Here is a 144179-nt window from a genome sequence, read left to right as displayed (position 1 = left end):
GCCAAACTCTCGATCAGTCAGGAGAGAAAATTTATTAAGAAAAGGAGACATAGTGCGGAAATGAAGTTTTTCTAAGACCTGAGCAACAACTGGCAAGATATAAATTGGCCGATAGTTTTTGATGTTATCTTTCTTCCCTGACTTGTGTAATGGTAAAACAACTGCAATTTTTAGACATTCCGAAATTTCGTCATCTTCCAAGAAACTATTCTGTATATGTAGCATAATACCTGACAGAGTATTGCAATTCCTTCGGGTGATGTGTAATGATATTCCCTCATATCCAGGTGGCTTATTAGGATGGAAACTGAAAAGAATTCCTTCCAGATCACACGTCGAAATTCTCGGAAGCAAACCTGCACTTGCACTTGCACTAACGACTGAGTGCTTGTGAATAGAAATACAGCTCTTTGGGACGCTCCTACAAAGTGCCTGTTGAAAGCATCAGCCACTGCTGCGAGATGTTGCTGAAAAGAATTGAAAACAGATCGTTTACTCGAACTCACCCCTCTGCGATGATTTACCAAAGATCCCGTTTTGCTTACGTTATTTGAAGATTGCTGGAAATAATGAAAAAAAAAATTAAAGACGTTTGGAGCCACGCAGATGAGCAACAACTATATTTCTTGCCGACGTTATTCTAATCGCTGTGCTTGGTTTCTCAGATTTCTTTTGCAGCGTTCCCACAAGCTATCTCGACACGAAATAGCAGCAAGAATTTCCTTGCTCATCCAGCAGTGGCTTTTTCTTATCGGCTTAGCTACCAGCCGAGTGCATAATTAAAATTTTTTCATTTGCGTACAGAACCTTTCGTACACTTTGCCCGACGAATCTTCTTTGGCTAGGGATGCCTAGTCAAACGAAACTATGAGATTATCAAGCTTAGATTGATTAACTATAGGCACAAGGCATTTGCGCTGCCCAGATGCAGTTCCGACCGACGGCGTTCCCGTGTCTGGTAATACAATACGGCAACCTACAAAGTCGTGCACAGTCAGCCAACCTATGTAGAATAGTACATGCCCTAAATGAACAGTTGGGAGCTCTGACCGCTTTGTGATCTAAGCAGGATAGCACTAATTCCGCTGTAGTAAGAGCAAAGGCTATAATAATAATAATAATAATAATAATAATAATAATAATAATAATAATAATAATAATAATAATAGTAATAATAATAATAATAATAATAATAATCGATCGATCGGTCGATCAATTAATCAAAGTTGTTTATTAAAGGGCCCAGGAACAACCTAGAGGGTCTTGGTGCTGGCGCACTCGGTCCACATACACATAGACGTATACACACGCGCGCGCACAGACAAGCAAAAATTAATCATTTCGCGAATACAGATTTTAACAGACCATAATATGTGTACACAAAGAGAATACAAAGCAAAAGTGGCGAAACAGAAAAGGATTACAGAATGACGGAACATACAACAGAAATTAGATTTTTTTTTTGTTCAGTTATTGAAATTCCTCTGCAACTCCTTTCAGGAAAATATTAAAATTAGGCATGAATATATCCAGGCACTCTAAATGGGCGTTATTTGTCGCCTGCGCTCTAGATAGAGGGTCACACAATTCTGGAGGTTGAAAAGCGCGCTGTTTCCTTGTGCCTTTCTGCAGAATGTAAAAGCGCATATTAGAAACCAAGTGCGAGCAGCAGATTTTTCCATGTAATAATTTGTGGAGAAAAAGAACATCTGATTCGTTGCGCCTACAGGCAATGTCCTTCTGAAGAACGGCGCAATCATTACCATTTTTTACCCCTTGGAAAAGTATCGCGTCATCAACATATAACAATACTGAAGAGTTTTGAGTGACTGCTGAAACGTCGTTAATAAACAGCAACAAAATAAGAGGGCCCAGGACAGGCCCTTGAGCAACTCCACTTGTGACCGCATAAAGTTCTGACGACTGACCATTTACGCTGACGTAGCAGTACCGGTCGCGTAGGTAGCTTCTTATCAGCGCTGCGACAAAGTGGTGCAGATCAAGTTGTTTCTACTTTTGAAGGTTTAGTTTGTGGCATACATCATCAAACGCCTTACTGAAGTCAAAATAAATGACATAGAGTTGTCCTTTCTTATACACTGCTTGAGAGGCATGCATCATGAATCTAACGAGGTTGGTAGTTGTGGCGCGTCCCGATACAAAACCATGCTGCTCAGCAATAATAGTATTAGTAATAGTGGAAGGAAAATTGAGTGCAGAGTTGATTCGAATAATTTAGATGCTACGCATAGGAGAAATAGGCCTGTATTTACACGCAGCAGTTTTTACCCCTGACTTTAAGACGGGAATGACCCGCGTTGTTTTCCAAGCCTTTGTGAATGTGTTCGCCTTTAACGCAGAATTAAAAATACAAGTAAGCACTAGAACAAGCAAGGCCCCGCACGTCTCAATCAAAGCAGGTGGAATGTCATCAGGACCACACGAAAAAGACGGTTTTAAGCGTTTGATGCCCTTGAAAACAATTTCCTTTGAGACCTACAGACTTGAGTCCAGGGAACGGTCATTGGAAAACTCACTAACTCCGTCAAGGTACCCTTCACTGTACACAGACTTGAAGTGTAGCGCGAAGGCGCCCGCGTCATCTGGAACTTGTTGGTTTTCGCCACTAAGTAGAGATATATCTTGTTTCGTGTTGTTGGATTACTGCTCACGAACGTGTCTCCAGAAATATTTTGAATTTTTAGAAGTACTAGCTTCCACATGTGCTATATAGATGGAGTGATCACGCTTGTAAAGATGTTTAGAGAGTGCCCTGTACATTTTAAAATCTATATACCAGTGTTCCTGATTTGCACGCTGTGCCTCCTTGTGAGCATGGTCTTTAAGCTTTAAAGCTGCTTTCAATTCAACACAAAACCAGTGGGGAAGTTCAGGGCGTTTAGCAATCTTTAGTGGTATAAGCTTCTTCATTCCATCGTGAAGAATATTCGTGAATGCCGTGACTTGGTCTTTGACATCTCTTAGTTCTACGACTGAGAACCAGTTCGTATTAATAATATATTGGTAAAGACCCACGTAATCTCCGCTTGAGAAATTAAAAGGCCGAGGTGTTGCTGCATCCTTTAATCTCCTGCTGCTAAGTATCGCGAATTGTAATGAAATATGAAGCGGGGATGATATTTATCCTGCTTGACAAGGGGAAAATCGCCACCGGACACATTCACAGCTTCTGCGTTACTAAGGCATAGGTCTAGTACGTTGCCACAAGAGTTACTGATATTGTTAAATTGGCACAGATATGTAAAAGATATAAAATCAAGTAACGGGTTTCACTTGGCAGATAAGTAAAAAGAATGGGTTGAAATTTCGCCAGTTTTCCAGGAAATCCCGGACGTATTAAAATCACCAATTTGGGTATTTTATGGTTAGAATGGGCCGATATAACATGTTCAACACTGGCTAGAATAGTTATGTACATACATTTACTGTGATAGCAGCAGGTTCTAACAGCTGAAACAGTCATCGTCTTCTCGAGAACAGCTTCCCGTCTGCGATCCCCACAGTGTCATCTTAGTGCGCTGCTAAATTATCTCCGGTGGCCTCCGAAATAGACGCTACAACTCTCGGAGTCTGGGTGCTGCACAAAAGCCCGAACAAATAACGGCGCGTCGAAGCTGAGCACTAGCGCGGCGCTTGGCACTTGAAGCTTTCAAATGCACGCTACCGCGGGCTCACGAGTTCGGCACTCAGCGTGGGTGGTTGACAAAGTTTTCTTTTTCTTCGACATAAGGCGAGGGTGAAGCTGAGGATGAGGAATTATGCTGATGACGGCGTCTTGAATTGTTTTTACTTTGCGGTCATGGTAGAATTTTCAGTTTCATAAAACTATGCAGGATCTACAATCTCTATTTTTTTATTATAGCTTACCTATTATAAAATTTTGATCTATTTTACACTTTACTATAAGCTACCCAATTCTTGGCCAACCCCCAGAGTGGATACGTGCCAGTAGATCACAAGGATCTACATCTATATCTACATCTACGATATTGGCGCAACGGAAAGTAAGGACAGCAAACCTTCTTTCGAACAATTGCAACCACGATCGCACAGTGAGACACAACGTAAGCACAAATTTAGGGGCCGAATCCACAAAGTTTGTCGTTCTTGACGGCCCTTTGCTATCGTCCACGGCTTCCTTCGCTAACAATATGTGTACGACACTACGATTGGCTGACGTCTACCCTCACGAAAAGGTCCATAGCGTAAGAACTATTCTTTATGAACACGGGCCAAGAGTTTGATAACGCATCTGCGGATGCCAGCCCCGAAAGCACTATTGAGTGCTTAGGTAAGGGACCCCCACACGAACATATCGGAAGAAGCGCGAACGGACAATTTCATACTCAGTATCAATAGCAGCACCCGCAGTCTCACGAAAACCGAAATAGAGAAAGCACAGAATGAACCCGGCATAAGAGAAGAAGAAAAAAAAACGAAGTAACTGCATAGGTCAAGTGAATTGTTGCTCAGGGGCAGCCCATGGCACTGCTGCCCATGCTGAAGAGACTACAAGGAGTAGGAACTACTGTGTGAGGCTTAACTTTCATCTATGAAAAATAGGAGGGTATTAGAGAGTTTTTGCAAAGTGCTGAGGCGAGGAGCTCATTGAGTGTGTCTGTAATTCACCGAAGTGAGGGTGGGAGACACAGAGGCACGATAATTGCAACGATATCACCTGCACCTTCACATCGCATGGGTCGACAATCGAGAAAAATTCGGCACCGCAACACGCGAGCAGCTGCGATCGTAGCGCATTACACAAGGCAGGTCGCGGCCAACGACGCCGTTTAATTGGTGTACATATACTCAAACACTATGAAACAGGTTGTTTAAAATGCAATTTCTTGTGTTTGGCACAGTGTAGTGGCGAGGAAAACACTGCTACACAGCTTCGAAACACACTCTGTTGTAGCTCATACATTTATTCTTGGAGTAAATGTAAACGAACAACACGCCTTTACTTCCTGGTGGCGAAGATGGCGAAGGTGGCGAAGCCACAGGTAGACCATGATGCAGCAAAACTCCACTTTGCGAAACTTTCAATCTCATGAAAAAAGTGTGATCCCCACGATGCTTGAGAAATATTGAAATGACAAAAAATAATGAGCTGTAGTCTCGATTAAAGAATATTTTAAAGTAAATGACGGGGATAGAAGTAACTTCTCAGATCAGTTTTTTAATGCCTTTAGAATGTATACAACTGACTTACATGTCACCGCACACATTGTGGCACTGAAGCAAACGAAGGACGCAAGGAAAGTGGAAGCTGCCGGAGCTTGTGTGCAAACACGCCTCCGCATGTCGGACGTCATCGTACTCATGAGTCGATTTATTGATGACTATTCGGATGCCAAGGAGGCGCCACACGCGCACTGGAATGTCTATAGACGCGATCTGTTGTTGAAGCTTTCACAGGTAAAAGCTACAGGCTTATTCCTTCTTCCGCAGTTAACTTTTCCGTGTCATGAGTTTTTCGGGGTTTTCTTTATCAAAAAAAACCGCTGACTGAAAAAAGTAATTCTAAACACCCTCACGTCACTGTACCACTTTGTAACTGCTCTTGGCTCACGCCTGCAGAGTCACCAGGTGTGTACGTAAAGGGCTCCACATCCATACGTAACATGTGGTTCATGCAACGTGCATGTGAAGGGTGATGCACCATGCATGCATTTGGTTTCAGGCAGCTACAAGCGCGTTCCTGCAACGTAGCCAGCGTCACATACATCTGTTGAAGCTTCTTAATGCTCTTTTTCTGTAATATGTATGGAACAATACTATTTTCTTTTAGCTGTGTAGTAGAGAACCACGCTGCTATTTGCCTACCTTCTTATAGAACAAAACGGTATACCCTGTAAATGAGGCTACTGAATGATCAAATGTCCTCCTTCCGAAGAAAACCAAGGTTTTAACAACTTTAGTAGCACACAGAAAAAAACGTGGAGGGGCGATGGAGATCAAAGGCTAAGCGTTTTTCTGCGTTTTAGCTACCTTACCATGCGAAGCCACCTATACTGTTGTATACGTAGCGCCTAAAACCAAATACTTTCAAAGTTCTGCACTGACAGCTGTGTGAATCGATAACCCACATCGCTGTCTTCAGTCAAGCATTAGGTACTGTTTCATTTGCCGGAATATCACGCCTTTGAAATCCAAAGGTTGACGGCACCCGTTGCACACCTTTATCACCATTGAGCGTTAACTTCGCAGGTAACGAACACGATCTGTATACTACAGAGCTCTTATTAAAGGGACACTAAAGCGAAACAATAAATCAGTTTAGACTAATGAAGCATTGTTTGAGAAACCTGCAGGCAGTCATTTAAAAAAATAGCTTGATTATTAGATGAGAAAATGAAGGTCCAAGTATTAGTATTTGAATTTCGCGCCGAAACCCCAGCGCCGGTACGTCAGCGTGACGTCAGGGATTCCAAAGTATGTTTTCGCATTTGGGACGCGTTGGCTGAATAAAGGTTCCCGAAACTTGCCATGTTTAATATTTGGTTCCTTTAGAACACAATGTAGTCAATCTGTACCGCTATATATAATTAGTAGGCCCTAGAAGATGCCATCAAAATCCAAGACGTCACAGCCCCCAGGTGCGGGAACTTAAGTAGGCGTCGCCACCCGTATTTCGTTCTCGCGCTTTTTCTGGCTTACCAAATCTCTTATCGTTGTAAGAGTGGTGTTTTTGGCGTTGTAGAACGGTAATTTACTGATGCAGAAGAAATCATTTTTCACTTTAGTGTCCCTTTAAGTGTAGCTTCCTACCTTCCTTTCAATCCTTAAAAAAAAAAGAGAGATGAAGATATGAAAACCTAGTGCTGCTGTAATACCACAGCCAGACTCACTATTTGACACAAATTCTTTTGTGTGACGCTGCTCCCTCTTTTTACTGCTCCTGAAGTTGATGCCTTGATCACGCGAGCGAGGGCAGCTTTGTGTAAACGGTGCATGCCTACGACTGCGTGTAAACACACAGGCCTCTCATTGGGCAATTAGTGACGCATCTGCTTACCCTTGCACTGTTTACCCCCTCAGCAGGACAGCCACCGTTGGTGCTCCTGTTCGGCCTGGATATGCATGGCCTTCCATATCATGGCGCTTGTCAGATAACCTAAGAACAACGTATACAATAGCATGTAAATGCAGGCTGAAAAGAAAGAATAATGCTATCTATGCTAATGGACTATCCTTAACATCTTTGCTGCGCATTTGCTAGGCTGGAATTGTTTGCTTATTAAATCAGAAAAATGAAGCGCGATCTCATTTCTTGCTTTCGCGCACAAACTGAAGCCCTCATGACTCAGCGTACAGATTTCAGCGCCCTTTCCAATGCTTAGCCAATTATGTATACACTAGCATGCAAGGTTGGAGCAAAAACTGCGAGCAATTACCAAAAAGTACGCAGCAGAGGCCAAGGGAAGCAAAAGTTGGCATCCTTCTGAGTGTAACACGAAGCGTAGAAGCTATGAACATTATTTTTCCAGCGTCGTATGGCTGTTATTTGTACAAGAGACTCCAGGAATTTCATTTCTTTCTCTTGTATTCGTAGAAGAAACCATGGGAGATACATCGAAAGCAAACACTTACTATGTTGAGATTACATGCCCTTTAAATTCAAAAGGGACCACACTCATCGCCGGCTGAAGCCCACCCAATGCAGTGCTGACACAGTCCAAATTTACGGCATTTACGGCAGATGCGAAACGCGACAACGGATTGGGGTGTTGCAAGGTGAAAATGCCAAATGAACTGTATACAGTTAGCCCGTAAGGAAGACGGCTTTGTTATAATTTCTTCTGAGATAAAGAAGGGTACATGGACTCTGGCTCAGCGACACACCACACGAAAGAATAAATACTTTTGACAATTGATCCAAAGATTAAAGGACGCTTAACTACTGGCATCACCACATACAGGCACAAAAGTGTATAGTGATAGTGGAAAAAAAGTAAAAAGAATTAAATTGTGGGGTTTTACGCACCAGAAGGCAATCGGATAATGAGGCACGCCGAAGTGGGGGACTCCAGAATAATTTCGAACCCCCGGGGACCTTCGACATGCACCCAAAGGATGGTGCACGAGCGTTTTCGGATTTCGCTCTCAACGAAATGCTGCCGCAGGGGCTGGCAATTGAACCCGTGGCCCCATTCTTAGCAGCACAACGCAAGAACTACCAAGCCACCACCGCAGGGTACAAAAGGCACTGTGATTGATATGCTTTATGTGGTTTGATGCGCAGTGCATGCAACAGGCAAATCGGAGCGGTCGTACATGCCCCAGCCCTGTGTGTGGCAAAAGAAATCCTGCGCGCGCAGCTCAAGTTAACGTGTAACCTCTGCTACCTTATTTTGACAGAGAGTGCGTAGACGTGATTTACATGCAGCATTGCTTCTTCTGCTTACGAGGTTAATTGCGCTTCCTACAGCGAAAAAGGCGTAAACGAACATTAGCGCCTTACGCCGAAATTAAAAAAAATAGCCAAGAAGTGTAACAAAAAGCTTATACATGTGCTGTTGTGGAAAAAGGAAAAGCATGCCTAAATGTTAGCGACTGCGCCGCTCTCATAAAGCAAAATAAAAAGCGCGCAAACTGACTCCGAAAGAGGGACCAGCCAAAATCAACACAGACATAGCGGCTTGTGGTCCCGGCAGGGCAGGACCAACTGTTGCGGCCGGTCGGTCCCCGCGGATGCACCGATAAAACGGAGCGGCGGGGTATCACACGCCGCCCATTTGTCTGTGACGAGTCGGCTCGTCCGACCCATTATGCATTTCGGCGGCGCGCGTAAAAGGCAGAGGGCATGAGTGGCGCGCTGTGCAGAACAGCGGCCGCACGCGAGAAAAGAAAAGAAAAAAGTGAAAGAAGAGACAAAAACAAAAGCTGCGCAGCTCGACGCTCAGGTACCGAAAAGTAACTTCCGTAAAATAAAGAAAGGAAAGCGGACAGCGCGCGTCGCACAACTGGCCTCGAAACGCACTCGCCAGGTGAACGGCACGCGCGCGGCCGTGAAACCGCAATGCATGCAGCCTCCCTTTCTCTCCGCTCTTTCTTCCTCCGTGCCGCAGAACAACCTGAACGCGCCGTCGAATGTGCCGCGATAAGCAACCACGCGCCGCCGCGTCGTCGCCGACACTGATACATAAAAAAAAAGGGGGGGGGGGTGAGGGGGGAGCGTGGATGAGGGGGAAAGGCAAAACAAAAGGAGACCTGACAGGAAGGTGCTAAATGAAAAGAAGGCTTCGAAAGGAAAGGCCGGAGGTTGCGGGCGCAGTTTGACGCAGGCTTTTCTTTTCTCTTTTTTTTTTTTTTTTTTTTTCTCGCCACGTCGTCATACACCGGTGCACTCTTCCCGTCCGCCTCTGTTTATTTCTTTTAGTAATCGTTCACGGTTTCCATCGTTTTGGCGGCTGCAACAGCCATCTCCCGGAGAGGAGCGCGACGCGCCGGTGGCGCTCTTCCGAGTGGTGCCGCTTCGCGCACACACACCGGGGGTCTGGTGATTCAGTTCGCCCCTCTCGTATTTGGATTCAGCGTAACGTGGAGAGAAGGCGTGTGGCTGCACCGGCACTCGCAGCGGTCGCTTTCGTGAACTAGCTCGTGGTGTTGGTAGCAGACGCTGGACAGGTGGTTTTCTCTCTGGATTTTTTTCTCTTCTTTCCTCTTTTTTTTCTTTTTTTACTACGCGTCACGTACGCCAACTGCGAGTCTCTAGCTTCTTCTTTGTTATTATTTTAATCGTCTGAGTTTCACGGTTGCTGCGGTATGCTCTCTCTCGCGTTTCCGGCCCTCAAACCAGACCCCCGTGCGGTTGCTTGAACCAGAAGTGTTACTTCGCTCACTGGCTTAGTCTCCCTCATATGCACTGTAGTCGCGAACTGTCCGTGATCAGCTGTGGAGCCGTTTGGGATCGTACGCCCTGCGGATGGCCGGTGGATTAGGCGAGGAAGGAGGCGAACCGAGACGCTTGTCTTTTACAGAAACAGCGCAAAGCGCGAACAGACTCGACGCTGCGAGCTTTTGGACAGGGCGCGTACCCGCTTCCCCGCCCCCACCACGCATTGTCAGGGCAGAGAGGTTAACGAGACATGACTTCCGGCCCACGCTCGTGGGAGCCTCGAGGAGCGCTGTGCTCTCCCGCAACGGCTCAGCTTCAGGCACTACTAGCACGCCGCTGCCGGAGCGCCTTCTCGCGCACTGCCTCGAAGTGCCGCCAGGGGAGACACACGCGGCGGCCCAGTCCTCCGCGCGTCAGGCGCGCCCGCAATAACATAGCAGTGTGCAAGCACACTTTGAGGGCGACTAGCCACCGAATATTCATTCATCTTCGCAAAGACTTTCAAAAATCGTACCCTGGAGCTTCCGGTGAACGCTCTACGACATAATTATACTATACCATTGAGGCCAAGGTTTATCAATTTCACGCTGAAAGCATGCTGGTATTCAATACTGAGATATCGGAGGATAAGCACAGAATGATTCTGAAACAATAGGAGAAATCAGAGTGGGACATTTCAAGGGTGACGATTCAGCGGAGTCGGTTGGAAACACTAGCAGGGGGGCATTCATCTTTTCGCAGTGGTGTTAACGAAAATACCAATGACGATCTGCAGGAAGATAAATGAGATGAGGGGTACATACACTCGACTAACTTGTGCTTGCTGTAAATGAAAAACTTGTATATGTTCCTTCTACATTTACCAGAGCGGGTCCTCGACTTCGTATTAATGGGTTGGCATATGCATCAGGTCCGTTGATGTTATTATGACTGGCGCGGTAACTTTCAAGCAGAGCAGACAACAAGCGAACATACTTCCACGTGCGCGCGAGCGGGCGTGCATGGTGGAAGTAAAATTTTGGTTGCAGCAATGGTGATTATTCGAGTGACAATGATAATATATTTGTGCCATAGATACTGAGCAGAACAGTGCGATTCATACTGCACCTAATAACGTGCTCTCTGTGGTTGTCGTTGCTGCGTATTTTTGGCTCACCAAGTGCAACTTTTAATAATTGCTAATACGACAAAGCTATAAAAAATGAAGTGACCAAATAAATAAGAACTCTAACAAACACGGCGAGAAAACCCAGTCCACACGCTATGTTATGTCGGTTCATATTGTGTTTACCAGTTCTTAAATTCACGATGAACGTTTCATGGCACGTGAAACGACATACACCGATGGCAACATCTGTGCTGTGCTGTCTTTGGGAGCGCGTTTTTCTAGTTTTTGGGCTCTGTACTCCTCTTCTGCTACTCTGCACATGAAAGGGACGGCTCATGCAGTGTATACGCATCTAAAACGTTTATGTGCGAAATTTCAGATCTTGTGTGTGCTTTTCTGTAATGCTCATTGGCAATGCGGGGAAACTGAAGATGCGTGAAATTGCGGCCTGGGTAAAACCGAGACCAAGCCGGATTGCAATGCGCGGGACTCGGAAGCATTCGGCTCACAAGTATAACGTCAGATTTATAACACACTGTGCTTCCCGCTAGAAAATTGGACGTTTAGGTGTTTCGTACACTTATGTGCCCATCACCTGCCATCCTCCAAAGTTCTTCAAATGTAAGGTTATCAAGTGGTACGGCGACTGATTTAAACGAGCGAATACATTAAAGGCCACCCATAGAGAGGCTAAGTTACTGAAGGCCTGAGCGAAAGCACGGACCTATGCAGGAACGAAAAGGACAACACAGATGCTGACTATTGTTGCGACGCCTGGTTCTTCAACCTCGACCGGCGTTACTATTGGGTAGCGTGGCGGTGTCGGCGGGCTGGAGGCGTCCGGTAGACCATGGCGATCAGGCAGAGACGAGACGACTTCTAGTGCGAAACTTGCACGGTTTATTCAATGGTTGGTGAAAGACAAGAAGAGAATGAAGTGAAAAAGTACATTGCGGGGCCCTTTAGATAGGTCCACTTATGTCGTAGGCGGGATCTTGCTCACGTCAACATCACGTGACAGGCACTGAGTCTGGTTGTGAATGGCCAGCTGATCCCTCCTCCCTGATGAGCTTGCACTGCCCCGCCTCCGCAGGTGGCAACCCTGGTGCCTGGTCGTGGATGGGGCTGCTGATCCATGCTCCCAGGTGAGGTAGTACGGGCTTGCTTCCTCTGGCGGCAACCCGCGGGGCCTGTTTGGTCCGCGGGAAGTGTTGACAGTTCGTGGAAAAGGTGTCTGGTTGTAGATGGGTAATTGATCCATTCTCCCAGTTGACGTTGTAAGTCCTCGTCATGGCTTGATTCTTTCTTCTAGCCGACGTTGGTTCGCGGAAGTTCTCCTGTATATCTTGACAGTTCGAGGAAATGGTCCCTCTAAAGTCCCACACACACAAAGGGGCCTGTAAGCACTGCGGGGTGCCAGCCAGACGGCAACTCCTCGAGACAACCACAACAAATATGGAATTCACCCTTCGTTTCGATGAGGCACGGCGGTCGAGCATCCTTTTTGCATGGGGTGCTACACGCCAACCGTAATACTATTAACTGATATAGTCGCGCGGTGGCTGGAAAGGAAGGAAGGCACAAAACTTACCTGCGCATGCTTAAGGAAAGACAGCGCGAGCTCGTCATTCATAAGAACATGCGGGCACTCGCGGAAGATTCCCGTTTGTCCAAGATAATCGAGGGCTGACTTCCGCATGTGCTACCACAACTAAAATGATGCGCCATGATTCGGCCATAAGGCACGCCTGTTTGTGCTTCTGAACAGAACTCTTTGGTCTACAAAATTGGCAGTTGGCTCATTATGAATGAAAAGAGCGCAAGAAGGAAAACGAGGACAGGATTGAAGGCCAGACGAGCCCTATTCCGGTCTTCAATGTTGTCCTATTTCCACCTTTGGAGCTCATTGCATTCATTCACCAACTCTGTAATTGATAGTCGGCGTTTTCGTGGTGTTTGCGTTACTACTTGTGTCCGTCTTAGTCGACGGCCTTGAGTAACATAAATTCCTACTAACTTGTTGAACCTTTAGTCGTACTGTAGGAGAGACCAAGGTCAATAAACTGCAGTGATCAGGCTCTTACTGACACAGTTGTGGAAGAAATGGAGGACGTTAATGTAAAGAATGAGGTGAGTGATGCAAGTCGTGATGTAAAGGAGAACTAGACAATGCAGTCGCTCTACGAAGAGAATACGGATCATGGTACTCTTTCTTCCGATGTTCTGTATAGATTTTAGTGAAATTTCGGGTCACTTTTTAAATAATTTTTCACGGTTGTCATGTTCCTGAAATCATCATCAGCAGCAGCAGCATGACGATGACGGCATCATGGACCAAAACGTAGCGTTTCAATTCCTCTGTCCTTCCCAATTCACCAATATGAAAGAACTTTAAGCTCCAATGATTGTCTCGGGAAATTATCATGGCGTTCTTGTGTCACGGATATGTATTCACAAATGGCGATGCAAACGTCCCAGTATCTGAACCTCAATGCAGAGGATTTGAAAGAGAGAATGAACAAACAATATAAAACAATATTCCTCACGACTGATCCCACCGCAGTCTCCTCAACACTTCCTCTTCGCCCATTCTACAGAATTGTCTGGTGTGGCCTCCGAAATACACGCGCGGACATCCCCGCTTTCCGATTCAGCGTGACGCGCAAACCGCCGCATAACTTATAAGTCGCAAAGAATGCTCAGTGGTGAGCGCGTCCGGACCCTGGGCAACACGTTACAGCAGAGGCAGGACTTCGAAAACGAGTGGCCGTGTTGGGCGGAAAACTTGTCACGCATAAGCGAATGTCGCTTTTATATATACTATAGCGCGCTCAGAATGTCATACTGCAGCGATGCGACAGCGGTCTTGGTCGTTCTCACTTGTACTGCGGTAAGCAATAGGGCAGTTAATGACAGCGATTAGCAGATTGACGAAACCAAAATCCTCATTGCCCATCACACCATTATAACGAATAAGTATGAACGAACAGCGTCAAAACCGCTGTCACTCGTCACGCTTGAGAGCATTACGGTTCCGCACAAGCGGGCATAGGGCTCTTGCATTGCGTAGGGGGCGCTGCGAATATGGTGCTAAAAAGCGCCCTCTGTCCTCAACTGGGTAGTACCAAGCTCGGTCGTCTGCTTCGGAAAGCACGTTTACGATATGGACCCGCCACTTTCGGTTTTGTTGTGCCACGGCTTGCAGCGAATATTGGGCGCCGAAGATTTCTTTCAGGGGTGGCACGCTGCGTAAAGGCAATAACTTATTCAACGCCGAATACGTATACGCCGTTCAAGAAATAAGCGGCGAAGTTTTAGCGCGGTGTCAATCGCAAGTGAAGCGAGTCGCGTACGAAGTTGAACTTCAGGTAAGGATTGCACGCTGCTAGATTCAGGCGCACAAACGCGAGGAAATGCTTGCTATAAATGAATTCACAGCAGCGATAAGCCGACACCATGGGTACGGAACTGCTCGAGCGCACGATCGTACGCGCCGCGACGGCAGCGGTCTTTCGACATGCCGCGAAACGGCAGGCCTCCTGCAAGCTTTGTTGACTGCATGCCGCTAGACAAGTAGTTATGCCTGCTGCACTAGAGTAGCGGCAATCTCTCCCTTTAGCAACTGGTAAATAAGTGATGCAATGCTATGAGCTCGCAGTAACGTACGTGCGAATCGCGCGAGCTCGTGCGCTGCTCGCTTGATGTAGCTTTTAATGACAGCGCTCGAACATCGATGTGCTGCAATCAATACTACCTTGCTGCGCTGCCTCAACGTGCTGGCTTGAGGTCAAGGGTAAGCACATTTAACTCTCTAACCTGTGCTGCTCGTAGTGGGGTAGTGAATTGTCACCGAATCAGCCCGACCATTTGTGCTCATTTGCACGCACCACTTCACCACTTCTCACGGGTCGAATTGTTAATTGTCGCTGTGGCCGGGTCTCGAACCGTGAATCACCAGCCATGCCTGCTGCTATGTCGGTCTGCCGTCGGGACTGTAGGTGCAAAAGACCGAATTTTAGAACGTAGATAAGCAAGGTTCGGGATAGGCGAAGCAGTCAGCATGGCGCGAAGTTTCGCTTACCCAGCGCGACGAACTGCAGCTAACCAGCGCGCTCGACGCTCCGCTTCGTGAGGCCTTGAAGGAAAACAGTAGAATCTGATGTTGGGATTCAGGCCTTCTTGTTCATGGCAGCCGACGACACAGAAGTAACGACGGTGACGCTTTTTCGAGGCTGAGCTAGGTCTCTCCGGATCGGCGTCACCGATTCCTTCTGCTTCCAGCATTACGTCTCACGGAGAGTCCGTTTTCGTTAAACTATAGGCTGCGACGAGCTCGCAGCGTGGTCGGCGTGGTCTATGAGAAGTGACGAGCCTTTACACACGACCCGGCGTGGTTGCTCAGTGGCTATGGTGTTGGGCTGCTGAGCACGAGGTCGCGGGATCGAATCCCGGCCACGGCGGCGGCATTTCGATGGGGGCGAAATGCTAAAACACCCGTGTACTTAGATTTAGGTGCACGTTAAAGAACCCCAGGTGGTCGAAATTTCCGGAGTCCTCCACTACGGCGTGCCTCATAATCAGAAAGTGGTTTTGGCACGTTAAACCCCATAATTTAATTTTTTTTTTTTTTTTACACACTCGCAACAGGGCAGAAAAAAGTGCGAATCGACGCAAAATTCGGGCTAGAAACGTGCTTCGCCACAGCCAGGGCTCAATACTACCCAAGCTGGTACTACCCAGATAACGTTTCGCGTGCCGCCACCAGGCGCCGCTAATATACCTCAAACTCCAGCGCAAGACGCCCATAGACAAGAACGGCACCGAGAGCGGCGGTGCTGCGCCGGCGTTGAGAGCGCCGCATGCGGGGCAAAATTCAACTAGTGGGTGGTACGCCTCTCCTACCTTTCGTTCGCACCGCCTTGATTGTCTCTTGCACTGCGTGCATGGGCACGTTTCGTACCGTGCGCGGCGTGTGCCTACGTGTGTGTGCGTGGACGTTTTATTCGAAGGACGATGTACAGTCTGTTTCACACTTAGGGGAAAACTCGGAGCGCATTGCATCGCGATGCGGCGAGCGCTTTAGTCAGGCGGCGGCAGCAGCTCGCGCAGGCGCAGGCGCTCGAGGGGCGGGGTCTTGAACGGCGTCGTCTGCTACGGCGGCGCGCGCTGGCTTCATTGTCGGGAAGCGTTCTGCTGTCAGTTGCAGTGCGCCGATCTCATCGTTACTGCGTGAAATGAGCCGGTATTCTTTACTAAGCGTTGTTCGACGCCCACTGATACGCCTCGAAGGTAAGTTCATCGCTGAAAGGAGCAGTGCAGTCACAGACGACATACTGATTACATACATTCTTGATGGCCCGTTCCTGGAAGGCGACTGCATATTCTAACACGATAGGCCACCGATCCAGACTGTTCGTGTTGTGCAAGAACTGCTGGAAGAGCGCGCCGTCACTATCTTGGAGTGGCCGCCTCAATCCCCGGCGCCAACATCATTTAAAATGTCTAGGGCTCGTTGAAAGTATCGCTGGCGCACGATCCCCTCTATCAGTCCCCCGAGGATAGGCTTCGATCCACCATCGTCAGCGACTGAGACGTGCTGCGAATGAACACATCCCTGATCAAGTCACTCTACACTTCACTGCCTTCCAGGATGAGCGCTGTCATCGCTGCCGCTGGGGACATGACGAGATACTAACTGAAGTTCGGAGCGTGACGTGTCCAATTCCCCGCCGGCGGGCAGGGTCTGTCTAATGTAGTGATTCATTCTCGAGAAGAATCACTTCCAGCTCATTGTTCTAACCTAAAACATTCCTTTGTTTCCTGTTTGTTTAATCGTGTTCGACGCCATAGTTATCATTGTGTGCTTTGTTTTCTTTCGAGTCAAATAAAGACTGAGCACGTTGCGCACACATCTTGGTGCGTCTTGTCGCTGTTTATTACGGTAGCACACACAGTGAAGAAATATACGTGCACGCGCTCAGTACCCCGGCCTTTCGAAAGAACAAACGAAGCATGCTGTCAAAAGAAGTTTGTGGAACTCCATTATCGCCAATGAAGGCTCAGAGTTTGGCGTCGCACAACGCTTCGTAAAGAATATCAGCTCAGTTCCCGCAGTACCGATGAAATCGATGCACTGCCCCTGACAGTAAGTAGCACGCTTCCCGACAATGCGGCCAGCGCGCGCCGCCGTAGCAGACGACGCAGATCATGACTCCGCCCCTCGAGCGTCTGCGCCTGCTCGAGCCTGTCGCCGCCGCACGACTTCATTGCTTGCCGAATCGCGATGCAATACGTTCCGAGTTTTCCCCTAAGTGTGAAACAGACTGTACACGCTTCTATTTGCCTTTAAGAAGATCGGTACGCTTGACGATTATTTTTATGGCTGAAATGCGGCGAAATGGCGGCGTCTGCTTAGCTATGTAAGTGACGCTGAGCAGGTAATTGGAAACGACATCGTATGTGCCGCCGGAAAAATTGTCGGCACATACGATGCGGCACATACATACGGCACATACGAGCTAAAGTCACTTTTGCAGTTTCTCACAAAACGTTTGCTACAAATCCGTGTTTTCTCTGATGGCGACAACGGACTTCCATCGAAACTGTGCGGAAATAAACAAAATATATCGCTACATAGCACAAGTACGACATGCGCACACAACTTTCACTTCTACGTCGCCTACAATATAGAATAGAGGCAGCAATGTAAATAGCTTGGCCATTTTTTAACAGTGCTCAAGAGACGGAACTTGAAAGTATATTAGTAATCATTTCTGCTTCAGCAATGCCGGCGCGACCAAGACGCGCGCGTGTATCGTCCAGTAACTCGATTGATCGGTGCAATGGTGATACAGGAATGAACTCCGGTCATGTTCAATGCATCGTGCACATATTCGATTTCTCGGCACGCGTGAACTTCGGCCACTGCTAGCGCATGCAACAGAAGTGGTTTCCATTCTTAGGCAGCGCACATACAAACGAAACACGAGAAAGAAGGCAGGACAAGCGCTGGTCGAACAACTGAAAGTTTTTATATGAATAAAAGGATTATGTACCGAGTAATTATTAAATTCATGTGGGTTACATATAAAAACTGTCATACACTCAGGAGTGATCAATGAACAAGCTCGCTTCGTTTGCCAGTTGTTTACTTCGTTCGGCGCACCGCAGTAATCCATGTCTGTCGTCTGACTTTTTCGTACCATTTTCTTGTAAATCGGTAGAATTTCACTGGTGGCATAAACACTTTCGTGTTTACATTGCTGTCGTGACAGTTAACAGCACAATAATAATTTCCGGTCATCCGAAGAGGCGCTGTCGCAAACAAGAGACGTTTCGCGCGCAGCGCGAACTGTACGCGGGCGCGACCGTGGAAGGAAGAGGCGGCGGAAACTCCACCCGTTGGAGATGAAATCGTTCCGCCAGGGGAGAAACGAGCGCTAGCGTCTAGGATGAAACTTGGCGTGCGGTTGTCCATAGTAATAGAGAGTTTTAGTTTAGGGTACGCAAGGCGTTGGGGCCTCTAGCGATTGGGTGCGTTTGCGTTTGGGTACGCGAGCAGACACAGGTTATATGTTAGTGGCCCCAAACGCAAGCCGCACTGAGGTCGCATGCGCTCGCAGCACCATCAACGTCTGATCCTTCCTGCGTTATTTTTCGAAATATGAAATCAAGCATATGAAGTAAAGTAAATTAAACTATTTTTTATTAAAAGCAGTTAATATATGTATAAAAATGATGTCTGTCGACACTAGGCAAAACATTTATAATGTAGTTGTAGTTAGGCGTCTCGTGCAGCATAATGCGTTGTGGTCCGTGTTTTGTTTATTTAGAGTCTCCTGCGAATGTTGACATGCCGCCGTTGCGGCGACAGTGTGCTGGTGTGCTCTACGACCAGCTTCTTTACCACGTCGGCCGAGAAATGCACACGTGCACACGTCCTCGCCGGCGCAGCCATGTTCACCGTCTGTGTAGCGGGACGGGCGGCTTGACTTGGCTGGTCTCGCTTCTCGTAAGTTCTCGTACACCGCGAGAGTCACGTGGGTAACGCGATCTCTTAGGGGCAGCGATGTTTTAGGCCGCCCCAACAACCCAAGGACGCAAGTAGACGTAGCGGTCTTCATATGCGCAGTACCGTCGCCCCTATAGTTCTTGCGTACGCAAGCCGCTTGCGTCCCCTAAACTAAAGCTCTCTAATATGCGTGCGTGCATGCGCGATCGTGCTTGCGTATGTGTGTGTGTGTGTGTGTGTGTGTGTGTGCGTGCGTGTGTGTGTGTGTGTGTGTGTGCGTGCGCGCGCGTGTGTGTGCGTGCGTGTGTGCGTGCGTGCGTGTGTGTGTGTGTATGTGTGTGTGTGTTAGTGCGTGCGTGTGTGTGTGTTTGTGTGTGTGTGGGGGGGGGCGTTTTTTTTTGCGTGTGTGTGTTATATCCCGGGCCCTTTCAGGGCGCGGGAAAAGTTATTGCCATTATAAGAAAAAATAAATAAATAATCAAACAAACAAACTTTGGGGAAATATACGTTTCATTGAACGCTCGACAGCTTTATAATTAGAAATTTTGCTCCAAGTGAAGTCTGGAGTAGTTGCTAATTAATTTGGACTAAATACGCAGTTACACAGCATACACAAAGGATTTTTATATGCTCTATGTAGGCGTTTACAACCACATGCTTTTAGCAGCGTCCTATTATTGTGTACTGGCATATTTTAAAAACTTGGCTCAGGTTAGCTGCATGGGCACCTTGGGTACGTTTGTTTTCTTTCGTCGTGTCGCGACAAAAAGAAAATAATAATAAAATAAGACGCTGTTGGAAAATGCTTGAAAGTGATCATTCGACCAACTATATATAGTTCACCATAACACGACCAAGGAGTAGCCGTTAATTTGCGACTCCGCAATCAATGTTGTTTCTTTGAGCCAATCAGCGACTATAGCTGAAGGCTCACTATACGCCTACGGAGAATTTCCAAAGCCGCACGGGTTTCGTTAGCCTTGGGTTCACGAGCTGATTCCAATGTGCGGTGGAGCTTTGCACGTCACCACTCGGATCACTTTTCGAGGACTGCTATGGGCGCCTAAAATACTCTTGGGCACAGTTAGATGCTCGTTTAACGTTCGGCTGACTTTATAGCTGCTGCTATGGTTCACTTTGTGCGGCCATGAACAGAACGGATGCCAAACGCCTGAGACACGGCGGGCCTAATCGTCACGCTTGCCAATATGAAAGGGCTTGTCCGTCGGGTGCTTGCCACGGAATTATGCACCAGTGCAAATCCTACTCTCCTCTGTCCTCCGTTCACCGCCTCTATACGCTAAGGAGTGGTCTCCTTCCCGTGCACCTCTATGTGAGCCTGCCCGATGTGACCTACGCTCACCACCTGTGCGTCATGGAGTGGTTTCTCTCCTTATTCGTCTGTGTGGGTTAACCAGTGTGCTAGCAAGGCCCTCTACCAGGGTGCAAGAAAGAATGTGGTTGCCCGGTTGGTGAAGGTATAAGAAGGCCAGCGAGACGCCACAGACACATCTTCTCTGACCTTGCATGCAGGAGCACGCACGCCGAGCGTTTATGTACTTTTTGTCTTGGAGCGCACCGCTGACCTGTAATGATCTATTAAACTTCTGTTATCTGTTTTTACATCACCTCGTCTTCACTACCGAACCCTCTCCGGTGGTCGACCTGGCTCGAGCTCCAAGCAGACGCTGTTGAAGGTCGCCGAAACCCGTCCCCGTAACAACTATAGTGGCAGTCTTATTACTGCGAAATAAAAGTTTAGAGTGAGTCCTTTCCGGTGAAACGTTAGGACCCGCAGTCAGAGGAGCCCACTCACTGAATTCAACCCGATGTACGCGAAGTTAATATGTCACTTTAGATTTCTGATGACTTGCAATATTTCAAACTGATTTCGACGGAACCACAGCGGCAATAAAGTTCAGGTCGTCCACAGCATAAAGGCCGTGCCTGCTCTACACGGCAAGCACCCTTACACGCAAAACAACCTCACACCGAAATTATCTGACTCTTTGAAAACAAAGTATGAGCCATTCAAGTGGATGACCAGCGAAGCTGTTTAGCACAGGACACGGAGGCGACATAGAATTTTGAACAAGGGTACGAACATATTTATTGTCCTGGTGGGTGGTCATCGTAATGATAGGTACGCACACACATTCACGCATCACCTCTGTTATTAAATGCGTCCGTCACGTAACACAATGAATGGCTCATACCCCCTTAAGCAATGGTTCATACCACCGTAAATTTTAAAAAAATTAATGCGGCCTCCCCATTACGACGACAGAAGAGAGATGAACATCTATAACGCTGGAATTATGAGCGTCTACGGAGCCAGGTGTGAAAGAAAACGATGATGTTCGAGCCATTGCTGATGATGATATTGGTTGTTGTTGTTGGTGGTGTTGATGATGATGATGGTGATGATGATGGTTTCCTCTTGCCGCTGAATGGCTCATACCCCCTTAAGCAATGAGTGGCAACGGAGCCAGCTATGGAAGGAGACGACGAACGCTTGAGCAGTGGCACAAGCGCGTTCGCGCAGTTGCGCCGAGGGGCGACAACGAACTAGTTCACGGTTTGTTCACAGACGACGGACGACGGAAATGCCCTAGCCATATACAGCTTCGCTGCAAAAACAAACAAATAAAATACCGTCCATCTTCTGCCGAATACATCTATATTATAGCTTTTCCATCCACTCAGGTAAGCGAGTTCATTGACCTTTTGATGACGCTCATTACAGTTCATATACACTAATATGTTCCCAATCATTGCGATATGTGAGCCTAATGTTTCAAAACCAGTCAGATTAGCGGGATATGAAGCTTTTATGTCCAAAACAATTGCATCATGCAGCAAAGTCATCCTTCGTATTCGTCGTGACCTCAGCTACCACCTCTACGATGACAATCGATATGTTTGCCTAACAGTTAAAAAGGGCAAAGTCACGTTTATACTTGCAGGTGTTTATATATCGGCTTCAAGCAATTTTGATTCCAAAACATTAACAAACATCTTGATGGCGTGTCCAGCTCCATGGGTCATCAATGGAAATTTTAATGCGTGCAATATGGCATGGGAAGCACAAGGACAAATTCAAGAGGACAAAGACTAGCAAACTTCGCTACCAGCCATGGCCTTTCACCGCTGAATGACAGCAGCCCAACATTCCTACGAGGCACGAATTATGGCAGCTGTCTTGACCTAGCTTTCGTCTCCAACTCTTTCACAAGATGTTTGAAATGGTTTTTGGGTAACGAGACCCACGGGAGTGATCACATTCCCACGTACCTTATCAAAGGGATGCCCAGGTTCTTCCCACGGAACACCACTCAATTGACTGGACTACATTTTCCTCTCCTATGGAAGATCCTTGCCGAGAAGGCGTGTCCTCTGTACTAGAGGAAGCAATCAAGCGTGCAATGCGAGAATCCACGCTCACGGTTTCGTCTAAGCACACGTATTTGTATATAAATTTGGAGCGGCTTCGTGCACTGCTTCGCCGCCGTGAGGAGCGGTGATACTGGCGTACGAAATCCATCCGTGAGCTTAGCACAGCCAGGCGAATACAAAAGAAAGTCAAGTGTCGCATGGATAGATTAGCATATCTACGTTGGACAATGTTTTGCCAGTCACTAGGCCCCAGGAAGTCACTTTCCCACATCCGGAGAACCGTACGTGGTCTGCGTTCCTTCCCTGAACAACGCTTCCCATTCAAAGCACTGGCGCTCTTCCAGAGGCGGCTGGATGTTGAGGTTGCAGAAGACTTTTGAGCAAGGATCGCTGGCCAAGCAACCGGTCCAGGCTCTCTTGCGTTACACTCCTGCTTCACGTGATTGCCGCATGGACCTTCTTTTCAAAATGGAGGAACTTGAGGTGACTTTTGCTCTATGTAGGCGTTCTTCATCCCCAGGCCCAGAGGAAATATTATAGCGCGCTTTGTGCAACCTGAGTGAATGCGCTGGACAGAACTGTTAGATCTCTAAAACGTATCCTGGCAAGGTGGCATGGTTCCCCAAGAATGGAAGACAAGCCGCTTGGTCCCTCTCCTGAAGCACGGCAAGCCTCCGCTTGAACTTACCCCATACCGCCCAGTAGCGCTTGCCAGGTGGGGAAAATAATGAAAAAATTATCCTTGCCTGCTTAGAGTGGTACCTGGAACACTACAACATGTTCCCAAATTACAGCTGATATCGTCGAGATCGCTCGTCAATAGACAGTGTGGTTGATTTCGCTACGTATGTCCAGCGTCAAAAGTCAAGTAAAACATTATCTGCAGCTATGTTCTTAGATGTCAAAGGGGCATACGATAACGTATCTCACGAGGCTATTCTCAATTTTCTTGATATGGTAGGCCTTGGGGGCCGAGTTTTTCAATGAATCTCTAATTACCTATTTATAAGATCGTTATTTGAGTGTACCGGTGATGCTAAAAGATCATGACACTACACCTACCGAGGCCTTTCTTAAGGCGGAGGCGGAGGGCAAAGCCTTACCTTATTACACCTCACACTCATTGGTATCGTTGAACATCTGACAGCAGCGATCAAGATATCAATGTACGCAGACGACATATGTCTACAGTATACATCAGGTGTGACACGTCCTCAGATACGTGCAAGACTTTATAAAGCTGCTACTCTGACAGCTGTAGACCTCCGCAACCAAGGTCTTGAAATCTCGTCAGTAAAATGTGCACTAGTGGCATTCACTCGCAAACCATTGACACCCTATGCCATTTCAGATCATTTCTTATGAGAAGACTCACAGATTTCTTGGTATAATCAGTGACAGAGATCGCTCATGGAGCCCGCACCTGACCTACTTGAAACAGTGCCTGACAGTTGTCTCCCGTCTTTTCAAGTTTCTGGGCGGGACGACTTGGGGAATGTCAGTGCACGCAATGTTGCAATTGCACAGGGCTCTCTGTCTGTGCTTCATGAGATACAGTTTGCCCGTACTGACCAACACTTGCAGGACGTGCTCGTGCTCTACAGGCTATTCAAGCTCGGGTTCTCAGAGCTTATCTTGGTTTGAGCTTGTTCCGGTATGCCGACATTAGGCACTTTGCCAGAGCCCCCGTTCCCATCATCTTGAAACACTACCGTCAGAAAAGCCGGAGGCATTATTTTGTATTACGATTTCGGATTATTTCACCCGCCTTCCATCAGGCTTCACCCCCGCAACTAAGTCATCGATTCCTCCATGGTGTTTGGCTTGACCTACCGTGCACCTCACCATACCAGGGATCAGAAAAAACTCTGAGCTATCATGACCTGCTCTTAAAGGGAAGCTGAAAGGTTTTCCAGAAAAAATGAGTGATTATCTGTACATAATGGTTTTCAACCCTCCGAATTCGAATATCGTATCGAAATTGAGCGAAAGAAAGCGCAAATATATTTTATTTGGACGAAAAGTGCAGCAGCGGACACGCCCAGCTCGCGCGTCTCGTTTCCGCCTGTGATTGGTCGGGCGCCTCGTGACGTCAACACTAGTAATTCGACAGACTCTTCAGCTTCCCTTTAACTAACTCTGCTCCTTATGCACGAGAGGTACGCCGACCACGTACATATTTATACAGACGGATCAGCAACTTTCCAGTGTTCCTCTGGAGCCGTGTTTTTCCCAGTGAGAGCCACCGCCATCAGTTTCAAGACCTGTCACCCAACGACATCGACGGCTGCGAAACTTGCAGCTCTCCCCGCTGCACTTCGTCTTGTCAGCCAAGAACAACGTTGAAGATGGTCAATATTCGCTGACTCGAAGGCAGCACTGCCGTCTTTACTATCATCCCTGCGACATGGACCACATGAACAAATGGTATTCGAGATTAGAAAACTAACACATACCTTGATCGAGAAAGGCCACCATGCGATATTTCAGTGGCTTCCAAGTCAGTGCGGCGTCATAGGTAACGAACACGCCGATAACGCTGCTCGGTCAGCTCTTCAATGTGACGAAGAGGAGTCGATACCGATATCAAGAACAGGTGCCGTTAGAAAATTTCAAATGCTCATCCAGGATATCGCGTTCTCCACTTGGAACACACGAAGTTTTCAAGGTAACCGGCTGCACCACAAAGGCTCTACTCTTCGCCTTCGCATCCCAGCTGGACTGTGCCGACGCTAAGCTACCCTGCTTTGTCGAACATGGCTAGGAGTGGCCTTTACGAAGTCCTTTGCTTTCCGAATCGGTTGGGCAGACGACGCCTTGTGTGATGACTGTGGTATCGAGGAGTCTTTTCAACACCGTCTTTGTGAACATCATCGCTACCATTTACAGCGGCGATCGCTCGCAGTCGCGATAGCGCGCTTGGACCAAAAACATTAAAAGAGGGAATCATTTTAGAATGCCGACATCACAAGCCATCGCAGCTGAGGCCGACGAGGGCTCTGTTACAGTTTTTAAAGGCAACAGAATTCGACAAGCGTCTGTAGCCTGAACTGATGTTTACAGTGCTACAAGTGCTACTTTGCTTTGCGGTGATTGTATGCAGTGACAGGGACCGACTGTGACTGTGTATCTGTGCTCACTTTATTTCTCTATCTCTTCTTTCTTGTCACTTTACCGCACCCTCCCATCTCTCCCAAGCATAAGGTAGCAAACGGGACCTTCCCTTCTGGTTAACCTCCCTGTCTTTCCCCTTTCTTCTGTCTGTCTCTCTCTCTCTCTCTTTTCTGATTACTGGTATATCTAAGCTCCTTACTCCTGGACATAATTGGAATCCTTCCAAAACACGGCTCCAGGGGTGTTACTGTATATACCACTAAAAGTGGCGATCCCAAGAACTGGAGGTAATACAAAAGGGACTAATTACGGCTATATTATTTCGCGGGCTGAAAACGTGCAGAAGCATGTATGGTAGATTCTCTTAAATACGATGGAGTCTGATACAGAAGAGTCCGGCAGATATAGCGCTGTTGGGCACCAAAGAAACATTCTTGCTTTTGTTTTCTCTAATAAAAAGAAACAATAAAAAACGAATGGTACTTTTTCCTTTTTTTAGGTATGGGCGGCTTCATAGAATCAATAAGCGATTGGCAAGGTGTAATCTGGCGAACGACGACCAAAACTTGCAATGACTTTAATCTTCAGAGGAACTTTTTCAGAGCTCGGCATAGTTCCTTCGACGCGTGAACTGAAGACCATGTTGCTTCCTTCCTGAGCCAGTTGAAGTACGCAAATCAATACAAATAGAGAAATAGAGAACGCGCCCATTTTGCAAATGGTCACCAACGCATCCCAGTGTTTGAATCAATTTGAAATAGCGTTATTCGATGCAACGAAACCGGGGCGGCCGTGTCAACCAGCGTTGCAGAGGAAGAAGTGCCGACAGGCCTGAAAGTACACTGACACGGACGTGCCAGAGGAGGGAGATAAACATAACCACAGTCGGGGTTTGTGCACGCAGAAAAGGCCGTGTACTAACAGACAGGCAGGCACGCACACGCGCGCGCGCGCCGAGAAATGAAGTGGTGGCATATGCAGTCTGCACCCTCCCCATCCGAGTGCAGGGTAAAGAGGGCCTCCCCCTCGGCCCTGCAAGTCGGGTGGGGGTGCAGCAGCAAGCAAGCAGCCGCAGGAGCAGAAAAGCAGCGGCGGGCGCAAGAACCTCGAAAAGCGGCAGCGCGCGCACAGAGCCGCTCTCCGCGCGCCAAGTGGGCGGGGGCCCCGTGACGAGAGTCCCTCCTTCGCGGCTCCCGCGGCCCCACCGGCAGGCGGTGCTTGGGCCGAGCGCGCCGGCGGGATTTTATTCGCGACCAGGGCGCTGCCGCGGCCGCTTCTCCCGACTCGCGCGGCCGCCTCGCTGGATCCGCCGCTGCTGCCGTCTGCTGCTGCTGCCTCCGCCAGCGCTCGCTCTCCCGTTCCGCCGTGTTACTGCTGGTGGTGTGGGACTCGCCTCTCATCTTGCCTACCCATCCCCTCCGCGCAGCTGACACCCATCATCGGCATCGATCGCCAAGCGTTCTTCTCTCCGCCCCGGACTTTCGCCGGACAGGCCTCGGTGTCGTCGTGTGCCGCGCGGTGCGCGTACGGAGACTGCGACGAGCGCATCGTCGGCCCCGACGTTCGCTGTGCCGCGACGCAAGGGGGAAGCGCTGGATACTTCGCCCCAAGGTGGGCACTGCATTGGATATTGATTGCGATGCTCGGATGTTGTCGCTGTGCTTGGTTTCGCGCCGCTCGAGGGACAAACGAGGCAAGCACGGAGGCACGGGCGTTCATCAACGATGTATCGTCGGTGCGCGCTTTGTCGTGTTGCTTGTCTCTTTTGTTCCTCGCTTTTCGTCATCTCTTTCATCCCCGCCGACGTTGCACCAAGTGCTATAAATCCGCGAAGTTGAGATTTGCGCAAGCGCTCACTAACAGCTGTTACAGAGCGCTTGTCTTTCTCACCTTTCAAATGCTTCACGACCGAACGATGTAGCTGTAAGTCAAGGTAAGCTTTCCCTTCCGTCTTTATTTTTATTTATTCAATTTTCTTCTTATTTAAGTTTATTTTGTCCGCAACCTCCCATTCCCCCCCCCCCCCCCCCCCCCCTATAGACAGACGGAGCAAAACGGTATTGCGGCTACCGAAGCCTTCCGACCGCGCTCTCTACTGAAGTTTGGTAGAGGGCGAACATTCGTACTCGTACTTGCTCCGCACTGAACATTTACGTGCTCTTTCCACGAGCGTGGTGTAGGCGTACGCTGTTAAGGGGCGAGCGCATAGAGGACGCAACCATACATCGTAGAAGGCATCAAGCGTTCAGTTCCGCGGAACGACAAAAGCTTTGTGCGCTTATACAGACGAATTAAGAGATGGAGTTTCCCTGCTTTCGACACCCCGATGAAACGCTATAGCCTTCTCTGCGAATGAGGATGTTTTCTAATGCTCCTCCGAATTCATGTATTTTTCGAGAACCGAACGCTCGCCCAAAACAACACGAAACACTGTTCACGTTAGAAAGCCGACTAACATCAAACATTCATTTGTTGTGAAGTTGGAATTTCACATGTGTATGATGACGACAGGGCCAAATCACTGTCCCCAAAACTGTACATGTCCCCTTTAGGTGTCATTTCAAAATGAATATATTTTTTTTTCGTCGATGACATCAATGTCACTAACGCACCGGATCATGCTTTCCCCCGTTGCGTTCTATAGGCATATATTTAGCTGTATTACAACGCGCACGTAAGGCGTGCATGCTAAAGTGCATGCTCATGCACGTTGTGAACGCCATGTATCAAACAGCGCGCTCTGCATAGTATAGGTGTCTGGAAGCTTTGGGTAAAACGATCTTGCACTTTCCGGGCTACAGCTCTAGTGTACACGACGAAGAGCAGTTGCCGCGCCTTCTTGCTTACATACGCTCCAATCCGTCAATTTGAACACCCGTCGTCGTACGAGACATTTTAGCCGTAATGCGCTCAATGGATAGCTAAACGCACATAGCGTCCGCGCAGCAATGACCTTATCGTGCATAATAGACGTACATAATAGACTATTTGGTAAAAGCCTTTGTACAAGTTTATGTCTCACTTTTACCTAACTCGCACCTGTCAGTCAGACAGGGATGGCCTTTGTTGCTCATTCATTACCTTTCCGGGCATCGCGGGTGATGACCGAACCTGAAATCTGTGCCAGTCGCAAAGGACTTTGCTGTATGATTACTGTCTGTCTTAGACCGGTACCTTGGTTGCCATTTCAGCGGCTATCATGACCAGTGACTAGACCCTATACGAGGGAACAGTCACTTGTACGCGAAACCAGCTTTGCGCGCATCCGCGCCCATCCGGGCATATGCGTGCGCCCTTTGGTATCGTAATTTTCATGCCATCTGTACATTAATGATGTATTCTGCTCATGTCAAGGATCCCGCCTTGTGCGAGGCGAAAATGGCGTAACGGTAATTATAATTAGAGCTCTGAAAAATGTAATGCATTCGGCCCTCTGCTACGGTGTTTCCATGCGGGCGGCTCTTCATTTCCGTTACCATGTTGCAACGTCTCGTAAAGCGTCTGAGCATCAACGGAGACCTCGGTACAAAGCACGACTGTGGGACGGAACCAAGCACCAGCATTTACAAAGCTTTCGGATCATAAGATCTTTTGCTGGCTGGTCGGCCGCATTCATTAATAATATCCTGGCTATCGATGGTTCTTACGAAATTAACTAACATATGAACTTTTCGCGAACACGGACCCAGTTTTCTATCATGTTTAGCAGCGGTCGCACACGGGCCTCCCTCTTCGCTTTCGCATCGTTTCTCTTCAAGAATAATATGTTTGTTCTGAACTGGGAGCATGGTAACTGACGAGGGCGCATGCAATAGGGGAATACAGTATATTTGTAGATTGGATGTAGCATGCCCGGCTGCGACTGATATCGGTGATCAGGAAGACGTGACCTGTGCAATTCGTTGACATCTACGCGGCAAGAATAAGCAAGAAGATAGAGGGTGAAAACAAGAAAGAAAGATGGAATAGGTGACTGACACTGGTCGTTTCATAAATTAGGTAGTGATGCAAAATTACGAAGTGATCCTTCGCACTCTTCCCCTCAACAAAAAAACGTTTCAATCATTTTTGCGCCTTTCACGTCTAGCCTGCAACATCATATATCGTATTGTTAGGGATAACCGGTAATGGCACGCATCAGAAATATTCAAGTCGGAACAGACTACAGCGTGCGGCGCTTCACTGGGATGGAAAAAAAAAAGATTAATGACTACTGCTAAAGTTACGCGCTTTATTCATCTCTAGTCGCGCTTATACGTACTTCGCTATCTCCTGATGCATCAACAGCTGCATGCTTACCAACATGTGAGGTGAACAGCTTCTATCCGTTGCCCTCTTCCTGCTCCGCATAACAACGTTTAAACCCTGCGGCTTTTAGTTAAGGTACACTCATAAAAACCACTCAGCATGTACCTTTACCACCCTGTGCCGATCTTGGTGCCACCCCTTCCATACGTTAACGGTACACATGCGCACGCACGAACTGCGTGTATATGTGCCGTGCAAGGACGGTAGCAGTTTAGCGGTACTGTGGTAATCAAGGTAACTTAATTGCAGGGTTTAGCGTCCCGAAACTGCACAGCGTGCTATGAGGCCTGGACACCGCATATTGGAGGACTCTGGATTAACTTGGCGTTACAGTTCCTCTTTTAAGAAACAGCTATTTGATGCTTTGAAGCACAAAAGTAGCTGGAACGCCAATGCATTTCGTCGGACACTTCGAGAACTAATATCTCGCAACAGGTGTTGTCCAGAGAATGCGTTCCAAGTGGATGCGCCGTGCGAGCTCAGCGGCTATAATTCGTAATTTGAAAGATGTGGCGTAAAGTAATTAATTGAAAAGTCAATTAGCGTAATTGTGCGAATTATTCAATTGAATATTTTGATTTCTCGTAAAAGTAACGGCCTGCTTATCAAGCAATTTAGATCAAGGGTTACAATTGTGATATCTGCCATAAGCAAACTTTAGGAAATTTGGTGCAACTGAAAAAAAAAATAATAACACCCTGTATACACACACGTGCGCGTTTCTGCATTGCGCCCCCACCAGAACTGCCCGGAATCGAACCTGGGACTTCGTGCGGCAGAGCAGCGGCCCGCCTTCACCCCTGAGCCACAGCGGCGGGTAAAGGCGGCAATGGTTCGCTAAATGTTTACATAAGAAAGCATATTTAACAAATGATGAAAGAAAGCTTTGGTACAGCACATGCCTTTTGCTCAGCGGAATGACGAGATATGACGAGCGTATACGGAGGCGACTGCGTTGCCTATTCCACTTGGGCGCTCCTGACTCCTTGGTGAAGACTATTGGGCTTTATAGATTGGCCATCTTCGAAGGCTGAGACAAAATTAAGAGCAAGGAGAAACAACGGCCGAAAATAAGAAAACGAGTGCTCTTTATCTGTTTCTCCTCGTACGCTGTCTTTTACTGTGCTTAATTTCGTCTCAGCTCCGGCCTCTGTCTTTTTTTTTTATTTTATTTTTTTCGCTGTAACGAAAAACTACGGCACTGGTACCACGCGTTCGAAGGTTGTCGATAATTTGGCCGACGAGGCCGCGCAACAGTGCGCTGCCAATAAGGAGTTTTATTAAGAGGAGCGCGAGAGCTTAAAACATGCTTGAAATGTGGGCGCAAGGAAAACTACGCGGAAAGAAGGGACAGAAAGCGAGTTGCGGCTCTCAAAGTTGGCGTCGGCTTACTTTTTCTTGCGCCAGAACCACATTTCGAACGTGGATCAACTAGCCCCACATCGCATCCTGCTTATAACGTTAACCACGAAGGGTCATAAAGCTTTAGTACAGCATTTCTCCTTCACGTTCCAACCGCAAAGGTTTAGTGACCGAAGCGCGCCAAGCCATATTTTGTCAAGTTCGCAATGCCATATACGCTGGCCTTATAAGGAAAAAAAGAAGAATGTCATCTTGCCATGACACGTTTATTATTGCTTTATTGTATTCATGGTGCTAGCATTTGTCGCTCCTGATATTTCCCTCTGAGTCGGGATCGCGTACGTCCGATTGTTTGAACCAAGGCTATCTACTATATTGGAAATCGCTGTGGAGTTTTTTGTGAAAACAGGTCCTGTTAAACTTGGGAACGGCCAGAATCGTTGAACGATTCAGGCCACACCTAACTAATGAAGTTTGAGCAGCTTGATGCAATCGTCGAGTGATTCTCTCTGCTCATACATTGTTAGCCAGTGGAGATGAGTTCAAGTGAGGGGCTCGATGCAGCGTATGCATCAGTTGCGCCGCTGAACGCACCTTACAATAGAATATTCAACGCCATATTTCCACGCTTCGATATGAAGAATCATTCGAAAGAGCTGAGTTATGTATACGTAAGTGCAACTGGGCGCTATGTATGGGCTTTTTTTTTTTTTGCTCACGAGAGTTTCTCATCAGCGGCCGGCACCTCCGCTGTTGTCTGTCTCCGTCACTGCCAGACTGACTGGCCGGCGTCGGTTCTTCAGCGGCAGTCACATGAAACCTGGAAACCGTGTTCTATGTGCTTGCCGTTTCGAGCACAACAATTTCATATTTAGGGCGGCGCCACCAAGCGAAGATTACGTCGTCAGTATGCATTCACGTGGTTAGACACCTTAACGTGCTTGCCGCATTGTGAACACTCCTCGCGCACGAAGGACACATAGTCAGTATGCGTGCGCCTTCGCGCAGCCATGCACTGTGCGCCCACTGAGAATCCAAACAAAGTAAGTGAAGTCCAGCGCAAGTCTTGCGTTCTGAAGTCGCACTTGTGGGTCGGCACCTGGGCTCGAACGCATGTCCCTTAATCTATGCGCGCAGATCGGCAACCCGCTATGTGCATTGCGCGATGTGGAACGCGAGAAAAAAAGCAAAAAGAAAAAGCATCCTCGTTTGCGCATTGCATTTCGGGAGCAACAGCAAACACTGCGCTCATGCAGAAATAGCTGACGCTTTCCAAACGTTGAGAAATCAGAATGACTGCTCTCTGTGCAGTCATCGACGAGCAGGTGAATGTTCCCCGTGAAGTGTCGGACACACAAGTACTCAATAGTTCCGCGAAAAGAACAGCGATCATCGGAGTTCTCACAGGGCCCCGACAGTCGACAAGTCTCTCCAATCACTGCATCCTTATAATGACTACAGCGGAGGCGACATCTAGGGAATCGGCGTGAGTCCCGTAGCCTGCCGCATGCCATGGCCTCCCGGAAGTTTATGTTTGCAGTTCCGGCTGGCTGTTTTCCCGCGTAATCGCAATGCTTCCCAGTCACCTTGACGTGCAGATGTATGGAAACCGTCACGTAGTGTATGGTTCCCATACATGAAATAAAGAAGCATTTTGACGCTTAGGCCCAGTTCGGTATGTGAGATAGACCGACAGTTTTTGTCAATTTGCTCCCCTCGTGTGACTACTTACGAGGCTTTGCATGGCTATGGACCGCTCGAAGATATACTTATAGATCGTATTTTGATGTAGCTTGCTATGCGGTAGCTATTGAGAATGTGTTCGAGAAATTATCTCTATCTGCTTTCTTTCAGTAATTTTCTCTCTCTCTCTCTCTCTCTGTATATATATATATATATATATATATATATATATATATAGGGGGATACATTCGACTAGGTTAAGCTGATACTCCTCATTATGTTGATTGCAGTCTTCGGACATATTATTATTATTAATATTCAGACGCATTTCTGGTTAACATCCCTGCCATCTCTCTTTATTTCCTCTTCCTCCTCCTTCTGACATATTATCAGAGTCTTTAAATATCACCCGTGGCATGTAGCAAAATCCTCTACTTCTTGAGCTGTATTACTCTCAGAGGCATACATTATTTGCGCAAAAATAAGAGAATAGTTAACTAACTAACAAATATTGCCAACGAGCATTTAAACTAATTACATTACGCAACGTGTTGCAAGTTACGAATTGTAGCCGGTGACTTTTAAAATCATATCCACTTGGAACGAATTCTGAGGATGTCACCAGCTTCGAGATATTGGTTCCCAAAGTGTGCGGCGAAATGCATTGGTGTTCAACCAACTTTTCAGCTATAATGCATAATGATGCGTTTTGTTAAGATAAAAGTAAGCGAAACAACAGTCCATTTTTACGTCATGGTGTAACTGCACTTATCTCAAAATTGGTGTTGGTTTCAAAATTCGTTCGAAGTGGATGTGGTTTGAAATGAACTAAGATGACTGGCTTCAATTTGTACATTGCAACATGTGCGCTAAAGTAATTACTTGAAAACTTAATTCGTTTAATTTTGTTAATTAGTTGATTATACGTACTGCTTTCCAGTGTAAGTTACGTGCGCCTCTTCGAGCATTCCCGCTCAATAAGTACGATTGTTCCAAATGCCACAGGGGATTTTAAAAAACTATGTTAATGTTTAAAGTAACACCCGGTATATCCTGGTTTGCTTTATTCTTTTTAGTTCTGCCGCTTTAAAGGCCACCTGCTCTTCAAACGTACACTATATTATTTTCCTTAATTGTGCATTTATGTGACCACCTTCATTTTGTTGTAGCACTGAAGGTCACCTGTGCAGCGTTGTAAAACTTGCACGGGATGCTTTAGCTCGCTTTTATGTTATCTGAGCAAAAAAGTTCAAGAAAAATGCAATATACAGACGCGTCGCAAGGTATATTGGTGGTTCTGAAACAGATTAAAGCAGCGATGTGTACTAATGCGCAGCGTTCAAGCTGTTCAGGAAAGTCAAGCTAATGTGACATTCTGTGTGCCTGCATACAGGGTGTTTCACGTACCATGTGCCAAGGGATCTTAAAAAAAGAAGAATAGAGTGGTTAGCCGCAGCTGAATGAAACTAATGGCATATGTTCTGCCGTCATGTGGCGCTCCTTATAGAGTATTTTTTTTTTTATATTTCGCCTAATTAGTGAATTATCTAAGACGAATTATGCAAAATTTTTAATATTCACTTAAGGGCCAAGTGAATTTTTTTGTGTTGTAGGGGGGGTTCGGAAACGACCGATACAATTTTTTGATGGAATCTACATGCTGCGTGACGATTGTTTTGGGCGTTTAAAGAAAGCCCGCGAAATATGAAATAAAACCACGTGAGTGCGCTAGTGCGCTATCGTACTGCAGCGCTCTCAACTGTGGGTCGAGCCTATCGCTTATCAGGGACGACGGCGCCTCCTTTCCGTGTGCCATCGCCAAAGATGCTGACGCACGGTGAAGCCGATGCCTAGAGTCGCGGCTGCTCACTTCGCCACGGTCCGCGCGCACGGTTCTTTCGCACGACGCGCGGTTCAGAGCGCTGCAATACGATAGCGCACGAGCGCAGTCACGTGGTTTTATTTCATAATTCGCGCGCTTTCTTTAAACGCAAAAAAAAAGAACAAATACATATTGCCACGCAGCATGTACACCCGTGAGCAAAAGTACACGGACCACAGGGTCGCCAAAAAAACTAAACTGATTTGTAACTAATATGCATAAACTGAAATTGTCGACTACACTGGAAAGTTGACGACGCCAAGTTTGGACTGCAGTGCTCAATTTCAAGTTGGATTCACAGGGAGAGGAAAAAATCGGCCTTATCAGGCAATGCCTGCTCTGTATACTTTTGCTCACGGCTGTGCGTTGCCACGAAAAAATTGGATGGTCGTTTCTGGACCCCTTCCGCAGAGAGAGAGAGAGAGAGAGAGAGAAGGGGCAAAGGAAAGGCAGGGAGTTTAACCAGATTGAGTCCAGTTTGCTACCCTACACGTGGGGAGGGGGAGGATGCAGTGAAACCCCCTCTACAACGCAACGAAACGCACTTCGCTCTAAAGGGGAACATTAAAAATTTTGCACAATTCATCTTAGTTAATTAACTAATTAAGCGGAGTGTAAAAAGTACTCTAAGGAGTGCCACTTGACGGCAAGCCATATGCCGTTGGTTTATTTCAGCTGCGGGTAACCACATCTTTTTTTAATTCCTTGGCACAAGTTACGTGAAACACCCTGTATAGTCGGAGTAAGCGATTGGCGCACATTGGACCTGAAATACCTTATAAGATACAATATCACTCAGCCCACATGAAAGAGTCCAGCATAATGCCTCTGAAGACCAGTGTCAGAGGAATGGTCAGTCTGTCGGGAAGACAGGAACAGTGAACGTTGTGGAGTTCATCATTGTAATCATCATCATTCTTCTTCTTCTTCTTCTTCTTCTTCTTCTTCTTCTTCTTCTTATTATTATTATTATTATTATTATTATTATTATTGATTAGTCTTCACCCTTCTCTACAGCTACACCCGAACTGTGCAGGAATTCAGGGACCTAAGGGGCTGAGTCGTGCTCCTCAAAAAGGCCGCAGGAAATAGCGCCTGTTTGCCGCCGCAGTCTCCTTCTTTCACTTTAATAAATTTGAATTCGCTGCCGCCGTTTCGATGCCCTCGTGAACAGATGTTGTCTCGAGAACGGTGGTCGATCGCAGAGATAAGACGTAGCGGAATGGAAGAACTGCACGATGCGCAAATAGGGCATATCTTGTACAGACACGCGCGCACCCGACGCGTGGGCGACTCGCGAAGCGTGAACTTTGACGACGAATATCGCGTCGCAAGAATCGAGAAGCCGCGTTTCGTCAAGCGCTCTTCCGCGAATTGTACGCCCCAATCAAAATTGAATCGAAAGCTGTTCTCGCATGATGTCGTATGCGGCGCGAGCCAAATACGACGTTCCGCGCGCCAGAAGCCAGCGGCCACGTGTACATACGCAAACTGCGCGGCCGGGTGAGCTCCGAAAGGTCATTTCATCCAGATGAAGCCAACTTCCACCCGGAACACTTCGTGTTACGAAAGCCTCGGGGGCCAAGTGTTTACTTGCCAGATTCTGACGTGATTATTCATTTCAACAATTCGAGCGCAAGCAACAGCTTCCTTTCGTGCGATAGTGAAAGCGCACCGGCCGCATGCATGCGTCACCGCGGCGGTTGACACGATGTCTCCGGTCTTCAGCAGATGTTTCAATTCCGGTACCGGCTGCGATTCTGCAACATGTTCACGTGGCATCATGGCGTCGGCAATTCTATGTGCAAGAAGCCACGAGGGTGTCGTGAACCTAATTCGCTTCCCGTGGATCAGCTTTTGTCATTGCTGAAGGCAAGCGTGATGGACAAGTCACATCGCTAGTGCGCGCCGTTTGTGATGGAGCCATCTGCAGTGGTTCAACAGGGCTACATGCATGCCTTATTGCTGTGTAATAATTGTTTTCTTTGTACTACGCTTCGCCGCTTCATCCCTCCTCCGTCGTGTGCGAGGAGGAATATATATGGCTCCTCAGGCGAGCATATGGCTTTCGCAGCTATTGGTATAATTGCATTGAAATATACAAGGTGTCAGGAGAATCTGTACCTGCTTTATACTTTTTCTTTTTCAGTCTGTGGCAGGGCTCCGCAGGAACTTAAGCCTCCTGACCACATTTGGCGATTTGGCGATTTCAGGAAAACATGCAGGGTCGAAACGCCTCTTTTCGTGTGACGTCATTCTTTGTATAGCTGAAGCAACATGTCGGTCGGTAGAAATGTTCTTCTTTCTCCCTCTCGGCAGAGCTGTCGTAGAAACCGCTGGTGCCAAGAAATAAAAAAAAAAAAAAGCTTTAGAGACGATGGTACACGGGGTGGGCATATTTAAGTTTTCCGCAATGTTTAAAATATCGCCTGTCGCAGATGGCATAATTCTAGTCCCTGAACTAAATTATTCAGAGAGGCGGACATTACTTGCACGCTAAATCAAGAGACATATTCTACGAATTATTTGCTTCTTGGCGCATATGGCAATTTACGAATTTTAGATGGTGAGCTTGCAAAGCGTATCTAATTACAATTAATTTCCATAGTGACATTAGTTTGGAGTATGCGCCATCAAACTCGCCGTGAAAATGCACTATTGTTCACACTCACATTTGTTCAACAAAACACTCTAAAAGCAACGCCCATGTGTTTCATCCCACAGTTTGCATGGGACGAAATACATGGGAGTGGGTTCGAGATCGACTTCTACCAAAGGTAGTGGGTTCGAGTGCCTTAACTCTATCTTGATTAACTGAGCCGTACTTAACTTCACCTTAACTAACACCCAAGATCATGGGTTCGACTCCCACCAAACGTCGAGGGTTCGATTACTTTTTGGGCCATCGGTGATCACGCCAACGCCTATTACTATGTCGAATTTTCCGCCTCATGAGCCATATAATGCTTTCGCATTAGTATCTCGAAACTGGTGTCACACTGGAAACTCATTTCAAGCGGATACGTCTTGCAAACTCGACGGCTACAATCCGTAAATTGCAATATGTACCATAAAGTAATTAATTAAGGTGTTAATTAGTGAATTCTTCTTACTTAGTTGAAACTAGGTTTTGATTTCTCGTGCTAGTAATGTCCGCCTTTTGGAATAATTCAGCTCAGGAACACGAACGACGTTATCTACCTCAGGGGAAATTTAAAGGTTCCGTAAAACTGAATAACGATAACCCCCTCTATTGTTCTTGCCACTCTGGCAGCTGCATACCATCGAATAACCAACTGAATTTGGTTCTCTTCTCTCCCTTGTCACGGTCCGCAAACCAGCGTGAAATGCGACTAACGAAATGCAAATGATGAGGAGTCACGGGTGGACCTCGTCGTATGCACTCCGGGGCGATGGGAAAGTTCTCGATTGCCATAGCCTGTACTTGACGCACTGTGCTCGTATTTAGCAAACTCGCGCTGCTGATATCGGAGGCCGGGAATTTCGCTCAACTGCTTCTAACTTCACAAAATGATAGCTTTCTCTAATAAAATCGCGTTGACGTTCACCAACGACTTGCAATTACTGAATTGAAAGAACAAAACATGGCGCTAAGGATTTTATCGTTTCTAAAATGCTAATTGACTTGCGTCGGTACACTCTGCGAACCGGGCCCCGCAACGAAAACTTGGCCTTAACACTGAAACAAAGGTGATGACGTGCGGAAAAAAGAAAAAAATGGAGCAAAAGGACTGAACGCACTTTTGAGGGCATAAAATTTATCTATTCAGATGCTGACAGCTAGTGAATTGTGGGTACTTCAGCGGAAGTCACTTTTGTATCCTGCGAGTGTGATAATAAAACAAAAGCTGTCAAAGATAATGACATGTGGAAAAAGCCCGCTGTAACAGCACTGCGCATTGCGAACGTAAGTATTACATCGGAATCCTCCGCAAAACATATTCTGGCTTCTGAAGAGTGCCCTTCTTTCATCGTCAACGGGCGATAAACTTTAACTATACAGCAGCCGCCACATTGTCTCGGTGTTCGAACGTCGGTGATTGGTACCTAAACCTCCTGGCGTGATCGTTTAGACGTGCTCCATTTTTGTAACGCTGCGCTGTTCAGCTAGCTGTCAGGTAGTATAGGTAAAAAAAAGCTTTCTTTACTTCCAACACAACGCGTGACGTATAATAGGCAGGACTTTCGGGATTTCTTTTTGAAAAAGTGAATATTTAAAAGAAACAAATAGAGAAAATAATGCCGGGTTTGTTGCTATAATTGACACAAGTGCACTGTCAGATTGAAAAGCGACGGAGCTTTTCAGTTTTATATACAGAAGAAAAAAGGAAAAGGCGAGAATAAGGCGTGCGGCTTGTAACACATGGTGCTTGGGGTCACGCTTGCCCATGTGGAACGTAGTTTGTCGAAAATAACTAAACTGGCAACGTTTGTCGACACTCTTAACAAGTACGTGGGACTCGTAGGACGCATTTACTTGGCCCTATACATATGTACACTTCGTTGTCAATGGTTGTAGACAACGTCGACGTTGTCTACAACTATTGACAACGAAGTGTGCGGCAAGGTCAACGGCGTGTTTCTGAGTCTAATTCTGTGCTCCTCTTCTCGTCTTGTTAATATTTGTGGAAAAAAAAAACACTTTTTCTTTTTTTTAAACGAAAGCGAATGCATGCGCAACCCGCAATGCGCAGTAGCCAGCCCCTCGGTTTCCGGCTGTCCGTTAAGTTCCGAAAAACTCTGATCATTTTACTTGCATGGACAGCACGAACGCTTAGGGACTCCTCAAAATCACTTTCAGGATATGCTGTCTTCCTTAAAGGTATCGCGCGGAAAGAGCCAGTAGCGGTGTCGCGCTGCATAAAACGTACTACGGATCGGCGAAAATGATGCCGCGAGATCGAACGCGCACCGCGTATTTCGCTGACCACTGCTACAGTATTAGGTCCTCCATTTTAGGGGCACAATGCTGCGCTTCTTCCGGGTTATCCATTTTTACAGCGAAGCTGTATGTGGCTAGCCGATCCGTCCGTCCGTCGCCTGCACGCCGAAAACTCCTCCGGCGCAACGCCATGTCTATGCACGAAAAAGAAAAAAAGAGAGAGAGAGAGAAAGACACGCCATTGGCTGCACCAGTAGTGACGTCGTTGCTCTCCGTCGCAGCCGAGCGTGCACGCAGCAGTTTCTCTGTGGCTCCAAAATGCCGCGCATCATACGTACTCATCGTACGTAGGAGAGGCAGCTTTCGATCAGCAATACCGCGAGCTCAAGCGGGAACGAGCTCGTCTACGCCATGCTACAGCCCGGGCACGGGAACAGGCTCGTGCAGCCGAGCGCAAGCAGCTACTGCGTACCGAGGATCCGGCGGCCTACCAATCCGTCGTTGAATGAACCGTTGGGATTAACCCAGTGATAAACAGCGGGGCCCCACGTTTCAACTTCGCTGGTTAACCATCTGTACGGCGCGCTTGGCGGGCTGATTTTTCTTTTCTACCACGTTTCACAATTATCGACGGCTATCGTGATGTAGAATTGCCTTCGGACAATCCAAACGTGCGTGCACCCCACCCGAGCGAGTTAGAAAGAACACGGTGGACGACACTGGCGGAGAGAAGGAGGAGGCACGAGCAAAGAGGAAGATAACGCTACTTCGCAAAGGAAACAAGCATATCGAGGGAATTCAGTTGATATGAAATGTCTTACTACTATGGGTCATCCGCCGCGATAGCCCATTGGTTAGGGCGTCGCGCTGCTGTCAAAATAATACCGGAGTACTCCCCCCCCCCCCCCCCCCCCCCGCCCTCCGGCATGCCTCATAATCACATATCGCTGTTTTGGCGCGCAAAACCGCAGAATTTCATTCATTTTAACATACCCCGAGTCGCACTGTTCAGGTGACATAAGCAGGAGCCCTGACACGTAAGCAGTAACGCAGATTACACAGGGCTGCGTGCGTTTCCTTTTTGCGAGTCTGGGTTCCTGCATGTACCACTTGAGTTTAGTTCATTGGCCTCCGCCGTGTCTTCTTTTAGCGCGGCCATGTTATAGTGAGCAAGACGTGAAGCAGAGCCCATTATGCAACGAGTCCTTTTCACCTGGAATATTCTCCCCGCTATACTTAATAATAATAATAATAATAATAATAATACCGCGTCAATCATCGGCACTGCTCGTAAAGTATCCAGTCATTCATGTACTTTGCGCGTGAATGACACGATGCGTAACAGAAGCGGTTAACTTTCGATCGCAATACCTTGGCGAAGCGTCCGTGTCCACCGATGAAAATATGCTTCGTTTCTTTTTAGTGTTTATATATATATATATATATATAAGACAAACGCACCCACCTCACTCCAGAACTCGTGCACTCGCTCAAGATGCAGACTTCCACGGAACACATGGGCTGCAGTTCCAGGAAACATATGAGGCCGATTTGAGTATAAAGAAGTTTCATGTGTTCATTCTTCTCGCGCTGATACTACAACACCTTTGTCGTGTTCGGTAAGCTCGCATGGTCACTTTGAAGAGTTCTATTGCAGGAATCACCGGCTGGGTGAACTTCTTCCCGCAAGCGGCAAGAATGTCGATATGCAGGTCGCGTCCTTCCGCTGAGTCCTTTCTTTTGCCGTTTCCGCAACGCGATAGGACGCCATCCGCCGCCATGCATGAGAGTGCTCAGAGGGGAAATTGCTCTCAAGGGATGCGAGTGATGGCTCTTACTGTGCGTTCATTAAACTTTGCTTTGAACAGCCATTGTCATGTCTGCAGGCAAGGTGAGTTCGTTGGAGAACCAGCGGGCTTGCGGCAGCAGCTAATGCACACCATCAGTTAATGTACTGCTCAGCCACAAATAAACTGCAGAGCAACGGGAAAGGACGCTTGAGAACTGACTGCTGTCTAGCATCATTGTCTTCCCTGTTGATCTTAGCATTTAAAAGTTTGCAGGTGGCTCTCAGAGGCAAAACTGTTCAACAGCTTACCGAATAGACGTGCATGGCGAACGTACCAGGGAAGCGCTTAAAACAGCATGGAGCTGGAAGATCCTTTGGTACAAAAAAAAGATAGCAAAGGCAATCGCACTGACTTGAACGATTCTTCTCGCTATGAAGTCACTAATTGCGACACAGCAGATTCTCACCGTATACAGGCAGTATCACGTACACCGCCATCGTTACAACAGCCACTTGTTTGCGATGTACCACAGTGTCGTCTTCTGCTATACCGCACGTACTATATTGCCTGTTGTGGCTTCCAACATACGCTACCGCTCTGAAATCCCAATTTTCTAAAATAAAGAAAGAAAGAAAGGAAGAAAGAAAGAAAACAAACGAAATGCCACTCGCGCCGCGGTCGTGCGGCGATAGCTATAAGGGTGTATAGCGCGTGCCGATCCTAATTGCACAGTGCAGCAACAACGTGAGATAGATTTCTAGTCCCGCTGGGGGGAAACAAGAATGCGATAAGAAGAAGTTTCAGAAATAGCGTATCAAAATAACGTGAACTCGCGTTCAGTCGTTTCGTACTCTCTTTGCGTTCTTTTGTGCGCACGGTCGATAGCATCCCTCAAGTTGGCATTCTCAGTTTCTATAGGGCTCTCTAACGATGTTGGGAAGACGAGAGCGTAACAGAAAGGACAGGCGGACATGGGGAAACCGCAGTTTCAGGACCCGGAATTCACGTCGCATGCAGGAAAAAAGAAAAGAGAAGAATTCGGGTAAGAAATATTTCTCCTTATGATGAAATGGCTCGTGTGTTAGCCCCCATGTTTTAAGCTTACAATAGCCGGCTTCCGACTACATACTCGCGTTCCATCCTTCCTCAATTACAGACGCCGCCGCAGTGACCGCGCGCCCGCGGTGTCGGAGCCGTAGTCGGTCGCTGCCGCGTTCGCACGCGCTCCGTTACTTCCGACGGAATTTAGGTGCGCGCGTAAATCACGCCGTGTACACGAAGGAAGCCTCTTTCCACAACACTTTAAACGAGGCAATATCCTGCCCCCACCCACGTAACTGAGTTAGCGCGGCTGCACCGTTCTAACGTTATTCACATTGTTTTCAGGCCGATGAGAGCTGCATGCGCGCCGATCAAGCGCGGCCATCTGGGAAACGAGCCAGTGTCTCTCCGGACGGGCTCTGAATGGCGCACCGCGTATGGCTCATTGTCGCGTGGGCTGCGTAGGCACAGCGAACCGCTCTCGGGTCGCAACAGCTGCGCGTTGGTAGCCGCGCTCTGCCAGCCGCCGATATAGGCACGCGTGCGCACCCTCGGCGCGAGGCAACGTGCGCTCCCACGTGGCTACACATTTATACACTGTGCTTACCGCTTTGCACTGTCGAGGTGAAGGCGGACGCCGAACTTGTTTTTACCATGTGAATTTACAAGAAAAAGCACAGTTATTTAAACTTCGTCTCCTCGCATCACGGTAACGGGAAGCTAAGCTCGCTCACTGAGTGTGCCTAAACAAAACTTGCCGAGTGTGAGCATATAGAGCACCGCCGAACATTTATGCGTTGTGGCAAAAAGGTTTGCGTTTACAAAGTTCGATGATAGGATGGAATGAACATCCGGTACTTGCACATGCATGTATAGGCCTATAGGGGCTGAAATTTACAACATATACCAGTAGTAAAGCAATGAAAGGGGCTAGTTGGTGAACGTTCATGGTTATATTGCGCTCAGTTTTACACGGACGATATTAAGTGAAGGAAGGACGTGGACGGGATGTGGACGTCCGTCCACGTCCCGTCCTTCACTTAATATCGTTGAGTAAAGCTGGGCGCAATATAACCATGAATATACCAGTAGCGTTGAATGCTGGGGTTTTACGCGCCGAAACCACGATTTGATTATGAGGCACGCCGTAGTGGAGAATGTGGATTAATTTTGACCTCCAGAGGATCATTAACGTGACACAGGCGTTTTAGCATTTTACCATTGTCGAAATGCGGCCTCCGCGGCCGGGATTCGATCCCGCGACCTCGTGCTTAGCAGCGCAACACCACAGCCGCTAAGCCGCCGCGGCGGCTACATCAGTATAGCGTTGCACACATGCGCGTGAACGTTTGTATGCATCAGTCCGTAAAAGTCTCATTTCATGCCACAGCATAAAGTTTCGGTGCTATTTTTGTGATGCACAGGTCTTTTGCGCACAGACTTGCTGAGAAAAAAGGAAAAATAATCAAGCGTGCGTTTGTCGAATTGTGCGCCATCAAAGGGACGCCGGATCTTGAAAAGAGCGACGAATTGAACTAGAGCGTGGAGAAGTCGCAGTAATATGTGAGGAGACGTAGGCATACAGCTTCAATCCCACTTGTATAATTGCGCTTGAACTGTGCGCTCCGGCATGCGGTCGCTCCTCTGGGAGCACCTATATGGGCTCGCGATAACATCCTGCAGCACGTGTCGCAAATCTGGGTTTATGTTGCAGTGGATCCTCAATAGGGGGCTGTGTCGTGCCCTCACAGTTTTTTAGACTTTGCCATGCGAGTCCGGCACAAACGTATGGCGCGCACTGGACGATCCGACTGATTGCCTGCGGACGAAACTCGTCGTCTGAATGAGGCCATGCATTTCGTGTCCACACCTTATCGAACCCCTGATAACAGTCATGCCGAGAGCGTTGTTTCTCCCTGTCACTCGGAATAGAGCCCGCTTGACTTTCCCTGCAGACGTGATCGTTAAGAGCGCGTTGGAAATTTGGGTTTACTAAGTCGAAAAACGGCCAAAGTTATTCGACAGCAAATAAATGACATTTCAGTCCTCCGCTTGTTTGCTATGTGACGATGATACTGCGACCAGCAAATGAAGGGTATTTTGAGTCTTCAGTGCTCGTAATTGTCACAAACGGTTTTTCTTTCTTTTTCTCTGCCTTTCTTCTACACACTTTACACACTTTAGACCACAAGTGGTCTAAAATATATCCAATGTCAGTTTTCAAATTACTCAGACAAGCTTCGATATCGTACAAAAACTGAGGCGCATTTTCTAAGCAAGGAGGCTAGAGCAGGAGTATACTTTTTACAGAAGCTATGTAAAGTGGCAACGAAAAAGATTAGCGACCAGAGCGGCCAAATTGCGGTGCACGCGCGTGGCTCTACTGTGCAAAAATATGCAGGGGCACAGAGTGTGCCACTCTTCCCATGTTTTTGTGATCGTCATGACGTCGAACGCGACGTTCTTCGGACAGTGTTAAACCGGTTGGATCATATTGACTTTTTTGAGAGATAAAGGCACAGGCTTACAAAGCAACATGGGCATTAAAACAAGATACAGGCTTACAAAGCAATGTGGGCATTACGGCAGGTTACTAAATGGGCTCGCCTCGGTGACCGACTGTAGGCGTAAGGAAAGGGCCTACGTGCTCGCGCTGCTAGTGCCTCGCTCCCTTTTTTGTTGTATATAGGCACCCCAGGCGCATTTTTGCCGTCGGCGTCGCCGTGATGTTTCGTATAAAGCCCAAGGGCGATAACATCGTCGCAGCGCGTCGTATGCTGTATGTGCTAGCAAAAGTACGTGAGGGAAGCAGACGATCGCGGCTCAATTTGGCGCGCGCGAAATTGGAAGCGGAGAGCAAACGCGCCGTCTTCCGTTGCGTGAAAGGCCGTGGGGAGATGGTGGGGAGGGGGGGGGGGGGACGGCGTTGTGCTCCGGCAGCAACTGCGCATTTCGCGACCGGGCGCAAGGGGAACTGACGACCACTTCTCAATCTCGCGCGCCATATATGGTGGAAAGCGGAGAGGCAGCGTGGGAGGGAGGGGGCGCGGCTTCGACTGCGCCAAAAGGTGCGTACTTTGCACAGCCGCACGCAGTCGCGTGCGCCGTATCTTCAAAGGGATCTGCAGGGGGGCTCATACTTTTGTGCACGCCGCTTTTGCGTTGAAGCGATAGGCGGCACGAAGGTCGCTTCGCTCGATGCTGCTGCCGCGCTTGCTCACACCGGCGCTTTGACAGGGAATGTCCGCGCTCAGCGAATGTGATATGCACATGTTATGCATAGCTCTGACATCATGCTTGTTAATTCAGTTAGTAAGCGAATGTTTCCAGGTTTATACGGCCCATAAGATTACTATCCTTACTTCGTATGGCTGCTACTAATTTGCTATCGCAGTCGGTGCTTCTTCGCTGTTTGGGTGAAACTGTGGCCTTTTATTTCTTGTTTTCATTTCAACCCTGAAGTCCCTTCGTTCCGCAGCATATATGATAGCAAACTGGATGCTCGCCTGGCTGACGTCCTCACATTTCCCTTCTCATTTTTCTCCTCCATCTTATCTTTGACACCGCTGTGACACCGCCCTTCTATGCACAGTAGGCAATGCATACGCGAGGAAAAAACGGCGCCGCCCGAATGCCGACGTTCTGTTAGGTACACTTAAGTCACTTTCACGTTCCTCTGCTCAGCGTATGATCTTGCGAACAAAAGCTCCGTGGGCGTTACGAAAATGCCCTGAGGCCTGTCTGCTGAGCCTACAGGAGCACTTGCTCAAAAGCACTATGTGTACTAGCAAGGCGCATGTTCAGAGCGAAATACTCGAGAGAGGACGATGCGATTTTTCGGGAACAGGTGCGGCGACGAGCTATACATTCTGCGTTTTCTCGCTCTTCAACGGCAGTTTTCTCCTCCCTCTCCCCTCCATCTTAGATTTCCACTGCCCCGACGTCAAACGACGGATGCGCACATAGGTATTTTGTGCTGGCAGTTGTTCCCATCGCTGAGTTTGATAGAGACAGATGAGGACGGATGCGCCGCGGGTTTCGCAAATGCGATCAGCGGAAGAAAGCGCAGATTCCAGAGATGTCACTTTCGTGTCAGTGCCAAGAAAATGGCAGCTTACAAAGGCGCTGCACTGTCGTCTCTTGCGACGGCAAGCGATGGGAATCTCGGAGAGGTCCAAAAATGAAGAACTATATAAACTAAACGAACAAATTCAAAGAAAGGAAAATACAAATCTGTTAGGACTAGTCCGTTTCGGAAACTCCTTTTTTTTTTTCAGCAAAGCTGTTAAGGGCTACTTTCCCCACTATTGTGTCTGCGTGTAGAAAAAAGGCCGAAAATATTGCAATGCCAGGCCAACCCGCGGCGGAGGCGACGCAAGCCTTAGCGCTCCCCATACGTGAGCCGATCCCGAACATAGTGCAATGCAGGGGCCGACCCGCGGCGGAGATGCAGTTCGCCATTAAGGGGCACACATACACAGCTTCGCTTGTAATCCTTCTTCACAGAGTGGAAGAGCACTGAGTTTTTTTTTTTTTTTCTCTACCTATCATTTTGAGATAGGCGGGCCTACTTGTGGGCAAGGTTACCATTTTTTATATTTACTAAAGAAGAAAAAGAATATCGCTGTTTGTCCGCGGAAAGCATAAGGCGAGTAATGATAACGAAAATATCGCACTTGAAAGCTAGATAAATATATTCTGAATGGGAATAATTGGAGGCTGAGAAGAGCAAATTTGACCCAGTAATTTTTTTAATGGCACGCACGATCGCATGGCACGATTGTTGGAAAGCAGGTAATGTGTCGTTCTGGTTCTCTCAGGCAGTTCTCTCCGGAAGCCTGCTTGGTCACATTAATAAAATTCAAAGTGGTGGAAGCTCGAAACACATTTTGGCATGCGGCAATATAGTTTTAACAGGTTTGTTGTTTAACAAAACTGAAAGCTATGATTTTTTCGGTTCTGCCCCCTTTTTCTATTACCATTATGAGCGAGGTGTTCGGAGGGCCCACCATTAACGTGAACCATGTGGATCTATTTCCATGCACCGAAATTCCAGAAGAAAAATTTTGCGGAAACCATCGACGACGATGGTTTCCAACGAACGAACGAACGAACCAGCGAGCGAGTGAATAAACAAACGGTTTCCTGGCGGAGTGCGACCACCGACCAACCACGAAAATAGCCGAAAGATCCAATGGAAGCTATTCGTTCTAATACGCGCACGTTTAAATTTTACCCAATAAACTAATGGAAAGTGTCGCAACAGGCTGGACTCGCACGCGGACTTCTGCGCTGGGCTTAGCAGTTATTGCTTGAAGTGCTGAGGAGCCGCCGTGGTGGCCTGTAAGATTTGCGAGACGACCACGTCTTCTTGCGAAACAGATTCGCCTCTTCATTCTCACTTCCTGTAAAATTAAGGATTCAGGTGCTGATGCGATTGCGTAGAAAAGCTATGCACTCATCACGCGTGTTCCCAAATGTTCACGTCCGGGACGACTCGAAGTTGCGCAAGACATGAATCGGTATCCAATTGTTTTGAAATGTATTGAATTCCTACGTGGGAATTTTTTTTTTAAATCATGCAAACTGAAACTACGTTTTCTTGGCCAAGTGGGCATATTTATAATGCGCGATATTTTCTTATAGCGCCTGCAGTGCTTCGGCCATTTCTCATTTTTTACAGTTCGGTACGCGGCATGCTCAAATGTAGAACGTTGCTTTTACGTCGGGCTGGGTGGCACCAACGACTTGACGCATACTAACAGCCAAGCTGCCACGAATAAATGTTGAAATAGTGTGGACACCCGTTCACGGGCCTCCCTGGAGGGCGACGAACTCGACCACTCCAAGGCTCGAGAACTTACCGACCAGGCCCCGGAGGACACAGAAGAGCTCACTAGACTGACAACATACTAAGAAATCATTCAACAATACAGACTCGACCGCAGAACACTCTCACCACCGCGTTCACAGCTCACGAAGACGCAACAGACAACACTCAGGTTGTTGGAAACCAACACGTTCCCGCACCCAAAGCGGCTTCATGTCATGTTCCTTAATCAATGTGACGAACAGTGTAAATACTGCGAACAGCTAGGAATACTCCGCCGCATTTTCATAGACTACAAACAAAAACCACCTACCCCCCACCCCCAAGAGCAGTGGGAGACGCTGTTGGCCAACTCCTGCCTCTCAGACCGAGTCATGTTGGTTGACAGGGCCGTAACAGCCAAGACGGCGCAAGGATTCCCGTGAAGAGGGAACCACTCCTACAAATCAAGCCATCCTTATGTTCATTAAAGATGCTTCTTTCTCTCTCTCTCTCGGCGAGTTAGTATGCTCCGATTGGGGCAGTTCTAGGCAAATCCAATAAGGTATAGCCAGAGGAACAAATAGACGGTTCTGTCCATCCTTGATACATTGTGCGAATATTTAATTTCATTGATAAGAGCAGCGATCATTTGCTGAACCAACGTCGCGCTGGCATGATAGGAAGAAACTATATAATATCCCAATGACGAGCTAATCGCGGCCGGGTCGGCCTTACTTTCCCCGGTATAAGATACCCTAACAGCCGTGTGCTTTAAATAATTCGAGCCGAACGGGTTGAAATTGAGTGCCGCCATTTCATTAGGACAATTTTCGTAAGTGCCTGTAATATGGTTCCCTGCGCCATATTTTATTGCGATAGCAATTACATGGACACACCAGACGCATGCTTGCCATGGGCGTCGCCGGCGCCGTGACATTCCATATAAAGCCCAAGGGCGACAACACCGCCCCCGCGCGTCGTATGCTGTATGTGCGAGTGAAATCACGCGAGCGTGAGCTGACGATGTCGGCTCAGTCTGGCGCGCGCGAAGGAAGGAAACGGAGAGCAAATGCACCGTCTTCCGTCGCGCGAAACGCCGTGGGGGGATGGGAGGGGGGGGGGGGGCGGCTTCGACTCTGCCAACAAGTGCGTACTTTGCACGGCTCCGCGCGGTCGCGTGCGCCGTATCTCGGTAGGCATCTGCGGATGGCTCAGACGTTTGTGGGCGCTGTGCTCTCGCTACTCTTGCGTTGAAGCGATGGGCCGCATGAAGGTCACTTCGCTCGCTGCTGCTGCCATGCTTGCTCACACCAACGTTTTGACAGCGAGTGTCCGCACTCATCGAGTGTGATGTGTTCATGTTTGCTTGTACGCGCTGACACTTTGCTTGTTAATTCATTTAGTATAATAAATGATTTAGGCAGTATAAACATGGAAGCATTCGCTTATAAGCGAATGTCTCCATGTTAATACTACCGATAAAATTACTATCCTAATTGGTCTAGATGTTTACTAGTTTGCTATCGCAATCAATGCTTCGCCTTTCGGAAGAAACTGCGACCTTTCTTTTTCTCTAACGCTGTCGGACTGAACCAAAAGAATGAGCGCTAAGATTTGGCCTTTCGAAACACAGGGATCGTTTCGAGCTCTAAGCAATCAAGGAAGAAACACAGAATATCTGTGCATGACTGTGACTGACAGAGCGAATATAACTCTATCGATAAATCAGTCGCTCAATCAATCAATATATTGATGGGCTGATGAAAATGTTATGATCTCTCAGCACATGATACGAAACACACTGATGGATGTGCGCACAAATTCACTATAACGTAAGCCTGACATCAGCTTCACATCTTCAGGGTAGAGCAGTCGGCGCTGTAATGTCATAATCGCCTCGCTACATTTCTCGTGGGGTAACAAAACCGACTTCCGTAAAACAACGAACGACGCAGGAAGCCTCGTGGTGGCCCATGCCATGGCAGCCCAGGCAGGCGGCTCACGACGCAAACAGCTTCGAGTGAAATGGGACCGCGCGGTGTCTCTGATCGCCGCTATCTCGTGCCGAAAAACCGGCCGTGAATCGTCCGACTACGGCGAGGTACGGAAAGGGAGCGCGATTCATCACTTGCTTGCCGGGTGAACGCGCAATCGCCGCCGAGTAAGATAGCGCTCTCGCGAGCTTCTTGACGAGAGCGGCCACTAAGCTGCATTGCGCTCAGAATCAGAATCAGAATTTCAGAATCAGAATCAGAATTTATTGTTAGAATTTGGGTCATATTACAAGTATTTAGTATGCAGGAGGAGGTCCCATAGTCAAAGACTGTATCGGGACCTCCTGTACAAGAATAGTTATGATAATTGACATCTCAAACAACAGTAGCATATAATAAGGTATTACATAAGCAACAGGAAATGAACGTTAACAGAGCAAAATACAGAATTCATTACAAAGAATAACATAAAGAGTTGCATGTGAAGAAAATACCAGTAGTTTATTTACAAGAACAAAAACAAACAAGAAAGAAAAAAAAGAAAAAAAGAACGGACAAAAAAAAAACGGTTACAGTAAATTTTCTTATTAGATTGTCATTAATAAATGCATTTTGAGTTCCCTTTTGAATTGGTGTAAAGATCTTATATTTTTCATAATGAGAGGAAGAGTGTTCCATATTGATATGGAAGTGAATTCCACGGTTTGTTTACCGTAGTTAGTACGGATTCGTGGTAAAAGAAAATTGTTATTCAACGCGAATCTGGTGGTATTATTAGTTGTCAGGTTAGATGATGAAAATGTGATCGATGGTAGCTCATTATGTAGAAATCTGTAGAAAAAAATACATAGGTTGTATTTAGTGAGCCCAGAAATAGTAAGGATGTTATTCTCGTGTAGTAAGGAAGTGGCATTAGAAAAGCATGAACTATAGGTAATTATTCTGATGGCTCGGTTCTGAATTGTTTGTAAAGATGTAATATGAGTATTATAGGTGTTTCCCCAACATATGATACCATAAGTAATGTGAGAGTGGACGAAAGAGTGGTAAAGTGAGAGCATTGTGGTACGTGTGAAGTAAGGGCGTGCTTTAATTAAGATGCGTATACCATAAGCTATTTTCTTTTTTATGTGAGCAATATGATTGTGATATTTCAGATTACAGTCAAGTAGAACGCCAAGGAAAGATGAACACGAACTGGGATGAAGGCAGTGGGACCAAGACTGATAGGTGGAATGGAAGCTATGTTTCGCTGATGTGAAGAGAATACAACAAATTTAGTCTTAGTTGCATTAATAGATAGCATGTTTACATTACACCACCTTAGAATGTTTTCTAAGTCAGCATTTAGTTTATTAACGAGAGATGAGATATCTTTATCAAAAGTGAATATAGTGGTATCGTCAGCGTACAGAATGCATTTTGTCGAAGAAAGACAATTAGGTAAATCATTAATATAAACTAAAAACAGGAGTGGCCCAAGGATGGAGCCCTGAGGTACACCGATGTTAGTAGTTCGCTGTCGAGAATAAGCACTGGAAACAGAAACAACTTGAACCCGGTTATATAAGTAGCTTTTTAGTAGTGAAAGGGCAGGACCGCAAATGCCAATTGCTTCGAGCTTAGAAAATAGGATAAGATGGTTAATGCTATCAAATGCTTGCGTTAGATCGATGAAAACTGAGGCGGCGATAAATCCCTCGTCAATAAATTTTTTTAGTTGGTCCGTAAGATGAATAAGTGCCAGCTCTGTGGAATACCCATGGCGAAAACCGAACTGACATGCAGAGATGATATTAAATTTAGAAAGATATTTTGTTAGCCGTATTTCAATTAGTTTCTCAATAACTTTTCCAAAGAACGGCAGAATGGAAATAGGTCTGTAATTGTGCAGTAGTGAGTTGTCGCCTTTTTTAAAAACTGGGATAACTTTGCCACGCTTCAGTTCAGAGGGAAATAAACCTGTCCTGAATAATAAATTAACAATAAATGAAAGTATGTCTGAAATTAGGTGCGAAATAAGTTTAATGTTAGCAGGGTGGACCTCATCAATTCCAGCGCTTGTCACTTTTAGGTTATTTATAACAGCAGTTATTTCTTCTGGCGTTGTAGGAAATAAAAAGAATGAATGAGGTAGACGGTTCATGTTAATGTTTTCTGCAAGAGTAGGTGGGTTGTTAGGAAAGAAAAAACTACTAAAAGCCTCAGCTATTTCAGCAGGGGAATCGAGCTCTACTCCATCCTTTAAAATTCTAGATACCTGGTTTAGTCGTGAGTGTCTGTTTAAAAATGAATTGACAATCTCCCATTTCTTTTTAGTGTTATTAGCTGCCTGTAAAATTCTTTGCTCAAAATACAAACGTTTAGCTGTTTTTATTTTACAGTTAACAATGTTACAGAAGTTTTTATATCTGGCACGTAAGTTCATGTTAAATGGTTGCCGTTTAGTTTTCCTATATAAGTTATCCCGTTTGCGCATTTGTGCTAATAACTGCTGTGAGAGCCATGGATTGTGAACGAATGAAAATTTTTTTTTGCACTTCTTCTTGCAGGTGAACTTACGGAAGTATGATGTGATTAGAGAAAAAAATTTGGAGAAAGCTTTCTGCGGGTCATTTAGTGATTTAATATCAGACCAGTTTGTATTAGCAACAGCAGTTATGAAGCCATCTTTGTCAAGAACGTCTTTAGTGTGTGAGAGTGGGTAAGGTTGTACATTAGAATTGAAACGTAAAAGCAGGGGGTAATGATCACTGATGTCGATGTGCAAAACTTTTGCCTCTGGTGAATGAAGCAGGTTAGAAAAAGCATGATCAATAAGTGAGCCTGTACCATAAGAGACTTCGCGTGTGGGCACATTGATTAAGCAATCATATCCGTAGCTGTTGAATAAACTAGTATAGTTAATACAAATTGGTGATGTTTCATCGAGTAAATTAATGTTAATATCACCTATTACAACAACATTTTTATTTTCTAGTGATATAGTATGTAAAATATGATCGAGATTGGTACAGAATTCGTTGACTGACGATGAGGGAGAACGGTAAATGCAGCCAAATATGAAATTCTTGTTATCTTGAGCAAGAAAGCAGTTACTGATTTCAATCCAAACGGATTCGCACTTAGTAACGGTTAAGGATAGATCATGTCTTCGTCGATAAGCAATATTAGAAGAAACATATATGGCAGCACCACCATGATTAGTCGTCAATCTGTTGCAGTATTCCACTTTATAGTTAGGGAAGCAATACAAATTATTGTCATCGTCAGATAACCAGGTTTCAGTAATGGCAATTAGTGAAAACGGATTAGTTACTGATGCGAGGAAATTATCGATAGCGTCAAAGTGTTTACGAAGACTCCTAGCATTAAAATGAATGATAGAATGAAATCCATTTAGGAAAGAATTCAATTGATCGGTTTCTAGTGTAGAAGCCATGTTTGTTGTGTCAATAGGTTAAACAGTTATGCCTAGTCTAATTTGGTTAAGTCGGATTCGTCACGAATACGCAGAACTTTGCTGTTAGTAGTCTTCCTAGCCTTAATTTGGCAGTTGTCCGTCCAAAGGAACATCCAGTTTTTTTCTTTCTTCAAAGTTAGAGCTTTGGAGAAGAGAGCCTTGTTAGATAGGGTCAAATGCTCATTTACAAAAACGGGAGCGTTGGAAGAGCCGGAAAATCCAATGTCACTAAGACAAAGTTTAGCTTTACGTGCTTTACTAACAAAGTCAGCTTTCTTCGTTCTAGAATGAAAACGAGCGATGATATTTTTCTTGTCATTAGATCTGGTGGGAACACGATGAACAATGTCCAGATCGCTAGGCGATACGGGACAGCCAATTCTGTCCCCTACCGTTTGCATAATTGTAACGCAGTCCTCTCCTTGGGAACAGGGAACGCCTTTGACCTCAACATTGCTAAGGCGAGAGTACTGTTCTAGTTCCTCAACCTTGCGAGTCAATGACAGGTTCTGAGATTTCAGCTTGGTGTTCTCAGCGATTAGCGTAGCATTTTGGCTACGTAGTTCTTCTATAAGTCCGTTGAAGTGTTCAGTGCTAGTACTCAAGGAATCAACTTCCTTTTTCAGTTCCACAACATCGATCCCAGATTCCTTCATCCTCAACAAGATCTTGCCAATTTATACTTCGAGCTTTTGATTATTTAGGTGCGCTCAGTACTGCAGGTCCTAAGCCCTTACCGAATATGAGCTTTCTTAGAGTTATTACTGATCTTGTCTGGTCGTATATACCTTCTCACACTTTATATAAGTAGGATCGAAGGCAAGCATTCGAAGAGGCAAACTGCGGCTCTGCCTTTATAACTACGAAATGGGTCACTGCCGTGATCAGGCTATGTTGGCAATGTCGCGTGAATAAAACAGAGCATTGGCGCACGGATCACTGACAAAAGAAAAGGACGCAAACACTTGTGTCCGTTCATTATGGTCAGTCCTCTGTCCACTAGTACGCTATTGTTTACAGTAACTACAAGAAGCAAGCGCATCTCTGTATGATTACCGATTGTTCCCGCTTCTGGCAAATGTAAATTTAAAATAATATGTACATCATATTCTCAAACTGCACTCGGGTAACTATGTTCATACTGCCTGCAATTTGAGTCCGGTCCCCGGCCGAAGCGCCGAAATCAATATATATATATATATATATATATATATATATATATATATATATATATATATATATATATATATATATATATATATATATATATATATATATATACGAAGCTTATATTATGTTGATTCACAGCCGCCTAAGAGAAGGTGCATTTACAAGTTCCTAAATGACGCGAGCACCATACGTCAGGCGAGTGGGCGCGAACGCGCCCACTCCTAGAACTTGCAAGTTCTAGAACTTGTATTCCTAGAACTTGCAAGTTCTAGGAATACCACCTCTTCCAAGAGTGCATATATACCATTATTCCCTGGGGCTTAACGTTCTTGCGCACATCAAATAATGAATTCGGCCCAACGAAGCATGCCTGTCATGTCTTGACAAATGCAAATGTAACATCTACAAAGGTCGTCACGAAGAATGTCTTCCGCAGAAGCGGCACACTCTTCCTGGGAATGTCATTTACAGCCACGCAGCACTTCCCGCATGATTCCTTCCGCCAGTGTGCACGCCGCCTTACAAGCTTGGTTGTTCCGGGTATACTTGAAGCACATCATCTCGAGCATTTTGACTCCATGATATTCTTGCAACTGCTGCCGAGATGCTTTCGAGCTCTACGGTAACACTTGTAAGCGCAAGCTGCGCCGTCATTCCATGTAAACACATCCGCATCTGTACGCTCATGCGTTTCCGCGCGACCTGTTTATTCTGTTTGATTTCTGTTTAATCCCCTTTTCTTTATTTTGCTTCGGTTCCTTTTTTCCCCTCGCTGGCTCCATATCTCTAGTAAAAGGTGGCAAGGAGGTTAAAAGATATTAGCCGCCTGTAATGAAACCGCATTTATTTCTTAAGTTGGTAGAGATCAATTACAAGCAGTGCGCAAACGGACGACAACGACTAACGAAGAATACGGGAGGAGCGTTGCGTCCGGCGTTGTTACTTTGTCGTTCTGGTCCGTTTTGACGCTGCTAACAATAGATTTATTTGTCCTCCTAAGCATTATTTGCCTTAAAAGCACTACAAAAAAAAAAGAAATAATTATGCAAAAAAAAAAAAAAAAACGACGCAAGGAAGGAAGCGGGTCACACTGGCGAAACAACCACTTAACGATTCGGTGAGGAAAAAACAATGTGTCAACACTGTTCTTCTTTAGTAGCGCAGATAAAAACTGTTGCTTGTGGAGTTATACGATCGGGACGTTCCGAAAGTAAGTTTCGTCATCTATTCTCACACGGAAACCTTATTGCTAAAAAAAATACACCATAGCATCATAAACGATACACCTTGCACTATTTTTCCAATAGTCGCCACCGACATTGAGACATTTATCATAGCGTGCAATCAAATTCAAGAAACCACTCTGGTAAAACTCGGTGCCCTGCGATGCAAGGGATTGTCGCACGTCCTGCTCCATCCCAGCATTGTTTTGGAAGTGACGTCCCAAGAGTGCGGCTTTTCATGCAGGGAACAGGGGCCCATTCATATCGGATAACAGCACGCACATGCATTGGCGACCACTTTGTCACTACACGTCAGTCTGCCATCGTGATTTCTACTCGCATAACCTCGGGCACGCCGGTCTGCTGCTACTCTCTCTCTTCTCCAGCGCTCTGCGCATGCGTCATTCCTCCTCCACTGACGTCCATTCTGTCGTTGCACCAGCAACGGGCGTGGATTCTTATGGCAATTGTTTGTTTCACCTGTTGTACCACCTTCTTTTTCCAAAAAAAAAAAAAAAAAGATGACGAAACTTACCTCGGGAGCGACCCTAGCATTTGTGGTGAAGACTCGCTAGTTAAGGTGTCGTATACGTATATAAGGGCGCATCACGCGATTCCAACGTTTATGTGCATTTTATTTAAAAATTAACGGTTATGTTCTGAGTTTTAAGGAAATTCAAAGCGACCCTTAATCACGTCAATCGCGCACCGCTATAGACCTATGCATTCGATGTGAAAGCTGAGGCTAACCGCAGAACTTACCCACTTTCTACGAAGCAGGGGAATTCCATAGGCATTGCCAGAACTGGATATTTATACATTATGCTCCTTTTAAGACGAACTCGAAGGGACCATGAAAATTGGTTCGTCTTATGAGAAGTTCGTTTGATCAGAATAATAATTGGCAAGATGACCAGGCGCACCCAAATGTCTTACTTCAAAACGGTAAATGAGGTACACTTAAAATGGGAGAAAAATGTCATAAAAAGTATTTCTTTAGCTGAACTTAATAGAAAACTGTTTTCATGTGCTATATTTGCTGGGTTTTATCCAGACCGTTATGGATGCTTGGCGCTTCTGTGCAAATCGGCGAGCAGCCACAAACGATATCTCACCTAATGACCTTTAAAAAAGTCATTCCGTGCCTTCGTGCTGCTGGAAAAAGTTCACTAGGGAGTTAAAGCAGGCATCTGCCGCCTCACAGGTCATCGGTGCAGGCTTCGAGCTAGCGAAAGTACGAAGGAGCGCGCAGAGCGCGCGGCAAAGCACTGCAACCTAGAGGAAAGTCTAGGTGACGTTGAGCGAAGTAAGGAAGCAGAAACGAGGCGAAACGTCGCGGAGGAGGAAGGTAGGCGGAGGTGCGCTGGGTTGACCTCTTCGGGCAGTTGCTACAGGTCTCGTTTTGCGATACGGACATACCGAGTTCGTCTCGTGATAACATCGTCCTCGCGCGCCGTACACTGTGTGCGCAAGTAAAGGCGTGCGACGGTAAGTCGACGATGTCGGCTCAATCTTGCGTATGCAATGGAGGCACGGGGGAGTCGGGAAGCGCGCCGCCTTCCGTCGCGCGCATGGCACCATGGCAACTCTGACACAACTGAAGTATCTTTGGACCAGCGGCGGTAGCTCAGTGGCTACGGCGGTGCGCTGCTGAGCGCGAGGTTGCGGGATCGATGCCGGTTCCGGTGGCCGCATTCCAATGGGAGCGGCATAGAAGAACATTCATGTACAGTGCATTAGTGGTACGTCAAAAAAATAACAAAAAATAAAAAAGTAATTTGTAATCGCGCACTAAAAAGTGCCTCAATCAGATCGTGGATTTGGGACGTAAAACAACAGCTTTTTTAAAATATATCTGCACATTACAGGCTACCCTAAATTTACGCTCACACACAAAACAGGATACGTCCCTATACTCGTGAGTAATTATTGCCCATCTTTTGTATGGCGGCTTTATCTTAGTGTGTTGCAGTATTACGACAGTTAAGCGGCGGTCATACGGCAATCATGTGAGAGGTATACTAAAGCCATAGGACAGCCAGTATAGATAAGTTTGTAACACAAGGCGGGCTGTTCCTTGTTTGTGCACACTCCTTATTTTTTTACTCATATACGCCGCGTATGCCCAATATTGTATTTCCTTATAATTCGCCCAACAGATTGCCCTTTGAGGGAGCGGTGACCTCAACGCTATTTGGTTCTGGAAAAAAAAAGAAAAAAAAAGAACTATTGATCGATAGTTAAATCTACAGGTCTTTCTGTGCCCTGCAGCGCCATCTATAGAAGTTGAATGAACTGCAGCAGGGTGCAGAGCGAACAATAACATTTGCACGTAATGGCGGTGTATGCATGCAGAAAATCCGGGGCCATGCACTGGAGCCAATCGCTCCACTTTGTGCGCGAGGTTATTTTTCCGCTGTTATCTATGACGCATACAAAAGCGGGATAAACCGCATTTAGGCAGCAAGGGCTTACTTTTCCCATCTTTGGCGGCATGTCCTTTCTATCTCTCGTCCCAATTTCGCGCGTTTCTGCAGCTGTTGACAGAAGTTGATACCCCTGGCCACGGCTCCTCGGGACTCTTACTCTCTTATTTATTAATTGTCTGGTGCAAGAGTTACTCTTCTAGCATGCGAATGCCCTTGGACCAATTCTGAAGACATAAGCGATTGTTTTACGGAACAGTTAAACTGATTCACCGGCTATATAGACACACTGGCGCCTGTTTCCTTGTTCTTTTTTTTAAGTTCTCTCTCTCTTTCTTTCCATCTTCACAATTCACCTGCGGGAGTTTTTCGCGCACATGCTGTTTTAACTGCGCGACGTCCGAAAATACTATTTTGCATCGCCTATTTTCCTGTGGGCTTGCCTTCGTATTTTGGGCGAGAACACAATTGTTAGCGCTTGATCGTGCCTATCTTCAGCTTGTGGCCATATTACTGAATGATTCATCTCACGTCTCATTCGTTTCTCCTGCATCGCGGCTACATAAAATGCAGTGTGGTATATAACATAGGCTTTCCATATCTTTAGAGGCGTGCCTTTCCTTTGACAGTACCATCACGGTGAACCGGCGTTGAGGCAAACACAAGAGCACAATTAACAAAAAAGTTTATTTCTAGCTTCAAAAACAAAAAAAAAAATGGTGCAGCGAAAATTCCGTTTGCACATGCTATCGTGTGCGGCTTTCCACATCGCTCCTGGAAATTCCGATCCGTCATAGGCACTAATGAGTTTATGACAAACGACCGCTCACACACATTCTACAGGCGACATGCTGATCGACAGGCGCAATAAAGAGCGTTCTGATTTTGAGCGCTTATTTTTCGCACTTCGGGAATACGAAACAAGAGTGATGCGGCAGTATGAAGCCAGGGTCATGTTCTGTGAGCAGATGGTGAGGAAACGAAAAAGAAGAAAGCCAAGCCAGTGAGAGAAAGTGCAAAAAAAAAAAAAAAAGAAGTCGTCGTCATACTAAATAAATGCTAACACGCTACTTGTCATGAAAGTCACTACCTTCTTGGTAAGTGAAGGTAGCAAAGGGATAGCTAGTACTCTTCAGTACCTGCTGAAGCTATAGTAAACAGCACTAACTTAGTAATAAGTAATATACCTCGGTAGTGCAGTTACTGACGCAACTGAAATATAAATACGAACAATACAATGGGGTGCATTCCGTTTACAAGTGCCGCTTGCATTGCCGTAGGAAGTCGGTGGTATTGTAAAAGCATAAGAATGTAAAATAATACATAGAAAAAAAAGAGGGAACCGCGTCTTTTCGCTATATATTAAGCAGCTCTTTTTGGTATACATAATGCTTATCAGGGGTGCAATGACGGAATGACTATGTGCGGCATAATTCCATCGAGCAACTCCATCACTGTAAACGCAGGTCCACTTATTGCTCCTGATGGCTAGAGCAATTGCCTCTTGTTCCGCCACCATGGGGTCCTTGGTAAAAATAGTGAGAGCGTCTTGCACCTTCCCTTGATAATTTGATACAATGGTCGTATATGCTTCTTTACCTTTCACCCAGGCAGCATCAACTATAGCTGCCAGTTGGTTCTGCTGTTCTATTTCCTGCAAGAGTGCTTTAGCTCTTGCCTTTCTCCTTTCGACATTATATTCTGGATGCATGTTTCTGGGGAGAGAGTTGGTTCTGATCTTGTTCCTAACTTCAGTCCTTAATTCTACTTCAGCCTCTATTGGGCTCCTTGGTGTATTCAGTTCTGCACCTATTGCCTGTAATATGTTCCTGCCAGCTCGTGACTTTGTCAATCTCTCGTGTCCATCTGTGCCAAAAAAAAAAAAAGAGTTCGCCTATGATTACGACACTCACGAATGCGAAATTTAAGCGCAACTCTATACGTGTTTTCAATGCTTGATATATTGGCTGGCGCGGACACTTTATATCGTGCGGCACGTTGAAAACGGAGCGAATTGTGGTGCGACTGCCTCGCTAATCGAGATATTGCGAGAGGCGGCGCGTGGGTGACGCGCGGGCGCGATTCACAGCAGCAGCCGCAGACAGACCTCCGCTCATGCAGTGCTTTGTTTCCATGTGTCTTACGCGTGCTACTCTGGCGCCATTTCGTAGCTATCGTCGCCGCAGAGCCCGTCTTGCGCGGCACTACGCTTTTCTTCTCTCGCTTTGGCCTCACCCTCTCCGCTTTCCGTTTCATGGTTCCTCTGCACCCTCCTCCTCTGCTTTTTCCTCGCGCTCTCTTCGCCATCGTCACCGTTCATCACCCGCTGTGCTCGGCGTTCACTCTTTCATAATTCGCCGTGCTGCTTTGCACGGTTTCGAGGGACGCCGAGGCACACTGACATTCAACGCAGGAGCGGGCGCCTAAGAGCTGCGTTCTAATAAGCTTGAGGTGCCAGCCGGCCCCGACCCTGCTCCATGCTAAAATTCCTACGGATCTTTCCTTTCGAACTTTCTACTTCACTAATCGAATTTTCTAACACCAGAAGTAGCTGATGATAAACTGGTTATCTCTCTTGTTTGCTTGTCAACGAAGGCCAACGTGAGTACACAGAATCCTCTCTCTGCGCGAGCTTGCCATGCAACGTTGGTAGGGAACATTTAGAAGAGAAGGCGATAATTGAGCTAAGCATTGGCGCATGTCTCAACAACAATAAGCTATAGACGAACATGTGTTTATGCCAGCGCCATGCTTGCCCGTTGTTCATTCATATTTATCAAATACACGCGCCTTTTCTCTTCCTCCCGAGTTTTAAGCAGGCTTGAAACGAATGTTGCGCCATGTAGCAAAGAATATTAAAAGTCCTGGATAATAAAGCAAGTGAACAGATACTCATTTTAAGCAGACTTCCGATATGCAGCGCATATATTTAGTTACAAAAAAAAAAGACACGGCAGAAAGGAAACCGAAGATGTCTTTTGGTGTTCGCGTATACGTCTATTTTTGTAAAACTGGCACAAAATGTTACGTTGAGCTTTGCAATTGCAAAAGGAAAAGAAAAGAAAAAAAAGGAAGAAAATGGCCATTATCAGTGTAAAATTAGATATCTGTTGTGTCGCCTTCAGGACGGCTTGTAAATTGTGGGCTTGCGTGCTTCTTTGTGAATTTACTCGGTATGGAGCCTCAATGTCAAGTACAGAATGCTTTAAGCACTGTCAATACGTTTCCGTCATGCTTTCACAGAAACCCGCTGCTTTTTTTATAGGAGCCGCACTCTCGTCGCTAGGTCTCAGTCGCCGGTCACTATATGTACTACTAAGCGAAGTGTTGTGCTTAGATAAATATTCAGTTGGTCAGCTATATGACCATGCTTCTACGCGTGCACGTTAGCTCTATGCTCAAAGCTCTCCAAGAAATGAAATTCCGCACCACAGACTGAGCTGCGATTTGAAACAAGGACTACTCTATTCTGAAGGGGAGCCCCCGACTTATTGAAGTCTCGTTCACACAGCCGTTTTTAGTGCTGTCACGCCATCAACAACGATGATCTTGAACGCCACAATCTTTCAAGGCATGACATCAATGTGATGGCGTTATTATGTAACGCCATCAAATATGACGGCGTGAGATAAGAAGAGAAAAAAAAGGGGGGAATACGAACATGCTCTCGAGATGCATTGTTCAAACCGGAAACCTGGACGGTCGCATTCTGGGCGTGGTTAGAAATAGATGTGTTTAGCTTTCTCTTTAGTAAAACACACAACCAATATTCGAAATTTTAGCATAACGGAGGCCCGTATCGAAATACGAAGAGGCGTGTACGCGAAGAGCTATGCTGGCGCCATCAGGTGACACTGTACTTAAACAAAGCGCTAACACCTTTTAGGGAAATGACCAGGGGTATTCCGCATATCGGCTTATGTAAACGTGTCCACAGCGAGAAGGTAATCATCACGAAGACATTTCTGTGGTATTTTTTCTGCAACGCAAGAAGGTTCTAAGTTACTTATGATTCATCACAGCGACAAAAAATTGTCCCCGCAAACGCCGCTGTTCTCGGATAGATCGCCAGATGTTCCTCTACATACGTCCTTGTGTATACGTCATATTTTATGCTAATGCTCTCCAGTGCTTGCGATTCTGAACGTCTGTTATATTTTAATTAAGCTACTGCCAACATGTATCAGCGCTAAAATTGGCATTATGCCATTTGGTAAATTTAGACACTTGTCACTCTCGACTGCTGGCGACTGACGTGCACCGGAGGCTAGTCTCGGAAGTTATCAGTAGTTTGAGAAAGTGCTGCGATTGGATGAACGTTCAACGCAGTTTTGTTCAATCGTCGTGCCACGTCAGTGAAAAAAAAAAAAAAATATTGTTTACCGGCTTCTGAAAACTATGCCCTCTTGCCTGAGAGAAAAAGGTCACACTTTCATGCGAAAGGCGAAGCGGCATTGCGATGGCAAATTAGTAGATAGCTATACGAAGTAAGGATAGTAGCGTTATCGGCCGTACAAACTTGGAAACATTCGCTTACCAAGTGAATTAACAAGCATGGTGTCAGCGCGCACAAGCAAACATGAACACGTCATATTCGATGAGCGCGGACACAAGCCGTCAAAACGCTGGTGTGAGCAAGCGCAGCAGCAGCCGCGAGCGAAGTGACTTATGTGCGGTCTAACGCTTTAGAGCAACAGCGGCTAGAACACAGCGCTCACAAAGGTATGAACCGTCTGCAGATGCATTTGAAGAAACGGCGCGCGACGGCGCGCGGCCGTGCAAAGTACGCATTTGTTGGCGGAGTGGCGCGGCCGCGCTGCCTCCCCGCTTACATCCATATATGGCGCGCGAAATTGAGCCGGTTGAGCCGGGATGGTCAGTTTCCCTTGCGTCCGGTCGCGAAATGCGCACTTGCTGCCGGAGCACAACGCCGCCGCCCCTCCCGCTCACCCCTCGCGGCCTTTCGCGCGACGGGAGACTGCGCGTTTGCTTTCCGCTTTCCTCCTTCGCGCGCGCCAGGTTGCGCCGCGATCGTCGGCTTCCCTCGCGCTTCCCTCGCTTCCACGCGCGGCGCCGATGTTATCGACCTTGCACTTTATACCGAATATCAAGCGACAGCGACGCCCACGACAAAAATGCGCCTGGAGTGTCCATATAATTGCTATCGCAAAAAAAAAAAAGAAGGAAACAAAGGGATGCGCCCTGGAAGGCCGAAAAAAAGATGCCGGTGTGAAGGAGGCCTAATGCCACGAGTTCATTGGTGCCAGCCATACGCTTGGATGAACCACTTGCGAATCGTGCGATGCCCATTGGAAAAGGGAGTATCTCGAAGGCGAAGACGATGCATTCGATGAGGCGACTAAATTATTGTTAAGTTTATTCTTAATGAGTAAAACGGTGCCTGTGACAACCGAAGGAGTATCAAAAGCACCCCTGCCCCCCTCCAAACACGAACACCGAGGTGGAAGAGATCCGGCTACAGTAACAGCTCGGGATAGCCCCAGAGGTATTCGTCTCGAAAACAACCGAAATAGCGCGTAAGATGCGTGCACCTTCGTATTCTTATGTTTCCCTCAAGATGAAACTAAAGGGAAGACTGGCGGCAGTGTATAGACAACCAGATCGCTCTTTCTGACCTCAGAATTTTTTCGGCATTAGAAAAGTGGATTATGAATGGCGAATGTGGAGAAACCGCGGAGAGAAATAGGGGAAGTGCGAACAATTTTTTTTTAAATTCCACTGACCAGAAACTATGGTGTCAGGGTGATTGGAATCAGCATGGCCGTACTTCTGTGCATTTTCATGCGCATGGGTCTCTTCTTTTTTTTTTTTCTTAGTATAGATAAAAGTCCAGAGAAGTTGCTAGGTGGAATTGTCGTTGATTTTAAGGGAGAAGGAGCATTCATGCTTGTATTCCTATGAATATATATATGTGTGTGTGTGTGTGTGTGTGTGTTTGTGTGTGTGTGTGCGTGTGCGTGTGCGTGTGTGTGTGTGTGTGCGTGTGTGTGTGTGGGGGGGGGGGTGGGGGGGGGGGGTGGGTGGTAGCCATTCCAACTTGTCTTTACTTTTACGGGGTTTTCTGGCATACCAATTCTCCCTTGGTAAACTTCGCCTGTTTGCACTCCACAAAAATAGTTTATCAATTTCGGTCAACTTGGTGTCCTCTCTGAGGGTGTCAGTTTTCCCTGCTTTCCCTTTCGAAGTCTAAATCACTCTTCTCCTAACTACACGTATTAAAGATTGAAGTCACATTGGATGTAATATTAGAAAACAGCATTGTTTATCCGTGATGTTTGACGCTTCACATTCATTCATACGAATATCTAAAAAAGTAGCGTTACCCCGAAAACATCACCGCAGAATTGCAGAGAACTGAGTCGAGCGAATCTCTAACAAAATTTTAACGCCACGTTGTTGCCCAGCACACTGTTGCCCGCTGACTGCGCCATTGCTATTTTGTTTTGAACCTCTACCGGCTTTCTGGGAGCTCTATCCGACGTAAACATTTGCAACAGTATACCCTTCAGAGATTTATAATCGTCGCACTAGCTGCCACCCTTCCTTTATTATATTGTTGTTAGAGTGGCAGACATTCCGCAGTTTGTCTATATCATACAAAAATTATGCTTGCGCAACTGTGTTTGTGTAAGTACAACTGAGCTTGTGGGGTGGCAATTACGTAAAGTATGCTATGTAAAAGATAAAAGCCACAGTGACTACGCACAGCTGGTATCAGCGCAGCATGCAAGTGTTAACTCTTACAGCAATGTTGCATGGCGTCATACGTTGTACTGTCATTTCGCTACTTAGGAAGACGAAAGCTTATGGCACGATAGGTGATTTTCATGGTGGAGCGTGTAACCGTCCTAATCAACGGCTTATAGTTTTCTTTGTTTTGTTTATTTTACAACAAAAGCCCCTGGGGGGACTATATGCCTGGATTTGATCGGATCTCATAAATAGCTGCAAATCTCATTGGTGTTCCTCCTCTTCAAAACACACACACCCACACTCACGCAAACGCACGCGCTTCATACATACATACATACATACATACATACATACATACATACATACATACATACATACATACATACATACATACATACATACATACATTACAATGGAATGTTCGGAGTCATCCTGCAGGTGACACAAGCCCAAATCATCGCCACTTCCAAACGGGCAAGGGCGTTATACGATATACGACCTTCGCTGAAATCTGAGATTATTGATGGTCGCGTCTGGGAGGCGTGGCGTGGCTGACCCATCATAATAATGCACTGGTTGATTTCTGGCCACGTTGCTCCCTGGTTGCTCGAGTGGTACCAGTTTCTGGGTCTTCGCACCTGTAGTTGCGATTTCCGTCGTGACGCCATATCAAGCGCGTGCCTGACTGCCACATCGCATTTGATAGCTGATATCGCTTTGCGATGCGATATCAGCTATGTCATATAAAACAAAGTGAAACTGGTCATTCCCCGGTGAGATAGTCCACCCACTCAAACGGGAAGGACTATTTTTCTTTTCTACCGTGTTTTTTATTTTTTTCTTTATTTGCGGTAGCGGGTGTTGGCTCGGTACTTTAAAGCGTATATGCGCCTTTGACAAAGCCCGTGCTCACGTACGCAAGCCGTCAGGCTCGTGGCGCAAAGCAAGAGCAAACACGACCTGTCGCAAAGCCGCATGCGACCGGCGCCTCGTCCGTTTATCTTCAGCCGCGGTGGGGGCGCCGAGGGAGAGACAGGTTTTCTCCGAACCGCCGGCGCGTCTCCAAACGGCGACGCTGCTATTGCTCCCTCGCCCTGCGCCGCTTCCTTCAGCGTCCTCGCTGCTTTTGCTCGATTGCGCGTCGCTCGTCGTCGTTTGTTAAAAGGTTGTCAGCGGCGCCCTGTCTTGTATAGGGACCGGAAAAGAAGCCGCCGACTGCGCAGCATAAAGATAATGCATCGCTCTTCCCCCTTGTCACTTCGCCCCCTTGTCACTGTCACCTAAACGGGGATCCTTTAACAAAAGCACGATGCCTTCCACTATGCTGCCCGATAGGTTATTTTGCCCCCCCCCCCCCTCCCCCCACCGCGAGCGCTTTATTGGCACTTTTTAAGCGGCTGCGATCGCGGCGCGATGCCCATGTGGCCTACCTCGTAGTAAGGCGATCCCTGTGAACCGCGCTTACGTATTTTCCAACCTCCTTGAGTTCTTCCTTTATGATTCGCATACCTAATCTGCGGATCATCTATCTGCACGCGCATTGCGTCCTAATATCGTGTATGGACTGAATCGTCTTTTTCGACGTTGATATGTCGGCATTCTTTTTTTTTTTTTTTGCGTTACGGTCTTTTTTTTTTTTCTATATTGCTTTGCTAGGCAGATTCCCTCACCCCCGCCCGTCTACTAAGCTTTTCCGACGTCGTGCGGCTTCAAAGTAATTTGTGTCCCATTCTGGAAGAATCTAATTATAGACGATCACCTTACTATGCGTGTCGCCAGTACTTGTCAGTAAGTCGGGGAAGCTTTGCATTAAGTGCAGCTGACGGTGTGTAACGTAAGCTTGAGTCAACATCTCTAATTGGTCTGAGGTCGTCGCTCTCATTCCAAGCGGACTGACTGATGTTTGTGATGCCGATGCTTCTCCCTCCTATTCTAATTAAAGCAAAACGTTCATTGAATAGTTATCGCTACAAAAATGCCAGACGACGTTTTCTGGGTGTGATGAAGCCTGCCGGTATTTCCTGCAACAAACATTTTGCTCATAACAGCCTTGCATTTATTTTTTTAAGAAACTTGAATGGGGCTTCAATGACTGCGAGTAGAAATATCAGATCAAGGAATTACGGAATCAGTCACTGTGAAGGGGCTTAATAATCGTAGCTCCCGAGTCATCTCCAGTGGATGCCCAGTTCACATTATATGTGCTAAGAACGATCGTACAGTGTAAGTTAGACATTTAGAATGACCGTAAGTTATCGGTCATGTATCAACGGTCGGGATTATATCTGTAACAGCGCCCAGCAAGAGTAATGTTCCTTGTGGCGGGTTCGTATAAGTGGCCTTACATAGAGCGCACACCCCGCGCACGTACGGACGCACAAACACACGGACGCAGGCGCGCGCGATCGCTAACGGCGCGCTATAGTTGTGACGGTGACGGACAGTTCTACTCGGTGCCTCAAGCTTGGAACCACTTGAAGTATTATACTGGGTGATCATTTTTACGTTTCGCGGAATATTTAAAAATAGCCTGTCGCAGATAACATATAACATAATATTATACTCCTTGAGCTGGAGTACTCAGAAAGGCGAACATTACTTGCACGCTCCTTAAAAATGCGTTCGCTAATGCTGCCTTCTTCACAGTTGTAGGGCCTATCAGAGAAGACCGCTTTGGAGATTTTTCTCTTATTTTACAAATTACAAGTGACGTCCTGCATTATGGGTGTGTTATGTGGATGCAGTGTGGAAACTTTCCATTACGGCGGCAAGTGTTACACAAACAAATTAAGGATACAAAAATAGATACTTACCAGGCGTGCATCAGTCGCAAACGAATCTAAATCCTCTCGACCTTTGCACCAGCAATCCACCGGCAGCGTAAACAGGACATCAGGTGCTAAGCATAGGCTAATAGCACTTGCTTTAAGGCGCAATCATTGGGCTCTCACGCGGCAAGCCTAACGCTCATGACGACTGCAGCGTCCAGCATAGAGAGAGTGAGTCGTGGGACTAATGTAGACTCGGCGGCAGTGCTTGAAGTGAGAACTCGCGAATATATAATAGGCGTGGCTATCGAATTTAACACTGTAGTTGCACGTTATGACCGTGAGTCACTGAAATGATTCTAGAAATCCATTCCTGTCAGCTTTCTCAATTTGCAGCGTTTTTCAGTTCAGGGACCGAGTGCACAAAGTTTTTGCTCGTGGCATTTCCACGGGGCAGCATCCAATAACTATGGGTAAAAGGAGGGACCTATAACGTGGAAGAGACATGCGCAGCGCTGACTTCCAACTTCTTTTTATTTGTCAGAGGGTGCGCATTTATAGTCAGAACAGCGCAAAGAAACATAGTGAAATCGAAGGTTTGACGACATGTGGCTGGTGAGTAAATTTATTCCAAAGGCAAGAGGAGGACGTCGATGAAAAAGGTGTGGCTAATAAGTATTAGACGTTTAGGCTTCAACACGGAAGCCTTGTTTACAAAACAAGAACTACTCGAAACAGCGCGCTTAAGTTTGATCTAATAACCAACCTACACATCTTGCATATTCTTGTTTTCTAAACAAGATTTCTGTATCACAGCTGAAATGTCTGATACTTACTCGCGAGACCTTTTATGACCGGCGTACTTTCCTTTGGAAAGTAACAGAGTTCAAACCATGTTAAAAAACAGTATATTCCTTTTGAAAAAATCAGACAAAAGCGGCGTTTATAGGGTTTCTCACCAAGTCTATAAGCATCGCTTTTCTCTGACTTTTTGAACGAAATGAGAGAATGAAGAAGAATGAAATCTTCTTCCATTTTTTGTTGTTTTTTTTGTCGTCTGTCCCTTGGCTTCTTCAACATCGCTTTCTTCGAAAAAATGTTTTACGTGGGGTTATTAGAGGATGACGACTAACCAACTAGCCCGAACTTCCGGTCTAGTGCCCGTCATGACCATTTCCTAATGTCCCACGGTCTTCGCTATGTTTGCCATCCATGCACTTGTACCTGTTCTTAAGAACCATTTAAGCTTGCGAATCGATCGCGTGGATACAGGCGCCGTTTTGTTTGAAACGCAGTGTGCAAAGAAGAAAGAAATCATACTTTGGCCATTCCTCCGCCTCTGAACTCATTTGATGCGAAAGCAGCATTCTGCCATAGCGAAGACCGCCGTCTCGTTTTTTTTTTTTTTTCTTCTCTTTCTTGTTTACTTGGTCGTTTCTCAGATTCTCGCGCCTTTCCACCATACGGGTCACCAAGAGGCGAGTCGTGGTCGGTGCCAAACGATCTGTGCTTTTTGCTCTGACATTTCGTCCGAACTGTGGCGTGCGCAAAATGCCATTCCCTGACCACGTGACGTGGCGTCGCTCGCAGGGGCGGCGTGCGTCTGCTTGTCTCCGGCGGCGGCGTGAGCGGAGGCGCGGCGCCGAAGCCGCCATGCCCGTGATCAGCCCGGGCCCGGACGAGGCGGCGGCGCAGGCCCTGGCGCCACCCAAGCTGTGCGCGGGCTGCGGCGCACCCATCGCCGACCGCTTCTACCTGCTGGCCGTCGAGAGACAGTGGCACACGCACTGCCTGCGCTGCTGCCACTGCAAGCAACAGCTGGACTCCGAGCTCACCTGCTTCGCGAGGGACGGGAACATCTACTGCAAGGAGGACTACTACAGGTCGGTCCATGCACTTGGCTCTGATAGGGAGCTCGGTGCTTGTAAGCGAGCTAGCGCGGTTTTCCGTCAAAGCATACTATTTTGTCACTTGGTGGTGACGTTGAAGAACACAGCAGCAATACTGTGAACGAGAAAACTAACTTTTATTGGGCGGACCTGTGCCTACAAAACAGGCTACAATTATAGCACAACGATAGCGGCGAACACGGTCGGCGATCGTCGAAAATTTGATTAGCGGGTCAAGCGCGTCGGCTTTTATACACCAGTCGTCGAATGTTCCAGAGTAATCGCTGGGACCCGCGTGCCTTCCACAAAGTTCTACATCATTCGCGTCGCGCACACATGCGGTCAGATTACACAACGTTCGGTCACAGAGAGCGGATGGAAGCATCGATAATATTCCAGAAACGTCCGATACATGCAGGCGCGTCCTGCGCTGTGCAAGAACATTCGTTAGGCGGTGAAACGTGTCGCTCGATAAAGACAAGTACACGTGTCAATATAGCGCTCTCACGAATTAGTCGCATATAGGAAACTAAGCATGCTCAGAATACGAAGTGACCAAAACCCCGTGGTAGGACTCGGTTAGTTGTTTCCGCGCGTTACTAAATAAAAATGAATAATCGTGTTTTACGTGCCAAAACCACGATCTGATTACGAGGCATGCCGTAGTGGGGGAGTCCAGATTAATTTTTACCAGCTGGGGTTCTTTAACGTGCACCTAAATAAAAGTACACGGGTGTTGTTGCATTTCGCTCTATCGAAATGCGACCGTCGCGTGTTACTATTTCCTGCATTCGTTTTTTTTTTTTTCACATGTTTTTTTCCCTTTCGATTGTCCATAACTTATTGCAACATGTTAAATGCACTTCTCGTAGTCTGCGCACACCGTGTTCTCTGTGTAATTTCTTTGTCTGCGGTCTCCGTGGTATGGTTTAGCGTAACGCTGCGCTTCTTCTGATGGGACAGAGTGGCGCAAGTGCGAGCGCGTTTATAAAAATCAAGATGACGGGCGGCCAATGACTGCTTGCCTATACCTTCAGCCCTCCAAAGGACGCTTGCTTCGAATCCGAACCGTAGTATGAACGGTGTATATCTCCCACCGCACACTGGTTGCGAGCGTTGCCGTGGCTGCTTTTCTGCCTTCCAGTGCAAGTAAACACGTGCCTGTGTGAGGGTTAACGCCCGCCCTGCCTTTCCTCGACCCGATTTGTTCTTTTGCTAATCGCGCGAGTCCTGAAGGTGCAAAATGTATCGCTTTATGTCCTCTAGCTGAGGTTTAGTGTTGCAAAGCACCCTATAAGAAGGGTCAGACAGCTGAGAATGTAATAGCTGCTCATGCAGGACACGTCGGGAAAAAGAATGAGAGAAGTGATACCGTGAGGCAAAAAGGTTATTCTACTCTTACGGAAGAGAACAAAACTTTGAAAAGAACAGCACTTCTTTGAACTGACCATGATTTGGTAGCATAAATTTAATTAACTATAATGTGGTATCGAGGCCTATGTCTTCCGAGCTAGACGGCCAGCCAAGACTCTCAAAGCAGACTTGAGGCGGACGATCGGGCGGCAGCAATTGTTCTCTGCCGTGAGCAAGCACCGAGGTCCCGGTGGGGCAAGCTTCCCCCGCTCGCCAGGCGCGTGACCCGGAGGGGTCGACCACCATGCTGATTTTGAGTGACCCCGTAATATAATTACTTCAAATTAGCCTTTAAGGGCTACTCTTCGATAGTTTTCAGAGTTTCACATGTAGAGAGCAAGAGGTTTCGAACATCGAGTATGTTTAATCCACTGCAGATGTCACAGTGCCAGTATTAGCCGGATTACGAAACGGCTAGCTCTGAACAGTCGCCCTGTGTTCAGCACAGCAACAAATTCGCAATAAGTTGTCATGTAGATCTGGGTGCCAAAAATTAAATAGCTCTACAAAAGTGCTCGGGCGCGATCGGAAAATGAGACGCCGTTTAACAGAATAAGAAAGCCGGAAAGTGCGCTTCTCCCACTGAGAAGGAGGAAGGGGAGTTTTGCTAGCTGCAGGCGGATCTGGCTTTGCAAAAGCTGCTGGCAGTCGCTCCGCCCACGCGCCACTTCTCAAGGCAGGTCGAGCCAGAAGTAAACCCGGGACAAGACACACAGGGAAGACTAATGACGACGACAACGGTTAATCGAGACGCAACAAACTGCCCGCCTATTTCCGCATAATTTCATTTCCCCGCATTTCCACATTTGAAACTGTAGTGGATATCCCAAATCACGCGGCTGCGCTGCTCGACACATCATGATTGTCACACGCAAGGTGGCGGTCCTCCCGCTGGAACAAAGCTTGCGCGCACGATCTGTATAGCAATCATTTTTGTCGCATATCCTTCCATGTTTTTTACGTGAGACCGTTAGCTTCAATAATGTTTCGAGCGAGATGTTGGTCGCCTTGCGCAGGGCAATTAAAGATATGTGGGAAAACTCTTGGACTATTTGTGAGAAAGGCTTCACAAATACCCCTACGAAATGCACATGTACTGCTATCAATGGCTCCCCGTGTTGTGTGATGCTACACTTTAGTAATGGTTGCACAAAGATTTGCCCTTCCTGCCGTGGATAAGGCCTCACTGGCACTGAAAGCTCTAGGGGAGGGAACTGCACTGACCTCAGTATGTTTCTCCCCCTATTGCTGTACAAAATCAAGCAAAATTCATTTTAATAACACTCACTACGAAAATTGCTATGATGCTAATTGAAGACATAATAGGAAGATGGGGGACGAGGGAGGGTTGGGGAGCGCCGGACGAGGTCTGCATTCCGTTTTCAGCATTGTGCAAACACCGGAGCACTGGTACAGCAGAAGTGCCACAGAAATGGCAAAAACACAGGTCAAGGAGAAGTAGCATGCCTCGAGATTAGCATGACTGCGATAAACACCGAGAAATTTGCATACACAACAACGTAATTACTAAAAGAAGAATTGAGCTTCTTAATATCCACGCAACAAGACGCAGGCTAGAATTACCCCATTGGTCTTTCTGAAGCGCATTAATGGCTACCTGGAGATGTTCTTGGCCAGACCCCATCGGAAGCTTCTAAAGTATGCGTGTACGTTGATGCACGAGCTCTCGCTTATCACATCGACACGCCCAATTTGGAACCCCCGGAATACGAGCCATCGGCAGCAGAACTTTTGGGCCCTCCGTTCTGCGCCATGGAAAGTATCGTTAATCTCTAAATGAGATGTTTTGGAGGAAAGAAGACCTCTCCTGTGTGTGTGTGTTTATCTCAAATCGAAATTTAAACCCAAGGAGCTTCTATGTTTAGTAACTTATGAACTTAGGCCTCCCGTTAACAAGCTTTTGTGTTGTTGGCATGATATAAAGCTGATTTTTTGCGCCTGGTTGCGCTGCCGGCTACCCTTTATCTGATCGAGAATTAGTGATTTTGGCGTATCCTCCCATGCAGTCTTGTACATAACTCTGGCGCTCTTGTAAATGTAACTTGTACATATCTAGCATGCATGTATACTGCATGTGTATATGAGACCTATCTACGTGCCCTATTCTACGAAACAGTCTAAACAACACAAGATTAAAAAGACACTGTCAGAAGAACTGGGCTAACAAAACAGCACTACCACTTAACATAATATGTTCAGAATTATAGTTATGGAAATAAAGCTCTTTTACGAACAATGCTTTCTCAGAAAAGCTTTTCATAGTGCATGCACATCCTAATCTAACCTAACCTGACCTAATCTAGGACATTTGTCTTGTGCTGCGGCGCAAATAACATCTACCACACGAAACTTGCTCGACAGAAAGTATACAGCGTCCCTGTCTGTTGCACGTGATGCGTGGCAGCTGAATGCTCTGCCTTATAGCTACATGTGTAGGGCTCTAAAAACGTTATAATTGTAAATCGTGCGAGGGGTTCAGAAGCGCTCGTCGTGTAAGCTATTTTTACTCTGCTGTGCCCCTTTAGACCGACCATGCATTCACTACACGTACCTTATCCTTTCATACTCAATTTTTGACCGACACGTTGCTGTTTTGCACTTTTTTTGTGCATGCCAGAGTATGCTATTATTATGTGCACTCAATGCTGTACTTGACTCTGCACATCATTCATGTTAGTGGTTTTGAGCCTCGAGTGCCAAGAGCAGTAATTCAAATGTAGCCGCACGTAACGACCATTGTGTTAGACTTACGGTCGCCGATCCGCGCGTTGAAACCTGCACGAAAATAATAATAATAAAAAAAACGTGCTTTCGAAGCCTGCGGCTGATCGCCGCGCCTGTCGGTACGAAAAAAAAAACGTGAACTGATCTGGCAGGCAACAGCTGCGAATGTATGCCAACGAGGTCGTAAAATTCGCACTGCCGCGTTTCCCATCGTGTGTGGGGAATACCCCGACGAACGAACTTGGCCGCGGCAGCCTGTGGCTCTGGAGATGCGACAGCACCTTGCAGAGTATGTCCAGACATGTTTCGTTCTTGCTTGCGTTTTAACGCACTCCTTCAAGCCTATCAGCGGAAGGGAGGGAAAACAACAGGTGAAAGGCAGAGAGGTTAACCAGATTAAGTGTCCGTTGGCTCCTCTGCACAGGGAGATGGTGTAAGGGGCAGGAAAGATAAGTAAACAAGAAAATGTTTTTTTAAGAAAAGAAGGAACGCAGCAAAATCTATCGATGCCACTTTTTTATAAGGTGACGTAACCGCCGTTGTGTTCGTAACTTTTTTTTTTCATTTTTTGCTTTCATCAGATCATCAAACCTCGCTTTCAATATACGAATTCACGACTAATCGAGTGCGTTTCAAATATTCAAAAAGTCGTATTGACAAAACCATTGCCTGAGAGCTTTAGGCTACAAAGAAAGTGCGTCGGAGTTATCTTCTTCCAATAACTGGCGGCTTCGAACGGAAAGCGCGTGTGGTTTCTGAGCACGAACTACATGTGCTGAGGAAGTTTCTAAGCTTTCACCCCGGAGAACATAATCTGAGCCCGAATTTATCTACACTGTCGCTGTCCAAATTAGTTCACAGGGATGACAGCCAACAACCCGACAGTGGGAAAGGCGACCTTCATTTTTTTTTTTTTTCGTTCTCGAAAGGCATGATAAAGACGAGAATCCATATGCAATTTGTTTGGGCAGCTCTAGTTGAATAAATAAAGGCTTCCCGCGCTTCAATCTGTTTTGAAAGAAGTTTATGGCCTCGTTGTCAGTCTCACTTCTTTGCCATTGGCTTTAGGGCTATGGTGAATGCTAAAAACTTACTGCGGACTGCCCACTTCCCTCTGGTCTTTTTTTTTTTTTTTTTTTTTTTTTTGAAGTTTATGGGGTTTTACGTGCTAAAACCACTTTCTGATTACGAGGCACGCCGTAGTGAAGGACTTCGGAAATTTGGACCACCTGGGGTTCTTTAACGTGCACCTAAATCTAAGCACACGGGTGTTTTCGCATTTCGACCCCATCGAAATGCGGCCACCGTGGCCGGGATTCAATCCCGCGACCTCGTGCTCAGCAGCACAGCACCACAGCCACTGAGCAACCACGGTGGGTCCTCTGGTCTGCGTTTAGGCGGCAGACAGGCCATATCCAGCATGCCGAAAGGGTGCATTGAACCGACGGAAAGACGGCAGACGCCTTTGCCGACGAATAAGTTCTGCTTTATGCCCACTTAGGTTCGGATTCAGAAAGCCGTTCTATGCTAAAAAAAAGAGTGCGTAAGTTCGTAAGGGTGAGGGACGGGATGTTTTGTGCGTAAGCATTCTGTGGCGAGTACCCCAGCAAAATTTGTCCGTCCCGGGACGCCTTACATCTGCAAAATAGATGCATAATTGGTCAAGTTAACACTTGCAATTGTTATAGTATTGTAATAGAATATGATTGGTAGCGACGGGTGGACATGCATAGGCTAGCTAAATAAGTAAGCAAAAGCGAAGTAGCAGCCGAGCCAAAGAATACTTACGAATTAGTCGACAACTCTGATAGTTTGTGTAGCATTTTTGTTTGTTGTTGGCCGAGAACACGATAGTGAAGGCTCCGGCAATGTGTCAATTTTGTCTTGCAACCTAAAGGCGTCGCTGATTCGGCTCCCTTGTTAGCGTTGCTCGGAGGAGTGAGTGCATGGTCTTGCGCTGCACTTTGCACGTAAAACACTCGAGCGGCTACTCCATACGTAAGGGCACCCCTTTATCCGCCGAGATCAGCAAAAGTATAGCACGTCGCCTTCGTGCCTTGGCCGTATGTGCAGCTGCTCGCGTGTAATGTCCTCTGGAAAGGTGCGTGCTTCATACGCACGTGGCTGTGTGCAGTAAAGATACCGGCGACCTGTGCCTGGTGCCAGGTGCAACATCAAAGGTGCAGAAAACTGCTATGCGCCGGAGACAGAACGAAGCGAACACACGCATTCTCGGCGCAGCTGTTCGAGTGAATCGAGATTGTGGCCTCATGCTGCAGGGCTAATAATCTTGTCAGGTGCGGGTCCGTTCATGCTGTCTGCTGGTGGCAAGTCTGCGTACTGTGCGCATCGACAGGGAAATTAAAGCGACAGTAATATAAGCAACACAAACGACTGCAGTCGTGAGTCTTATCTGTAGGTCTTTCAAAGCCGGTTTGTTTGCAGTTGTTGCGCCGTACCTATTTTCGCTGAGCAGTCTCACGTGGCGCACGTGAGGTGCTGTCCTGTTTTCTCGTTTGATGTTTTCATTATCTACTTACGGGGAAAATATGTGGCAGCCATTCATTTCGCTTCCGCTATGGAGCGCGTCGCCCCGGAGGCATTGTGACGCAATTGGGACAGACGTATGCGCTGGACCACCATCAGACAATCCGATTGGAGCGCCCGCGGTCATGTGCTGAAAGTGTTGAACGACTTAACAGCTCAAATGACGAACAAGAGTAGTGAGTGAAAGAAGGGCCGTGGTATAATGGCACGACTGCTTTCGCTTGATCCTGTTAACCTTGTGCCATCCATGTCCGGTCGGCCGTGGTGACAATGAAGACAGAGGGCCATTCAGACCATTTACAAAGCGCGAACATAGACAAATAAATAAATATATATATATATATATATATATATATATATATATATATATATATATATATATATATATATATATATATACGTGTGTGTGTGTGTGTGTCGCCATTTCTTTCGAAAGGCGACGCATCGACAGAAATAGAACAGTAATGCTCGTAGTTCTATGTGCAGCATAAATTGCAGTAAACATTCGCTCACTAGTTAAACACTAGCGTCACGCGCCCAAAACGCACACGAACAGAATTCTCTCGATAACACCGAGCAATCGCAATGACGACGCTGTCGTGATGGCGAGCGCGGGCTTCTGCGAGAAATCAAAATGCTTAATTCAGTAAGTAACATAACTGCACTAATTAATGTTTTAATTAGCTATATTACGGCACATATTGCAATTTACGAATTGTAAAACGGTGAGTTCGCATGGATGTATCCACTTGGAAAATATCTCAGGATGCATGACACCAGTATTGAGATATTAATTTTCAAAGTGTACGATGAAATACATTGGTGTTCCAGTTACTTTTGTGATTCAATGCATAAAACAGCGTTTTGAAAAAAAGTAAGTGGGACAACAGGGAATTCTCACCGCACGTTTGACGGCACATATCTCGAGACCGGTGGCATCCTCAGAATTCGTTCGAAGCGAACGTGCTTTGCAAACTCGCTATAATTACAATTCGTAAATTTGAATACGTGTCGTAAATGAACAAGTATAAAAAAACTTAATTCGTGGAATTTTGACAATTGGACAATCACGCATCTGACTGCTCGTGGAAGTAAGGTCCGCCTCACGAAGTAAGAGTGCGAGGTTTAGAATCATGCTACCTGCCACAGGTGATTTTTTAAAAATTTGGAGCAGCTAAAAGAAAAAGCTCATATAATTGCTAAACCAATAAAAATGAAATAGAATCGTGACTTTATACCGACCAAGTTGTATGACATCGGACTTTCTGTTCGCAGATGTCCGATTAGCAGCAGTTTACCAACACAGACGAATAGCAAGTCAACTGGCAAACTACATTTGGCAAGTATCCACTTACCAGCTGCTCAACAAGACACAAATGACGAGGGCGTGGGCGCCTTACTTCCTCGCCCTTTGAACAAGAAGACGATAACGCCTGTTCTGTTCACGTCCTCTTCTCTTGTCCGTCGGGGGATTAGTTCTTTTAATTCAGATAACTTCGCAGCGAAATGCTGGAAAGGCTACGAGCTCCCACAAAGCACGTACCGCAATAACCAAAACAGGTTAGCCGCTGTCCGAAGGATTATAACGAAGGGATGTCTCAAAACCGTGACTTGGACAGTTGTAACGAGAATGATCCTATTTGTAAAACTTCCATAAAGTAGAAATTGTCATATACAGATAAACGTGAAAAATATAACGAAATAATCGTTCTCAGTGCACTTGATCATGGGACTTCGGTTTACCAAGGGCATTGTTAATACAGTGCATCCCTGTGCATCCACCGACTTGACGTCAGCGTTTAGGGCTTCCTGGTCACGTTTGCTAAATTTCATCTTACGGATGACTTAATGCCGAGGGGGACTGTGGTGCGTATCGTCTGCTTGTACACATGAAACAAGTTGGCGATACTGGTACTGGGGCATCTTAAGGGGACAAGCGCCCATTGCAGATGCTCGTATTGTTCCTGCTTGTTCTCTTGGAGAAGAAAGCTCATCTGACGAATAAAACAACTGCGATGGTTTAGGTTTAAAATCACTGACAGCCTGATCGCTCGCTGTTGAAATCGCCGCCTGGTATGGTTGGAAACTGTGCACCGATAAAATGCAACGGCTTCGTATTCTCTTGAATAAGTTTGGCATTGTACAAAATATATACACGAGAAGTCGTTCAACCTCACTTAAGCGTTTGCGCTTTCGCCAAGGATCAAATGCACCTTGCGGCCCCTGGCATCTCCGGGTACACGTTTCTGCGCTCGCAGGTACTCCTGCGTGCAAGAGCCCGCTCATTTGTTAGCCGATGTCAGACGGCTTCACGGGCAGTATTCGGTCCTGTTGGCGCACGCTCTACGGTCTCCGGACCGAGGAACGCGCCCCCGCTGCCACCGCCGACAGATACGTGCCTCGCCGCAGTGCCGACCACCGAGTAGTTGGGCGTCCCTTCGCGCTGGCGCCCACAGGACGGCCGTTGCTGCAGCACGCACGGGAGCCGACTCGGGTCCGCGGACCCCCTCCGGGCGAACGACGGCGCGCATCATCCACTCGGTGACCACCAACAAACTGGCCGCTTCCTGGAACCCGTAATGACCGGACGGGTACCGCGCCCGGCACTTCTTTCTGTCCGCGCCGATATAACGAAGACATCACGGGTCGCTCGTAAACGACGCGGCACAAGCCAACCCGTGGGAACCCGCCATGGAAGCGGCGGCCGGCAGTGGAGAGCACGCTGCGCGCAGGCCCTGGGTGCATCGACGGTTCTTTGTGCGCGCGCGCTGCGCCCACCACCGGCAGCCCTTTTTTTACGACCGTTCATCATGGAGAGGCCCCCCTCGCGCCTCCTTGCGCTTTACGGCGGCCGACGGGGGGGCGGGAGAGAGCCCGTGTCTTCCTTTCTTCGTCCACTTCACCTGCTGGCGCATGCAACGCTCGCCCGGCATGCGTGCGTGCGAGTCCGCGCGCCCGTGCGTACGAGCGCGTGCTCGCGCACGCACTGGCTCTTTGGTGCCTCCTCTTTAGTGCGTTTTGCCTGCGCGCCCTGCTTTTTCCTCATTTGCGCGCTAGTCCCTTTCTGGGGCACGCGGCTCGCTCTTCTTCGCTCGGCGGATACCCCGGGGCTTTGTTGACCCTTCCACGGGCTGTTCACTAAGGGCTGCCCATTGCTGGAGGCTCTGCCGTCTTTATCGACGGAGACACCTTCGAAGGATCCCTCATTTTCGGTGTCGGGGCTACCCGCCGCGCCTAGCGTGGTGCCGATGTGTCACGATACCGGCGCCCATGGAGAAAGGTGCGCGCAGGTGATCATCGAGGTATTCTGCGTGGGAGGCCGACGCACAACGCTTCGCTAACAAGGTTTAATGCGTGGGTGGCTTTTCCTTTAAACGCACCTCTGGCGAAATCTTGTTGGTGTTGTGCTTTCTTGTTGTAGGTAAAGAGACCAACGCGTTCCACAAGGACGCGGGTCCCTCGAGTCAGACGCATGCGCGAAATGCGGGCGCTTTCAGTGCCCTTGTGTTACTTCCTTTCTGCGGCGAGAGGCCATGAGACGTGCCGTGTTTTTCCGCTGGACAGAACTAAGGGGCGCTGTTAGAGACAGTGTTAGCGACTAAAGGTGTTCACATGCTCAGTGTAACTACAAACGTTGAATGGGGTGTCGTCAGCTAGCTAATATCGCTTGCGGCAAAGCAAGAAAGAGACACCAGGAACCTCCTACAGAATACCAAGATGAACTCACTATACTTTACGATTAGCTTCACCTGGGAATATACATACGCGGCAACATATTATTCTGTCGCGGCAGACTGCAAGAAACAAGGTGAAGTATATGTTCTTGGACGCTGGGATTGTTAGCGGTGATTAGTTACGACATTGTTTGTTAAGCACATATATTTATAAAGAAAGAAAGAAAGAAAGAAGGAAAGAAAGAAAAAAGAAAGGAAGAAAGAAAGAAAGAGCTATAAAGAAAGAGCTGCCCTGACTGTTATGCTAATATTTAAATATTTAGCATATCACCAAACATACCATCCACCATCTGACAATCAGAAGTCTATTAAACCATTGATACCCCCTTGGTGTCTTATTAGCCCCACAGTACATCTCAGTGTACCAGGAATCGGGAAAAAGTCTGAGCTGTCGTCGCCTGTGCTGAAACAATTGTCTCTGCTTCTTCTGCACGAGAGGTATGCGGACAGTGTACATGATGGTTCCACAAACATTCAGTGTTCGCCCGGTGCTGTTGTGGTCCCAGCAAGAGTTATTACCATCAGCTTTAGGACTGACCACCCAACGACATCGACATCTGCGGAAATAGCTGCTCTTCGCGTTGCACTTTGTTTCGTCAATCGGGAACCACCTCGACAATGGCCAATCTTCAATGACTCAAAGGCTGCCCTACAATCTGTGCTATCAGCTTTGCGTCGTGGGCCATACGAACAGCTCGTATTCTATATTAGATGCCTACTCCATACATCACATGAGAAAGGACACCACGTGACGTTTCAATCGCTGCCAAGTCACTGCAGCCTCATAGGAAACGAAGACGCCGATAATGCCGCTCGGGCAGCTCTTGAAGAAACACAGGAAGAGGCCATACCACTTTCACGGTCCGACGCCGCCAGCAGACTTCGAGTGCTTGCACAGGAGATCACACTCTCCCTATGGTGCATACCAAGCAGCGAGACCAACCGGAGCGATCGTCAATACCACCTGCTCTCTTTGATGCATCTCTGTATGCCAACTGGACTCCGCCGAAGAGAGGCCACTCTGCTTTATCGCTTATGGCTAGGCGTCGCATTCACGAAATCTTACTCATTTCGCATTGGAATGGCCGACAACGCTCTCTGCAATGCCTGTCTTTGCGAGGAGACGCTGGAACACATTTTGTGCGACTGTCCTGAATATAATGTTCAGAGACAGTCCCTGGCGTCCGTTCTAGCGCACTTTGACAATAGACCATTCTCAGTTGAAACGATTTTCACATGTCGCCGACAGAAGACATCGCAGCTGAAGGCGACGAAGGGACTACTTCGGTTTCTGAAAGAGACGGGCTTGGACAAGCCGCTGTGACAGGGATGTCACGTATCGCGCAAGAGTGACGGACTGTAACTGACGATGTGTGTGCTGTGCTATGTGCTATTGCCTCCCCATCTTTCATCCCCCCCATCCCGCTCCCATGTGTAGGGTAGCAAACCAGTTGAGCTAAACTGGTTAACCTCCCTGCCTTTCCTTCTCCACTTTTTCCTTCCTTCCGTCCTATTAAAACGAAAACCGATAAGAGATTGGGCGAACTGCGACTAGAAGCAAATATATATTTCTGGCAACGTTGCAAGAAAACCACGAACACAGACGACGTAAAACTACAAGTAATTGGGGTCTTTATGTTAAGCGTACCGGTTAAGCTGTGATGCTCCTTCTCACGAAAAAAAAAAAAAAGGAGAGCAACTCGCACAGAAATACAGAGGCAAGGTTATTGGATCCTACCAGCTGATAGCAACAAATATCACTCTGTTTATTTTAATTTCTCTATAAATGTCTGCTAGAAATGTGACATTGAGTGGCGTAAACGGGGATGCTGAAGACCGCTTCAGTTTTTATAAATTCACAAGTCCAGTTAATACGAATTCTGAGTATCGTTTACGACTATATGCAGATCAGTGAGTAGAGCGCATGTGGATTGTCACAGTGTTTGCTCAGAGGGAAAATAGAGAGAAGAAAGGGGAAGAAAGTGAAGTTAACCAGTACGGCAAATACGGTTTGCTATCCTGCGCTGGAAAAAGGGCGATACATAGAAGAAAGTATATATATATATATATATATATATATATATATACAGAGAGAGAGAGAGGCAGGCAGCAGAGACACACGATTACCGCTGTTTAAGATCACCGCACAATATCACAGTCAAGGACCACGTGCAGCCCAACGAACACCAGTTCAGACTACAGTGGCTTGTGCAGGCCTATTGTGCTTAAAAACTGCAGTAGTACCTTTGTCACCCTCTGTTGCGATATATGATCATTGGTCTGTGAGGTCGGGATTCCAATATGGTTTGCTCTGATAATGATTTTTGATCAAAGCGAGTTAGCACATTTGCGAGCTATCGTGTTTGTACGCTGTAGCAAAGACAGTCACACAGAACGTGTTGAAGGTTCTTCTCGCGACCACAGTCGTCACATGAGGCGTTGCCGACCACTCCGATGCAAAAAGCATTTTATTGTCCGACATAAGTTCTCTAATCGATAATAAGTTCTCTTAACTACCTTCTCTAATCTTGAATACCAGTAGTTTGTGTGGCATGCGCCACAGCTCTGATACCAAAGACTGCAGTGTTGGTTTCCAGTCGTTGAATACCGACCATTTTCGAGATTGTTATTGACTGACAGGACAAAGTGCACTCCGAAGACTTGCAAGTTTCGTGGCCGACGATTTAGTCGTGTGGCATGTCATTATACTGACGGAGGTGGCTTTCGCTGGAAAAATCACGGATCCAGACGAACCTTGGAAATATGATGAACCAGCACTATAATTACGCAAATTATCTGCCTACTTCTTATGTAAAGAGATCACAGGGCTGTTTAGGAGCAGGAGATGAAAGCTCGGATTTTTTCTTGATTCCTGGTACGGTGAGATTTACTCCAGGTCGAACCATATACCAAGGGGGCATTGATTGCCTTGTTGCGGTGGTGAAGCCTGATAAAAAGTCGTAATAATTAGAGATCCTATAAGAGTATTGGTGGAAAACGAGCAGGGAAGATATTGGTCACTACTGATCGTTACAAGTACGGGTTGTAGAATACAGAGATAGAGATTTTAATGATAACAGAAAAGATCAATGAGAGTTTGGCAAAATGCTTGACTGCAAGAACCTATTAGCTCAAGCAGGCTAGATGTCTATTGGTCGCCATGCTTTTTTACAAAGGGGATGCCAGTAAACATAATCATCATCACGGCTCCTTCCCATGTGTCACGCGAAGCTCGGGAAAGCAGCTACATACACAATGCAATTTTATAGCTCATGTCGAGCAGCTGTCCTAGCTCTGCCCTTAAGAAGAGCGCCAGAGACACTTATCAGACTCCTTTGCGCCGGCGTTTCTTCTTTACGGGCAATTCGCATGAACCATTTTTATTGCATGTGAAATTACACAGCCGCAGTTAGAGCACAGCCACTCAAACGAAAGCATGCAACAGTAGCGCGGCCAGCGGCCGCGCAGTGCTCCAAGCATCGAATCATAGGACAGGGTAGGATTTTTGTTTTCTTTTCAGCCAGCGTCCGCACATTAATTGGAGCCAAGGGCAACTACCGCTATAGAAAAAAAAATATATTTCGTTCTGCATAATGCGTTGCTTTTAAGATCCACTTTCTAGGTCGTAGCCCAAACACATATACATGCAACCCTTACGGCCGCCTCTCTATAACGCCTCGCTGGTCACAGCCATGACCAGCCAATGAGGCGTCGTAGTCGTGCCCGTATAAAAGCTGGCGTAACACGGCTTGCGCAAGCGGGTTCTGCAGTGACGTCTGCGGCAACACTCGTGAGCGCAAGCAGCGGAGACGGCACCGAAGCAAGGCGTTCCGTCACCTTGGCCCAGAGAGGGAGCTCAGGGGGACGCAGTGCGCGACGCCGCCTATTGTAAGCGGGTTAGGCGCCCGCCTCCCTTCGGTAACGGATCATTGCTGCACGTGCGTGCCTCGCTTGCCGCCTCAGCCTGCGCGAAGACAGTTTGAGGACAGTGTCTTGCCGAGCCCGGGCGTCCCCGCCGCGCGAAAGGTGCGCTGCTGTGCGCGGCTGCCAAGCTTTTGTGTCTCCGAATCTGCCATCCATCTGAGCGCATGAGGTTCTCCCCTCTTTTCCACTTCGTCCTGATGCTGCCGCTCTTTTGAGCTGCCTAATGACGGCGCGCTGAGCGGCAGCTCGTCTTGGCACCCTCTTGCCTCGGCGCGCTTTTGGGCCACTGACGACGCCGCCGCAGCTCGCTCGTGGCGACTGTTCTTTGGGGAGCCATGCGTCCTCACTCCTAGCTCACTTGCGTTGTCCCGATGAAGCTTTGGTTCAGGAAGAAGGAGAAGCAAATGAAAAGAACGAGAAAAAGAAAGGGGGGCTGGGTTGGGAGCAGAGCCCTGAGGGTGTCATCGTCTTCTCTTTCTTACTAGCGTACACGCAGACCTTTTGCGCTGCGGGATCCCTCTCGCGGTCGCGTCCCTTCTCCTGCTGTCTTCCACTAGGGTGCTGGGCTGCTTTGCGAACGAGGGCCCTCCCGTTTCGCTACGACTGGAGACAATGGCACAGCGGAGACTTGTCGGCGAGGGCTCAGGCCACGTTTCCTTTCTTATCTTGCGCGCGCTTTTGAGTGGTAAAGCCGTCCGGCTAGAAGTCAGCCTCTTGTCTCGTCCTCTGAAAGCAGCTTTTCTGCGATGGGTGCGGGAGTAAATTTTAGCGAAAGTGCTCACTTGTTTCTGCCGTGCGTGCGATCTCTCCTGAGCGACTTGGCGCCACCACTCGAAGGTTGAGGAATCGGTGGCCGCCAAATGGACACAGAAGTATCGCTACGAGTAACAAAAGAAAACAAAAAGAAGAAAAGAATGCACGGGCTCTCCCTGTGTAGCTTTATCGACCCTCGTGTATAGCGTGTTAGCGTGGTGAACAAGGAGACCTGGCTTTCATGTTCCCCGCATCACTCGTACGTGCAATGAATGAGTGGCGTAGAACGTTATAAAAACAGCACACAGGTCGAGGCTCTGGCGGGGTTTTGCTTTTGGCACTTCTTGAAGGGATGAAAACAGACGGTGCCACTGTTCCTCGTCGCGCCGAAGCCGAAAAGCGAACAGAGGAATGCGGTAGGATTTTTTGTTTTGTAGATAACTAATAAACAACAGTGCTGGGACAGGTATCGGTGTTGCTACAAAATTAGTTGCAATAATCATTGCAGTTCTTATCCGATAACTGTAATACTCAGGAGTGTTGCAATGAGGCCGCTTTAGAAGATATATTTCTTTAGGATCATTGCGACGAAGAGTCGCAGCTGTCCTATAGAAACTGCCCAACAGTATACAAATAATCGTCATTCGCTGCCATGACAGGAAGCGTAGATTGGCGTAAAGTCCTTTGCCGTAGAAAACATGTAGCTACTCCGTAAAACTGTGCTAGCTATTCTCGCCCGCTCTAGTGCTAGTTTCGTAAGACAGGACCCGCATTATAACAGCTGTATAGATGCCGCCTTCAAATTTTCGCCGCGCTAATAAAGTCGTTTGCAACAACAAGAGCGAGTAGAGAAGCCAAACTTACAAAAAGGAAGGAAGGTGCATGTGACTGTAACTTCTTCTTTCGCGTTTTGAGTAAGTTTTGTTCTTTCTTATAAAATGCGTTGCTTTTACGAACCATGGGACGTATACATGTATTATGAGGTTATGCTTATCCATATCATCCTTGTGCGGCTTCATCGAAAGTCGCTGTGTTCAAGTTGTTGTTAAAACGTGCTGCTGCCGCCGAGCAAATCGTTTTCTTGTTTATGTCAACGCTGCCTTCAGTTCCGCCTGTTTTGCGAAGGAGATCACGGGTGTCTCTAGCATCAGCCACGGGGCAGCGCGCCTTGGCGTTAAGCGCAATCTTTCCAACAGCTGAATGAGACAATAACGATACAAGAACAAACACAGAGCGAGATAAAGGCAAGGAGGAGGCTTAATTGGCCTCGGATACGCCACGATAGACAGGATACGCTCGGCGAAAAAGTGCGAGAGCCAAGTTCCCGGACTTCCGTCTCCGCTGTTCGAAATTGAGCCGGAGGCGAGTTCCTACTGGCAGAGATAGCGGCTTCCGGTTTACGAAGCGGTGGCGGCGTCTGTGTGTGCGCACGCGTGCCTCTGGAATGGTGCAGTGCGCGCATTCATCTCGCGACGCCTGCAGGCCTCGCTCGTCTCGGCAGGCGTGTGGTCCACCGGACGACGCTGGGGTCATTAGGAACGCCGCTCGAGCAGAGACTCGGGACACCGGAATCAAGTTCGACCACCTTCCTTTTGGTTTCTTATCACACGCCGGCGGATCAGCCGCCTCACTAAGTTTCTGTTTCATGGTCTTTCTTTTTTCTCCGATTAACGCTTCGTGAACGTTGAATTTAGCCCTGTCCGTCGGTGAACGCCTTCAGCATTAGTTCTACGCACGACTTACTGTTTTATCTGCTGCATCTTTATTTCGCTCAGTTCTCTATTTTTGTTTGTTTGGGCTAGCTGTGACTTACGGTGCTCGACCCATGCTCATACACCTGAACGCCAACGCACAATGAGAGCGTGAGATACTGCGGAACGTCATGCGTGACTGAGTTCACTGGCAAATAAACTAACTTACGCAGAGCATCTTAATGTACAAAATTTGAACAACTCGAACTTTCTTCATGCATCTTGGGGCGAAGTATCGTGAAACGCTTCAAAAGTGTTGCTGTAGGGCCTTTCGGTGTGGATTTAGGTGTACCACGGTTTCCGATGTATTTGCCCATGCGTAGTAATATTTCAAGACAGTCAAACATACTCTTTAAACCCTTTGTCATGTATAGAGCAGCTTATCGTTAGAAAGAGAGACAACTGCTTTGGATATAGACGTGCAAATGTCTTTTCTTTTTTTAATTTATTCTGTTTTTTTATTGCTACAACTTGCCCGAAAAGTGAAACACTAAATATGTGTTCTATTGAATACTCCTTTCAATCCATTGTTCAGGACGAATATATGGTTAAGGAGGCGAACTACACTGAATCTCGAAGTCGTTATAACAGAGGGTGACAAAAGGCGGTACTGCTTCATCGAAAGATGGAACCTTTCCGGGCCACCCGGTACCCACGCTGTACCCTCCATGATGTATGTCTGTGATCGTCCCCGTTTTACAAACGCTTGTAGCGTGGCTTAAAACAATGCGCAGTGTAGTAGTAACTGTGTCACGTCGCTGTTTCGTGTGCGCAGGCTGTTCGCCGTGAAGCGCTGCGCGCGCTGCCAGCAGGGCATCTTCGCATCGGAGCTAGTGATGCGCGCCCGGGACCTGGTGTACCACCTCCACTGCTTCACGTGCGCCTGGTGCAATGCGGCGCTGGCCCAGGGCGACCACTTTGGCCTGCGCGACAACCTCGTCTACTGCCGCACCCACTTTGAGCTGCTGGCCGAAGGGTGCCAGCCGGGGCTTCCTCCTCCTCCGCCCCCGCCGCTGCTTCAGGACGACGACGGAGGCGGCAACGGGGGCACCGCCGGGTCCTGCAGCCCGCCGCTGGCGCCGGGAGCCCCGTACGCGCCTCCGCAGGGACCGTACGGCGTACGCAAGGGCCGGCCGCGCAAGCGCAAGCCCGGAGAACTGCCCGAGGGCCCGCCACACCTAGGTGCGCCGTCTCTTGCTGTATTTTTGAAAACTCTGTCGCGCTTCGTGTACACACGCAACGCGACGCAGTATCGCACGGATGCGTTTTGCCAACGGCAAAATAAGTTTTGTTTGTATCGGTTCTTTCACCCTTGGGAGTTCACGAAATACAGGCTTTTTGGATATTTGGTTTGATACAGTTACTTGAACCATGAATGGAGGAGATGGCGCTTGCCCTTGTCTGTCGTTCTTGTCTGCGTCGCTTAAGCGCCTCAGTGAATGTAATTATCGCTTTACTCCGAATTAAATTTTTCTTTTTTATATATTATCATTCTTTATCTATAGCCCTAGTGAAAAGGTGTGGCCACCATCGCTGAGACGTGACAGTCCCCGTGTTCTTTGAAGCCAATAAATAAGGGGGCGCTAATGACGGGACGTAGAAAAGAAAGGCAACCGCGTGTAGGACCTCATTCACAACTGAATTAGGTTTACTTTTAGTGGCACCTTTAGGTGGATGCGAGTTCTACTAGTTCATCTCGTATTGTCGTATTGTCACTGCAGCGTTCCGTGTTCTTTGAAGCCAATAAATAAGGGGGCGCTAATGACGGGACGTAGAAAAGAAAGGCAACCGCGTGTAGGACCTCATTCACAACTGAATTAGGTTTACTTTTAGTAGCACCTTTAGGTGGATGCGAGTTCTACTAGTTCATCTCGTATTGTCGTATTGTCACTGCAGCGTTCTGCTATAAGGTGCAATTCTGCATACAGACTTGTTTACGTCGCCACACGTCCACGATGTGCGCGCGCACACTCACTTTAGTAACGATCGTCGGTGACGACGTTATGAAAGGTGTGCTTCGCAGCATATTGCCACGCCGCTAGCGAAGTCACTAAGTACGACGACCTTCTACTATTGTCGCAAGGCTACGTTTTATCAGCCACCTTTCGTTGGCTCAGAAGCGTCGGGTTAATCTCGGTTTTGAGTAGAATTTCACCTTCTCCTGGCAGCGGGCACCACCCATCTAGCTCCTAATCCCCTATCCCCATTTCCCCAATTCAATAAAGCTATTCTCTCTCTCTCCATCTCAGGGAACTACTTTTACCGGTTACTAAAAACCGCATAAGTGACTGAGCTGTACAGCCGAGGAATTTGTGGTATAGTTAGTGCTCAAGGTTGCTATGGCGTACACGAACCCGAAAGAATGCAAATGAGCCTACGTACAATGTGCATCTGAGCTTTGAGATTTTTTTTTTCTTTCAGATTGTGGTGCCACGGTTCTCACGCTCAGCGGCATAGTTTAGTAGAGCCTGCTTTGGTGACATTGTCATCTCTGATCTGGCGCTCTTTGGCCAGAACTGGCCCAGGCGACATAAAAACTCACTAATCATCATCATCTGCTCTGGTTGACTAAAAACATAAGCGAAAAGGTCTCATAACAGCCAGCACTATATGGGATGGCACATACCTTGCCAGGACCACTAGACGCATGCACCTTTGATGTAATCAAGCTGCATGTGACTAAACTGTAACTAAATGATACAAGTGCTTAAAACATAGGACAAAGTACTTGGTGTTCAATGAATGTTCTTATTTTTTTTTCCTGCGCACTCTTGTTTCCCGGAGGCAGTACAGTGCCATTGTATATAACTTATAGTACATTCCTTGCTTCTTTCCTTCGATGTAGCGCATTTAATTTATTTATATAAATAAAGACAAAATAGATTTGGTCACCCTGTAACGTTGACAGCTACTCCTTTTCACCTAAGAGTAACAACAGTAAAAGTATTTTAAGATAAGAAGAAACAACGTCATAGGTTCAAGAAATGTAGCGCAGAGTTTGATAAAAAGAGTAAATAAAGTTCCCATGCACTCCTAGACGCAGATTTAATTCATTGCACTTTCTCGCTTGTGACCCTGCAGGGCTCCAAGACCTGGCCGGCCTGGACAGCAACGGCTCGTCCATGCTGCAGCAGCAACAGCAGCAGCAACAGCGCACCAAACGAATGCGTACTTCGTTCAAGCATCACCAGCTGAGGACCATGAAGTCGTATTTCGCCATCAATCAGAATCCCGATGCCAAGGACCTCAAGCAGCTTGCCCAGAAGACGGGGCTCTCCAAGAGAGTTCTCCAGGCACGTGATACCACTCTACATGTTCGCTCTTGGAACACGGCCGCGCCGCCACGCGTATATATACTGCTCAGTTATTCCTTGAAGTGAACGAAACACGCGAGCATCTCCTGCGTTTCCAGTTGGGCTTTGTTGGTTGTGTGCATTGCACAGGAGAACAGTGCAGAATCTGGCGAAGAGAAAGAATGGCACAAAGAAGACAAACAAGGTGCCGCACTTTTAACAAAAGGCCTATTTTGACGGCAGACAAGTGATATGCTGAACATCGCAACAAAACAAGAAAATACTGCATTTTTACTGCTTCTCATATCCCTATAGCGCATTTCCGGCGGTTTCTAAAAACGTGTCTTCTTTCTGCCTCGCTTCGTGTTCGTCAGGTTCCGCGTTGTTCCATTATACGAGCGTCTGCACGTTTCGTGGACGGAGCTGAAACGGGGCGCAGGTATTAGATGTTGTCTATAGGTGTTCATGAATAAGTACAGCCCATGATCGGTTTGGTGAAAACTGAAAGTAGTCAAGTATAGGAAAGGAAAGGAAAAAGAAGGAGGAAGACAGTGAGGTTAGCCAGTGTAAAAACTGGCTGGATACCATGCGCTGGGGCGAGGAATGAAGAGAATGAAAGATGATAAAAAGATCGGACGAGATAAAATAAAGTGAAAGAAAAAGGACTTCAGGAGTAGTAGTGCACTGCGTTTGTTTATGAGGACAGCAATGCAGTAGCAACCCAATAAGAGGTGCTTGAATTTTACTTAGTTCAGGTTCTTTAACAAAGCTGAGCTTTGTGCGTGGCTGAACATATACATAATTTCCACTGAGTTTATTTTCGTTTAGTTCGCCGTGGTCACAAGAGACTGATTTTTTTCTTCTCTCGTTCTCTCTCTCTCTCTCTCTGTTTTTTTCTATTTTCAATTAATGTTATTTTGCTTTGTTGACGATAAATCGCAGGTGTGGTTCCAGAACGCCCGGGCAAAGTGGCGGCGAAACAATCTACGTCAGCAGGAGCAGCCCACAACTTCCCTTCCGGCAAGCAGTCCAGGAGGCACGAGCTCATTTTCGGAACCCAGTCCCGGAGCTCCCCTGGACTACAGCAACGCTCAAACGACCCTCGTGGTGACAGCGTCGCAGGAGTCACTCGGATCCTTCCAGGAGCTCTTTTGATGGCACCGGGGCTAAAGTACCTATTTATTGACTGCATCTGTCCTCATCACGACATCGTCACCTCGACCCACGCGCCGGCAGCAACAGCAGCGAAGAGACGCGCCCCTCCCTTAGCACCTCTGCAAAGTACTGTTCCAAAGGTCACACCGACGGACCTTGCGCGCCTCGACTGCGGCGTTCTCTGCCACACCTGGCAACCTCCTGTGGGACGCTCCCTTTTATGTGTGTGCTCTTGGCCAAATGCATTTACTGCACTCTACGTCACGGGAACTGATTCCTCGGACTGAGGCGGTTGTTCTCAAAGGACAGCAAATTATATGTGCAGAAAACTATGTGTGACTGAAGCTTTGACGTGGAAGAGAGAGAGAAAGAAAAAAGAAAGAGATATTTAGAAATCCCATTACACGTAGTGTATGTGCTCTGAGAAAGTCAGTAGGCTTTCCTTCGCCGAGATTTCGCTGTGAAGTGTACAAGTATACCCGTGGTTTTTCTTTTTGTTTCATAAAAAAAAAAAAAAAGAGTTGTACATATTTATAACTAACATGGCAGGACTCTGCCCTGTGAAAAGGTCGATTTTATTTTGAAAGAACGCCGGTCTTCAAATTTGTGTATGCTTGCGGCTTAAGAAGCGTCCCACGCATTATGCGATAGTGAGACATTAGACATATGTCCAAGCATTTCTAATAGTTGTTTATAGAGGTGCGATAATTTTTGTAAAATTTCGATATGTCATATGTCGATATATCCTTAATATAGGGTATACGTTCATTTAATATCCATTTATCTTAAGGCAGTCATTCGATTGCTGGTAAGCCTCACGCATCCTGCCATATCTTGCTCTGTTTTGCGCTGAAACATTGCGATTCTGACGCTGAAAGTTCCGTTCACCTTTTTTACATGTGCTTTCCAATTCAAATTCATTTGCTATAGTATAAGATCGGCATACAACAAACGCGTTAGTGGGCATATTTACAAATTTGAGTGCGCAGTACAGACCATCTGCTAGTTTTCTCTGTGGCCCAGCATGTAGTACGCACCACCTTGTGTTTGGGCAATTAATTTAAAACTTTATGCCGTTATTGAGTGCAACTCTTGAGATTCTGAGAGTGCATGGCAAGTTCTTCGTACGGCGCCAGTCCAATAGCGAGAAAAACGCAATGTTAGCAAAACATTGACTGCTCTCTCTCTTTCTCTTTTTCTAAAAAAAAAAAAAAAAAAACCCGGACGACTGCTATATGTAGAAACCACCGGGTGCCCCGGTAAGATCTGCAAGGACAGGGTCACATGCTGACGGTATTAAGGTATTATAGACGTTCCGAATAACTATCGGGACTGATGCACGCTAGCAGGGCGAACCTCGCTGAAAGGAGCCGCCAAGTGATGCACAGACGTACATTCCCTTGCCATTTACACAGTCATATACAAATGGACTACCGTGTTATTGACACCACAATGAGTTACAGTGCGCCATGCGCCAGGTATTCTCAGAAAGAACCCGTGAATACAGCTCAGAAGAATAGCGAAACCACATATCCACAGCAATGCTCTGTAGAATTCACGGCATTATATACAATCACAGCTAAAATGTTTTTCATCCTAACGCATCTGGCCCTTTGAATACAAAACATTGGTGAAAATCGCTACGGTGTTAGTTTGTACGCTTGCTGCAGTGAGAACGAATGCCCAAAGGGAGAAGACGACCTTGTTTTCGCTGCACGTATAGGAAGAGCTGTTAACGTCCAAACTTGCACATTTTTCATCATCAGAGCTTTTCTTTTCTTCTTTTTTTATTATTCGACTGGCACCTTTATAGCAACCATAACGATGAAATCTGAGGTTTAGTAGATGAGAATGTGAGATTCAGACCTCTAGACCAAAGAGGCGGGCGGTACATTGCTTTTGCATCCCCTTCATTTCACTGTAAATAGCTCCACCGCCCTTCAGTGTTGTCGTGTTCTGTTTGGTGTACCGCGCATCTAGACAACTGTCCGTGTCCGATGTCACCTTTGTACCGAGGGCTTTTCAGCGAATACTTGAGGTGGTTCACCAGATGAAAAAAAAAAAAAAAAGATTTGGCAAACTGTCGCTTCTGAGCACTTTACTACCACTGGGGGTCATAAGGAACGTTGTCTCTCGACATTCTGCTACGACCTCAAGAGTTTCAATCTCTGCACAGGATGAAATTTTCCGCTGAGCGACGGTATCGGAGCACGCGTGGTATGCGGGCTGCGCTCGCACACCTGCGAGTGCCGACGAGCACAAAGCCAACTGATTTGTTCTCAGCCAGCTCTGCACTGGCTCTGCCTATCACAGTGAAAGACAGAGGCAGCCGCATACCTAAGAGAGAACATTGGACATGCATATTTTCCGTTTCAACGCCACAGCAGCACGCGAAATTACGTTTATTCATTCACAGCCTTGCTATCGCTTTATTTTTATTGGCTCGAGTTTATTGGCTCCAGGAGCACATACGATGACTGCTTCATCCAAAGAACAGTGAATGCTCGAAACTAGGGTACGTCGGGCAACCAAAAACGTCGCGTAAAAGTGCTGTTTACCACAATTTTGTACGACCATCATATTTTTGGGCATTTTTTGACAACCAACTGAACGATTCGGTAAAACGCCGTCCCTACGACGTGTATATTGTGCTTATGTATTGCTCGTCAGCGAACTTGTTGCACGCAAGCTATTACGATTATACTGCCCTGATGTGCTCACGTGAAACGGTCCTTTAACAATGGCACTCACTATTGCAAACTCCTTCAAACGACTCCTGCGTTTGGTACTACAACATTAAACTTATACTTGCAAGTCCTTTGTTCAGGATCGGCTCGTAGAACATCTCGTTGTCCTTGAATGCGAACGCGTAGAACGTTCGCATTGCTGTATTTATGTCTAAACTCGTAAATGGTTGTCGGAAATAAACGATACTTTAGTGAGCAGCACTTTTGATAAGCGAAGCATGTAGAAAGTATCCGTGCATAAGGCGTCAGGAGCCGAATTCACAAAGATCTCTTACGGTAGAACCGTTCGTAACAGTAAATTCTAGCTAATCCTGATGCTCGACCTATTAATCACGAAGGCAGCCTGTCGATGGCGAAGAAAACTTACGAAAGAATAGGTTTGTGAAAGCTACCCCAGATGAACTTGAGGTTCGAGCACCGCGCGCTTAAAGGTGCGTCTCCTTCAAGCGCATCCACGAATCGCAACGTTAGTACCAAACCTCCGATATTTGTCCAGCGCATGACTTCAGCGAAATGTGCTCGTAAGGCTGCCACAGATGGCAAATGTGCGCGTCGATTGCAGTGTTGCCGAACGCTTATGAAATTACCTTCATTTTCCTATTTCACTTGCCGTGCACAAATCTGCTGACGAGCCGCTACAGCCACATGTATGACCTGACTGGCCACTTGTGGTCTTTCTGCTGTCCTCTGTGTTTGCTAATCCTGTCTGTGTGCCCGACATCGTATCTGGTGTGTCTGTTCGTGCTTGGATGCCTGTTTGCGAGTATGCGCGATAAGGAACCGTGCGGAGTCATGTCAAAGCAAAGAAGCGACTCCGTCCTTAGAACCGTATGCGTGTTCCTGAAAGTAAAACATTGTCTTCGCGATCTCTATCTGAAACTGTTGCAAAGGTTGGTTTCCAGTGACACATTCGCCACCATTGTCAGTGTACATATCGTCATCATTCAACCGTTGCCTGCCATCAAGACTGTCGAAAGTGACGGAAAAATAAACCGCCAGGCTGGCTCAACTCACAGCGCCTTGATCCTTTCTTGGGTGTCCTCCCGAGAGGTTTCCTTTCCTTATTGGGGGTTCTAGCTCGTGCGTATCCTTTTTTTTTTATGTTTAGGTACAAGTTGGCATAATCGTCTGCGCGAAAAAAATAAAGAACACAACCCAACAAGGACACTTTGACAGGACGTGTGGTTGTATTTTTTCCGCGCGTACAATTATGCTAACAGATTTGCGCCAACTGGCCTTTCAGATATTTTTTTTTGGAGGGGGGAGGGCACGTGGTTGGTATTTCTTTGTTTCTTTTTTTTTCCATGACAATTAAAAGATCTGACTACCGTCATCTTTGAGAGACGCGCATAATCATGGCAAGCTCGTGGTAAAGCGCGCACAATCATCCGAGAATGGATAAATTCAAATCTCTCTGCATGCCAACATCATCCAACCTTTCTTTTTTCTTTTTTTTTCGTACGCGTTCGGCTATTGCTGATTAAACTTCGATTTGTAAAATGCAAATTCAGAAAAGTGTGGTACGTTATCGAGCCGAAGCAATTAAGAAATGCTACATAATATCTGAGTCCAGCTAACTAATGCCACGACACTCACTTACGCTTCTTACCAGCCAAGAAAGACGAGTAGTCGGTTACTTCGTAGAGACAGCTTGAACGGCAGCGTGGTCGCACTGCGTAGAGGCAGGAGCGAGATCGGTATGCGTGCGGCTTCGCTACATCCTATCCATGTGCGCGTTCAAAGCAAGAGCAAGGTCTCCCCACGAGTTTGGGTGTGGCGGAACGCAACAGGAGCAAAATTACTCTTAAATGCTCGGCTTTCACAGGAGGAGCTGTACGCTACTAGTATACCCCACAAGGCTTGTGGCTGCGAAACTTTATGGGCAAACCAGACGTCTTGCAGTCGTTAATCGCCTCGTCACCAATTCTTCGTGAGCGGGAGAACCCCGCGCAAGTCATTTTTTCACGACTGAGGAACGTTTGCGAAAATGTCGAAAGCCGATTCCGTTGCGCTGCATGCATGGTGTCTGCCGCACTGCGCGCATTTTTTTCTGCGAAATGGGAACGTGCCGACAAAGAAATGTTTCTTCCTGCGACCATATTTTCTGGATTCGGTCATGCGTATTTAAAAATGTCACCATGACATACACAAACAGATGCTGCAATGCGCTATTTGTTCGGGGCTGTTATTCTTAAGAGAACAGAAATTGTTGCTGGGCTCTCGTATGGCACCGTTCTACTGAATAAATTCATTAGTGTCTTTGCTGTCTGTCCTACTTGTGACACGGGAACCTTTAGGCGGTGTTAAATTGCCTAAAGGAGCACAGCAGTTCGTGTAGATCTTTGGTATATGCAACAAGAAGCCTTTATCTTTTATTTATTTTTTCTCACTGTTTATAGGTAGCTATGGGCCCTGAGTGCAAGGAAAATTTAGAGCTTTAGCTATTGCTGTAAATGCTAACACTAACAATAATAAGATAACGCCATTCGACAACAGAACTGTGATAACGAAAGCAACCCCGCTTACGTTTAAAGTAAAAAAAATCGTTTTCCACCGGTAAAACGCTGTCAAATATAGAAATAGAGAAAGGGAACAGAAAGGTATCAACTATTTTATGCCTGTGTAACCGCTTGATCTGCGCCGGATGCTAGATCCTACCTGATCTCTACTTCTCTCAATTTACAATCTACTCCGTTGGCAGGAATTCGCAAACTCGGCGATATAGCCTTTTGTGAGAGCGCGCCATTGAAGCGAGGGAGAAGAAAAAAAAAGAGAAAGAAAGAGAAACGCAGACAGTGCAGGAAATTGACAATGAAGCCGTGTTCTCCCCCTTCCTTGCTTGCTTTTTTTTTTTCTTCAGATAGTTTCCATCGCTTCGCAAGTGTCACCTCTTCCGGAAGGACAGCTCAAGGCGTGTGTCGTTCCTGCAGCGGTTTCCGGTGCTTGTTGCGAGCTCCTTCGGAAATCCTCCCACGCGAAGCAATGGACGGGAAAAAGCTGGGAGCCGCCAGACAGCGTCTTCCTGACCTCCTCTCTGTCTCTGCATGCCGGGCACGGTCACACCGCTGCGCGTCCCATTGGCGTGAACCACGCGGCGACTCAGCACCAACACGTGTATATCGGGCCGGACGGAAGCGAACAAAAAAAAACATACGCCACGCATTTTAATTACGAGCGCTCGATGCAGTATGGTTGGTCTCACTATAAGGAACCGGAGTAGTGGCGTTTGACGGCCCGAAACTGCACAGTGAGTTATGAGACACGCCGTTATGGAGGGCTCCGAATTTACTGTCGGCTACCCGATGTTCTTTAACGTGCATGCCTACATTTCCATTCCCGTCGAAATGCGGCCAGGAACCGAACCCGCAACTTCGTGCTGAGCAGCAGAACGCCATAGCAGCCATTGAGCCACCGAGGCCGGTATATTACACGCAACTGCGCTGCTAAACGAGTGATGTTGTGGCCAGTCACATAAAAGCTAAACGATAGTGGAGCTGTGCATCCATTTCATGCGTGGCGACGCGAAATGAAGTAACCGCTATTATAACTGTCTTTCTTTTATTGAACTTATTAATAGGAGAGGTTGGCGCCTTTATGGCGGCACCGGCGACTCCTTGTCACTTAGTAAAGGAAACAAGTATGCGGAAAAAAGAGTGAATCATGACACAAAATATGGCACTCAGTTGAAAACCAGATGTATAAACGCAACACTGTCCAACAGTGTATGAACCACAATTTTTGGGCATGAGTGCTGTATACACATGCGAGTCAGATATTTTCAATGTCCAAACACAGAACACAAGTAATTACACATGCCGTAAAAATCACGACACCCACGTAAATTAATCTTGAACGCAGAACAACATTTATATCTCTCATTTAGCCTATTAGGGTAAAGTCAAATTAAAAATTTCCCGAAAATGTTTGTCTCTTCGTAAAACTTTTTCAAAGCAAGAAGTGCTCTTTTCTGAAGGCACGCTGTTGGCCATGAACCAAGTATCCTTTTTAGTTTGAATGGTCTTCTATCCAAAAAGGAACAAATTTGCACGCCATACCCTTCGTGGGGAATCATATTTACTGCACTCCAGGAGGAGATGATGCACATCTTCGTCTGGATGGCCACAAGAACACTGCGGACTAAGAGGCACGTTTTATCCCATGTAAAATGTGTCGCGTAAATACAGTACCAAGCCGGCAGGTAGTGTACCAATGTTATGTCTATGTTACTGACCGCAAGCATCTCTAGCCGCCCTAGCCCCATTGAAGAAGAATAAACAAAAGAAACAAGAAACTCAAAGCATGCGCAACGGCGTTGTAAAAGCACTTTGGTTCAACACAACTGCTCCCAGGAACGATAACAAAAGAGGAGGTCAAAATGGTGTTCACGTTCGCGGTATAAACACTTCTATAGTACGAACTTATGCAACTCGGTAAATAAGTTGGTGAAGGCGCGATTCTTCGTCACGGTTAACTTTTTATACGAGGCTGGCTCCAATACAGGCTTACGACGCAAGCGGCGTTAATTGTATACACAATCCTTGCTGTCATTACTTAGTTATGTACGATGACGCGACGTTATTTGGCATGTTTGAGTTCCCACCGGCAAGCATGAAAGGGGTGACGACCTTCCCTCATGTATCTGCAATAGTCTATAATGAGCGCGAGCATTTGACGCGGTCACGCATGCGTTGTGGAGCCAGGGATTAGACTTCGAGTTTGCGCCGGAGCGACGCTTATCAACAGGGTTGCTCATATATATATATATATATATATATATATATATATATATATATATATATATATATATATATATATATATACAGTAGGCAGTTAAAGTCGTGCTTAGTCAAGCTCTGCTGCGGATGGAGCGAACGCAATCCCACCATGCGAACTATATAGTGTCAATGACAACGCGGTCATGTGAACGCGAGTGCTGTTGAGGTCTCGGCTGACAATTCAAAGGAATTTAATTGTAAAATCATTACATTTCCACTCAAGCCGTAATCACAAGTGCGCATACGCAGGCAACACAGCAATTAAGGTGGTTACTTAACTACAACCTTCTACAGCTGCGGGGCTGTTTGCCGATTTAGACCAAAATCTGAAGCACAGACAGGCCCGTTTTGTCAGTTTGCTTAGTTTCAATAGCGCCACTTTATTTATACTTGACCAACGAGTAGCACATGTTGCCCGAGAGGACAATCTGTCATCACGCAAAACGACTTGTTGGTCATTGTATGCTTTTCGGGTGGAGTGTATAAGGGAAAAAACGTACTTAGTAAAATCAATTTACCAGCAAGTGTACGATATTTCTGCGACCCGAATTGGTCGCACTTGCCTTATCTGCTGAGTTTGTTCCTCTGCACTTCGTGCACGAACTGGAAGCGGAGATGCACGCTCGTAAAGTTAAATATATGCAGTTGTTAACGGGCCACATTAATCCACATAAGTGTTTTAGCTTTGCGGCACAAAATCATAGCGGATGTGCTGTCAACTGATACTCAATTAGTTCTCGATGCTCCAAGGAGATAAATTGTGTCTCACCACTCAAAAGGACGCGTACTGCTGCGAGTGTCTATCCTGTAAGTTATGAGCGCAGTGAAGCCTCACACGATTTCCCTGCGCAACTCGTTAACGAGTTAAGGTACAAGTGGCCTAAAATAGATGACGGTACTGAAGTTAGGGGTGCTTGGCCATCATTATTGGGGTCACCAGGGGGGACGGAAAAGTCGCGTAAAGCAGCAAACCCGTGAATGCGCAGAGGCTCCGAGACGCCGCGCGGCTCTATTTTCGTTTTTTCTTCGCTTGCACGGCTGCCGGCGCATATAGGGAGCTGCCTCTGGATCTCCTCACCAGGATGACGCCCGAATATATATACCGTCAGCAGAGGCCTCCCCCCCGTTCCCCACCGCTCCCCCCTCCCCACACCCTCGACCCTAGCCGAACAGCATGTCTGTCGTCGCCTTCTCATTTCTCCCATGCCGCAACGCCGCTACATTACATGCGTAGCTCTTCGGGGACCCGCGCAACTGAATGACACTGCCTATATGCGCTCATCGTCCTCGGTTATTTCAGTTCTGATCGCCTAGTGTTTTCTGCCACCCGCCGTGGTTGCTTAGTGGCTATGGTGTTGGGCTGCTAAGCACGAGGTCGCGGGATCGAATTCCGGCCACGGCGGCCGCATTTGGATGGGGGCGAAATGCGGAAACACCCGTGTACTTAGATTTAAGTGCACGTTAAAGAACCTCCGGTGGTCCAAATTTCCGGAGCCCCCCACTACGGCGTGCCTCATAATCGGATCGTGGTTTTGGCACGTAAAACCACATAATGGTTTTTTTTTAGTGTCTTCTGCCAACGCAGTGCCCTTTTCCTTTCAGCTTCTTTGCTTCAAGACTGGGACAGAGGCGCCTGTATGCAGAGCAAGAGAAAGTAATGGACAAAACAAGGAAATCGTTGCTTCTGTATTAGGACTCGCCAATAGGTACTAGATGTGAGCAATAGTATAAGTTAACTTTGTCACATCCACATGCTCTACATAACAAGACTGTGCTGATGTCTAAGGATGGTCCATTTCAGTATGAAAGTTTTACGTCCCATGTTCATCATACCCGCACAGCATGAGCGAAGAGAATACAAAAGCACCTCCAAAGAGAAACATTAAATCAGTTTAGTCTCGTAAATTATTCTTTCAAAACTCTATTTTCGTTAACTTTGAGGTAATACTTTCAATATTAAAAGAGAAAATAAGAGTCGAAGTTGATTTTCTTTTTTTGTTGTGCTGGAACCGCAGCATGCATATCGGTGCTACGTTAAAAATTTCGTAGTGTAGCTCATGTTTGGGGTGTTGCAGCACAGTGAAAGTTGCTGTAACGTGTTAGTTCTGTTTTTCATCTTCTTCAGAATACAATACAGTGAATAATTACCTATAAAAAGAAATAGCTACACCCCTGGAGACGCTGTCAAAGTTCATGATGATTCGATGAGCTGGTGTGGCAATTTCAAGACGGCGTCGCCACCCTTCTTTAGTTTATGTACCTTTTGTGGCTCCTCAGAGGAATGCCGGCATTTCTTTTTTCTTTTTTTCTCCGTTGTGCATGAGGGGGGAGGGGAAAGCTAATGTAGGAGGGTAACTCACGACTACAACTGAAATTAATTTTCTGTTCCATGCCCTTTGAGCCGTTTCCCTTCACCATACACCTACAAACAGGTACAGCTCTGTGCAGTACTTAGTGATTTACGCCTCATGTGTCTACGCACAGCCGGGATTTCTCGATAGGGCAAATTCCGAGTGTCTCGCAAGCTTCGCTGTTGCGTTTATAGGCGATCAGCTCGGGAAAAGTTGTTGATGGAACATTATTATAATAAAGCGCAAAGCGTTTACGCCATAGCAAGGGGACTTTATCCTGACATCGTACTGTCGTGGCTCCCAAGTTGTTGTGAAATCACAGGAAACGCCCCTGCAGGTGCCATTGCGCACTACGCACCAGAATGATGCTCTAACACTGAGCGACGCCGCGTTGTTTTTTTTAACAATCTCTGAGGTGGGATGTACATCCCAGGAAAACTTGGTTAGAAAATAGCGCGGGGAGCGTCAGATTATATGAGATAGACCCCGATATGGAAATTCCCGTATGCCGATGAAAAGTAACCGCTTCGTTGAAACCATTCATTGACTTCGGCTTGGCACAACTTCTATATATATATATATATATATATATATATATATATATATATATATATATATATATATATATATATATATATATACCGAGTGATTCTTGTGAAGGGTACTAATGGCTGTCAGCGCTGCCTGTTCATCTGAAGAGATTCATGAACAAATACGGCCCTCGACTATCGAAAACAGCGCAGTGTACAACATTCAACGCGCTCGAACTGTGATTGAAAAAGACAGGCATACTCAACATGTATTACTAGGTGCCGCACAGGATTGTAACCACAATGTAACCACAACCCACTTTTATTATTTGTGTTCATGTTGCGCTGCGTATTAGGTGCGTCATACTCTTCCTTTTTTTTTAGTTTTCTTTGATGAAGCTAGCTTTTGGCTGTCGTATCTGCGTACATTATCTCATATGTATATCTTCTCATTTGCGCACCTGCTCATCTCACAATGTATCGTGATCTCGCGTAGGTGTTTGGTAACTCTGCTTACGCGCATGTGTAAAGATTCCGCGCGGTGAAAACTCTGTGTTTGCGTCTTTGTAGGACTGCATGCTCTAGCTCTGTCGACGCTATAACGTTGTTTCTTCTTACCTTAGAATATTTTAAAAGAATTAAAATTGCTGCTATTATGCGAAAAGGAGTAGCCTTCAGCAATATCGGGTGGCTATACCTCTTTCTTTTTAGGATATTCCAGTATTAATAAAAAATAAATAGCTCATCGGCTTTTACACTGCGAAAAGTAGTACGCGAGCCGTAAGAGGCTCGCTTGGGCGATGCTTATAGTATACTTTGGATATGAAGCCAGTGTCGTTCGAACAGAGCTAGGGTGAATGGCCAACAGAGAAATAGCAGCACTCTACAGTACGTACACTAGCATACAGTTTCTTCCGGAATCAATACTATCTCAATCCCCTATATGCCTGTTTACTACCCTTGTTATCTCGATAAAACGTTGTGTTTGTGGGTGTAGTGTACATCCTCTGTATAATTGCACATGTTCTTATTTCTGCGCTTCCGTGCGTTCGCGAGTGATGGAATGCGCATCCCTGAGGGATCTCATTATTGAATTGTTAGTGTGTGTGACATTCAGTGTCTTCCTCCCTCTCGTCTTTCTATTCCCCTTTTCCTATAGCGCAGGCCTACTAACCAGACAATGTTCTGGTTAACGTCCATGCCTTCTCTCTTTCTTTTTTCTCTTTCCTTTTTCTCTCTCTTGCTCTTCGGAAGGATGTCACTTTCACTTCCCCCGAATTTTTCATTGGAACACTTGCAGCCTTTTGAGCAAATTTCCGAGAACAGGAGCAGCCGCGGCCCCGTTTACGGGCGCCAACATGTCCTCTTTAAATGCATCCGAAGAAACGGTACGCCACTAGATAGTTTGCGAGGGCTGCATGATTAGCACCAGTACGCACACTACTACCTAATGCAACCATACGAAGCTCCGAAGCATGTACAGAGGCAATGTTGAGGCAGGCTCGCGTTTGCTTGGAAGCTTCAATGCAGCGAGCCAATGAACTTCTGTCATGTAGATTTCGCGCACGCACGCGCGCACGTCATTGCGTTCGCACTCTCCCGCTGAGTTTCCTAATTATTGTATCTTTAACTGTAATTTAACTGTTATTTAATTCTTCTAGTCTTTCTATTGACGTTCACTCATCAATTAATATAACTTACAGAGCATTAATAGGAACAATGTATTGTTACTCTCGGTCCTAGAACAACGGCAACAACAACACAACATTAATAATACTATGATGAGCAGTATGATAATGATAATGAGGCGGCCGTACTGTTTATAATTACGCATCAATACTACTTTTCCTTCTTGGCAGAACAAATCCCAAGGAGAGCGCTAATCATGCATATCTTTGTAAATTTTGCTGGAGGAGCGACCTAAGGAGTGTTTTATTGTGAAAATGTCGTGCAATATTTGATTGTGAGGGTCGTCAGCACCGAAGGCATTAAACGCCTACTTCGCATCTTCAGAACGTGCGGAATAAGTGATAAAACTTTACGTCAATCTCACCTTCTATTATTAGTCTTACCCAGCACAGGGTGGACAGTTGGTCTTCACACAGGCCACCTTTCCCCTTATTTCGACCCTCTCCTATACGCTTCGAATGCGTGGATTTTTCGACAAAAACAATGCCGCAAGAACAGCGGCGCGAGCCACGATCTGCTGCGCTCGACTTTGCAACACTGGTCTGCGGCTAGGAAGGCGGGCGTTGCCTTTTTGGCAACACTTCAATGTTGCTTCGCCCCTCGTTTCTCCTCCTATAGACGTCACTACTGGGGGTAAAAACACAGGTGAGCACGTTTTGCATAAGATTACAACAGCTCCCCGAGCAGCTGCGTGAAACGGAAATGACAGAGACGCAGCGAATTGTGCTTTTTTCAAAGCCAGCAGTACACAACGAAGAGGCGGGCTTGAGAAGAAAGTGCAGCGGTCTATATGCAGCCACCAAGTTCTTTGCACTTAAAGATATATGTGTTTAAATATAGAATTTAAAACGAGGCTGAATGTGAGAGGCACCTGTGAATATTTCTGTAGTTCCCTAGTTGTGTTGCTTCCTGGCTTCGGCTAAGAAAATAATGTTGTACTTTGAGCACATGAATAAGCAAAAAAGCTACGGTGTATAAAGAAATACAAATAGTTCCATTCATACATATGCAGCACGTAAGAGCCCGTCTGAACTAGTGTATATACTGACTGACACTCAGGTAAGATGACACAGTTGAATAAATTTTAAGCTAGATAAAGAAACGTGCGTGCATCCCTGTCACCAGTTGCTTCGTTGTCCAATACTATATAGGGCTGTATTTTGATCAGGTAGTTTCGGTGAAGGCAGGGCTCAGCGCACGTTTAAATGGGCGATACAAAAGACGTTCTTTTGGCGAACTCCTTTTTGCGTTCGTTCTCGGGATGCCATAACTCCGCTGTGAAGCACCCTTTTTTCTTGGACATGAAAACCCAATTGACAGTTTGCGAGCGGTACGCGCACACGTTGCAAGCAGCATCCCCGTTAATACGTATCCTCGTATGCAGTGCTTGCCGGCTGCACGTCTTCAGAACACTTAACCGGCTTTCAGCCAGGAAACCTCAGGCTACACTAGATACAGTGAAAGACAATTCCACTCTGAATAAGTAGCTTACCTATCATAAAGATTATATAAAACCCCCTTTCTTCTGGCAAAGAAAATAAAGAAAGAGAAAGATCAGCCCCGACAGGGCGCCATTACACGCATGTCGGATTTGATGTGCGAAGCTCTCTCCCTCCGCACTTCTTTTGCAGCCCGCAGGAACAAGGACATGCGGAGGGAAAAGAGGGAGAGAGAGAGAGAAAGGCAAAGGAAAGACAGGGAGGTCAACCCGAGATTATCCCCGGTTGGCTACCATGTACTGGGGGAGGGGCGCAAGGGAATGCAATAGGTGAGAGAGAGAAGGATAAAAAAAGAAAAGAAAAACCTAAATACACACACGCAAGTAAGTACACACGAACTGTTTCTGTGGGCACTGTCACGCCGCCCACAAAGGCGTTCCTAGTCTTACGCAGTGTCACCGTAGAGTCCTACGTGCCACAGTGTACAGTCATAATTTGTCAGAAAGTCCCGTGTTTTTCTAGTATCGCAGCAGCGCCTTCATAGCAGATCGCGCTGATGTTCGTGTAGGCCAGTTTCCAAGGTTCTTGTTTTCTGACATTGGGCGCTTGTCCAGTTTGTCTAGGGTGGCTGAGAGGACCGCTCGTTGAGGGTTAAAACGAGAGCACTGACAAAGAAGATGCTCGATTGTTTCATTGCACCCGCAGAAGTCACAAAGTGGGCTGCTGGCCATTTCGATAAGGAAAGAGTAGGCATTTGAAAATGCTACTCCAAGCCATAGACGGACTAGAAGGGTGCAGTCACGTCGTGGAAGCTCGGGTGGAATACGGAGCTGTAAATAGGGTCCAGGGTATGAAGGCGTGCACTTGTGAAATCGCACGAATTCCATTGGGCTAATGTCAGGTCACGCGCAAGTGCGAAAAGTTTTTGTCGCTGCGTCGGCTCTCGAAAGAGGAATGGCAACGCAGGGAAACAAGACTGCATAAGCCCTACATCTTCCAAAATCATACTGTGATCTTGAGTATGACTCCACATGTATGACACATAAAATCTGTATATCCTCGTGAAGTCAGAAAAAAGCTCTAGCTGGAATTAGAGACTTTTCTTACTATGTGTGTCCTTGCGCAATGCAAAAGAAGCTATGTATCCCCAATTGTAAACCAAACACATACGCGGCGCTCCGTGAGCTTTATTTCAGCCCACAAATTGCATCGAAACCCGCTTATTGCTGTAAGGACGAAGAATAACGTGACGACAAAAGAGTTCGCCGCCTGTAGCGAGGCGAACAACGTGGCCGCCACGTCCACGCCAGTCCTCGCCCCGACGCCCCCCCCGCCATTGACGATGACGGCGCGCAAGCTTCATTACACCTTCAACACTACCATCAGAATTTCATCGCTTTCCCTTCGCAGCCGGAGTGCCTCGCGCGGTGCCGCCAAACCTCCCCGTCCCCTACGTCACTCATGCACCGACCGTGGCCTAGAGACCCTCCGGGCTACCGGGTGTCGCGCAGCGGCAGCTGCCAGCCCTTGTTAACTTAAAAGCCCATCGAGTCGAGCGATGCCGGACGCGAAGGAAGGCTCGTCAGCGCGGCGGCGACGCTTTGGAGCAGCGAAGAAAGCCCGCCGGCTTGTCACTCAGCTGCCGCCGCGTGCGAGCCGACGAGTGCGACTCCTGGAAGCGGAGTTTTGACTGCGCCGCGGTCGCCCGCGCCGACGACGAGATCCCGGCTCGAGATTGTGCGCCCAAGTGCCCGTCGTCCGAGTGCCGGCACGCCTAGCGGGGTTCACGCGTGCCTGGACCGGCGGTGCCTCGCTGCGCGCACACTCAGAGCGCTCTTCCTCTCTGCATACGTCTGCCTCTCGCGCACGATAAAATGCGCAATCAGCTGCAAACGAGGAGCAAGATGTTGTATTCAGGTTTCGCTACATTTAATTAGCGCTTTCAACTAGAGAAAATTAGCGCTTAAGATAATGACAAAACTTACTCAAATACGATAAGCACGATCGAGCGCGTTCGTCTGTTTCACATTCGGCAAATCGCTTCTACGGAAATTCGCAAGATGGAGGAAGATTCACGAAAGGAGGCAAAAATAGTCATTCACCTGACGGTAGCATCAAGTTACTAAGGAAAACGTCCTTCTCCCTTCGTGCCTATCAGAGTATGGAGCAAAATAGTGCCAATCAGTCATTAAAGTTTTCACACAGGGGGATGGTAGATTTGCGCGCAGTCTTGCTATTTTCTATAATCCCCGTAAACGGTAATAGTGAGGGAATGCACAGTATCTCCATCAGAAGAAGGACGCCATGCGCGCAAGCAAACGTGTACTTTCTAAGTTGAGGCCATCATGCCCTCTGGCCTTGTGCCCTCCTGCTGCGAACGCTCACTACAACGTAAACATTGCTGTCCGTGGACTTTTACACGCCACTTGCGACGTGCCGAGTCTTTTCTGCCTGAGTGTGTAATCACACCTGCTTCCGATCCGCTTCAAGAGAGCGATTACAAGATCGCTCTCTTCAAACATCTCAAGGAGCAAGTACGGGGCCGGGGGGGAGTGTGGTTGGAGGGGAGCAGAGGTTTCGAGTGTAGGGAGGCGACGAGTCCGAAGCGGGGTGGCAGTTTATGACTTTTCCTTTCAAGAGGACGGGCCGCGCTTGTTGGTGACGCCGCCCCCGCCCCGCGGCCCGAACAAAGGATGGAGCGCGCGCCTGAGGAGTGCGAGATAGGCGAGCCGCGGCCATCCCGCGACCACCACGCGACGCGCACGCCCTCGGCCGCGCGCCGGAAGCTTCCGTCGCCCGTCCCGCTTAATTATAAAATCAGCCCCGCTGCGGCAGGACAATGCGACCGGAGGCGCGACAAGAGGAGAGCTCTCGCGACGGGGGCGCGATAAGGCGCGTCGCGACCTTGGGCCCGCTTTCTTTTCTCCCTCTCCTCTTCGCCGGCCCGGAGCGCACGAGAAGCGAGTTGACACGGGCCGTAGAGGACTCCATTGAGTCGTGAAAAGAAGCCCTTTTGAAACAATGCGGTGTGCGCGCTGACCCTGAACGCGTGGCTGGCGCGGTGTTCCACTCCATCTGCGACAGCATCGCCGGCTGCGCGGACGTGAGCGTTGCGCAGAGGGAGGAGGGCTCTAGTGGAGGTGGGGGGGGGGGACCACTTTCGCCCCGCGCCAGAGCCTCCGGCGACAACACACGCACCGCTTCCTTCCACAAACGGCACGCGCGCGTGCTCCGTTCCCACAGGACCGGAAGCCTCGACGCGAGTAGTGGCGCGCGCGGTCTCAAGGAGTGCGACCTGCCGCCGATGCCCCCGTGCCGCCACTGAAGAGCCGCAGCTCACGCCGGCACGGACCGGAAGCCGTGACCAGCAGCGAGGATCGTCGGTGCACCGCCTTGCCCCTTCTTGGCCCGACGACGGAAATCGGCGAGAGGAAGCCCGCCGCTTGCGACACGATGGCATATTTTGCCGCCTGATTCTCACGATGATCGCCGGAAACACCAGTCCAGAAAACAAGCAAACAATATGAACGAAATACTAATACATGGCTCCGCAGGATACCAATATAGTATCGGAAATGCTCCGCCTGTACAAAGCTGCTAGCGCTATTGCGGACAAGACTCCGTATACCATCAAGGTGGACTGAGATGAAGTAATGGCGATGCTCAGTGATTCAACTCACAACATTGGCCACCTTGAGAGAAAGACACCCATGCTCGGGCTCAGGAGACGTGCCGAAAATCAAAAAAGGAACTGCTCGCATGTCAGAGTGAAATGTGTATGATAAAACCGTCAACAGGTGCCTGAATGAAAGAATGCCGCTAGAAACAAGGAACTGGTTGCAAAACAATCAAGCAAACAATAAAGAATTCAACCAATTCCAACAGATAGTGCAGACCCTTTCCAGGCCCAAGCAGGAGTGGGTACATAAGTGAGTATGATAACAGTAGAAAGCATAAAAATTATTCAAAACAAACGCAATCACTGTAGATACGCAAACGTTATAGAAGTAGTATTAATACAACGAAAAAACGAGAAAAAAAAACACACACTCAGTTCATTGGGATATATGAGAAATATGCAAGAGCAGCTGAAGATCACGAAGGCGAGAGTTGAGCCATTCTATGAAAAGCACATCTGGACACACAAAATGAAATCTAGGAGCCGATGTATACTGAGTATATCCTAAACTTGCCCGCAGACTGCCGGTGCCATTGCTTCGAACTTTGAGTGAAATGGCTCACTTTTTTCACTCTTGCAACTGTTGGTTTCATGAAATTAAATGACACCATAAACATGTGGGCGTATTTACGCAAGGACGAGAAACCTATAGTGGAGGTATTTGTCAATTCATGACAAGAAACAGGCAAAAAAAGAAAACAAGAACGAAAGAACGGGTCTTGGACAAACTCGTGGTTTGCACTCGTTTTTGACACATGACGGTAAAATCTCCGTGCGACCTTTCATAGTCGATTGCGTACGGAGTTAAGCGCAATACTTAACATAGCTTCTTCTCACCGCATTATACTTATGCTTAACGGGACAGGAAACAAGTGAGCTCGACGCTGAGAAAGCGGCGCATTGCTGTTCTTTCGTGGAAATAGATGTATTCGCGCTGAGTTCGGTAGCGAAAGGTGACGACCACTTCTATCCGTCATTTATAGGCAGGTAACTTTAGCGCAGGGCTACTGGATTTGCGTTTCCTTCGCGTCCTGTAGTAAAGGTTGCAACGCTGCAGGAACAACTCTCCCCTTCGTTAGCAAGTGCGCACGAGTGTTGCGGTTTTTTTGCTGAAGGGCACCGCTGACATAATGAACACGCCAACGACCGGACTCATCAGCCTCCGGGCCATGCCGCACCACTGCCTCGAGTTCTAGAACTGATTATTGTACTTCGAGCAGGCGGTGACTGTGTATAAAGTGAGTGAGTGAGAGCGGGCTTAACTACCCTCGTTTCGCGAGTCCTGTAGTATACCTTGCAGGCGCATGGACACGTTCGACGAGGTCGCGCGAAGCGGCCGGGTGCGGAATCAGCCGCTCGCCCAATGGCCAATTCATCACAGCGACTCGCTTTGCGGCGCGCACTTGTGAGGACCGGCCTCGCCGCCGATCGCTTTCTTCTTTGTTGCCAAAAGCGCTCAAATGTCCGGAGTCATTCCTTCGCCTTGTCTCGGAAGCGGGCAGCCGCACGTCGTCGACTGGGCTTCTTCCCTCCCGCCCCAAAACATAGCCCTCGGGCGCCGCTACAGCACTTCTCTGCGACTGTGCCTGCTTTTCCTTTCTTTCTTTTTCTTTTTAAAATCTGCAGTAGCGTACATGCTATAGCCAGGCAGCACATTCGCTGCGAGGGAAGGCTCCGGCGCCTTTTTGTTCGGCGTTCACTGGTTTTAGGGCCTCGGAGGGGGAAAGCGTTCTAGCATGTCTGCTGCTTGTTTTCTTCGGCGACATGTTGGCTCCCCGCGACGACACTTGACGTTCCTTGGCTGCCGAGCCCGCGCGCAAGGTATCGACGCTGACTGCTCGGCCGTGACACCGCCATTGTTCCGTGACATTCGCAGGGCGCGTGACTCACTCGTGTTTTATCGCTCGCGCGCATTAAAAACCCGTGACCGACAAAGCAGAGGAGCGTGGCTGATGTATACGGGACGTCGCTTATGCGGGCATACGTGCTACTTGGTATTGTGGGCACGTTGCCAGTTATTGCAACTGGAGGCTCATTTGTGTGTTGTTTCTTGATGCTTCAATATCGCGAAGTTCTCTGTACACCGTGGGAATATGTAACATGTTACAACTAAAGCGCAGAAACACGTCGACACAATGACAAAACGGGACGCAGCAGTGAGCTATATACGTGTACAAGGAGACTGTCCACAGTTGGAAGACTTCAATGCAACGCCACAATCTTGCGTCATTGGTACTTATCCCTAATAATGCAGTTTTTATGCAGTTCAAATATAGTTTTATATTGCAATCAAAAACTAATCTACTTCCAAGAAACGGACGGGCAGAACTGGACATGCAAATGTGCATATACTCGAAACCACGCTATGTGTGGCCACTGTAGGTTCTCTCGAAACATAAGTCCAGAGAGATGCTGTCATCGAGTTGCGCAGGGCATGGTGCCAGTACTCATAATAATATCCCCAACTTACATTTAGTGCCCCTTAGATCTAACGCTCAGTTGTCGCTGATGCCAGAATTGAATTAAGGCTGTTAACGTTCACCTACATGGCAGACGTGTCGCAGAAGCGCTCAAGTGTGGTCTTCACCCCAGTCGCATACAATAATGGCTCAATTCATGTTTTATATTAATTTCACTGACAATGGAATCTACGCTTGAGGATATGTGGCAGAATTTATCAAATCATCTAAAGTGTAGAGCGGTCGCTGTTTGTATATAGAGAGAGAGAAAGCAAGGGTAGGAAAGGCAGGGAGGTCAACCAGAACAGCATCCGGTTTGCTACCCTACACTGGGGGTGGGGGAAAGGGGAATAGAAAGAGGAAGAAAGGGAGAGAGTAAGTACTGAGTACGTGTGGGAGGGACAGCGTACACAATGACACTATAAGCGGTCTCTTAAGCCCGTGCACTTCAAGTACCGCACTAGTGCACGAATCGCTTTTCGAGCCAGTGACGGTTGTAGCCACGCTCCGAGTATCTTTGACTCGGTGAACGGTCTCGAGTCTAGTCTGCGTAAAGTTGCCCGCAGAGAGAGGCGTTGGACATCGTAGCAAGGGCAGGTACACAATAGGTGCTCGATGGTCTCCTCGCACCCACAGGAGTCGCACATCGGGCTCTCGGCCATTTCCATACGGTAGGAGTATGCGTTCGTGAACGCCACTCCCAACCACAAGCGACACAACAAGGTTGCTTCGCCGCGGGAAAGGCTAGATGGCAGTTGTAGCCGTAGCGTGGGGTCCAGTTTACGTAATCTGCAGTTGAAGCCACTTGAAATCCAGAGATCTTGGGACTTCTTGCGCGCAAGTAGGCGAAGTTTCCTGGCAGCGTCCGACCTCGCCAAAGGTATTGAACGTGTCTGGGTATCTTCGTGGGCAGCTAGGTTGCTGCCGACGATGCCACAGTGAGCAGGAATCCACTGAAATATAATGTGGTGTCCTCTTTCCAGAGCAAGGTGGTGCAGTTCCCTGATTTCAGATGTCATTTGCTCGTAAGTTCTGTGACGTAATGCGGACTTGATGCTATGAAGGGCTGCCTTAGAGTCACAAAATACGACCCATTTTTCTGTTGGCTCTTCGGTGATGTACATCATAGCGGCATGGAGAGCTGCAAGTTCTGCCGATGTAGATGTAGTCGTGTGCGACAATTTGAATTTAACTGTAACGTTCTTGGCTGGAACGACGAATGCGGCAGTTGAGCTGGTAGGTGAGGTCGAACCATCGCTATATATATGTATGCGGTCATGATACGTCTGGTGCAGTAATAGGAGTGTAAGTTGCTTCAGAGCCGGCGATGGATGATTGGACTTTTTTGTAATTCCAGGAATAGCAAAATTCACTTGAGGCTGTCGCAGGCACCACAGGGGGGAGGAAGGCTTCGCCGCCTGTGTAAAAGATGCTGGTATGTACTCTTGATGAGCATTAATCACTCGTGAAAAGGTCGCTTGAGGTCTCTCGGCTGGTAGGGAGGCCAAATGTTGGTCGGGGATCCTTGACAGATGGCGAATGTGCGCTCTGAGAGAGTCGACAGCTACATGTGTCTGGATTGTATGGTCTCCTGCGATGGCTGTTTGTATAGATGGCGCGTAAAGTACTAGAGAGAGAGAGAGACAGAGACAGAGTAAAGGGGAAAGGCAGGGAGGTTAACCAGATGGGAAGATCCGGTTTGCTAGCCTACGCTAGGGAGAGAGGGGAGGGGGAGGTAAAGTGTATTAGATCTTGCCGTTGAGTGCGGGAGTTGGCAGACGTTGAAGATGATTTTGAGAACTGAAGGTTTATTTACTTCATTTACAGTAAAACCACAAAGTAATGAACAGTCATAAAGTCATCGACGGCCGGCAGCAAATCGGACGCTGCGGCCCGTGGCAAGTAGAACGAATGAAGGAATGAAAGAATGTCTCTTCTCCCTGTCTCTCGCTTTTAACCCCTTCGGTCTCTCGGGGTCACGTCATTCTCGGCCAATCGTCGAGCCAGCTCAGGTGAAATCATTTTTCTCCAATGGTAGGCGCCCGTGCAAGTGCCGTCACATTCGGCCCATGGGTTCGCTCCAAGGGCTCCACTGTCTGATGGGTGACTTGCCACCGGCGTGGCCTCCTTGCCTGCAAACGCTCAGCTGGAGGAGACGGGTTGTTTTCGAACAACCTTCCAGAGCTGCAAAACAGATTTGCTCGGGACCAAGATCAACTACCTGGAACCGTGCCAGGCTCCCGTTGCACTTTCGGGAAGAGTCAAGCAGGGTGGGAGACAATAGCTCGACGTACGGCGCATGAGGTGGGGGTCGCCAACCTGTCTGACGGATCCGGCAAAGTGGTAGACGCGCCCCTGCGTACCATAATTGGAATGCGGCGGCGATTGGATGTGGTCGGGGAACTTGAGTGATGCCAGGAAAAAGGTCCGTATCCAACAAGTGATACTAAAGTAGAGATAAAGAAAGTAGCATAGACATACAATCACAGTCAGTCACTGTCCCCGCATACTGTCACCGCACAGCACAGTGGCACTTGCAGCGCTATAAACATCTGTTCAGGCTACAGCCGCTTGTCCAATTCTGTTGCCTTTAAATAACACAACAGTTCCCTCGTCGCCCTCCGCTGCGATGGCTTGTGGTGCGGAACTTAATTTAGAATACCGTAAAGCACTAAGTAGTACGTAAAGTACTACTGCTGTTTGAAGGAGGAACGATAAATATTTGAAGGAAGTTGCAATATGTCTTATGCTTGCCGGTGGAGTGCTTAAGTGATTTAATCCAGTAATATTTTCCAACCAAAATGCATCTTCAATCCATTGCGCGCGGTTCCAGAGTGGCAAGGCGCAATCTGGAAAAGTTCAAAAGGAGGCTGGGAGGAAACCGCAGTCAACCAAACACAAAGCAAGTCTACAGAACCCAAAGAAACATCAATGACCTAACACTTAAGTCATCTGCTGGCCAAACGGTGAAGAAAAATAAAACCTTGTTTGTAAGCGTCACCGCAAAATTCGCCCCTAGCACAGGTGTAAGGCGCGGTTGATTGGGGGAGCACGGCGCACTTGCCACAGAGTTATATTCCTAAATGTGCGTGCCTCCTAGTTATTTGTGGTGGATGGGTAGTGCATGCGACGGCATTCTCGGCGAATGGTGTCGTATGTGCGTATATCTCGGAGGAATCGGGCAGTAATAATCTTACTCACGCGTAACTGGCTGAGCCGAAAGCCTGTACAATCAGGGCGGTGCGTCCAAATTATTATCGATGAGACGAAGACACCGCGCAGTAGCGAGCAGATGTGAAAGAGTGGAAGGGTTCGGCGAGCAGAGCTATCATCACCGCGATACGAGTCTCGCTAGCAATGGCTTTCTTGCGGTGTTATTTTTAACCCTTCATCTTCTCAAATTTTGAAAGAATCATAGTTTTCTAAAAATGGCAATGCAGCAAGCCTCTGCGCACATGTATGACTATTGCAAATTAGTGCATCAGAAACGCAATAACCAGTTGAAAATCATCAATTTGCGCAGTCGCAAAGCCCTTTGTAGCCAGAAGGAAGCATAGGCAAATTCATGTACTACCGACAGTTCCCACGATGGCTGAGCTTTTATACTTGCAGATCCCTTTAGACTAATAATTTTGTAGGAAGCACTATGTTACCAGCAAATTAGTGACCTTCGTTTGTCCAATGTCACAGTGATTTCAGTAGAGATAGCATCCAGTGATTTCGTACGGTTGCGTTAATCGCCGAGCCGGCTGCTTTCAATGGCATGTCTGCACAACGCCTCGGCTACAGGCCTGGCTCCTCAGACACGTTGACGCGCACGCCTGTGCGAGGCGTTACGCAATAGGGACGCATAATAAAACGTGCAAGCTTATGATGCACAAAGTAATTAAAGAAGCATTTCGTGCTCACGGCCAACTTTCGTATAAATGAGGGACATGCAATGTTTAGAACTCGTTTTGTGCAAGCGCAGCTTACATAGAATGAGTGTTAGACCTTGTGCTCCTAAGTTTCTTCATTCTTTTTTTTTCTTTTTTTCTTTTCTAGCACCCTCGAAGCTGCACTTCACAGCAACACCGTATAGTTTCTCCCACTGACCGGTTGGCGCACCGCATTTTGTTTCTTTATCGCTTGGCCTCCGTACTGCTTCTCAGTTACTTTTCGCCGGTGCTGTCCAGTCAGAACTCCGCAGCTTTGTGGAAGCTACCAGCTCGCGTGACAGTGAAACAGCATATGGGGTTGGTACGACAGAACCTTAACTGCCACGTTTACGCGAACGTGACTACGTCGGCTTGGCGAGACTGGGACGAGTTCGCGACGCGTCTGACTTCGAAGCGTGAGTGAGTGAATAAACTTTATTTGGTAGACCAAGCTGTTGATGCCCGACGGTGGGCGGCTACCCTATTCTAGGTAGCCGTGGCCCTGTGCTGATATCCTGGCCTTGTTCACCAGCCGCAGTTGGTCCCCAGGTTTTGGGCTTGTCAGCTGCGAGTCCCACTTGTCTTCTGTTGCTGCTTGGATAGGTGTTGTCCACGGGTTCTTTCTTCCAGACCACGTGAAGAGTGAAAATCAAATGATTTGAATGATACCGATCATCACTTAAGGCGCTAGAAATGTGAAGCAGCCATAGCTTGTGTTTTACAAAAAACTACGTTGTCTTGCGTTACCCTGCCTTCGAACGTGAGAGGTGCGGCACGTTCTCGAGCAATTTCTTGGCAAATGTATTAAAAAGGAGCTTCCAGGAACCAACGGAAGATTATTATTATTATTGTTATTATTATTATTATTATTATTATTATTATTATTATTATTATTATTAGAGACGTAAAACTATCACAGACAGAGGAACGAAAAGAGCTAGCTCGCAACAGCCACCAGGTCGGGCTCGAAGCCTGCCTGCACACACCTTTTCTATGGACCCTTTTCACGGCGATCCCACGGGGTCCGCCACGTACGCGTCCACTGTTTGCACCAACTGGCTCCGTTGCCTCTGTCTTTACAATGGATGTGCATGGCGCCGGTGCGGCTCAGCAAACCTCCGTTTCCGCGGATATCATGGAGATGATCACTGGGTGGGCGACATGACGCTTTTCCTATAGCTTCAGACGACATGTAAGCGCTTTCGGAGCTCGTTACTCTTTGTCAAACGGCGGGAGCAGCGTATGCGGTGCTTGTATTACAATCGAGACCATATATGTATTCGAAGCTGTGCGGATTTTCCGCTTACGAATTAAACCTAGATCAGTGTATCTTGCTGTTCGTTATTTATTTAGCGAACACCTTTAGGCAGCGGCTTGCAATGTTTCTGACTCCGTCAAGCTCCTCGGTGCTGTCACTGTCTGTTGCTTATTTTCTGCCTAATCCCTCGCGGGTGTGCTCAGTTGCGATAAATTTGTTCTTGCTGCGCGCACGACTTGGAACGTAGATGTTCTGTACTTTATAAAAGCTTGTAGCGAAGGCGTATTATCGCTAGTCACTCGCAATTACTCGTGGATCGTCACGAAGCGTTCAGCTTCGAACATTCGTGTAGTGTCAGCGTAGATGTCATAACGCATGTTTCGGCGCAGTGATTCAATTATTCGCCCATTCGCTTACTTTTGACATATTGGCGATAGAGTGGGCGTAAGTTTTCGTGCGACTTGGTGTGGATGAGTGCATAGACAACGTGCGAGAAACTTACTATACGCCAGGAAGCGGTCTTACTCCATTTGTCACTGTGTAACGAGTGGTACTTGTTCTCACCGACGTTCCGCGGCTGAAGCAATTTCTTTGCAGGTTAGCGATTTTTTTTTTTATCTTCGAGGAAAGCCGTGCATCACGAAGGGAGGCCGGCAACACAGACAGTCTCTATGAATCAGCGGTACGCCTGAGCTTGGTCATACAGGTTGCTTAGCCAGTCACTATATTTGTAGCCCATTACTGCGGAAGTCTTCCCTCTATACCGCTCCACATTCTGCCGCATGAATGGAGAACAGTGCGTTAGCGAACGCCCAGTTACATTTCCGATAGCTGATCGCACAGTAGCAGGGTAGAAGCGGCAACAGTTTCGTATTCGTGCGCTCCCGCTGAGGCAACGCGTGCGGCGCGCCGCCGAATGCGCCATCTCGTCCCTCTAGAGCAATCTGCTCCACGAAAAGGGTCTATAGAAGGAAATAAAAGTACATAGAAAAACAGCAGTGAATGGACAACTGGAAAGAAATTTGACATGCTTAAAAACGTTGGTCACCGCGCACGCAAATGCATCGTATTGCAGAGCTGAGTGGCATTGCCGTCCGGTGCGCTCTAGCGAACGCCCACGGTATGAACAAATATATTTTAAACGGACGAGCGGGGAAGAAGTGGTCGTGTTCAGTGCAGAGGATTTCCTGCTGTGCTCGGCAGACACAAGTGCGCGCCGATTGATAAGGGCGGTGAGCCGTGCCCAAGTACCCAAGCAGCGTCGGGCGGCAGCCCACATGAGCATCAGCAGGACATATACTATTTTTTTTCTCGTTTTTAGTGCTGCAAGGGAGAGAACAGCGGGGGATTCAAATAAATTTGAAGAGGGGAGTCTGCGCACCGGGTGCCACACGGGTAAAGCCCAGTCGATTCAAGTGTGAATAGAGAAGCACGCAGCTATATATGAAGAGCACCACTGCATTACGCTCTGCTGCTAGTGCTCAAATATCTCTGTCTCTTCTTGCCTCTTCTGCATTATCCGTAGATATATAGATTATTGTGAAGAGCACACGATAGAGTTTCGAACCTTTTCTTAGGTTTCAGGCTACTGAGAGGCTATATATACCAAAGACAACGGAAAAAACAAACTACACGGCGAGCACCTATATTTTGGCTGCACTGCAGTGACGCGCGCTGGTCTGCCCTTAGAGCTTTACGTGTAGAGTTATACACCGACGTGACTAGTAGAAAGCTCTAGCGCAGGAGTGCGTTTACCTATGGGCCAAGTATAGACATGGGGGACCCGGATCGCGGGAAGGAATTTTCCGGACAACCAGAAACAGGAAAAAGCGGGCAATCCCAGGTCATAAACGGCAGCTTATCGACATCCTTGAAAAATATGCGATCAGTTGACTATACCCGTGCCGAACTACGAGGCTTAAACTTGAAGGACACAAAAGAGGCCTGAGATGGAGCTATGAGGAGCGCGCAAAGATAGATGGAACGAGAAATAATAGGCGCAACGTTAAAGGAGAAAAGGGCGGAAATATGGATTACATAGGAAATGGGTGTAGCCGGTAATGTGATTAAGCTCAAGGGCAGAGAAGTGGAGTTGTGCCGATCATGCGATGCATAGAGTTGATAACTGATGGTCTATTAAAGTAACAGAATGAATGTCAATTAAAAAAAAAAATATTAAAAAAACGCAGTCGAGGACGGTATATAGAGGATTAGCCGTGTGGTGAGATTAAGTACAGGCATATCGTGGATTCGGCTCACTCAAGACATTGGTGAGCATAAATCGCCGGGAGCAGCCGTCCTAAAGTGCAGGTGTTCCACACGTGAGTTTCGTAGTGTTCCTTGAAGGGTCCGCAGTAGTGCTCGGGGAAGGGCATTCTACGACCGTCGGTTGCCTTTTTTTCGAGACGCGGAGTTGATCAACGTTTGGAGACACAACCCTGCTAACTACGTAACAACATTCAGGCGGAACGATTGCCGGCGACGTATGCCAAGCTCGAAAACGGCCCGCTGGCGGGCCGTTTTATCCCGCCGTCTTTGCTGCGCCTCCGCCTGCGATCAGGGGCTCGGCACGAAACCTTGCGCTATTGCGCGACCATACTGAAAGCTGAATGCAGTGCAGTTACAAGATCACGCCATGGTGCCACCTTGTTGTCCGAGACAGCGCCGATGAATAAGGAGCTTCATGCGACAATCGTATGAGGAGCGTCAGACGCTCCTGTTGGCAGGTGCCAACCGCCACGTCAGAAAACGTGCCAAAGCTTTCTCGAATTCACAAAAGCGTGCTGGGCCCGGGGCACTCTCGTCAGCATTTCTTCCGTGAAACAACATCATTTTAATGGCTGTATATATTTTAAAGCTACTTTATTCAGTCCAGAGCACGTGTGGACATACGAGAAACAGGGGAGTACATCTTTAAGGAATCAGAAAAGACTGTCCGCGTACTGTTCGTGGAGGGCCAACCGAAATCTATCAAAATTTATCGTGAGCAAAACATCTGCGGAGTTAAAGAAGGGCTCGCAGGGCAAGCAATAACATCTGCCGAAGTTAGCGGATTCTCAAACACAATGTTTTCGCACTGCATCGTCCACGAGCAGACCCTCTGTGGGAAATGCGTAGGACATAAGCTGTGTTTTGAAACCTCTTGCTGCTCATTTAATCAGCTAAGGGTAGCTAAATCCCCGCCAGGTCAGTGAATTTATAACAGCGACAGAATCTGAGTTCGTAGACGTAACGTATCGAACGGCAGTTCGATGGCTGAGCTGCCCCGAAGCCTTGTGTCGTTTCTTTAATCTCAGGAGAAGAAATAAAGACTTCGTTGTACAGAAAGCTCGCCCGGACCACTGCTCTCCAGTGAGGAGCGGATTTTGGAAATCGTTCTGTTGCGTCGGCCAAATGAACCCCATGAATAAGCCGAATGTGAAGCTGCAAGGAGAAGTACGCATCATTCATGACCTGTACGTGACTGGACATTTTTGAGAAGCAGGTGCAAAATATAAAGTGGGAACATTTTCGCTGCTATTTAAGAATTAGTGCGGAGGCAAATAGAGCATTTTCTTCCCTCTATTTGCGGCAAGAATCCTCGGCAATTAGCACACACAATTTTGCGAGCGGTTCGCTGAGCTTGACACCAGGGAGACAATTACACCAAAATTCATTTAGATGCGATGCGGATGCACTGACACGTGCCTTTCAATTAGAATTAAGTGAACTGCAGCCAAACTATATCTTGAATTACAAGTACAAAAAAAAATCTAATCAATTTCTAAAGTAACTAGGCTCTGAAAAGTTCCGAAACATAAAGCGAGTTGCCCACTGGTACATGCGAAATTGTCACAACCTACATTTGTAAGCAAGCTTCCTTTAGAATGAAAAATCGAAATTCGAGATACAGGGCCAGCACCTGCCTTTTCTGCTTGTTACTGGCTCGATCCTCAGGCTTGCCGCCACAGTTCAAGGAAATAACAAAGTCAAAACATGATGTCCACCTCCCCCTCCCCCCCCGCCCTTCCCCTTTTATATTAGCGCCCGCTCTACCCCTTGGCAACGGGATGCAGTTCCAATATAATAAAATTTGGTGCATTCTGTTTAGTGCTCAGTGCAGCATTTCGCTGTCGTCACAAGCTTCGCCATGTGTTTGTACAGTTGCTCATATTGCAAATACCTGAATATGCCAAGGTATATATATCAGTATTTTCTTCGCTCCTGAATATTTGTGGTGAGAAATCTACTCGACCTCTATTTATTGGCGTGATCAACACCTTTGATAGTTTTACCAATCCGCTGATTTTGCTTTAATATGTTGCAATTTGTATCCGTTCCAAATGGTACCGTTCGGATAGTACAGTGTCTTATATATTGTGTGTTGTAGTCAGAGGCCACCATCATTCGTAGTCGAAAATTTAAAGCTCTCGTAATTAGATTAAATTTGCATCCCAACCTCATTCATATTGCGCTCAGTGCCTTCTTTATGTGTCTTGTTTATGGGACCTCCTTCTGTATACCTCTATCTGTACAGTATTCTTATGTAATAATAAAAATTGATTGATTAATTAATTAATTAATTAATTAATTAATTGATTGATTGATTGATTGATTGATTGATTGATTGATTGATTGATTGATTGATTGATTGCACATTGTCCCTGCTTACTTGCCATTTCGATTCAGTATCTGTTCCCGGTAAGTGCAAGGTTCCTAAGTGTTCTAGAAGGCCTTTATGCTCGTAGTTTTCTATGTCACAACTACACAACGTATTAATTATGTAAGTAGGCAATTGCCCACATAAATCACTTGTAACCACCTGCCTCAGTTTGTTTTTAACCCTACTTGAACATCTGTGAGGAAAGGCTTACTTTCTGGAGATCTACAATTTGGTCAATGAAATATCGAGTAATTTATTAGGATCAGAGTCGAGGGTAATCTTTAAACCAGGTTAGTCGGTTCAAGCGGGCAAGAAAATAGCTTATCGTGCAATATAGAAACGCTTGTACGCACCTGAAGAGATCTATTGAAGCAGCCTTGCCTTCTTAAATAGTAAAGTATCGAGTAGGGCAATGTTAATTGCTCACAAATAGCATAACGCTAGATATAACAATTAAGGCTGTATGCCTGTGATCAGAGCGAGCATAGGAAGCAAAAAAAAAAAAAGGGGGGGCGGGGGGGTAGGTTTCATAACACCCGGTGGAGGAACAATTCTTAGTCTCATTTTATTGAAATAAGCCTACACTCCAACTTACATGAGTCAGCTTTTCTGGTTACTATTAACACGTAAACATTGTCAAAAATAAGGCAGCGCTAACACAGGGCATAGAAAAAAACGAAAAAACTCGAGCTCTCTTTGTCCTGTCTATTGTGCTATTTTGTTGTTGATAATTCTCCAGAAACATGCCTACGCTTCTGCACTACTGAAACGCAAACACACATACAAAAGTGAACGCGCATTTGTAGAATTACTCGAGCTGCGACAAAAACACGCCTGAAAAACTAAAAACTAAGGGCCCTTGAAAAAATGTTAATGCTTCATACCAGACGATCTAAACTTTTGTTGGAGTTAAGAATGGCTCGAAACAAGCAAAAAAAGAAAAAAAAACTACTGCGTGCTACTGAGAAATGTGCTACTACGAACTGTGGTGCATATACTTCGTGTGTTTCCTTTATGTAATCCCGCCCTCCCTACTATAAAGCCCGAATGAGCGAAATATAGATATAATAAATAAATAAATAAATAAATAAATAAATAAATAAATAAATAAATAAATAAAGCTTGGTTTCCACCACGAATACTTAATTTTATATTAAATCCATATATCTGCTGATACTAGGGTGTAAGAGCGAAATTCTAATCCTAAAATAGGAACTTTGCCTTTCTTTGGACGTTATTCGAGAAGGTAAACCCAACTATGTAATATTAAAGAAAACATTCGAAGAAAGCACGTCGATTAATTGAAAGAAAGCTTTTTAGTGTGCATATTACAGCTACTAAAGTTTGCAATTGATTTTCAGAATATTTATTTATTTATTTATTTATTTATTTATTTATTTATTTATTTATTTATTTATTGTCCGGCCCTGAACTACGCCCTTCTGGTCAGAAAGCCTGGAGACCCCCTGCTCTAGATGAACGAGCTCGCGCTTTCTGCGGGGCGCCGAACGTTGCCCTCAAAGAGAGCGCACAAATGCGAAACTATCATAACCGCATCTGCCCCGATGCTGAGTTATCAACTGTCGGAAATGCAACTGGGTGATGGCTAACGTGCTGTGATCCATTCATGCCACAAAATGTGGAACAGCATGGAGGGAAGACGTGTGCAGCAGTCGACTGCACAAATAGTGACTGGCATATTAATGCATGGAATTAATCTGTGTGGCCAAGTTCGCGGGCCGCTGCTACACAGGGACTGCCTTTGTTGCCGGGCCTTCCCGATGCACGGCTTTCCTCGAGGATTTAAAAAAAAAAAAAAAACACTCATCCGCCAGCGTCCTATCGCTGACCTCCAACGAAAGAGCTAGGACTCCGGAACGTCGGCAAGAATGTCTGCGGCCCGTTACACGAAAGAGAGTAGCGCCGCTTTCTAGCATAGTAAGTTTCTCGCTCGTTTCTACACACACATCGATCACCCCAACTCACAGGCAAACTAACGCCCTCTCTATCGCTAACGCATAAGAAATGAGTGAATGGGCACGCACTCGAATCTCTGCGCCCCGTTTCAAGCCCCGCTTCTAGCACAAGCACCTTATACGCTGCTCGCGCCGCGTGGACAAGGCGTATAGAGCAGGTGACATGTCCTCTGAAGCTATGGCCAAGGCTTCGTGCTTCGTACAATGGCAACTGTGGGGGCCGTTGTGCTCGTGCTGGAAACACGACTGCAATAAGTACATCAGCGCTCCTGTCAGGTCTTTCATTTATTCTCAGTGCGCCTTTTCTTTTTTCTTGCTTGTCTTCCTCCTTTTCCTCTTTCTTTTTGCATTGTTTCCCGCAGCTCCTAAGACATACCAATAACGCTAACGTTGCCCCTTTTTAATCACGAGTAATAGTTTTCTGACTAGGTGTGCATGAAGAAAACCACTTGCACGACTGCAAATGAAGCAGCTGATTTTGCGGAATGCCTTGATCCACGCATCGTGCACTGCGTCCTGTACTGCTGCTTGGGATGTGGTTCTTGCACCTGGTTTTCTACCGTTGGTGCTTGATAAACATTTGCGGGGGTTCATCCTTCAATAATGCTGTGTTTCTGCCGTTATTTGTGATGAGCTGCCGAAGGTAATGCGGGAAAGTAGAAAATAAAAATAATCAGAAGAAGCCATATTTGCTGCGCGTGCTCAGATGGACCCATCGGAACCACGCTGGGAAAGTGAATAATCATGCCGATAATCTGTGGCAGTCACACTGTACGCTTGCCAAACAGAATTTTCGGATTTCTTGGATGATCTGCACGCTGTATTTATATATATAAATATACCGGTGCTAACATCTGGAGCAGAAACTTGGAGTTTAACAAAGAAGCTCGAGAACAAGTTAAGGGCCTCGCAAAGCGCAATGGAACGGAAAATGTTAGGCGTAACGTTAAGAGACAGCAAGAGAAGGGGTGGGGATCAGAGAGCAAACGGAGATAGCCGATATTCTAGTTGACATTAAAAGAAAAAATGGAGCTGGGTAGGCCATGTAATGCGTAGGGTATATAACTGGGGGACCATTAGAGTTACAGAATGCATGGAAGGGAAGCGCAGTCGGGGACGGCAGAAAAACTATAGGTTGGGTAATGAAATTAGGAAATATGCAGGCGCAAGCTGGAATCAGCTAGTGCAATTCGGGGGTAACTGGAGATCGCAGGGGGAAGCCTCCGTCCTGCAGTGGACATAAAAATAGGCTGATGATGATTGTGACGATGTAGATAATGAAGATGATGATGATGACGCGTATAAAAATCTAGCGGCACTGGCGTTTAAACCATGGCCGCCGTCGTTGGGTCAATCTGCAAACGACTATTGTAGAATGAATGAATACATAAATAAATAAATAAATAAATAAATAAATAAATAAATAAATAAATAAATAAATAAACGTGTTATTGCGTTGACGATTTACATCACATTGAAAATAATAAGAATTGTGCCAGCCAAAACAGAAACAAGAACAAATCCCTCGTGGTTCTCTAGATTCGGTGTGCTCGGCTTCACTTTCCCAGGTAAAGTTGGCGGACCTTTAACGAGAACACCGAGTGCGGCAGCCAGGCGCTTGTCGTCGCATCAGCGCCCCGCCGAGAGCTTTAAGCGGGGGCGATCAGACCCCACCGGGCGACGCTGCTACCGGAGCACGGCCCCCTCCGGGTCGGCCGTTCACTCGGCGCAGCGCCAGCTCGCGCGCACATATAACATACAACGGCCCGCGGAGAAAAGCCCGACGGTCACGATGGCCATCTGCCTCGCGGCCGCTGCATCGGCGGCGACCATGAATCCATCTTGCTGTCCCTGCCCAGCTTCTCACGGACCCGTGGCGCGACGGCGACGACCCTCCAGGGTGGCGGCGGCGCCGCGTCTTGCACGGCCAGCGGTCCGCTGATGCTACACCGCCGGTGTTGCGGTATCGCCCTGCGTGTAGCAGCTCGCGCCGACGCCTCCCGCGGCGCAGCGGGAGATGGACAGCGCGATACAAGGCCGGGCAGACCGGGCCAGCCGCCGGCACATTACCACCGCCGCTTCGTGATATGCGGCCGCGTGCCTGCACCATAGAGGCTTCCGTGGGCGGAGATGTGTAGAGCTGCCGCTTCGAAGCGGAGTTATTGAGACGTCTTCTGGCACTGGGTGGGCCAGGTTATACGCGGTGATCACAGCCCATGCGTCATCTGCGGACCGCTGTGGCCGCTGGATTATTGCGGGGAAATGCGGAAGTGGGACTTGGTGGCATAGTATAGAACTCGGAACAGACGCTGGTTATGTCCGTGCTTTCAACGACGTTTCGCGCCCCGCTTGCGAGGTCTAATAAAACTCTAGATGTGGGCTCTTTTTCCGCGTGGCTTAGGTGACAAACGACTTGAATTCCGCTGCTCCTACAGCTTTAGTCCTTTACGCCATGTAAACATAATACACAAAGCACAGAGCATGCGTAAGACATTTGGTGGAAGGCCATAAATTTATTGCACTGTACGTGCTGTTATGTTAAATAATTCACATGTATCCAATTTTTTTGTGTAAATCATAGTTTTGAATGCCTTTCCCTCTGACTTCTCTTGCGCTAATTTCGTAATTTACGTTATGTTTGAGGTTTTGCATGCAACTGCCAGAACAAATCTATTCACCTACGGTTACAGAAATATTGCGGGGACCTTCAACAATTATGTTGGGTTTCGGAAGCGTTTCTGTGTGCGCGCGTGTCGTATTGCTAATAATAAAATCCAATTAAATTAAATTCAGTTTTGGAAACTTGAGGCCAGTAATTTGACTTGGGGTAAAATTTCTTGAGACTGCTGCTCAGGGGAAAGGGACGAACAGCGGTAGTATCAACACTGGGGACAACAGGCTGTATAGGGCATATGACCCAGCCGTGAAGTCACTGCAAAAAATGCTAAGAGTTCAATGAACTACGGAAATTTTAATATATTTTCTTTTCATTGTGACCATATCAGACAAGACTGCGACATTTCCGCTTCCTTAAATATAATCTTATCACTCCAATTCCAGTGCGTTTTCTTTTTTGCTTCTGGGAGTGTTAGCTTCTTTGGTTGGTACTTCACTGCGGTTTAACAGTGGGATCCTGATATTCTATCTACCGCTGTATCGGTATAGCTTGCTCTCAATGGAACGAAGTCCCGCATGCTGAGCATTAAACTTGAGAATTCGGCGACCACAGATTGAACTAGAGATTTAAATCGAAATGATTTGCCTCTGCACGTTATTCATCGAAACAACAAGTCCACGGCCAACTTCCGTTTAGCTTGTATTAGAGGCACACTAAAGAGAAAAAATATTCTGCCTGTATTAGTAAATTACCCTTCTACAATACAAAAAAAGCCACTCTTACTTTGAAAAGAATTTCATAAGCCAGAAAAGGCGCGAGAATAAAGATGGATTGTGAGGCCGCCTCTAACACCTCATCCCGACGCCAAGGATTTTTAAACGGTGTCTCTTAGGGCGTAGTGAATTTTTTATCAGTAAAAATGAAATACATTGTGTTGCACAGAAGGCAAAGATTGAACATGGCAATTTTTGGGAGCCTTTACTGAGTCAATCTGTAAAAAAATTAAAAAAATAATAAAATACTTTGAAACCTGTGGCGCCACATTGACGTACCAGCGTTGTGATTGCAGCAATAAAGAAAAAAAAATCGCAGTTCCGCCCGAAAGGCGAAGCACTGATTGCGATTGCAAATTAGTAGATAGCTGTACGAAGTAAGGATGGTAGCTTCATCGGCCATATAAACTTGTAAAAATTCGCTTACAAACTAAATTAACAATCATAGAATGTGTAAGCGTGACTCAACGACGACGTAGAAAGAAACAGACAAACAGAGACAGGGCTGCCTGTGTGTGTCGCCTTTTTTCTACGTACTCGTTGAGTCGCGCTTACACGTTATATCATGGATTCAAACTAACTAGCCCGTCAACGCGTTTTAACTATATTAACTAGCAGGGTGTCACGCGCGTACAGGTAAACATGAACACATCTCGCTCGATGAGCGCGGAAACTCGCTGTGGAAATTCTGGAGTGAGGAATCGCGGCAGCAGCAAGGCAAATTGACTTTCATGCATGTCTCGCTTCAGCGCGAACGAAACATCGGAAGCAAAGCGCATACAAAGCTACCGGCACTATACGCGCACTTTAGCCACGTCGCAGATCACTTTCCAGACACACGAGCGCGGGCAACGCGTCCCTACGGCGTCCGCCAAAGCGTCTACTACGGGGTCCGCGATTCGCGTGGCCAATGACGTAGAAGTCGGCGCGGTCGTCCCCACTCTGTACGGGGCGGCGGGCGAGGAGGACATCGAGGCACCGTAGCAGCCACCGGAGAAGAACGCCCCTCCTACCTCGCCTCACCTCCCCGCCTCGGGCGCCACCGGACAGGGCACGCATCCGGTATTCTATACGGACGCTGCCGGCCCTCACCACGGGGGTTGGTTTACGGCGGCAGTCGTCCATCAAAACACACCCGTTAATGGTCTCACTTTCCGGGCCCCCAATATTACTTACGCGGAGGAGGTGGCCATCGCGCTTGCTGCCGCAGATCCAGCGTCTCGGGTCATCATCACTGATTCGAGGGGTGCTTGCCGCAATATAGAACAAGGCCAAATTCCATATCGTGCCTTCCAAATACTTAAGAAATGTGAGAACCAGGGATTCCAACCCCGGCGCTCCATTATTTGGGCCCCAGCTCATCAGGGAATAGAGGGGAACGAAGTAGCCGACGCTACAGCCCGCGCGCTTCATTTCCGGGCGTCGCCTCTATCACCCGTCGACGAGGTCCCTGAATTCAAACCGGCAATCACCTTTAAAGAAATCATACAGCTGTATCAGCTTAATCACGGCCGATACTTCCCCCCTTGCAAAGGCCTCAATAAGACGGAGGAGCGCTGGCTTCTCCGTCTCTACACAAATACAGTACTGTGCCCGGCGGTGCTGAAACACTTCAACCCGGCATTTTCGGGCGACTGCCCGCACTGTGGGGAGGTGTTTGCGGACACATACCACATGGTGTGGGCATGCCCCTCCAACCCTGCTTTCCCCCCAAACCCCCACCCTACCCGAGAGGACTGGGAGGCCACCCTGCTCGGCTGCTCAACCCTCCAGGAACAACGTGCCCTGGTGGCCCGAGCCAAAGCCGCTGCAGAAGCCACGGGGGTCCTGGACTAGGGACCGCCCCCTAGACTTTGTAAGGGCTGGGCCCTTAGGGCTGAGCTCACAGCTCTCTTGTAAATAGTAGAAATAAAGTTTGTAACCAACCAACCAACCATCCGGGCCGCGTTCGACGCTCGCGCACGCGAGATTGAACCGCGTTCGCCAGCTCACTCTCACAAGCTTTCACTCATACGGAACCTCACGGTGACGGTGACGCCGACGGCAGAAATGCGCCTGGAGTGTCCATATAATTGCTATCACAATAAAAATACTGAACCTTGTTACGTTTCGCCTACAACGCGCGGTAATGCCGGCGCGGATGCAACGGACGCCGGGGCTTTGTTCAAAACGGCGGACATTTTGGCCTGTTCGACGCCGCCGCAACGCCTACCCGCCAAGCGTGTCCAGGCGTGTTTCAGTGCCACGTGTCTTCGTGTGTGCGTGTGTGTGTGTGTGCCCTCGCTTGTCAAAGCGCGGCAGCCGGGGAGCGGAGTTCCCCGAATGAGGAGCCTGGACGTCTCTCGGCTCAACTGTTCGCGCCGTCGTGTGGGTGAGGGTTGGCGATGCGTCACTACACTCGGTTCAGCAGGTCTCTCGGCCCGACAGTTCGCGCCGTCGTGGGCTCATGCTCCGCCGTCCCGTGACCTTCATCCCGTGACCTTCATCCCGTGACCTTCCCTCCTTCCCTTTTGGACCGCGACGCCGAGGGTATAAGAGCAGCTGCCCCCGGACGCCAGAGGAGAGGCTCCGATTTGTACTGTTGAGTTACGTGCTCTCCCGTCTCTCCACTTCGGTCGACCTGACCGGCCGCTCTTTTGCTATGTTAGAATAAACAAGTTGTTCTGTTACCAGTCTTCTCATGCTTTGCCGGGACCTTCGGATGCTTCCAGTGCCCCAGGCCGCCAGGCCAACGCTACCCTTGGGGCTTGCGACCCATTGGCAATATCGGGCGTCAGCACCGAGACCCCAACAACTCGGGCCAGCGGTGCGATTCCAACATCTGGTTGCCAGCGGTGAGATCGCGACAACGGAGGCCAGCAGCGAAGAGATGCGGTTGACTGTATGCTGAGCAGCACAACGACCATCCGGGAGCAGCGCAACGAGCCCTGTGTGATGACTGGTTGCCTGCAGCGGAACGACTGCGCTGAAGTCTTGGCTGCAAGGTTTGGTGAGTGCGGGACTTTCTTCTTCTGAGTTTTGCCAGGCTTTTGTTAGTGTTAGAAACAGAGCTGGTAATTGTGGTTGTCGTTGCTACCGGGTTAGTTTGCGGCAAGACAATAGTAGGCAGTAGAGAAAGCAGCATTCAGAGCAGCCATGGATTTGAAGTCGTTGCGCAAACCGAAATTGCTGGAGCTTGCGAGAGAGTTGGGTCTGGATGTCTCAGACAAACTCAGAAAACCAGAACTGCTAAGGGCTATTCTTGAGTTAGAAGCTGAGGATGACGAGCTGTCGGAATGCCTTGAGACCATTGAGGAGAGGGAGACGGCAAAAAGACAGGAGCGTGAACTTAAAGAACAAAAAGAAAAAGAAAAAGAAGAGCGCGACCGTCAACACGCTTTGGAAATGAAGCGTCTCGAGTTAGAGATGGAACGCGCTCGTAATGGAAGTCAGGCACACGGTGCAGGAGAACGAGTATTGTTCAAAATGACTGACCTGATGCGGCCGTTTAAGCTTGGAGAGGACATTGGTTTGTTCCTGGTTAACTTTGAGCGAACGTGCGAGAAGCAGGGGTTCTCTCGGGAAACGTGGCCACAGCGCTTGCTCACTTTGCTACCCGGCGAGGCGGCCGACGTAGTCGCTCGCTTGGAGAGAGAGGAGGCAGAGGATTTCGACAAAGTGAAATCGAGTCTGCTAAAAAAGTACCGGCTGTCAGCGGAGGCGTTCCGTCGGAAGTTTCGGGAAAATGAGAAAGGCAAAAGTGAGTCATATACAGAGTTTGCGTACAGGCTTATGTCAAACATGCAGGAGTGGCTCAAAGAAGAGAAAGCGTTTGGTGACCACGAGAAAGTTCTGCAGTGTTTCGGGCTAGAACAGTTTTATAGTCGGTTACCTGAGAACGTGCGGTATTGGGTCTTGGATAGGCCAGACGTTAGTACGGTGGCTAGAGCCGCTGAGTTAGCCGAGGAGTTTGTGACGCGTCGGGCTCGTGGAGCTAAGGACGGTCAAAAGGGTGAATTTGGCTCCAAGTTTGAGAGGCCAAAGTTCACGCCCATGAGAGCAAAGGGGGACACACGTAGTGCGGATGCGAGTGAAAGCAGTCCGACCGAACGTAAGGAGACGGCGGCAACCGAAGCCGAACGCAGAAAGCGGTTCGAGATGAGGCAAGCGCGCGTTTGTTATACGTGCCAGAAGCCGGGTCACTTTTCGGCGCAGTGTCCGACCGAACGTAAGGAGACGGCGGCAGCCGAAGCCGAACGCAGAAAGCGGTTCGAGGCGAGGCAAGCGCGCCTGTGTTATACGTGCCAGAAGCCGGGTCACTTTTCGGCGCAGTGCCCAGAAACAAAACCAAAAGTCGTGTTTTTTTCATTAGGCAGCACTGACGAGAACATCAAGCTTCTCGAGCCTTACATGCGAGACCTCCTCGTGAACGGGAAAGAGTGCCGAGTGCTTCGCGATACCGCAGCTACGATGGATGTAGTTCACCCCTCTTACGTAGAACCCGATATGTTCACGGGCGAGTGCGCATGGATCAAGCAAGCAGTGGAAGCTCATAGCGTGTGTCTGCCGGTAGCAAAAGTGCTTATTGAAGGACCTTTCGGAGCACTTGAAACGGAGGCCGCAGTGTCATCTATGCTGCCCCCCCAGTACCCGTACCTATTTTCGAACAGGTCCGATCACCTCCTGCGCGAGAAGGGGCTTTTGTTTGGTGAGGCTAGCGTTCAGGCCTTAACCAGATCGAAGGTTCGGGAGCTCGCTGCAAAGGCGGTAGTTGCGGGGCCGACGTTGTTGAACGATGAAAAAGGGTCAGAGGCGCAGCAAGCTGGTATTCAGAGCACGCCCGAACGGGATAAAATTGAGCCTGTAGCGTTAAAGGCACCAGATACTGGAGAGGAAATTCCCGATGCGGGAAAGTTAGAAGAGCTTCCGGTCGAGCTTCCGGGACTAGGCTCAGTGACAAACAGGAAAGACACCGATCAAGTCATTAGTGACTTAATAAGTAAAGCATCGCTGTCGCCTGAGCAGAAAACCGAACTACACCAGCTCTTACAAGAGTTTCAAGGTCTGTTCTCTGAGAGGCCTGGTAGGACTTCTGTCCTTACTCATGACATAGAACTTACCTCCCCAGAGCCAGTACGATCCAAGGCGTACCGGGTGTCACCCCGCCAGAGCGATATTATGGAGGCTGAGGTAAAGAAAATGCTACAGCTCGGTGTTATTGAAGCGGGTGAGAGTGATTATACCTCCCCTTTGATTTTAGTTGAGGTACCGGGCAAGGAACCTCGTCCTTGCGTCGACTACCGCAGGCTTAATTCCATCACTAAGGATCAAATTTATCCGATCCCTAACATCGAGGAGCGCCTTGAGAGAGTGAGTAGCGCTCAGTTTATTTCCACCCTAGATCTTGTCAGGGGTTATTGGCAGGTTCCACTTACAGAAGAGGCTAGTAGGTATGCGGCGTTCATTTCACCAATGGGGACATTCCGTCCTAAAGTTTTGAGTTTTGGTTTGAAGAACGCGCCATACTGCTTTTCAAGCCTCATGGATAAAGTGTTGCGGGGACAGCAAGAATTCGCTTTACCGTATCTAGACGACGTAGCGATATTCTCCGCATCCTGGCCGGAACATATGGCGCACTTGCGGGCAGTGCTAACCCGCCTGCGCGATGCGGGCTTGACAGTCAAGGCTCCCAAGTGCCAGTTAGCACAGGCAGAGGTTGTCTACCTCGGACACGTGATTGGTCGGGGTCGACGCCGCCCCTCTGAAATAAAGGTGGCCGCTGTGCGAGACTTCCCGCAACCGCGCACGAAGACCGATATTCGGTCGTTCTTAGGTGTCGCCGGCTACTATCAGAGGTACATCCCCAGGTACTCTGATATCGCGGCTCCCTTGACGGATGCTCTAAGAAAGACAGAGCCGCAAACAGTCGTCTGGGATGAGACGAAGGAAAGAGCTTTTAGCGCCCTAAAGAGCGCCCTAACAAGCCAACCTGTGCTACGATCGCCCGACTACACAAAAGGGTTCGTTGTTCAGTGTGATGCTAGTGAGCGAGGCATGGGCGTTGTACTGTGCCAACGGGAAAATGGAGAAGTAGAACACCCCGTCCTGTATGCTAGTCGTAAGCTGACCAGTCGTGAGCAGGCGTATAGCGCCACCGAGAAAGAGTGTGCGTGTATCGTGTGGGCCGTTCAGAAATTGTCATGTTACCTAGCCGGCTCGAGGTTTATCATTGAAACGGATCACTGCCCTCTCCAATGGCTGCAGACCATCTCTCCCAAAAATGGCCGCCTCCTGCGCTGGAGCCTCGCTTTGCAACAATATTCCTTTGAGGTGCGTTACAAAAAGGGGAGTCTCAACGGTAACGCCGATGGCTTAAGTCGAAGCCCCTAACGTGGGAATCAGCCTCAAAATTGCTTGTTACTGATGTTTTTCTTCCTGAGGCAGGATTTTTAACTTATTGCTTTTGTGTAGTGTTTCAAAGTGATGATGTGCTTTCTAGTGCAATTTTTCGATTTGTGGACGCGTTCTGAGTGCTGCTAAACTACTGTAAGGAACTAGGCAGCAGTAAAAAAGGGGAAAGAGCCTGGCAGGGCTTAGTGAGGGTTGTGCCGTGCTTGCTGACTGAGCGGTTGACTTTCAGGCGTGGTTCTAACGCTTGCCGGAAACGAGAACAAAAATGTCAACTCTCCCGAAGTCACTTTGCAGTGTCCTGTGTGCACCTGAACGTGAGAACGAGGGCTTCTCTGTGCGCTGCGCTCAAGAAACGCCAAAGGACGCCCGACTTCGGTTATGAGCATCATCGAGCGACATCCCTCTGGACAGCGGATGCAGTCCCCTGACCATCGGGATCTCCTTCCCCCGGCGGGGCGGTCTGTTACGTTTCGCCTACAACGCGCGGTAATGCCGGCGCGGATGCAACGGACGCCGGGGCTTTGTTCAAAACGGCGGACATTTTGGCCTGTTCGACGCCGCCGCAACGCCTACCCGCCAAGCGTGTCCAGGCGTGTTTCAGTGCCACGTGTCTTCGTGTGTGCGTGTGTGTGTGTGTGCCCTCGCTTGTCAAAGCGCGGCAGCCGGGGAGCGGAGTTCCCCGAATGAGGAGCCTGGACGTCTCTCGGCTCAACTGTTCGCGCCGTCGTGTGGGTGAGGGTTGGCGATGCGTCACTACACTCGGTTCAGCAGGTCTCTCGGCCCGACAGTTCGCGCCGTCGTGGGCTCATGCTCCGCCGTCCCGTGACCTTCATCCCGTGACCTTCATCCCGTGACCTTCCCTCCTTCCCTTTTGGACCGCGACGCCGAGGGTATAAGAGCAGCTGCCCCCGGACGCCAGAGGAGAGGCTCCGATTTGTACTGTTGAGTTACGTGCTCTCCCGTCTCTCCACTTCGGTCGACCTGACCGGCCGCTCTTTTGCTATGTTAGAATAAACAAGTTGTTCTGTTACCAGTCTTCTCATGCTTTGCCGGGACCTTCGGATGCTTCCAGTGCCCCAGGCCGCCAGGCCAACGCTACCCTTGGGGCTTGCGACCCATTGGCAATATCGGGCGTCAGCACCGAGACCCCAACAACTCGGGCCAGCGGTGCGATTCCAACATCTGGTTGCCAGCGGTGAGATCGCGACAACGGAGGCCAGCAGCGAAGAGATGCGGTTGACTGTATGCTGAGCAGCACAACGACCATCCGGGAGCAGCGCAACGAGCCCTGTGTGATGACTGGTTGCCTGCAGCGGAACGACTGCGCTGAAGTCTTGGCTGCAAGGTTTGGTGAGTGCGGGACTTTCTTCTTCTGAGTTTTGCCAGGCTTTTGTTAGTGTTAGAAACAGAGCTGGTAATTGTGGTTGTCGTTGCTACCGGGTTAGTTTGCGGCAAGACAATAGTAGGCAGTAGAGAAAGCAGCATTCAGAGCAGCCATGGATTTGAAGTCGTTGCGCAAACCGAAATTGCTGGAGCTTGCGAGAGAGTTGGGTCTGGATGTCTCAGACAAACTCAGAAAACCAGAACTTCTAAGGGCTATTCTTGAGTTAGAAGCTGAGGATGACGAGCTGTCGGAATGCCTTGAGACCATTGAGGAGAGGGAGACGGCAAAAAGACAGGAGCGTGAACTTAAAGAACAAAAAGAAAAAGAAAAAGAAGAGCGCGACCGTCAACACGCTTTGGAAATGAAGCGTCTCGAGTTAGAGATGGAACGCGCTCGTAATGGAAGTCAGGCACACGGTGCAGGAGAACGAGTATTGTTCAAAATGACTGACCTGATGCGGCCGTTTAAGCTTGGAGAGGACATTGGTTTGTTCCTGGTTAACTTTGAGCGAACGTGCGAGAAGCAGGGGTTCTCTCGGGAAACGTGGCCACAGCGCTTGCTCACTTTGCTACCCGGCGAGGCGGCCGACGTAGTCGCTCGCTTGGAGAGAGAGGAGGCAGAGGATTTCGACAAAGTGAAATCGAGTCTGCTAAAAAAGTACCGGCTGTCAGCGGAGGCGTTCCGTCGGAAGTTTCGGGAAAATGAGAAAGGCAAAAGTGAGTCATATACAGAGTTTGCGTACAGGCTTATGTCAAACATGCAGGAGTGGCTCAAAGAAGAGAAAGCGTTTGGTGACCACGAGAAAGTTCTGCAGTGTTTCGGGCTAGAACAGTTTTATAGTCGGTTACCTGAGAACGTGCGGTATTGGGTCTTGGATAGGCCAGACGTTAGTACGGTGGCTAGAGCCGCTGAGTTAGCCGAGGAGTTTGTGACGCGTCGGGCTCGTGGAGCTAAGGACGGTCAAAAGGGTGAATTTGGCTCCAAGTTTGAGAGGCCAAAGTTCACGCCCATGAGAGCAAAGGGGGACACACGTAGTGCGGATGCGAGTGAAAGCAGTCCGACCGAACGTAAGGAGACGGCGGCAACCGAAGCCGAACGCAGAAAGCGGTTCGAGATGAGGCAAGCGCGCGTTTGTTATACGTGCCAGAAGCCGGGTCACTTTTCGGCGCAGTGTCCGACCGAACGTAAGGAGACGGCGGCAGCCGAAGCCGAACGCAGAAAGCGGTTCGAGGCGAGGCAAGCGCGCCTGTGTTATACGTGCCAGAAGCCGGGTCACTTTTCGGCGCAGTGCCCAGAAACAAAACCAAAAGTCGTGTTTTTTTCATTAGGCAGCACTGACGAGAACATCAAGCTTCTCGAGCCTTACATGCGAGACCTCCTCGTGAACGGGAAAGAGTGCCGAGTGCTTCGCGATACCGCAGCTACGATGGATGTAGTTCACCCCTCTTACGTAGAACCCGATATGTTCACGGGCGAGTGCGCATGGATCAAGCAAGCAGTGGAAGCTCATAGCGTGTGTCTGCCGGTAGCAAAAGTGCTTATTGAAGGACCTTTCGGAGCACTTGAAACGGAGGCCGCAGTGTCATCTATGCTGCCCCCCCAGTACCCGTACCTATTTTCGAACAGGTCCGATCACCTCCTGCGCGAGAAGGGGCTTTTGTTTGGTGAGGCTAGCGTTCAGGCCTTAACCAGATCGAAGGTTCGGGAGCTCGCTGCAAAGGCGGTAGTTGCGGGGCCGACGTTGTTGAACGATGAAAAAGGGTCAGAGGCGCAGCAAGCTGGTATTCAGAGCACGCCCGAACGGGATAAAATTGAGCCTGTAGCGTTAAAGGCACCAGATACTGGAGAGGAAATTCCCGATGCGGGAAAGTTAGAAGAGCTTCCGGTCGAGCTTCCGGGACTAGGCTCAGTGACAAACAGGAAAGACACCGATCAAGTCATTAGTGACTTAATAAGTAAAGCATCGCTGTCGCCTGAGCAGAAAACCGAACTACACCAGCTCTTACAAGAGTTTCAAGGTCTGTTCTCTGAGAGGCCTGGTAGGACTTCTGTCCTGTTGGAATCGCACCGCTGGCCCGAGTTGTTGGGGTCTCGGTGCTGACGCCCGTTATTGCCAATGGGTCGCAAGCCCCAAGGGTAGCGTTGGCCTGGCGGCCTGGGGCACTGGAAGCATCCGAAGGTCCCGGCAAAGCATGAGAAGACTGGTAACAGAACAACTTGTTTATTCTAACATAGCAAAAGAGCGGCCGGTCAGGTCGACCGAAGTGGAGAGACGGGAGAGCACGTAACTCAACAGTACAAATCGGAGCCTCTCCCCTGGCGTCCGGGGGCAGCTGCTCTTATACTCTCGGCGTCGCGGTCCAAAAAGGAAGGAGGGAAGGTCACGGGATGAAGGTCACGGGACGGCGCAGCAGGGGCCCACGACGGCGCGAGCGGTTGAGCCGAGAGACCCCCAGGCCCCTCATTCGGGGAACTCCGCTCCCCGGCTGCCGCGCTTTGACAAGCGAGGCACACACACACACACGCACACACGAAGACACGTGGCACTGAAACACGCCTGGACACGCTTGGCGGGTAGGCGTTGCGGCGTCGTTGAACGGGCCAAAATGTCCGCCGCTTTGAACAAAGCCCCGGCGTCCGTTGCATCCGCGCCGGCATTACCGCGTGTTGTAGGCGAAACGTAACAGACCGCCCCGCCGGGGGAAGGAGATCCCGATGGTCAGGGGACTGCATCCGCTGTCCGGAGGGATGTCGCTCGATGATGCCCATAACCGAAGTCGGGCGTCCTTTGGCGTTTCTTGAGCGCAGTGCACAGAGAAGGCCTCGTTCTCACGTTCAGGTGCACACAGGAGACTGCAAAGTGACTTCGGGAGAGTTGACATTTTGTTCTCGTTTCCGGCAAGCGTTAGAACTACGCCGAAAGTCAACCGCTCAGTCAGCAAGCACGGCACAACCCTCACTAAGCCCTGCCAGGCTCTTTCCCCTTTTTTACTGCTGCCTAGTTCCTTACAGTAGTTTAGCAGCACTCAGAACGCGTCCACAAATCGGAAAATTGCACTAGAAAGCACATCATCACTTTGAAACACTATACAAAAGCAATAAGTTAAAAATCCTGCCTCAGGAAGAAAAACATCAGTAACAAGCAATTTTGAGGCTGATTCCCACGTTAGGGGCTTCGACTTAAGCCATCGGCGTTACCGTTGAGACTCCCCTTTTTGTAACGCACCTCAAAGGAATATTGTTGCAAAGCGAGGCTCCAGCGCAGGAGGCGGCCATTTTTGGGAGAGATGGTCTGCAGCCATTGGAGAGGGCAGTGATCCGTCTCAATGATAAACCTCGAGCCAGCTAGGTAACATGACAATTTCTGAACGGCCCACACGATACACGCACACTCTTTCTCGGTGGCGCTATACGCCTGCTCACGACTGGTCAGCTTACGACTAGCATACAGGACGGGGTGTTCTACTTCTCCATTTTCCCGTTGGCACAGTACAACGCCCATGCCTCGCTCACTAGCATCACACTGAACAACGAACCCTTTTGTGTAGTCGGGCGATCGTAGCACAGGCTGGCTTGTTAGGGCGCTCTTTAGGGCGCTAAAAGCTCTTTCCTTCGTCTCATCCCAGACGACTGTTTGCGGCTCTGTCTTTCTTAGAGCATCCGTTAAGGGAGCCGCGATATCAGAGTACCTGGGGATGTACCTCTGATAGTAGCCGGCGACACCTAAGAACGACCGAATATCGGTCTTCGTGCGCGGTTGCGGGAAGTCTCGCACAGCGGTCACCTTTATTTCAGAGGGGCGGCGACGACCCCGACCAATCACGTGTCCGAGGTAGACAACCTCGGCCTGTGCTAACTGGCACTTGGGAGCCTTGACTGTCAAGCCCGCATCGCGCAGGCGGGTTAGCACTGCCCGCAAGTGCGCCATATGTTCCGGCCAGGATGCGGAGAATATCGCTACGTCGTCTAGATACGGTAAAGCGAATTCTTGCTGTCCCCGCAACACTTTATCCATGAGGCTTGAAAAGCAGTATGGCGCGTTCTTCAAACCAAAACTCAAAACTTTAGGACGGAATGTTCCCATTGGTGAAATGAACGCCGCATACCTACTAGCCTCTTCTGTAAGTGGAACCTGCCAATAACCCCTGACAAGATCTAGGGTGGAAATAAACTGAGCGCTACTCACTCTCTCAAGGCGCTCCTCGATGTTAGGGATCGGATAAATTTGATCCTTAGTGATGGAATTAAGCCTGCGGTAGTCGACGCAAGGACGAGGTTCCTTGCCCGGTACCTCAACTAAAATCAAAGGGGAGGTATAATCACTCTCACCCGCTTCAATAACACCGAGCTGTAGCATTTTCGTTACCTCAGCCTCCATAATATCGCTCTGGCGGGGTGACACCCGGTACGCCTTGGATCGTACTGGCTTTGGGGAGGTAAGTTCTATGTCATGAGTAAGGACAGAAGTCCTACCAGGCCTCTCAGAGAACAGACCTTGAAACTCTTGTAAGAGCTGGTGTAGTTCTGTTTTCTGCTCAGGCGACAGCGATGCTTTACTTATTAAGTCACTAATGACTTGATCGGTGTCTTTCCTGTTCGTCACTGAGCCTAGTCCCGGAAGCTCGACCGGAAGCTCTTCGGGCACGTTTACCATCATGCACACCACTGCTTCCCGTTGCTTATAGGGTTTGAGCAGATTACAGTGGTAAACTTGCTGTGCTTTCCGCTTTCCTGGCAGACTCACCACGTAGTTAACGTCCGACAGTTTTTGAACAATCCGTGCTGGGCCCTCCCACTGCACGTCGAGTTTGTTCTTTAGCGATGTGCGCAATATCATGACCTCATCGCCCACCTCAAAACGACGGGCCCTGGCTGTCCGATCATAATAAACCTTGGCCCTCTGCCATTGCTTCACCTGACAACTCCTGTGCCCTTCTTAAGCGTTCGAGGAGCTTAAGCACGTACTCTACCACGACTGGGTCGTCGCCCCTGCCTTCCCATGATTCTCGAAGCATGCGAAGCGGAGATCGCAGCGAGCGACCGTACACCAGCTCAGCTGGCGAAAACCCCGTAGCCGCATGCGGCGCGGTTCTTAAAGCAAACATCACTCCAGGCAGACACAGCTCCCAGTCAGTTTGATGTTCAAAACACAATGCTCTCAACACGCGCTTCATGACGGAGTGGAGCTTCTCAACGGAATTCGACTGGGGGTGGTGCACTGAGCTGTGTAATAGCCTTACCCCGCACCTTTCGAGAAAGGCTGTCGTCAAAGCGCTAGTAAACACTGTGCCCTGATCTGACTGGATTTCTGCAGGAAAACCAACTCGCGCAAATATGGACAGTAGTGCATTGACTATCTCAACTGAGCTGAGTTCTTTAAGCGGCACTGCTTCAGGGAACTTTGTCGCTGGGCAGATCACAGTCAAAATGTGTCGGTACCCCGTGGCTGTTACCGGCAGAGGTCCCACTGTATCAATAACGAGCCGTCTAAAAGGCTCCGTAATGATAGGTACCAACTTCAACGGCGCCCTCGATTTGTCCCCTGGCTTGCCCACCCGCTGACAGGTGTCGCATGTCTTCACAAAGTGGTCTGCGTCCCGAAAACACCCTGGCCAATAGTACTCCTGCAAGAGACGGTCCTTAGTTTTCTTAACTCCTAGGTGTCCGGACCACGAACCCCCATGTGACAAGCGCAACAGATCCTCACGATAGCATTGAGGCACGATCAGCTGATCGAACTCCACTCCCCTGCGGTCTAGATACTTCCGGTACAGGACCCCACCTCTTTCCACAAAGCGAGCATTTTTTTTGGCGATACCTTCCTTGATAATGCAGCGTATGTTTTCTAGGCTGCCATCCTTCTTTTGCTCGGCTATCAAAGCCGACCGGCTGACTTTTAGCAACCTGTTAAGTCCGTCTGACGTAGGCGCGATGAGCAAATCTGGAGACAGCTCTTCTAACTTTCCCGTGTCGGGAATTTCCTCTCCAGTATCTGCTGCCTTTAACGCTACAGGCTCAATTTTATTCAGTTCGGGCGTGCTCTGAATACCAGCTTGCTGCGCCTCTGACCCTTTTTCATCGTTCAACAACGTCGGCCCCGCAACTACCGCCTTTGCAGCGAGCTCCCGAACCTTCGATCTGGTTAAGGCCTGAACGCTAGCCTCACCAAACAAAAGCCCCTTCTCGCGCAGGAGGTGATCGGACCTGTTCGAAAATAGGTACGGGTACTGGGGGGGCAGCATAGATGACACTGCGGCCTCCGTCTCAAGTGCTCCGAAAGGTCCTTCAATAAGCACTTTTGCTACCGGCAGACACACGCTATGAGCTTCCACTGCTTGCTTGATCCATGCGCACTCGCCTGTGAACATATCGGGTTCTACGTAAGAGGGGTGAACTACATCCATTGTAGCTGCGGAATCGCGAAGCACTCGGCACTCTTTCCCGTTCACGAGGAGGTCTCGCATGTAAGGCTCGAGAAGCTTCATGTTCTCGTCAGTGCTGCATATAGACAAAAACACGACTTGTGTTTTTGTTTCTGGACACTGCGCCGAAAAGTGACCCGGCTTCTGGCACGTATAACAAACGCGCGCTTGCCTCGTCTCGAACCGCTTTCTGCGTTCGGCTTCGGTTGCCGCCGTCTCCTTACGTTCGGTCGGACTGCTTTCACTCGCATCCGCACTACGTGTATCCCCCTTTGCTCTCATGGGTGTGAACTTCGGCCTCTCAAACTTGGAGCCAAATTCACCCTTTTGACCGTCCTTAGCTCCGCGAGCCCGACGCGTCACAAACTCCTCGGCTAACTCAGCGGCTCTAGCCACCGTACTAACGTCTGGCCTATCCAAGACCCAGTACCGCACGTTCTCAGGTAACCGACTATAAAACTGTTCTAGCCCGAAACACTGCAGAACTTTCTCGTGGTCACCAAACGCTTTCTCTTCTTTGAGCCACTCCTGCATGTTTGACATAAGCCTGTAGGCAAACTCTGTATATGACTCACTTTTGCCTTTCTCATTTTCCCGAAACTTCCGACGGAACGCCTCCGCTGACAGCCGGTACTTTTTTAGCAGACTCGATTTCACTTTGTCGAAATCCTCTGCCTCCTCTCTCTCCAAGCGAGCGACTACGTCGGCCGCCTCGCCGGGTAGCAAAGTGAGCAAGCGCTGTGGCCACGTTTCCCGAGAGAACCCCTGCTTCTCGCACGTTCGCTCAAAGTTAACCAGGAACAAACCAATGTCCTCTCCAAGCTTAAACGGCCGCATCAGGTCAGTCATTTTGAACAATACTCGTTCTCCTGCACCGTGTGCCTGACTTCCATTACGAGCGCGTTCCATCTCTACCTCGAGACGCTTCATTTCCAAAGCGTGTTCGCGCTCTTCTTTTTCTTTCTGTTCTTTTCGTTCACGCTCATCTTTCTCTTTCTGTTCTTTAAGTTCACGCTCATCTTTCTCTTTCTGTTCTTTACGTTCGCGCTCATCTTTCTCTTTCTGTTCTTTAAGTTCGCGCTCCTGTTTCTCTTTTTGCTCCTCCCTCTCCTCAATGGTCTCAAGGCATTCCGACAGCTCGTCATCCTCAGCTTCTAACTCAAGAATAGCCCTTAGCAGTTCTGGTTTTCTGAGTTTGTCTGAGACATCCAGACCCAACTCTCTCGCAAGCTCCAACAATTTCGGTTTGCGCAACGACTTCAAATCCATGGCTGCTCTGAATGCTGCTTTCTCTACTGCCTACTATTGTCTTGCCGCAAACTAACCCGGTAGCAACGACAACCACAATTACCAGCTCTGTTTCTAACACTAACAAAAGCCTGGCAAAACTCAGAAGAAGAAAGTCCCGCACTCACCAAACCTCGCAGCCAAGACTTCAGCGCAGTCGTTCCGCTGCAGGCAACCAGTCATCACACAGGGCTCGTTGCGCTGCTCCCGGATGGTCGTTGTGCTGCTCAGCATACAGTCAACCGCATCTCTTCGCTGCTGGCCTCCGTTGTCGCGATCTCACCGCTGGCAACCAGATGTTGGAATCGCACCGCTGGCCCGAGTTGTTGGGGTCTCGGTGCTGACGCCCGTTATTGCCAATGGGTCGCAAGCCCCAAGGGTAGCGTTGGCCTGGCGGCCTGGGGCACTGGAAGCATCCGAAGGTCCCGGCAAAGCATGAGAAGACTGGTAACAGAACAACTTGTTTATTCTAACATAGCAAAAGAGCGGCCGGTCAGGTCGACCGAAGTGGAGAGACGGGAGAGCACGTAACTCAACAGTACAAATCGGAGCCTCTCCCCTGGCGTCCGGGGGCAGCTGCTCTTATACTCTCGGCGTCGCGGTCCAAAAAGGAAGGAGGGAAGGTCACGGGATGAAGGTCACGGGACGGCGCAGCAGGGGCCCACGACGGCGCGAGCGGTTGAGCCGAGAGACCCCCAGGCCCCTCATTCGGGGAACTCCGCTCCCCGGCTGCCGCGCTTTGACAAGCGAGGCACACACACACACACGCACACACGAAGACACGTGGCACTGAAACACGCCTGGACACGCTTGGCGGGTAGGCGTTGCGGCGTCGTTGAACGGGCCAAAATGTCCGCCGCTTTGAACAAAGCCCCGGCGTCCGTTGCATCCGCGCCGGCATTACCGCGTGTTGTAGGCGAAACGTAACAGTCCTTACTCATGACATAGAACTTACCTCCCCAGAGCCAGTACGATCCAAGGCGTACCGGGTGTCACCCCGCCAGAGCGATATTATGGAGGCTGAGGTAAAGAAAATGCTACAGCTCGGTGTTATTGAAGCGGGTGAGAGTGATTGTACCTCCCCTTTGATTTTAGTTGAGGTACCGGGCAAGGAACCTCGTCCTTGCGTCGACTACCGCAGGCTTAATTCCATCACTAAGGATCAAATTTATCCGATCCCTAACATCGAGGAGCGCCTTGAGAGAGTGAGTAGCGCTCAGTTTATTTCCACCCTAGATCTTGTCAGGGGTTATTGGCAGGTTCCACTTACAGAAGAGGCTAGTAGGTATGCGGCGTTCATTTCACCAATGGGGACATTCCGTCCTAAAGTTTTGAGTTTTGGTTTGAAGAACGCGCCATACTGCTTTTCAAGCCTCATGGATAAAGTGTTGCGGGGACAGCAAGAATTCGCTTTACCGTATCTAGACGACGTAGCGATATTCTCCGCATCCTGGCCGGAACATATGGCGCACTTGCGGGCAGTGCTAACCCGCCTGCGCGATGCGGGCTTGACAGTCAAGGCTCCCAAGTGCCAGTTAGCACAGGCAGAGGTTGTCTACCTCGGACACGTGATTGGTCGGGGTCGACGCCGCCCCTCTGAAATAAAGGTGGCCGCTGTGCGAGACTTCCCGCAACCGCGCACGAAGACCGATATTCGGTCGTTCTTAGGTGTCGCCGGCTACTATCAGAGGTACATCCCCAGGTACTCTGATATAGCGGCTCCCTTGACGGATGCTCTAAGAAAGACAGAGCCGCAAACAGTCGTCTGGGATGAGACGAAGGAAAGAGCTTTTAGCGCCCTAAAGAGCGCCCTAACAAGCCAACCTGTGCTACGATCGCCCGACTACACAAAAGGGTTCGTTGTTCAGTGTGATGCTAGTGAGCGAGGCATGGGCGTTGTACTGTGCCAACGGGAAAATGGAGAAGTAGAACACCCCGTCCTGTATGCTAGTCGTAAGCTGACCAGTCGTGAGCAGGCGTATAGCGCCACCGAGAAAGAGTGTGCGTGTATCGTGTGGGCCGTTCAGAAATTGTCATGTTACCTAGCCGGCTCGAGGTTTATCATTGAAACGGATCACTGCCCTCTCCAATGGCTGCAGACCATCTCTCCCAAAAATGGCCGCCTCCTGCGCTGGAGCCTCGCTTTGCAACAATATTCCTTTGAGGTGCGTTACAAAAAGGGGAGTCTCAACGGTAACGCCGATGGCTTAAGTCGAAGCCCCTAACGTGGGAATCAGCCTCAAAATTGCTTGTTACTGATGTTTTTCTTCCTGAGGCAGGATTTTTAACTTATTGCTTTTGTGTAGTGTTTCAAAGTGATGATGTGCTTTCTAGTGCAATTTTTCGATTTGTGGACGCGTTCTGAGTGCTGCTAAACTACTGTAAGGAACTAGGCAGCAGTAAAAAAGGGGAAAGAGCCTGGCAGGGCTTAGTGAGGGTTGTGCCGTGCTTGCTGACTGAGCGGTTGACTTTCAGGCGTGGTTCTAACGCTTGCCGGAAACGAGAACAAAAATGTCAACTCTCCCGAAGTCACTTTGCAGTGTCCTGTGTGCACCTGAACGTGAGAACGAGGGCTTCTCTGTGCGCTGCGCTCAAGAAACGCCAAAGGAC

The 144179-nt window shown here is 47.9% G+C and overlaps 1 protein-coding gene across 2 annotated transcripts; it reads left to right on the top strand.

Moving 5' to 3' along the window:
• Positions 1-26745: 26745 nt before the first annotated feature.
• LOC126547361 (LIM/homeobox protein Lhx9-like) lies at positions 26746-94994 on the top strand. 2 transcript variants are annotated; one of them, XM_050195338.3, is made up of 5 exons: positions 26746-27102; positions 69621-69913; positions 87562-87968; positions 89868-90079; positions 91022-94994. In XM_050195338.3, the coding sequence occupies exons 2-5, from the start codon at positions 69684-69686 to the stop codon at positions 91232-91234; spliced, it is 1062 nt and encodes a 353-aa protein (XP_050051295.1). In that variant the 5' UTR covers positions 26746-27102; positions 69621-69683; the 3' UTR covers positions 91235-94994. The 2 variants fall into 2 exon arrangements, with proteins under 2 accessions (XP_050051295.1, XP_054918786.2); XM_055062811.2 differs by lacking the exon at positions 26746-27102 and having other exon boundaries at positions 69064-69913.
• Positions 94995-144179: the final 49185 nt, after the last annotated feature.

Source organism: Dermacentor andersoni, chromosome 1, assembly GCF_023375885.2.
Source record: "Dermacentor andersoni chromosome 1, qqDerAnde1_hic_scaffold, whole genome shotgun sequence".
Taxonomy (NCBI): domain Eukaryota; kingdom Metazoa; phylum Arthropoda; class Arachnida; order Ixodida; family Ixodidae; genus Dermacentor; species Dermacentor andersoni.
Note: the sequence above shows the minus strand (reverse complement) of the source record. Positions and strands in the feature narration are given on the sequence as shown.

Excerpts from the sequence above, each read along its gene's own strand:
- LOC126547361 (XM_055062811.2), top strand. The coding sequence starts at position 69,582 with ATGCCATTCCCTGACCACGTGACGTGGCGTCGCTCGCAGGGGCGGCGT. Across the intron at positions 87,969-89,867 it reads CGAGGGCCCGCCACACCTAG|GGCTCCAAGACCTGGCCGGC; the intron begins GTGCGCCGTCTC and ends GTGACCCTGCAG. Across the intron at positions 90,080-91,021 it reads TCTCCAAGAGAGTTCTCCAG|GTGTGGTTCCAGAACGCCCG; the intron begins GCACGTGATACC and ends GATAAATCGCAG.